Source organism: Xenopus laevis, chromosome 8S, assembly GCF_017654675.1.
Source record: "Xenopus laevis strain J_2021 chromosome 8S, Xenopus_laevis_v10.1, whole genome shotgun sequence".
Lineage (NCBI taxonomy): Eukaryota > Metazoa > Chordata > Amphibia > Anura > Pipidae > Xenopus > Xenopus laevis.
Window position 1 is genome coordinate 43536278 of NC_054386.1, and position 141117 is coordinate 43677394.

General features: G+C 40.4%; 2 protein-coding genes across 2 annotated transcripts; both read right to left on the reverse strand.

The window, feature by feature from the left end:
- Positions 1–2810: 2810 nt before the first annotated feature.
- LOC108700524 (coagulation factor VIII) lies at positions 2811–64751 on the reverse strand. Its single transcript, XM_041574829.1, has 26 exons — positions 64542–64751; positions 64305–64411; positions 56816–56938; positions 55892–56104; positions 54652–54723; positions 53852–53929; positions 52528–52749; positions 51728–51974; positions 50399–50528; positions 49033–49120; positions 44141–44352; positions 43312–43459; positions 36103–36300; positions 33308–33956; positions 31124–31280; positions 29247–29438; positions 26840–27107; positions 22292–22471; positions 20426–20539; positions 18499–18570; positions 8408–8493; positions 8048–8203; positions 6848–6992; positions 6515–6663; positions 5886–6065; positions 2811–3388 (listed from the first exon to the last, which is right to left on the reverse strand). The coding sequence occupies exons 1-26, from the start codon at positions 64697–64699 to the stop codon at positions 3242–3244; spliced, it is 4491 nt and encodes a 1496-aa protein (XP_041430763.1). The 5' UTR covers positions 64700–64751; the 3' UTR covers positions 2811–3241.
- Positions 64752–108375: 43624 nt separating this feature from the next.
- LOC121397675 lies at positions 108376–118934 on the reverse strand. The gene is made up of 2 exons (XM_041574822.1): positions 117601–118934; positions 108376–111966 (listed from the first exon to the last, which is right to left on the reverse strand). The coding sequence occupies exons 1-2, from the start codon at positions 117619–117621 to the stop codon at positions 109669–109671; spliced, it is 2319 nt and encodes a 772-aa protein (XP_041430756.1). The 5' UTR covers positions 117622–118934; the 3' UTR covers positions 108376–109668.
- Positions 118935–141117: the final 22183 nt, after the last annotated feature.

The following is a 141117-nucleotide window of genomic DNA, read 5'->3' on the forward strand; positions in this document are numbered from 1 at the left end:
TAATTATGAATCATAATCTCAAAAGCATATGAATACTCTAGTGTATAATGGCTGAATAGTATCACCTTCATGGGCGGTTTGGCATCTAGATATGCATAATTCATTGGTTAGGGAAGAAAAAGAACCTCCAAAGTCACACTCAATTTGAAGGCCTATTTAAGTAAATTATCTATTAGTGGAAACCACAATTGATCTTATCTTAAAACCATTTAATTTATTAAATACCATTTTAAAAAGACTCAGTTAACGTAAATGCCTCAATGGCAAAATAATTTACAATTAATTCGATAAAACCAAAGCAGCGCATTGTCCATACCCCTTTTGAGCTCTTAAATGGTGCTAAGTAACTGATAAGTGCGTAAGTTCTTGAATGGTGTTTAATAATTCATAAACTGGGTCACCACCACCAAAACCACACTCAAAAAATGTATACAGTTCACAAATTTTTTCCAGCCTTGTAATTAGTGCAGTACCCTTGCAAATCAAAGCCTCAAAGTCCCATGATATACTCTGATGCCCTTGGAGGTAAACGGCACATTGGAGGAAAGAGGAGTCTTAGTGGTTCCACCTGTAAAGCAGTGTTGTCTACCTACGACAGCTTGGAGGTAAAGTAAATCCAACTTTTCCCCACCAAACAGAGTATATCATCAGACTTTGAGACCATGGACTAATACAGGGAAGCCGCAGTATATAATTGCATCTTTCTAAAAGACTGCCACAGCCTGTGAAGTGCATTAATACATTACCTACAACTAGCACTGTACAGCGAATCATGGAACTTTGAGTCCATAGTAAGGCTCACAAGACTGGAGATAATTTGTGAACTGTATATATTTTTTTGGTTGCAGTGTGGTAATGATCCAATTTATGAATTATTAAGCACCCCTTATGAACTAACAAACGTATCTGTTACTAAAAATCATTTCTGAAGTCAAAAGGAGTATGAACAATGTGCTGCTTTGGTTTTATCAAATTAATTGTAATTTACTTTGGAATTAATTATGTATAGAAGTTGAAGAACTTAATTAGTCATTAATTAATAAATGGTTTTAAGATTAATTGTGGTATTTACTGATAATTAGTTTTCTTAAATAGGACTTTGGAGGGTTTTTGTCTTCAATAATCAATGAAAGATGGCAAAATAAGTGCACTGCTCTAATCATACCTTATGCCCCCATGGAACATTAACAAATACTACCACCAGGGCACATGGCAGAATAAATACACTGCCAAACTCATACCTAGGACCCCAAGGAAACATGGCTGAATAAATAAACTTCCCGAATCGTACCTAACATCACCAGGGCACATGGAGGAATAAATACATCAACTCATACATAGCAGCCCCAGAGTACAGAGCCAAGTAAATACACTGGCATGAATAGTACCCTCAGGGCACATGGCGGAATGGCAGGATACATAAACTGATCAAATCAGGCAACCCAAACAGACTGATAGATATAATAATGCCACCCTCTGCCTCTTTCCGAGCTACAGCTCCCACAAGTTAGTGACTTTCAGGCTTTTCGGGGAATAGCGTCAAACAGGGACAAAACTGCCAATCAATGAGCAGAGCTAACATTCAATAGGGAAATTCAAAACAGAACAGATTTTATAGGAGGCAATATACAAACAATAAAACCTAATAGTTCAAATACAGAGAGGCTCAGACTGGGATTTGGCGGGTTCCTTGGTGCAGCAGCCACATGTATCCATGCCCCCACTTACTGCACAATAATACTCACTCACTCACACACACACACACAGAGACAAGCAGATTCAGTCCACGCTGTCAAAGAACCATTTTCTAACTCTCTTCTCTCTCATAGCATCTTGTAAGCAGTGTGTGGGGTGCAGACTCTGGGTGAAATGTAACTAAGTTGCAACTTGCAAGTACGAGGCTGCAGCTGCCATGGAGACAGCACAATGGTATCAAAAGAGAGAGGCACAGAATTTGTAGTTGCTGGGATCTTAAACTCTGTTACGGGGATCTGGGGCACTTGCAGCATGCTTACAGGTAAAACTTAAGTGGGTACAACTGATTTTGCACCTTTGGATGCCTATGGATAAAATTGTCCTTAGTGAGCATGTTGAGTACAAGAACACTGCCTGATTGAAACCTAATACCCCCAGTGCAAATAGGGCCACCTGTCCGATGCCGACCCGGACAGCCCAGTTTTTTTGTTTTTTTTTAAAAAGACAAATGTGTATTGATATTTTTATTTCTCGAAAGGGGCAGTAACACAAAATTTGCTTCCTAAATGCTTACATTAAATATACTTTTACCTGACATTTGTTAAGATTACATGTATGTTTTTATTCAGAAACTATAATATATATATATATATAAAAACTATAAAAATTAGCTCCTTGGCGACAGTGTTGGCCGTGACAGGGCTCACTATTTATTTCAGATCACAATAGAGCTATTAAGTACACGGGTTTAGTATATAAGGGGGTAGTAAAGCAAGATATTATGCTTCTCTGATTATTATTAATAATAATGTGCAAGTTTTATATCTTACTTGAGGTCACAAGACAAAAAAAAAGTACAGGTATAGGATCCGTTATCCGGAAACCCATTATCCAAAAAGCTCAGAATTACAGAAAGGCCATCTGCCATAGACTTCATTTTATCCAAATAATCCAAATTTTTCAAATGATTTCTTTTTATTCTGTAATAATTAAACAGTGCCTTGTACTTGATCCCAACTAAGGTATAATTAATCCTTATTGGAAGCTAAACCAAAAGTTGGGTTAATTTAATATTTATATGATTTTCTAGCAGATTTAAGGGATGAAGATCCAAATTACGGAAAGATCCATTATTGGAAACCCTCATGTCCCGAGCATTCTGAATAACAGGTCCCATACCTGTATATGGATTTATGAATATGCACATAGCTGTTGTGGAATGAGTAACCAAGGGTATTAATTGTTTGAGCATGATGGAAGAGGCTGTAAGTGAAAATGGGAGCATGGTAAAAGGAAAAAGTATTATTGAAAGTTATGATGTGTGCACAGTTAGAAGCAAGAAGCTGGACTTAATTACCTAAATTGGTGAATAACAAAAGGTAAAGGCTGGTACAATCTATGCTCTACTGTATCAGACCAACCTGTCTAAATAATACCGCAATGTCCTTTCCTGATCAACACTGTATTGCTTACTTATAACCTCACAAAATATATAGATATTATACAATCCAACCAATATAAATATGCGTAGGGCCTATAATTTATATCAGTTGTTTTCACATCCTAAAACTTCCATTCTCAGGGCAATTCCACCCTTCCAGCTCTCAGGATGCAGTCTCAGGAAACGTGTTATTATTGGAGTGTCCAGAGTGATTGAGAAAGGCGTTTCAGGGTCCTGGTTACCAGGAAATATCTAAAAAAAAATAATAAAGACCATATAGCGAGGTTAATGTTTAACTTGCAAAACATTTATTCAGAGGGGAAATTAGTAATATATATCACATCAGCACCATCTTATGCACCCCCATACAGGAATGTTAATTATAGACACTCAAGGGGTAGCCGGAAAAGGCATGTGCCTAGGGTGCAACAAGGGTTGCCACCTCACTCCTATAAAACTGAACACACATGGCATACACAACCTGCATGGCTAATTAGTAATTCATTTAGATGCATGATGCATTGCTGCACATAAACTAGTTCAGTCTGCAGCATGCATCTAAATGAATTGCTAATTATCAATGCAGGCTGTGTTTTCCATATGTCTTGAGTTTTAAAGGGATGTGGTAGCAACCCTAGGTGCAACGGTGGGATGGGCACTTTTATTGCCTACCCCAAATCTGGGCACTTGTCTCCACTACTGCCTGTTCCCTCTCCCACCTGCTCGAAAGTAAACCCCATAACCCCTTCCAGTCAATGTGACAAGTTTGTGCATTACACATGCTGGAAGTCAGGGTGCCCCCCAGCAACTTGGCTGGCTTGGCCCAGCGCTGTAGACACTGTCCAAAAAAAAAAAAAAAAAAAATTACAGTTAATATGGTTTAAATGAAAATTGCCTCACGAGGAAACTTCGAAAAATCGAAGCGCCGCGAGTGCATTGCCGCAGGCGATTTTACATTTTAGCAGGCGGCAGGCAGGGGGAAGGCAGTTCGGGGAAGGCGGGCGACTAAATCTCCCCGAATCTGCCCGTGTGCTAGCTCACTAAAACTCCCAAACATTGTTGCCGTTTTATTGGCCACCAGGGGGATCACCTGACTGTAGCTGGAAAGGGTGGGAGCTACAACACGGAACTGGCCACTGCTCCAGTATAAACTATAACAAAGGGGAAAAGGAAAAGCTGTGCTCACCAGTAATAAAACAATAATAATATAACAATAAAGTTGTAGCCTCACAGAGCAATCGTTTTTGGTTTGAGCTAGGGTCAGTGACTCCCATTTGAATGTTAAAAAGAGTCAGAAGAGGAAGGCAAAATAATTCAATAACTGTAAAAAAATAAAAAATAAAGGCCAATTGAAAAGTTGTTAAGAATAGGCCATTCTATGATATACTAAACGTTAACCTGAAGGTAAAAATCCTTTTTAACAGACAAGGGCTGAGAATCAATTTTCACAGATAGAACAAATTCCATGTATACATTATCAGTAAAAAACAAGTCCAGTTTTTATCCATATTTATGTAAAAAGCTTTTTCTGTTCTCATCTTTCATACCAATCAACAATGCACTTTATCGATGGAAAAACTTACCCCAATTTTAAATCCTTTACCATAAATTATATACTGTAGCTCCATCTCTCTGTGTGAGAGAATCCATAATTTTTAGGTCCATTATATCTCACTTTAATCATTTCCCATAGATTTGTATAATGGAAATGATTTAATAATTACATTAATTTTGTCCAGTTTTATTTCCCCTTAGCTTCTATCTGAGTTTTACTGGCTCAACTTGCAGTTTCTGCCAAGTCCAAGTTGCCATTTTCTCATGTTTTCTGGTCACAACCTTCCCTTAACTATTAGTCTGTTAAAACAGGGCAATACAACAGAATTCTCTACAGAGGAAACTCTTTATTTCATTTTCACATAGCTTTGGTAGAGAAATACCATTGCCCTGTACTAAGTAAATTTTAGCAGAAACAACGAGTTGTGTAGTATCTATCCCTTTACCTGCCTGTTTCATATAGAGTCCCTTCCTGTGAAGCTGATGACTTTTCAGTTTTAACTTTTAGTATGAAAGTGAGTGATATTCTGAGACAATTTGCAATTGTTTTTCATTTTTTATTATTTTTGGTTTTTTTAGTTATTATTGCTTTTTACTCAGCAGCTCTCCAGTTTGCAGTTTCAGAAATCTGGTTGCTAGGGTAGCCTATGCACTGATTTGAATAAGAGACTGGAATATTAATAGGAGAGGCACTGAACAGAAAGATGATGATAAAAAGTAGCAATAAATATGCAGCCTTACAGAGCATTTGTTTTTTAGTGACCCCATTTGGAAGCTGGAAAGATTCGGAAGAAAAAAAAAATTATATATATATAAAATATATGTATAATAGTTTAATTAGTTTTCATTATTTATATATATATATATATATATATATATATATATATATATATATATATATATATATATATAAAATAAATAATGAAAACTAATTGGAAATTTGCTTAGAATTGATCATTCTATAATATACTAAAAGTTAACTTGAAGGTGAACCACCCCTTTAAGAACGGTGCACCCCTAGGCCCTCCCTCACAGCCACCCCCTGCCCTGCTTGCACGCACCCCCCCCGCCTGAACTCCCTCCTCACATTAATCAACACAACTACCTTTCACCATCCTCTTACCACTCTGTATAGACAATATATGAATCTTGTTGTTACATATAGGTTGCATTTATTATATGGTTATAGTTTTACCTTGCGATGTCCATTGGGTTCTGATAAAATCTCCCAAGTATGAACGTCATTGCTGTAACTCAGAGAAAACTGAGAAATAAACATGGGAGTAAATACTGAACGTGCTCCCTGTACAATTAAACCAGTCACCTTCATACGACGACCAAAGTCCACCTGAAGCCACTGACCAGTTGCATCCACCTACGTATGTGACAGTAATATCAGTGATCAGTGTAGGGGAAGTACATTTAAAAAACCTATAATAATTTGATACAACAGATAATCTAAAATTTGGGGTCAACTGAGTTATGTGGGCTGCATTAACTATTGTTATCCAAAAATCGACCCAGGGTGGTCAGCTACTGTACCACCATACCAATTCGATTGGGCCAGGACCCAAATGGGTTACTATGAGTAGAAATGAGGGAGAACAGCAGCGGCAGTTATGGATCTGCCAATAACCAATCCATTATGATTATCTGATGATTTTGAAATGAGATTTGAAAAAGTAAAGTAGTGATGGTCTTTTGAGAAGGTAAAGTAGCCAATAAATGCATAAATTGTCAACAGGAAAGCAGAAATAATTCAGATTGCCTCACAAAATCCTAGGCCACAATTAATAATAGTCACCAAACTGTACTGTCACTCACTTGTGGTCTCCACGCATTTACACGACCAGGCTGATTTAGTCTGGCTAAGGCTGGAATCCATGAAGAAAATATAGAATTCAGGTAAGAGGTTGCGGAAATCTGATGATCAGGGAGGCTACCCGACTGCAGACCAAGAGGGAGAGAACAGCCTGAGGAAAAAAGGAAAATAAAGTGCATATAAAGAATAAACAATAGAAATAAAATGAAAATATAATAAAAAATAATGAAAAAAGTGGTGAAGAAATAAGGTGAATTCTACCTACTATGAACGTGGGACTCACTGTTTGTTTTAGAATTAGAATAACATTTTTAGGTCAAGAAAATCTCACGTACTAGTAATATCACATCCACCAAATTCCATTCGGAGAGCTGCTCGTGTTTTTGTGTGAGTTGGATGGAGTCGAATCAAGCGAGCAATAATTGGAGGGTCAAATATATTCTCCTGAACACTTGATGAATCAATGTTGCCAAAAAAGACCTAAGGAAAAATAATGAAATGAAAGGGGAAGACACAACAATCCTAAAACAGCTATGTAACACTCAATGGGGCAGATTCACTAAAGGGCGACTTTTCGCCAGCGAACGATCTGCCACACTTCGCAGATGAAAATTCACTACCACTACACAAATTCACTAAAATGCAACAAAAGTGGCATGCCCTTCAAATGGTTGGGACAGAAATGTTAACACCAAAATATTTAATAGTTAGAAGGCAATCCCGCTTTAAAAAATGAAAAAAATGCCAGAGTTTTTTACAACTTTTATGACTTTCCGGCATACCTGATATGACTTTCCGGCATACCGGATAATATTGAGGAGGATGTAGCTTCATCTTATCATTCACTAGCGATATTACATCTCTAAGCAAAGGTTAGCATTAACACCTGCTCTGGAGTTTCATTAAATATTTATTCGGAGAATACACTTTGCGATTGCAATATTTTATTACATACACTGTGACTGTTCGCAAAAGCCATTTGGTCGCAAAGTTTGTAAGAAAGTGGTTGAGGTCTGCAATTGGTTAAAAAGGACACAACCATAGTCATTAACATTTCCAATGGTCTTTGTAAACATTGTTGAGCTAATGAAACATATTACATTCGAAATAGGTCGGATTGGCCCATCACTACTTCATGTTCAGTAAAAGTTTGGCTTTCTATGTCAAAGTTCTAATCTAAAGGGTTTCATTCTCTTTTAAGAGGATAGTGTTAGATTTATCAAGCATACCCTTCTCGTGGCCTCTGATCCCTTCTTGTAGCGCTTGCAAAATTATTCAAGCAAAACCAACGTATTGGATTTATTTAATGTTTACATAATTTTCTAGTAGACTAAAGGTAATAAGATACAAATTCTGGAATGATCCCTTATCTGGAAACCCCCAGGTCCCGAGCATTCTGGATAACAGGTCTCATACCTGTATTTGGTTGGCAGCACTTTACCACTAGAGAATGTTTATGTTGAAATTCAGCCAAGGATTGACAAAGTACTAGGATATACCCAATGCATAAACAAGACCTATAGTTAAAAATATACCATTTGGTTACTGCTAGCGTTTCCCTGGTACGGGATCCAGGACTTCCCATTCAAGCTGTAGGAAACAATGAACTGGGAAACATAGAGAGAAAGTAACCGCTGTCGAGCACCTTGCGTCTGAATGCTGTGTATTAGGGTTGGCATGTGTAGATCAACCTGACAGTGAGAAAAAAACTAAGTATGTGGAAAGCAAAAAAGGTCTGTAATAGAAACATATTGCAATAATAATGCAATAATAACTGGATATCAAGATATCACTAGAAAATACCATTTTTATTTCTTAATTTCATTTATGATTTTATTGCATTCCACCAATAGATGCTTATAAATTGTATGTCCCCCCCTTCCCATTATTTTTACCTGGATCCAGGAATTTTCATTTTTCACACTCCAGGCATTGATAGATCCACTGTTATGCAGTCTAGCAAGTGATGGCATCCAGGTGCCTGTAACCATAGCATTTTACAATAAACAATATTTTGCACAATTTTCAGTGATGTTTCATGTTCATTTATTCGTAATAACTGGCAGATTATATTTACTTACAGAATTCAGAAATTAGTTTATAATTTTGATCCATTCTTTGGCCCAAGTACCAAACAGTCAGAAAAAAATCACTCACTGCCTGATTTGGCCACCCACTTATAGGGCCAATTATACAGTAGTTGTTCTATGTATTTCTAGTTTACACTTGTAAAGAAAAGGACAAAACTAATGCAGCAACAATACTGGGTTATTGAAAACAGTACAAAGTTGATCCAGAGACTGGTCCCATTGTCACCTTGGAGTCAGGAAGGACTTCCCCCCCCCCCCTCTTTGAGGCAAACCGGGGAGGCTTCAGATGAGTTGTTTGCCTTTCCCTTATTCAGGCAGGTTTTTTATATAGGTTGAACTTGGACACGTCTTTTTTTTGATGGACACTTTTTCTTCAACCACACCCACAAAGTTACAGTATGGTACAGGTATGGGATAAGTTATCTGGAAACCCATTATTCAGAAAGCTCCGAATTACAATGATTACCTTTTTCTCTGTAATAATAAAACAGTACCTTGTGCTTGATTCAAACTAAGATATAATTAGGGATGGGCGAATTTTTTGGCGCCCATAGACTTTAATGGGCGTCTGCGACATTTCGCCAGCAGCGAATTTTAGGCAAAACGAAACGGGTCAAATTCGCCCATCCCTAGATATAATTAATCCTTACTGGAGGCAAAACCAGCCTATTGGGTTTATTTAAAGTTTACATGATTTTCTAGTAGACTTAAGGTATTTAGATACAAATTACAGATACATCCTTTATCCAGAAAGCCCCAGGTCCCGAACATTCTGAATCGTCCCATACCTGTAGATATAATGGAAACACATTTCTAGCAGGTGGATGTGGGTCACTGCACTCCTTGAAACTTTTCTAGAGATATACAGAACACAAACACAGAAGATGCCAGTAAAATCATAGATTTAGGTAAGAGATAGGTTATTTATTAGAGTCTGAATGCCAAAAAAGGCGAAATATGTTAGTTTTATCTACTATAAAATCCAAATTTTTGGTGGAAAAAAAAACTAAAATTTTTTGAGATTTTGTATACCCCGAGGATGCAAAAAAGTCAGAAGCCGATAATCTGCCATGTCAGATCTGCTAAGGTTGTAAATCAGTCAATGGGAGAACTTCCTTTCCTATTTGGAAGTTTCGTAGTCTGAACTGCAATTAGTCAGAAAATCCAGCTATATGGAGCGATTCGGGAAAAATCTCCGAAAAAATTGTGCGATTCAGGTTTTCACTCAATTTTATTGAGTTTTCTCCCGATCCAATTAAATGATGCTTTTTTTAATAACAAATAAGGTCAAATCATGAATTCTACTTGGGTCAGACTTTTTTATTTAAATTAGATAAATCTGGATTTTGATAAATAACTCCCTTTATGTTGGTTTGTGAAAAAGTAATATAGTCTTTGTGATGGCTCCTCCTAGACTCCCACCGTCCCTTGGAATCCAATGGGCAGTGGCAGACAGAGAGACTAATTATGAACGACTACAGATGACAAATCTCCAGAAAATGCCACTCCATTTGAAATAATTGAAATCACTGGTGCTATGACCAACATATCGCTAAGTCTCCCGAAACTGAAACTTCTGGGGACATAGAGATATGTTGGTCATAGCACCAGCTATTTTAATTATTTCAAATGAAGAGGCATTTTCGGGAGATTTGTTGCCCGCAGTTGCTCATAAATAGTCGTGAGCGATATATCTCCCTGTCTGCCACTGCCCTTACAGAAATCACCAGCCCTTAGTTTTAGCTGGCCTATTGCTGTCAGAGAACAAGGAAAGTTGGGGGCATTATGGATCACTGGATCTCTTTTGTTGTACTAGATAAACATTATCTACAATACATAGTTACATAGGTTGAGAAAAACATATATATATATATATATATATAAAAATGCAATAGTTGACAGCACTCCAAGGAAAATACACGATGCTTGAATAATCAAATAGTGGAGGTTTTATTGAAATCCAACGTTTCGGCTCCACACAGGAGCCTTCGTCAGGGAACTGAATCAAAGCCGGTGCGGTATTGGTTAATTCGGTCCGCCCCACCTGTCCCCACTGATGGCCCGTGTCAAACCTGCACCCTACCTGGCAAGCAAGGAGTCCGTGTGTCGGACTGATTGCGTTGCTAGGGTCCAAAGCACACTGCTACGGTTGCGCGCTCTGGGTTGCCTAGCAACGACGTGAAGCGTCTACTCTCGGCAGCCCGACGGAACACAGTGGTTCCGATCCACCACTCCAGCATGAAGGACGGGTTCCTCCAAGGAGAGCGACGGCATTCGGCTACTCACAGGGGGAAGGAAGGACGCACCCATGGTCTCCTATACATAATGGCCACATACATAAGGTATACAGACAAATGGCAGCGGGTTTGTTGTTTTTAACCTCTTAATGATGATTGACAGGCACTACATGCCTGCTGTTTTGGCGCCATTTTGGCTTCATTTAAACTCTGTTTTGTGCACTGTGTGGTTGTTCCCTGACGAAGGCTCCTGTGTGGAGCCGAAACGTTGGATTTCAATAAAACCTCCACTATTTGATTATTCAAGCATCGTGTATTTTCCTTGGAGTGCTGTCAACTATTGCATTTTTGTATCTCTGACCTACAGACTAGCACCCAGGTTTTTCTTACTATTATAGGAGTGCGTTCCATTCTGCTTGCTTTACATGGTCTAACCCTTGTTTGGGGTTATTCTCCGGATCTGCACCCAGCAAATTCACATTGGACAAGAAGCACTACTACCCTGGTGCTCCTGGCCTCTGTGAGTTCTCCCAGACTCGCTTGCAACATTGTATGATTATTGCCACGTTGAAGGAGGTTTTCGGAAACAACAGTCGTTTCAACTGCTGCACTATTTTTTCATTTTGATCCCTTTGAGTAACCAGGGATGGCGGAGGATTCCTCCCAATTCACTCTGGACATTGATACAAATTTGGATTTTACATTTACACAGCAGGATGCAGATAGGATACTTTTCACTGAGACTCCATTGGACATAGCTGTGAACAAACCTAACAATGACATTTATCATGATTTGCTCAACCTAAGGAAGAGGGAACTAGATCTACAGCTGCATGGGATATACCTCTCTAACTATCATCGACAAAGATTGATTCCCAGGGGCTTTAGGATCTCAAACATACCAACCATAGGCCGCAGTAACCCAGAATTCTGTGGGAAATGGTGCGGCATCCTCAACAGATGCTCCTTTGACCTTATACTACTAGTGGTAGAGCAAGTGGGCAAAGAATTAACAAATATCAAACGCGATATCGGGCGATTGGAGGAACAGTATCTGGAAACCCTTAGGACCGACAACACGCTCGATTGGATCAACAAACTGCAAGTTGCGATTGACAAACATAAAAAGGACCTAACCGTGTTTAAACAGAATAAACTGAAAAAGGTCTCTGAGGATTACAAAATGAAAAGAGTGTACGGCTGGCTGCTCGGACTAAGACCAGATAACCCCAGGGCACGGTTCCTGAAAAGAAGACGACTCCCAAAAACCCTTCAAACACTGGACAGCTCCGACCAATCGACGGATTCTGACACAGGAGCTGACAACAACACATCTAAGCCTTTTTTAGGGGTAAGAACACGGTCCAAAAAGGACACAGGAACGGAAGGAGGAGGAGAGGGACCACCAGACGGGGGGGCCATAAACCCCAAAGGCAAACCACCAAGGGGCCGGAAAACGTAGTATTTAACCTGAGCAAGCATTTACTCACACCCGGAGAAATCGCCTTGCTTTCAAAGGGTCTTTCGTTTGTACCCAGCAACACCCCAGATACTTTTGACCTATTGATAGACGTCCACAAATTTCAACGCAAATTGAAACTAAAAGAACATTTTAGAGACTCTCCAGAGACTGGGAGTAGTCAGTTTAAGAGTAAGAGCACATTTGAACCAACTAATACCCCTGCTCCAATCAAAACCTTTGGGAATATTCTCATCAATGACATTAAAACCAGACCTACTCAGGCCTCCAAACAGAACAATCTGACTCCAGCTGAAAGACTAGCTATTAAAACCCTACAAGCAGACGAGACATTGATTATAAGACCGGCAGACAAGGGGGGCTGAATTGTCCTCTTGGATCGGGCATATTACAAAGAAGAACTACTGGGACAACTCTCTGACCACAATACGTATAGGTCATTACAAGGGAACCCGACTCACAAGTTTAAACGGGAAATTGATGAAATCTTGTCTCTGGCCCTTAATGCTGGTTGGATCAATCAGAGCACACTCAAATACCTAACGACTACATTTCCACGGATACCAATTATTTATACCTTACCGAAGGTACATAAGTCGCTATCCAGTCCACCCGGTAGGCCAATCATTTCAGCTGTGGGTTCCTTGTACCAACCCGTGGCCACATTTGTGGACCATTTCCTTCAACCACTAGTACGTGCCATGCCCTCCTACACACAGGATTCGAGCCACGTCATCAGGAAACTCAAGGATCTTGACATCATACCTGATGACTGCCTGCTAGCAACGATGGATGTCAAAAGCCTTTACACCATAATCCCCCATGACCAGGGGATCCAAGCCTGCAAAAGAGCTCTCATTGCCTCCCCACCGGCCAAAGTACCCATAGAGTTCTTACTACATCTGTTGGAACTGACTCTGACCAGGAACTTTTTTAGATTCGACAAATTATTTTACCTACAGATCTCAGGGACAGCAATGGGCAGTGCCCTAGCTCCCTCCTATGCAAACTTGTTCATGTTAGACTTCGAGACGCAACACATCTACCCACAAGTAAGTAAGTCGATATTATTGTACTTTCGCTATATTGACGATCTGTTTTTCATTTGGTCTAATACGGAGGCAGCTCTTATGGATTATCATCAGTATCTGAACAGTCTTGATACACCCATCAAATTTACACTTGAGTTCGATAAGAACTCCATCAATTTCCTGGATCTCAACATTTTTCTACTTGACAAGAAAATTGGAACCAGACTGTTCAGAAAACTCACGGATAGGAATACTATACTACATGCCGCCAGCAACCACCCCCCGTCGACAACTAGGGGCATTCCATATTCCCAGTTCCTGAGGGTAATAAGAAACAACAGCGTAAAAGAGACAGCTGACGAACAACTAAAAGACATGTTCAATAGGTTCGTGGAAAGAGGATACCCAATAGAGGTGCTACACACACAAATGAAAAGGGCTCTACAGCACTCCCAAGAAAATTGCTGTCCACAAAACCTGACTCGAAGGGTGCTAAAAGCCCATTGATCTTTACAACAACTTACTCCTCAGCATCACGCCATATAAAAGAAAGTGTTAATAAACATTGGCCCATGCTGAACATGGACGACTCACTCTCTCTTCACAAAGCACCAAAACCCATCTTTGGATACAGAAGGGATAAAAGTCTTAGAGACCTGCTAGTACGGACGGACCTCAGTAAGGCAGCCACGAAAGACACTAACTGGCTAACAAAACAAACAAAACTGGGGTGTTACAAATGCCCTGATTGCACCACTTGTAGATGTCTGCTAACTGGACCAGACTTTCCCCATCCACACAAGGGCAAAAGATTCAGCATCAAACATCGCTTGACCTGTACGTCCACGTACGTGGTGTACATCATCACATGCCCCTGTGGTCTCTACTACGTGGGGAAAACATGTACTACCCTGAGAGAAAGAATTGCTAACCATAGATCGTCGATCAGCAAAGCCCTGAAGGAACACAAAGCGGGACAACCAGTGGCGAAACACTTTCTAAGCAAAGGACATTCATTGCCAACGCTTAGATGTATGGCCATTGACCACCAACCCCCACTTCCAAGAGGGGGGGACAGGGACCAAGCCCTCCTTCGAAGAGAGTCCCGGTGGATCTATCGCCTTGAAACATTGGCCCCACGAGGACTTAATGAAACACTCCCCTTGGGGTGTTTCTTATGACTACTGGAAGATACTGCTTTTGTCCTATTAATGTCATGCTAGTTAAGTCCCCTATATAATTACTGGAATGTAGACCTAATGTTCCAATGTGCTAATGTTTGTCTCAAACCATTTTACCTTTTTTGGTTGTGTCACATGTCAATATGTCCCTTTAACATCTTAGGGCTAGATACCTTATCAGTACACTTTCTAACCCCTGCCATGTACCCCTTATGTTGGCCAAATCAATTGAGTAGGCTAACCCTACCCTATACCCTACCCTATGACCAGATGGTGCAAGCACTAGCGATTAATCCCCGCAGGCATAACAGAACCTGTCAGAACCCAATGCTGGATGTGGACAAAGCCTATGAGAGGAGAAGTGTTGTAGCGTTTATTATGCTGGCACCTGAGCAATGGAGCGCCGTGCCTACTTGCTACTTTTTGGCAGCCAGAGGGAGTGGGGGTAAGGTCCGACTGAATCAAAGCCGGTGCGGTATTGGTTAATTCGGTCCGCCCCACCTGTCCCCACTGATGGCCCGTGTCAAACCTGCACCCTACCTGGCAAGCAAGGAGTCCGTGTGTCGGACTGATTGCGTTGCTAGGGTCCAAAGCACACTGCTACGGTTGCGCGCTCTGGGTTGCCTAGCAACGACGTGAAGCGTCTACTCTCGGCAGCCCGACGGAACACAGTGGTTCCGATCCACCGCTCCAGCATGAAGGACGGGTTCCTCCAAGGAGAGCGACGGCATTCGGCTACTCACAGGGGGAAGGAAGGACGCACCCATGGTCTCCTATACATAATGGCCACATACATAAGGTATACAGACAAATGGCAGCGGGTTTGTTGTTTTTAACCTCTTAATGATGATTGACAGGCACTACATGCCTGCTGTTTTGGCGCCATTTTGGCTTCATTTAAACTCTGTTTTGTGCACTGTGTGTTTGTTCCCTGACGAAGGCTCCTGTGTGGAGCCGAAACGTTGGATTTCAATAAAACCTCCACTATTTGATTATTCAAGCATCGTGTATTTTCCTTGGAGTGCTGTCAACTATTGCATTTTTGTATCTCTGACCTACAGACTAGCACCCAGGTTTTTCTTACTATTATAGGAGTGCGTTCCATTCTGCTTGCTATATATATATATATATATACATATATATACATGCTCATCAAGCTCCTCAATTTCTAGTTGACCCAGAGGAAAACAATTAATCCCAGCTGAAGTCTCTCTAATTTGCCTCACAGGGGAAACAGATTCTTTGCAGACTCCAAGACGACAGTTGGACCAGTCCCGGGATAAACTTTGCAATAAGAGCTATTTTCGGTATTTTCTCACTTTATTAAAACCCATCCTACCCCTTGAAACTTGTTAATGTATCTGTTATAGTACAACTGATTCATGGAGAGAATTAACCAACATAACAGCTCTTCTTTTAAAAACTTTCAATGGGACCTCCTTTCTTATAATCTAAATGGATGCCCTTCTGTTTGCTGGAAGAACCAACTGGTAAATAATGCATTAGACAGTTTACTATATGGTCCCCTTATATACAGTATTTAAAATATCTGGTGGATGTGGGTTACTGTACTCCTGGAAGCTTATCATATCTCTTTTTAGTGCTTTTCTCCCAGTGTAAATAACATGAATACATGTCCTCCCATGAATCCACACTCTTTTTAATACAGCTCAAAACTGTGTTTGCCATTGCAGCAGCTGACTGGCATTGCTTGCTACAGCCACGTTTCTTATATACAAGTACCCAGAAGTCCTGGCCATAGATGAAAAGATAAAGTCGCATGAAAATTATTTTCATACAATCTTCGGACCGTGTGTGGATATGCCCAACCTTTTTCGTACCATGACGATCAGTCGTTTAGTCAATCGGAACAGGTTAGAAGATTTTTGTTAGCTAACGATAATATCTCTGTATGTATTGCCTTTCTGACTACATGGGTGACTGTCACTACTATTTGTCGGACATAACTTTCATACGATTGTTGTTACGCCCAAAACATCATCTGATGTATTCTTTTACTATTCTTTTACTACTTTATTTAATCTGAATGGTTAGTTGCAAATCGGAAGATTGTGATGTACAATCTTAAATCACATATGAGGCTAAAATCTGCACGCCTATAGCAAACTTAACACAGACCCAATAAGAGAAAAAAGTGGCTGCATACAGATCCAGACTTGCAATATGTGGTTTCTGACAAATATCAGAGGGGTTGCTGTAGGATGCTATAGACCAGTGTTGTACAATTCTATGGCACAGAGGGCTGGAATTTTTCTGGTCTACATTGTGGAGGGCAGATAGTGGAAGCCAGTGTTAGCCACTGCTTTTTTTTAGACACACCCACTTTAAACCACACCCAAGTTACCGCAAGACCATATCCACATTAATAGCAGACCAAAAAAGCAAACGGTTGGTTCTCACTGCAGGGATGTCACTCATATTTGAAAAAAGTTAAGTCATATTAAAGAGATACTGACACCAGAAATTAAAATTTTTTACATCTATCATAGTATTCGCTTTGTTTGCTACTTAAAATTTTGCCATAAAGTATTTGCTCAAAGCTTTTACATTACCTATTTGACTCCACGTGCTGTTCTATGAGGGGGCTGCCATATTTGTGCAGCAGAAGTCCGTTAGCATTAGAAACTTTAACTGACAGGCTGAGATGGGAAAGTCAGGTTGGCTAAACAGTCAGGTTTAGGAACTTCAACTAACAATTATTTACAAAAACAGACCTCTCAGCAACATGACCTATAGGTAACTTTTAACGTACATTCATATTTTAAAAAAAGTAGTTTTTTAGCGTCAGTATCACTTTAAGACATACCCTTGAATCCATATGCCTCCTCCCTGTAAGAATTTGAGGAGTAAACAATGCAGGGGCCAGTTAATCTCTGTACTGGTACCTTTTAAATTTACACATGGTAAGCAGACACAGCAGGCAGGCTTTCATGTGGAGGGCCACACAAAGGAGGACCACCAGTTGGACAGCCCTGCTATAGACAGTCAATATTTAGTGGGTTGGTGGGGGAATATGTGGGCCTCTGTGAACTTGAAGTACAAGGGCATATTTTGAATTCCAGTCCAGGTGCATAAGCTTATAATTATCTACATTGAATCCCATCTGTCATGAGGATGCCACACCTTTGTTGGAATGAATTGGGCTGCATAGTTTTGTGCCATTACCACATCTTACAATACCCTTCCCAAAATCATTAATGAACAAATTAAATAAATGTGGATCCAATACAGAACCCTGTATATTACTTAAGTTACTTAAACTGAATTTAGAAACACAGAAACGAAGTCAGACATCCATAAATTTACAGCTTATGATGCCCCACGAGGAAACTTCGGCCGATTTGTATGCCATCCTCCCATTGATTCGTATTCTTGTTGGCGGGAAGGCATTTTGGGGAGATTAGTCGCCCAAAGCTGGACAACTAATCTCCCCATCTGCCACCACCCTAAAGAGTGACTGCAGTTTATCAGAACACAAGTCCCATGACTGGGGGCACCTGGGAAACTGACAATATGTCTAGTCCCATGACAGATTTCAAAATTAAAAAAAAAAAACAGTTTGCTCTTTTGAAAAATTGATTTCAGTGCAGAAGTCTGCTGGAGCAGCACTATTAACTGATGCATTTTTTTAAAAAAAACATGTTTCCCCATTACAGTATCCCTTTAACATTAGCCAGACAAATAGAGCTTTTTCAAAATGTTTTTTTGCTTTTTAAAAAATGTATATATTTGTCTCAGGCTTATAGTTCATTACGCTGACGGTGTAATTATGAAGGAGATTTGATTAAAATAATGTTTTTTTCATCACACTGTTGCTCTGAAAAATCAAGATGATTAAAGTTAAAACTGTCATGAAACCATGATTGCACATAATTATGTTTTAACCAACATCTGTTCCTGCAAGTGGTCTCAAATACCGTCTAGTATTATATACTATATTTCTCACCATAATGTCCTGATGCAGAAATCTGAGAGTCTTTGATTTTTCCACTAGACAATCCTAGAGGCTGCCGACACTCTGTTGAAGAGAGAAGGGGAAGTCACTTTCATATTCTATCTAGATCCTTGGAGAAAATTATGAAGCAAATGATGTAAGAGCAATGTCAATAAAGGCTACTGTGAAGCCAGAGGGCACCCATTCAAGATGAAACTGGGTTATAGGGCAGATGTTTACATAGCAGATAACAGAAGAATGGTGTAATATACAATGGGTAAAGCACTCAAGATGATAAAGGGTCAAATGCCATTCATGGCTCAGTAAATCTGTCATAATAATAATAAAACATTTGTTGCCAATAAATATTTTATTTGCATGTGCTATTATGCTGGATGAACATAACATTTATAACATAGCATTGCCGGCCTATTTCGTACCAAAAGAGGAAAAACCAATTGCATATAATCCTTCAAATCTTTAATATATGTACATGTGATTCCCAAGACCCAAGGTTTATACGGTATGTTGATCATTCATGTGGCACTGCTTTCAAACATTTTGTTTTTGCTGTATCCAAAAAGAGTTCCTCTACTGCAACATCATGGTCTGACTTTCTTCCCACTACACTTTACTTTACATTTTTGGCTAATTATATTAGAAACATTTTTTATTTTGCACAGATTATCTATTTACCCAGTTTTTCTTTTTATACTGAACAATTCCTTTAAGAAAGCCTAAGACTTAATTTTTAAACCTAACATGAATAAGTTAGGCATGTAATAAAAATGTTAGGTATTGATATTACTAGGATATTACTAGGATTAGGATGGTTGATAGGTTAAAGTCAAACTGAGTTCATATATTTATATATTAAAGATTAGCATCTCTAAACATGCTTAAAGTTGTATGAATGTTTTATGCATCCCCAAGTAAATCCAATTGGGCACCAGCCTATGGACAGGTCCCTCTGTCATTTTACTCACTTTTCCCAAGCATCCCTATTGCTTGTTGACACTTGTGTATGTACAGTAGCGTAGTCAAAGCCAGGATGCTTTGTTTATTTCTCCAGACCAGTTCTGTTTATTCTTAAAGGGATACTGTAATGGGGAAAACATTTTTTTTCCAAAATGAATCAGTTAATAGTGCTGCTCCGGCAGAATTCTGCACTGAAATCCATTTCTCAAAAGAGCAAACAGATTTTTTTATATTCAATTTTGAAATCTGACATGGGGCTAGACATATTGTCAATTTCCCAGCTGCCCCAGGTCATGTGACTTGTACTCTGAGAAACTTCAATCACTCTTTACTGCTGTACTGCAAGTTGGAGTGATATCACCCCCCTCCCTTCCCCCCCCCCACCAGCAGCCAAACAAAAGAACAATGGGAAGGTAACCAGATAGCAGCTCCCTAACACAAGATAACAGCTGGCTGGTAAATCTGAAAACAACATTCAATAGTAAAAGCCCATGTCCCACTGAGACACATTCAGTCACATTGAGAAGGAAAACAGCAGCCTGCCAGAAAGCATTTGTCTCCTACAGTGCAGGCACAAGTCACATGACAAGGGGCAGCTGGGAAATTGACAAAATGTCTAGCCCCATGTCAGATTTCAAAATTGAATATAAAAAAATCTGTTTGCTCTTTTGAGAAATGGATTTCAGTGCAGAAGTCTGCTGGCGTAGCACTATTAACTGATGCGTTTTGAAAAAAACATGTTTTCTGATGACAGGATCCCTTTAAATAAGCAGGGAGGTTGTGACTGCCCCACATGTTGAATTTGCCTTTCCTTGCCTTTTAGGTGAGCTAGTTCCATTACATTCAACAATGTATAAAGCAATTTCAAATGCCTTCCCTTAATGTACTCCATGTTTCTCTGATGCTTCCATTGCCAATTGATATTTCATAGTCACAACTTTCATTTGATACCCATACTCACGTGGATCATAAACAAGATATAGAGCCATCATTTCAGAAACTGGATATTCTGCTTCTGTTTCCACACGCCAGAGACCGATTGACTGGGGCGCCATTTCTAAAGATACTGACACACCTAAAAAAAAAAAAGTATAAAGAACCAAGTACTAAAACATTTGCATAAATTATGCAGTAAAGGCTTACTGGTATATATTTATGCACAGTATGAAGCCATGAAGGACTTAACCCCATGGGAGCAACTGAAAGAATCAATTGCATCAAAATGGTAATTGCACTGAAACAAAAGTGACATTTTATAACAACCCCTTTAATCCAAAGAAATACAAAAATGAGTAGAAATAAGTAAAAGAATGACCGTTTATTTGGTAGTGTCTACTTTCAATAAATTAGAAGACAGTGTGTCCCCTCTGCCTTGTACACACACACACAGTCAGTCCGTAGTTGTTAATAAGACTTAAAGCCTGAAATTCTTGCCACCTTCAAGCAGGCAGCAGTTATTGCAATATGCAGGCTGGCTAAATAGACACATCCAATAGGGCCAATACCTGCAACTTTTCATTGAGTAATCATAAACTAACTTCTAGTAGTAATAATGTGCTTTGTGCAGGAGTGTCTAAGTTTATGTTTACCTTTTTGTTTTTGCACTTGGCATAAATTATATATATATATATATAGTCCACCGAGAAGCCAACACTCACGATAATAAAAATAGTGTGCCTGGGTGCAGCATCAATAAATTCATTCTAAATCCAACGTATAAGATGTGTTATCATCGGCTTTTAAAAAAATCTAAAATTTTTTGGAATTTATTAAACCCCGAGGGCTAAAAAGCCCGCATATAAAAACACGGCATCCTAAACCTGTCGAGGTTGCATAAAAGTCAATGGGAACAGTCCCACTGATTTTTGGTTGTGTCGGGGGTTTCAGGCAATTCCATAATGTTTTCAGAGTTTTCGGGGAAAATGTAATAATAAATAAGATTTAAAAACCGAGCGGCTTAGATCGGAGTTTGTAGCAGCCGATATTGAGATAAATTCGGACCTTGATAAATAACCAAGTTTTAGTTAATTAGTTCAGACACCCTAATTAGAAAATTCTTATGAGAGTATGGGTGGGTAACCAAAGTTTGCAGAGCTATACGTGTGTATATTCAGTGACTAGTGTCATGGAGAGGTGATGACAGGGTGTTATCGAAAGAGCAGTGAAAGGGTGCAGACGGTGCTGGATATGTGGTTTTGGTGTGACTAACCGCTGCTGGTGTGATACAGAAAAGTTTTCGGGGTTTTAAAAAACATACATAAGGGGAAGCTAAGCCATGCTGTGGGGTTATGATGCATACAAGAATCATCCCGTAACAAAACGATTGGGAGGGATAGGGTCCTGTTCATTCTAAACATGACTCAAAGAATGATACTATAGTAATATAAGCAACATTGTTTATTACCATTATTGATAATTACATTAACTAGGATTTTATAAAAGTTCTGAACATGTAGAAGTAATATGCTATGTATGCATTGCTTGTATTTTACATTTAGCCTTGAGGGGAATTGCTTAATAGTGATGATACTGATATGTCAGAGATTAGTTAGCCGTCTTCCCGCCAGTCTATGTATTTAAGGCAGGTTTAATCCTAATTAGGCACTTTGAGAAAGGCTCAAGTTGTTTCTTTTTCTCTGTAATAATAAAACAGTACTTTGTATTTGATCCAAACTAAGATATAATGGATCCTTACTGGAAGCAAAACCAGATTATTGGCCTTATTTAATATTTACATGGTTTTCTAGTATACTTAAGGTATAAAGACTTAAGGTATAAAGATCCTTTATTCGGAAAACCCCACAATGTAAAATACGTTTTCTCTTACCAGGATACAAATTCAGCAAGCTTAATCGATGCTCTTCTTTACCATGGTCTGTCAATATGTTTCCATGGAAGTGAATAGGAAGAATATTGCTGCTTCCAATACTGAGAAGATGCCACCGTATTCGTTGTCCCAAGGGCATAATGAGTCCAGGCAGTGAATCTGCTGTGTATCCATTGATGGCTACAGTAAGAAATTAGCAGACTGATAAATGCATCAAACACATATTTACAGCATCTAACAGAGCATCACACATTCAGACACAGACTGGCACATGTGCATTTCTCTGGAGCAGTCATGTACAGAATCATATTTCCATTTTGACAAAAGAATGATTGTTGGTACAAAAAAGGAGGGTTGTGGTTGCACTCCTAAGGCCATATAAAAACATATTTAAATACAATAATCCCCTGTCTAAAAATAGAAAAACAGGGTTTTTTGTTACAAAGGTATGATCATAAAATTGATAAGCTGCCATGTCTAGGTAAACCCCATACGGCGGTCCCTAACTTGTTTACCTGTGATCAAAATATAAAAGCTTGGTTTCAATCTATGGACTAGATCCTCCCCTGCCACCTGCATATGCGGCTTTTGAAGGTGAGACTGCCCAGACCAACGGCCATTTTTTTAAAAAAAAGTGATTGTGAAGAGGAGGATTTAGTCCACAGATTGAAACCAAGTTTTTATATTTTGATCACAGGTAAACGAGTTAGGGACAGCCGTACAGGGGTTTACTTTGACGTGGTATGACGTCTTATCAATTTTATGATCATAACTTTGTAACAAAAAACCCTGTTTTGCTTTTTTTAGACAGGGGGTTATTGTATTTAAATATGTTTTTATATGGCCTTAGGAGTGTACCCACAACCCTCCTTTTTTGTAAAAGAATGATATGGGGTGCCGTTTGTCCCAAATACATTCTGTATACAAAACTATCCCTAATACAAAGGATGAATGTCTTTCATGTTATATAAGTATTTGTGACCATACACAGAGAAAAAAAATATACAAAAGACTTATTTCTATTAAAGAATGAAAACAAAATCTGGTTAGTGCACAAAAGGATGTCATTATATCACAAACTCCATTCTGTATAGTTTAACAAGCAATCTGTCTCACAAATGTATAACCTCCATGTAATGGACACACTTATGTGCAAAGTTACTTACAGAATGAATTATGTAAAAACAAAGTTGGACATAATATATAACAGTGTAACTAACTAGTGCTTGTCAAGCTAGATTTGAATGACAAAATAGATATCTGCGACAGAAAGCAAGATTTTATAGCACAGGATTCATTCTTTCCACAAAATGACAGTTTTGTTTCACAAAACAGATAAAATAACCATTCTGTGAAGCAACACTGTCAGTCACATTCCTGAACCAATAAGAACAAAGCTTATTGCCATATACAAACAAGATGAGAAGTGGCCAGCTCTGCTCCACATGGCTTAGGCAAAGTATCTGACCTGCTATAGAGGGCGCCCTCTAATGTCCCCTGTGCTGCATAGTAATAAACATGAACAAACCTTTCCTAAAAGGGCTGCTGTTAAACACTACAGGTTCATAAATGGAAGTCTTTACAAATGGCTGAGAAATATAATGCTGCACTTATAATGATTGTAGAAAAAGAAAAGTATGCAAAACATAAATATGATCATTTTAGGTGATATGGCTATTCTTATTGTAGTAACCTGCTTGTGTGGCCATTTTGGTTAAGGGCATTCCTACTGTTTTGCCATTATCTTATGACTCACTCCTGTTCCTCTTCCTGTCTGGGACAGGCCACACCCACCTGCCATCTTCTTTTAAATGTACCAGAAGTTACTGTGCTTGTCTGGCTGCTTTGCCTGACTCTCAGAGACAGTTATAAGTTTTGTATATGACAGTTAGACTCCAATGTCTCCTCCTAGCTGTAATCTTGCACCAATTAGCTTGTAGTAGTCTCTTAATAATGTGCTTACCTATAGTTCAACTACTACATAATAGCTTTAGCCAGAGACTTGGGACTGATCATGTGCACACATACCTCCCAACTGTCCCTTTTTCAGAGGGACAGTCCCTCTTTTGACAGCTCAACCTGAGGTCCCTCATTTGTACTGGAAAGTACCTCTTTTCTCTGCACTGAACAGCCAGAAAAAGAAACAAAATTTCTAACTTACAAGAAGTCATCTGTAGTATGGGTACTTCAATGTGGTAAACAAATTACCCACCACTTAAGGGAAGTGGCCTCAGCATAGGGGGCAGACAAACCGAAATGTAAAAAGTAGCAGGCACTCAATGAACGCAGACTTCCAGCAGGCACCAATTCAAAGTGTAAAGATCTTTATTGTGTCCAAAATTTCTAACTTAATTGGCTTTTGGCAGAGAGGCCAGTACAGCTAACAGGTGCAACTAAGATGCTTTGTAACAATTTTGAGATAAGAAAATAAGTAATTTTAACAGTTTAGATAAGGAGAAATATTTTCAAACTTTTCTAACCTGCCAAACTTTGTAAAATGAACATGGTAATTACGGGGTGTGGCCACAAAAATGGTTGTGGTCAAAAAAAATTTGCCGCGCTACATGACAAAAACATTTTTGTCCCTATTTTTACTTCCAAAATGTTGGGAGGTATGACCACGCATTCTCTATAGTATGATGTGTAGGTTATATGAGCAGCCACTCCTGAGTTCTGTGTGTAAACAAAAGGGGGTCATTTAGGCAGGGGCAATTTTAGGGGATCATAATCTATTTATATAGAAGCAACAGGCTATACAATGCTTTATATTTATTTACAACAAAAGACTCTAATGATGCCGCCCCCTTACCTGCCCAGTGCTTAACCCTTTCACATCAGAGGGGGGCACTAGAGCAGAGAACACAACTGCGCCCATGTCACATGCATGTCCAGGGCTGCCAGCAGGGGGGGACAAGTGTTCCGGGCCTGAAGGAGGGCCCAGAAGTGCTGCATTTTTCAAAGAGCCGGGTCCTCTTTACGAGCGCCCGAGCCATGCGGCCATTTCGCATATTACAGAATGCGGAAGTGCCGAAAAGACGAAGCTGAAGTCCCGAAGCGGTGAAAAGACCCGAATTCACGAAAGGAGGTGAAGTTGAAGTCCTGAAGCCTTTTGTTTACACACAGTACTCAGGAGTGTCTGCTCATATAACCTACACATCATACTATACACAATGTGTGATGCACATGATCAGTCCCAAGTCTCTGGCTAAATCTATTATGTAGTAGTTGAAAGATTTTATTTTCATTCTTTAATAGAAATACGTCTTTTGTATATTTTTTTATCTGTGTATGGTCACAAATACTTATATAACATGAGAGACATTCATTCTGTGTATTAGGGATAGTTTTGTATACAGAATGTATTTGGGACAAACGGCACCCCATAGAATGATTGTTCCCAGTGTCGGACTGGCCCGGCGGGATACCGGGAAAAAACCCGGTGGGCCCCGACCCTCGTGGGCCCCCGCCGGGCCAGTCCCCCTCTCCGAAAATTAAATTTTTTTTAAAAAAAAAAAGTTTTCGGCGCTTCGCCGCTCGCACATGCGCACAAAGGAACACCGCTCGCACATGCGCACAAAGGAACACCACTCGCGCATGCGCACAAAGAAACACCACTCGCGCATGCGCACAGAGAAACGCCTCTCGCGTTCTTGCGTGCACACAGAGCGGCACACCGAGCGGCACACAGAGCGGCAGGGGGCCCTGGACCAGCTGTCCCGGTGGGCCCCGGGCCCCCCAGTCCGACCCTGATTGTTCCTCTGTACCATATGCCATTTTACACAAGGAAGCACTGCTGCTGCCTGGCACCACATTTGTTACTAGGGTAAAATGTGTGCAATTTCAAGAACACCCAAAATTTGTGGCTCAGCTCACTGAGTAAGTTGTCGTATGTAGCAAGTCAGGAAGTTTGTTTTTGCACAGGGCAAAGCAGCCACACCAGCCTTTCTGTCAAAGCTGCGTGTATAAAGCCCAGGTAGCTCTATCGCAATATAGAAAGAAAAAAACAAGATTAGGCCTGCAGAAGTGCTGTAAATTTTTCTATATTCCATATTCTTTAATTTTAACAAAATAACTTAAGAAACAATAAAGGAAAAAAAAACCACATGATACATAAGGGATATTAAAGTTTCAGAATCCATTTTTTTTCAACACAAAAGTTTGAGTGGCTCTTCAACCTTTACTTGTTGAGCTGGCCAACTGAAGACCCTATAAAGAGAACGTATCTCAAGGTGTTAGGTGTCTGTAAGGATTTTTGCATTACATTGTGGGCTGATGCTTTCTTATAATTTATCAATATTTAATTCACAATGTAAAAAAACTGACTGAGTTACAGACATAACTCAGAAATTAATCAAACATGAGAAACTGCATATTATAGTTAAACGCATCACATCTCTCTGACAAATCTTCGGTGATTCTGGTATGGTACTAATCTTATCTAGCAGAATACTTTGCATCTGTACAATTCATAACTGCATTCACTGGAGATGATTCAATACAATTTCAAATTACATTCTGTCCAATACACAATTGGAACAAAGTTCATACCATGAAACATGTGTAGCTCCTGAAATTCCAGCAGAAGACTTTTGGTGCAAGCTAGGGGGCAGGAAGCAAGCGTAGCCCCACCTTCTTCACAACCAGGAGGGCATTGCTTCTGTAGGTTCTCACTGAAATACCAACTCTGGCTCTCATCAGTTTTCATAAACATAAGTGAGAAATCTCTTACAGAAATCTGGCGATTAAAATGTCTGCTTAGAACTTGACGGCGACAGACATGGAAGGGTCCCAGGAGTCCAGAATGTAAGTCTCTCTCCTACAAATGCAAAAGGAAGAGAGGTAAAGAGCATTAAAGGCAGACACACAAAATCAGGCAATTTTATGCATCAGGCACACTGCTTTCTGAAATGTGCTAATTGCTGCACTCTGTTTTGGAGTGCAGAGACCTCTGGCTTTCCCACAAATACAAAACTGACTGTATACTGATAAAGGGGGGGGGGGAGGAGAACCACATATGAGTCTCCCCTCTAGCTTGTTAGATAAACACTATGGCCTGAAAATTGCCCCTAATTACTACCTATCTCAACTGTAAGTAAAGATTAACCCCAAACGTCTGAACTGAAACAGGTTTTGACATGCATGGGAAAAGCAGCCATCCACAGTTAGGGAATCTATGACATACAGACTTGTTACAATGCTCAATGCAAAGCAGTTAGATCCAGTCTTACCTACTCGAGGGGCAGTCATTTTCTGTGGAGGGCACTGGGAAGGTGTGATTAGTGTGTTCTGTGTTGCTATAATGTTTCTATCTGTTCAGAAGATAAGAAAGTGAACTGATTCTTCCCCTGACATCACATCCCAGAAGCTCAAATAGCCTCAGTCAAGGGGCCCATGACTGAGGGGAGAGTAGAGGAAATTAAGGAGATGACAGGCATTGTGGGAGTTGTAGTATGAAAGGCAGGAACGAAAGGGGGCAGGGCGTAGCCTTTAAATAAGGGGCTAAAAATGCAGGAGTCCACATTACCTGTAGATGACACAGGAGTTTCAACGTCCATCCCTCCCTCCCGCCCTTGAAAATGGGGGGGTGGATGGTTATGTCGCAGCAGGGCATAGTGGGGCTGCCCTACTGGGTAGCCAAAAAGGGGGCTGGAAGGTAAAGTGAGGTTGGTTGGATAGGCCTGGGGCGAGGCTAAGGGGGCAAGGAGCCAGTGAAGAGACATATATATGGGAGCAGCTGATGTTGAGCGGGGAGCTAGATGAATGAGTCTAGCGGCCGCGTTTAGAACATATTGGAGTTGTGAAAGGTGACTTGTTGGAATACCTGTGAAAATGTTCTGTGCAATATTTAATGGACATTTTAGCTAAATTATTGAATTTAGATGATCATGTTTAAAATTTGCTAAATTATTATGTTTAAAATTTGCTAAATTGGAAGCAGTAATTCAATTATGCTAATTATAACAGGAGTTACCTAGTGATGCGGGCTATAGCCTCCGATGAAGTGAACTAAGTCACAAAACGCGTTAGGCTGAGGACTCTACTTTTAAATGTAAGTGTGTATTATTATTACAGAATAAATCAAATCTTTGAGCTCTTCCTCTGTTGCTCAAACGTTTTCCCAGCCCATAGCGTCTATACCGCATTGCCCAATCCTAGTGGGAACCAGTACGAGAGATGAGAAACTAGGAAGTGAAGCGGTGGATGGAGGAATAGTGGAACACGAGACAACAAACAGAATTACAACCAGGACTCCATTGTGAACGAGGGCGGATACATGCAGACAGGATTGCCAGCTGAACTACACTGCGAATAGGCAACAACTCGCGACCGTGCACGGAAGATCCTGTAAGTATTAACTAAGCAGGGATTTTGTGCCCGTGTCTCGATAGCGCACCTTTGTGTTTTTGAGGCTAAGATAAGAAAGGAGTTGGACGTTTGGAGGTAAAGATCGTGAACTGTTCACTGATAAGACATATTCCAGGACTCTGCATCATCTGCAGACATTCAAGAGTTCAGGAATTGAGGGGAGAAAACAGTTGGTGTAATACTTTACTAAAGGAAACTTTTTGAAACTGTTTTGGGGTGGAATCCCTTTCTACTTGCACATCCTCTTGACTATATCTGCGCAAGGTGTTAATTGAATTGTTTTACATCTGATTCTGCCAATCTTTAAATATAAACTAGTGTAAGATGGCTGCTGGTAATTCGGATCCCTTGTCATGCAGCCCCTGCGTTTATAGCTCCAGGGCTTTCCTATCACAGAATAGTTGGAATCTGTATGATTTACTCTGATAAAAAGCAAAAAATACAGGGGTGCTGTAATGTACACAGTAAGTAATGCACTACAAAATCCCTTAGCTATGGTACATATAATAGAACAAAAACCACAAGAACATAAAACATATTATATAACATAAAGGCATATTATTATGGCTGCATATAAATGCTCACATACTGAATTAACATTTGATGAGTATGGCCAGACTCTGCATTGGACTCCAGGCTCTGTAGGCCCAAACTGTTCGTTTACTCGCCCTGTATATGTACGGGTGCCTTGAGGAGAAACACTTTCTTTTGAATCTTTCTGCATAGACAGTATATTGGAGTAAAAGTTGTATGGGCGTGATGCCATATTCTTAAAGTGTATCTGTTGGGGGAAAAAACAAATTAATTTTATGGATAAATCCCCTTACCCATATGGAATGTATCCATGTAGGCAAGTGCCATTACACCAAAGCATTTGCTAGATAAAAAATATAACAAAAACATTGTCTTAAACAAAGATTTTGCAAGATATTGGCTATGGCCAGCTTAAAGGAACAGTAACACCAAAAAAATGAAAGTGTTTTAAAGTAATGAAAATATCATGTACTGTTGCCCTGCACTGGTAAATTTGATCTGTTTGCTCAGAAACACTACTATAGTTCATATAAACAAGCAGCTGAGTAGCAATGGCGGAAATTGAAAAAGGCTATATGGCACAGGTTAAATAGTAGATAACAGATAACACCATTATGTTCTACAGAGTTTATCTGCTATCTGCTGTGTAACCTGAACCTTTTCTCCTTTGAATAGCTGCCCCCATTGCTACACAGCAGCTTATTTATATAAACAAAAGTAGTGTTTCTGAAGCAAACAGCAGTTTTACCATTGAAGTGCAACACTGCATTATGTTTTTTATTACTTTAAAACAATTTTTTTTTTTGACGTTACTGTTCCTTTAATGACAGCAGCCACTTTCAACTACTCCCATGACATAGAACCCCTTAGCTATGCATAAATGTATAAAAAGTTGATGTTGCTTTTGGCTCTTATATGAACAGTTTGGTGCATAGCAACCAAACTATATTTAGTTTCCATACCCTTACTAATCCTTTTATAGGATGGACATATATTCCTGTACTTTTAAAAAAAGCTAACAAAGTAATCTTTGCTCTCATACTGCTCTTTATTAAGAAGGTAAAGTCAGCCAGTCTGCGGCTCAATAAAATTGCCTAAATCTCACGCAATTAATACATGTGAGTTCCATTCCTGCTGTTATTCAAAATAATAATACTTAGCCAGAGCAACAAACAGTCAACATACATTGCCTGAACCCATTTTAGTGGAATAGACACAGGGAAGTGGAGCAACCAAAGGTACTTTCAGCCACTTATGTTAATAGAGCAGCAAGTACAGGTATGGGACCTGTTATCGGGTGCTCGGGTTCTGGGGCTTTCCAGGTAATGGATTTTTCCATAATTTGGATCGTCATGCCTTTAGTCTACTAGTAAACATTAAACAAACCCAATAGGCTGGTCCTGCTTCCAATAAGGATTAATTATAACTTAGTTTGGATCAAGTACAATGTATTGTTTTATCATTACAGAGAAAAAATGATCATTTGTAAAATAAAAAAGATTATTTGGATAAAATGTAGTCTATGGGAGATGGCCTTTCCATAATTCTGAGCTTTCTGGACAAAGGGTTTCCAGATAATGGATCCTATACCTGTATCAGGAATGATTCCACTAGCTTTCAGGGGGTGGCTGCAGTAGGGAACCAAAAGAGAAGGAAACCTTGCCAGGTGTTTAGGTTGGAGAACTAACAAATGATCTACCCAGGAGACATTATTTTGGAAACATGTTTTTTTTATCATCAATTAAGTAAATAGAGATTGAATGCAGGGAAATATAGTTAATGCAATATATTGAGTTAAATATTTTTCCAAAGAATAAACTTATGGTTTATGCCATGAAAACTCAATCGAAGTGGGGGAAATGGGAATTGAATAAGGAGACATGCTTATAAACATTACTATAATAATGATAATAACATCTGTAAATAACTTACTATGATTTCATCATTGATTTCTGCCCGTATATGAGGTCCCAATAACCCAAGATGAGCATCTCTCTCTCCCTGTAATGAGGGTTCCGTAAAATCAATGTTTAGATACTCCCTAAAAACTACTTTCTTGTACAGGGGGAATCCATGTGACCCACGATGTCTGATGTAAGTAAAAGAAAAAGAGACAATGAACCATTACAATCAAAAGTATAGAACATTAAATGCAGAAATCCCAAAAGAGAGCTTCAGAAGCTGATGCTAGGCTCAAAAAATTCTCAAGGGATAGCAGATGAATCTGAACCATAGGCTTCAGTATCACCTGTATCCAGTATTACTTGATATTGCCCCCATACATTAGTGATGTGCGGGTGGGTTCGGGTTGAGCTTTTCTGTCTGCTCTCCCTACCTGCGACCGTACACTGCTGACTTCAGGTTTTATAGGCACGTGCCTGCCCCGCCCCTTTTGTGACCTCTCCACCATTGAGACATGCACAACAATGTTCTCTCTAATTCCTTTCTGGCTATGGGTGCAAGAAAAATTATTTTAAACTTGTGTGCGCATTTTTAACCACAATTTTGTGTGAGTTGGCCTCAAAATTTGTGTGTGCCTGTACAAGCACACATATTAGAGGTGCACAAATCTAATTATCTTCAAAAAACAAGGTTGTGGGAATAAGCAATGGCTGCAGAAACCCTCATCAGTGACAGGGAAAACCCCGCCAGTTCCCATACCAAGTGAAACAATTCTGCTCCAACTTCAGCTGCTCATTACTTTCACCATCTTTCGAATCGTACGAATCGAAATAATAGCGCATTCGATCTAATTCGAATCTAAGTTTTTTCCAATTCACTCCAAATAGGTTCTAGGAGGTCCCCCATAGGCTAAAACAGCAATTCTGCAGGTTTTAGATGGCGAATGGTCCAAGTCGAATTTTTAAAGAGACAGTACATGATAAATTTCGATTTTGAATTTGGACTATTCCATAGTCCAGGGGTCAGCAACCTTTACTATCAAAAGAGCCATTTTGCCCCCTCTTCCACTAAAGAAAAATAGTCTGGAGCCGCAAAATATAAAACAGATTATAAACTTTTAAAAGTTTTAACCTTTTTTCAATTTTAACTGTTACAACAACAGAATACAACAAACAGAAGTGCAGTGTGTATGTGTAGGCCTACTTTGAAATAAATTAAACACCGAATAGCCCTATTAAATGCTAATGTTCTCATCTGTGTAATGTAAATTCTGTTTCTTAAGTTCATTGCTGATCTTCCCTCTATTGTTTTGAGTTTGTGACCGAGGTAAGGACCATGATGAATCGTCTTGCTGCGGCTCGGTCTTGCCTGTCACTCCTGGAACGTCTATACAGCCCTCGCATCTGCTGGCGGCTTTCTGAGTGTGCGACTGCGGTTAGCTAACCTTACCCCAGTCACACACTCAAGCAGCCGCCAGCAGGTGAGAGGGCTGTATAGCCGACCTATAGCAAAGCTGCAAGACCGAGCCACAGCAAGCGGGATGAAGAGCCGCATGAGGCTACGGAGCCTCAGGTTGCCTACCCCTGCCCTAGTCGAAGTACACAAAAAATAGCTATATATAATTTTATATAAAATTCAAATTTTTTGAATTCGAAAATTCACCTCGACCTTTGATAAATCTGCCCCCAACTGTTAACCTTACCTAGGACTACATTTGCACCTGCTGAAGAATGACTGCTATGTCTGCTTCCCCAGCTATTATCTCCATACTCATACACAGCAGCCAGACAGCATCACTATCATCAGGACATCTTTTCTACAGCAACTAAGCTGCTGAAAACTTTTACAGATAAATTACTGGCCTAGAGAGATCCCCAGTATAGCTTATTCTCCAACAGTACCGAGCAGCAGAGAGAAAAAAACAGTTATTTGCCAATTGCACTTCATAGAGTGTGAGCTATTGATTAATTTAGCTTACGATCTTATCACGCCAAGCGCCTGGACCATGTTACCCACACAAGCATGCAAGTTAGGAGGACAGGTTCTGGTTGGGATGGGAATAGGGCTGCCCCACCAGGGGAGCCGACAGGTGGCTTTACCTGTAATGGGGTGAGATGCTTAATCTGCAGGTCAAAAAACGACACTGTGACACTGCTTCCTATAAGACTATGTGAGCCAAACATTACAAAAAACAAAAAAAAACAAAATGCTTACTTTTTAAAAGTGAAATAAGGCGATGTCTCTGACCCATAATCCCACATCACTTCGACAGCTGCGATAAAATATGTTCGTAGCACTCCACTAATACTGCGAGGGTCCTGATCTTCATTCACATCATCATACATATCTATATCTTCTAAGTCATCATAATTTTCATAAAACTCATCTTCCTTTGTTCCATGTCCTACTGGTACTGTAGTGTTACTACTGCCTAAATATTCATTCTTCTCTTCTTGATTACTTAAAATGTTTGTCCTCTTTGCACTGGACAGTTCATCTGATATATCCTCAGGAATCTCCCCTGAAGTTAGAATCCAAGGGGCAGCCTGATCTGTTTGTGGTGTTTCCTCACTGAGTTCTGACAAACTTGCAAATACACCAGAATTTTCATCCTCCAAGTTCTTGCTTTCAAGTGCTTCTTTCTCTTTAGTGCCCCTCTGCTTAATGTTCACAAGCTTTGGAAGGTTGTGATGAATGCCTCGTGGGCTAGGGGGAGATATGTCATGGAGCAGCTCCTCAGTAAAGTCTTCAAACTCATCTTGATAGAATTCATCCTGGTCACTTCCACATTTTGAGACACTAAGCCATACTGTCATGTCCTGCTCTTCTAGAGAGAAGTCCAACGGGACTATAGTCCAGTGCCCTGATTGAAATAATTAATATGTTTAAAAATTTATTGCAACTTACTGAACTATTATAATGAATAAATCATAAAGATATGTAATGCAAAAGTGCACTCTCGATAATTCTGAGCTTTTTTGCCTGCTCTCCCTGCGACAGTACACTGCTGGCTTCAGGTTTTATAGGCACATGCCTGCTCTGCCCCTTTTGTGACCATCAGCAGGGCAGTTCTATAAAAGGAAACCGGACGTCAGGCAAGGCGGTTGCATGTATGGGATCTATTACCCACAATGCTTGAAACCTGAAGTTTTCCAAACAAGGGGTATTTCTGCAACTTGGATCGCCATAATTCAAGTCTTCTTAAAAGCATTTAAACATTAAACAAAATCAGTATTGATTTATACAGCTTAGTTTGAATCAAGTAAAGCTACTGTTATTATTATTATAGCGAAAAAGGAAATAAATAAAAAAATTATATATTTGATATATTAGATATATTTGCTTAAAGTGGGAGATGATCTTTCAGTATACTAGACTAATGGATTCCAACTCTGTAGCCCAGGTGCTGCCATCTAATGTCAGGATGAATAAGAGGCCTATCAGCACCTCCCCCCCCCAGTATAAATGCACCTCATAAGTGCATGTTTTCTACCTACTGGTGTCCCTCTGAGTTGTTCTGCTTATAGGCATATAGCACACCAAATATTTTCGTGCAGGAACAGCAGTTGTTAAATCGCTTCTTCTGCCTGCTATTGCTGCTAATATATTATTGAATAAGAAGTTCTGTTTGTTATGCACACAAGTGGCACTTGATTTAGTAACATTACCAGCGAGAGATTTTTTGAGCGCTGTTGTTCACTGGCAGACAGGGCTTAGAATGGAAAAAAGCGCCTGTGTTTCACAATCTACTGCTCATTTTCTGTCCTGCCCATACTGACACTTGTACAGATATAGGATCTGTTATGTAGAATGCTTGGGACCTGGGGCTTTCTGAATAAGGAATCTTTCTGTAATTTGGATCTTTATACCCTAGTCTACTAGAAAATCATGTAAACATTAAATAAACCCAATAGGCTGGTTTTGCTTCCAATAAGGATTCATTACATCTTAGTTTGGATCAGGTACAACTTAATGTTTTATTATAACAGAGAAAAGGTAAATAATTTTTAAAAATTTGGATTATTTGGATCAGGGATCCCCAACCTTTTGAACGCGTGAGCAACATTCAGAAGTAAAAGGCGTTGGTGAGCAACACAAGCATGAAAAAATTTCCTGGGGTGCCATATAAGTGCTGTGATTGACCATTTAGTAGCTCCTATGTGTCTTCTCAACCTATATTGAGGCTCTGTTAGGCAGTACACCTGGTTTTTATACAACCAACTTGCCTCCAAGCCTGGAATTCAAAAATAAGCTCCTGCTTTGAGGCCACTGGGAGCAACATCCAAGGGGTTTGAGAGCAACATGTTGCTCACGAGCTACTGGTTGGGGATCACTGATTTGGATAAAATGGAGTCTATGGTAGACAGCCTTTCCGTATTACAGAGCTTTCTGGATAACCGGTTTCTGGGTAATGGATCCTATGATTTGGTGTATTTTCGTTTAATCACCTTATCATTGTTGCAAAAGTAAACTTTTTTTTAATAGACAATTAAAATATAAATATAAAAAACACAAAAAAATGGACTACCTACCTAACCGACTATGTTCCAGTACTGACTTTGGTGATTTGGATTAAAGATTTATCGAGCCTTGGAGTGGACCTATTACACAAAGCTCTAAAATAAAGCACTGGCATTTTCCATAGAGTCCTTTAATCATTAGACAGCACTGTGTACATAACAGTAATGAGACTAGCATGGATGCAAATGCTTCTCAACATTAAAGAAAAAAAACACTTATTCGGAAAAGCCTAGTCCACACTATTCAAGATATTCGAATAATGTTATATAATATCGTTCTTGGTCTATTTCTAAAAAATACTATTTTTCCACCAAACCAGGTCCTTCCCTTCTCACCTCCATTGTTTTTACTATTGGCTTTATCATTAACCCCCATTCCAATCACTTGCATGGATTTTTACAGAAGCAAAAATAAATGGTTCACCTTCCTGACACAAACTGCACCTTGAACATGTTAAGGTCGATATAATTATACATTCCAGTGCTCACCTGCCTTCTCCATGACCATATTTATAGTCTCCCCTTTCACTGGAAAAAGAGTGAGGGTATCTTGATAGCCAGAGTCTGTGCTGAATGTGTTGCCTCCGAATCGAATGGAAAGAAGGTCTGGTCCAAGGTTGAGAATATGCCATATGCTAACTTCATTTACACACACAGAGAGGTGCAGAGAGTCAACTCCATTCACAGCTAGGACAAACCATAATGTTTTACTTGCAGCTGACTAATAAAGAAAAAAAATGGCTTTGTATATTCAAGAGAAAGGCATTCTATAGGTGACCTAATTAATGTTTGAATGAATTAGAATGAAACTTAAAACACAGTGACAAGTTTATTTTTAAATGATCCAGCTAAGTGTACCTACCTGCATGCTCTAATGTTTACCTGTTCCTATCCCATAAACTGATTTAAAGTACATGCACACTATAATATGCCCCAATACACATTCTGCCCTGTTCACTGTTGATATGGTGTAAACAATTGTATCTGACCTTGATGTAAGTGCAAAATATGTCTGTTTAACTGTTTGTTTTGTTGGCTTTTCTTTTTTCCCAAAATAGAAAAACCTATAAGAAAAAAAAAACATTCTGCTCTGCATATTTGTCCACACAGAGAGGTGCAAGGGGTACCAGGGAGCAGGGTAATATGTGGGAGTTGCCCTATGGTAAAATAGACCCCCCTAACCACACCCTTTTATTCTCAAATGCCCACTGCCCACCCATTAAACCTGGCCTGGTCTATGATCCAGACCTTCCCATTGGTCCAGACCTCTGACTGCCACTGGGGACCTGACAGGACTCTGATCGGTTTCCCATGATGCTGACCTTGTTTCAATTTATAGGTTTAGCATGGAAATTTTTTTCTTTCATATCAAGAAAAGGGTGTTTCATTGTTAGTTGCATAGTTAAATCGGTTTGAAAAAAGACAAAGTCTTTAAAGTTCAACCCCTCCAAATGAAAACCCACCATCCATACACACAAACCCCTATAGAGTTAAGTATCACAATAGACTTTGATACTCTGTTAATGTTAATACCCTTTTATATGCAAGACAGAACTTTATTTGCTTTGGCAGCCACAGAATGACACTGCCCAGAATTAGACAACTTGTTATCTACAAAAAACCCTAGATCCTTCTCATTTAAGGAAACCCCCAACACACTGCCATTTAGTATAACTTGCATTTATATTATTTTTGCCAAAGTGCATAACCTTGCATAAGTGCATAACCATCAACATTGAACCTCATTTTCCAGTTTGCTGGCACTGTATCAAATACTTTAGCAAAGTCCAAGTATATCACATCCACTGCCATCCCAGAATGGAGGTCCCTGATCACCTTCTCATAAAAAGAAATTAAGTCTGGCAAGCTCTATTATGCATAAAACCATGCTGGCACAAATTCATAGTATTATGATTTGCAATTAAGTCCAGTATCTTGTCCTTTATTAAACGTTCAAAAAGCTTTCCTACCACTGACGTCAGAGTAACTGGCCTATAGTTTTGAGACTGAGAACAGGATTCCTTTTTGAATAGCAGCACCACATTAGCAATTCACCAGTCTCTCAGCACCATGCCAGACCTCAATGAATCCTGAAAAAGTAAGTAAGGAGTTTTGGCAATCACAGAGCTAAGCTCACTTAGTACCCTGGGATGAATACCATCTGGCCCCGGACCTTTGTTTATCTTAACATGTTCTAGTCTCTTTTGAATTTCCTCAGGTGTGAACCATGCATCATTAGTTGTATTATTAGAATTGCTTATAAGGGGAATATACTGACGTATATTTATTAAGCAGCATTTTAAAGACTTTTAAAAGTCCTGTGTTTAACCCTGTGAAAAGCATTTCACACTTAATATGTCTCAGAGATGCCCTTATACTGTCAAAGTTTGCACATCTGAAATTTAGGGGCCCATTTACTAAGGGTCAAAGTGAATTTCGGAATTCAGAAACTTTGAATTTCAAAGTAATTTTTGGGTACTTCAACCATCAAATAGGCCAAAATTCTATTTGAATTGAAAAAACTTCACAAATTTGACCATTCGAAAATTGAAGGACTTCAACTTTGACACTTTGCCACCTTAAACCTGCCAAATTGCTGTTTAGCCTATGGGGGACCTCCTAGAACCCCTCTCAGTCTTTGGCTAAGTTTTTAGAAGTCAAAGTTTTTTTTGCATGATCCTTCAAATCGTTCGATAAACAATTTTTACTTCGCTCGAAAACAGCCGTTTTCAATCAAAAAAATACTTTGACTATCGAAGTATCAGATCCGATGGTCGGATTTCGAAGTTTTTTAACTTTGAAATTCGACCCTTAGTAAATGTGCCCCCATGTATTTTAGTTGCTCCCATATAGAATTGCTTCTGCAACAGAATCTCAAAGGACACCGTGTTATGATCACTATTCCCTAAATGGTCACCCACACAAATGCTAGAGATGAGTTCAGTATTATTAGTTATGACAAGATCCAAAAAAGAGTTATTCCTAGTAGGTTCTTGAACAAACTGGAATAAAAATTTGTCATTTAGCATATTTACAAACCCTATCCATTTTCCTAATAATTGAATCCCCTACAACTACAATCTGCTAGGCCTGACTCTACTCTCCTTCACAGCACTACTAGAGAAACTGGATTCCCAGCTGTCAGAGAGGTCAGCCCCATCTAGAATTGTTAATCCAGAGTCCACACTCCAACACAATTTGGCTTCCATTTTCCTTTTACCCACCTTAGATTTTCTAACTGTCACCCAGCTAGCTGCCTCAACATACTGCTGCTGTTCTGTTCACCCCAAACTATCTGACTACTCTTGGTCCTGCATACATATTCTTCGGCACACCACTTACTTTTCCTTTTTTCTCTTTAGGGTGCATTCAACTCCTCCAGCTACTTCCAAGTCCGGTTTTCATACAAAGATTCCCAGGGAGGAAGCACACCAAACATATGATTTTGCCTTTTAGGACATTTATTCAGCAGTGTTGGCACAAGCTTTCGGGGTCAACCCCTTCCTCAGGTGCAATAAAAATCAAGTGAACATCATTGCATTAAATACCTTTAACACCATGTGAGCTATCATGTGATACAATTAACTGTTTAGTGCTTGATCCCATTCATCTTTATATAATGGTTTATATGTATCCCAAAATTCATGAAGAAAAGGAGAATCCCTTTAGGAAAATTCATTGCCTACAATATAACAATAAATACTATAAATAACTCATTTAAGACATACTTGTATCAAACATTATTTGCAACAATATTAAAACCTTTACAAACACAATTTATACATTATCCTTCAACCAGTAACGCTACAATTGTAGCCCAATAGAAACTTGTTACATATTATAAAAAACATCTCATGTTAAAACTTTCATTTAATCCCATAGGTGTTAGGGAATCCAATCTTTTTATCCACACTGCTTCTCGCTGCAGCAACCGTTTTCTTATATTACCTCCCCTCTCAGTAGTTACCTGTTCCAATATATTCCATCTTAATTGGGCAACCGTATGTTTACTATGAAAAAAATGTTTTGCCACCGATATTTCAGATACATTTTCTTTCTTATTTTCCTGTTTCTCTATATCTGATGTATAGTTTCGAATACTACTTTTATGTTCATTTAATCTGGTTTTTATAGATCTACTCGTCTGTCCCACATAGGTAAGTCCGCATGGGCATTTTATCATGTAAATGACTCCTGTAGAGAGATCGGGGCAGATTTGAAAATAGTCGGCCTAGACAACCGCATGGCGCATCGCCTACGAGCAGTGTATCGGGTGAGGCCTCTTCACAATGATGTGCATTTTTTGTCCAGTACCCCAACTACGAGCGTGGGGCCAGGAGGGTCCGGAGGGGCAAGAGGAGGAAGAGGAACAGTGTATCAAAAAATCAGGAGTTCCCAACGGAGACAGACCAAGAGGTAAAATCAATTGTTAATATTTCACAACGGATACTTACTGAAAGCGAAATACAAGTACTGTGTAAGGGACTGTCTTTTATTCCTACGAACTCTGAAACATTATTTGATTTGGAGGTGGATTTGTTTAAATTCATAAGAGCTTTAAAGCTTCGTGCCCACTTCGACAACTCCAAAGAGACTGCGGGCTCTGGTCGTATCAGTATAAAAAGTGACAAACAAATTGATCTAATTAAGAAAAAATTGGGTTTACATTATTTTCTACCAAAGATACACAAATCCTTAAAAAATCCCCCGGGAGACCAATTGTTTCAGGATGTGGATCAATCTTACAACCATTAGCTATATATTTGGATGTGATTTGTCAACCAATTTTTTCTTTATTGCATACCTGTATCCAGGATACCACAGATTTCCTGGATAAAATAATGGAAGTAAAATTGCCAGACAGGAAGGTACTCTTGTGTTCTTTGGATGTATGTGATCTATACTCTACAATTCCACATAGTGAAGGCATTGAAAGCATAAGACAATACCTAACCAAATTGGATAAAAAAAATCATGAAATTAATTTTGCTTGTGAAATTTTGGAGATGATATTGACCAGAAATTATTTTGTATTTTTTGAGCAATACTATGTCCAGCAGATAGGCTGCGCTATGGGGGCCAATATGGTGCCTATATATGCAAATACTTTCATGCATGAATTTGAAAGCAAGTATATTCTTAACAACAATGTGTGGAACAAGTATATATTGCATTACTGGCGCTACATGGACGATATTTTTCTGGTCTGGGATGGTACTGTGGATCAATTTGAAATGATGGTGCAGAATTTAAATGAGGTACATAATACCATCAAATTCACCTCAGTATGGTCTGAACAGTAGGGATGTAGCGAACTGTTCGCCGGCGAACTAGTTCGCGCGAACTTCGACTGTTCGCGTCCGCCGAATGTTCGCGAACGTCGCGCGACGTTCGCCAATAGGCGTTCGCGTCAAAAATCGTTCGACCATTCGACCATTCGATTCCTTCGACCGCTAAAATCGAAGGATTTTCGTTCGAATCGAACGATCGAAGCCATTGGATTGAATGAAATCATTCGATCGAATGGCTTCGATCGTTCGGTTCGAACGAAAATCCTTCGATCGTTCGAATCGAACGATTTTCGGATGTTCGAAGTTCGCGAACTGTTCGCATTTTTTGCCGGTGTTCGCGAACGGCGTTCGCGAACACATAAACGGCAGTTCGCTACATCCCTACTGAACAGGAACTAGCCTTTTTGGATGTTAAAGTATCCATTGAAAATAATACCCTGTCTACGGCAATTCATTATAAGCCTACAGATTGTAATACAATATTGTTACCATCAAGTTGTCATCCACCGGGGGTGTTCAAAGGACTTCCACGTAGCCAGTTAAGCCGGGTGAGACGTATTACGTCTAAAGAAAATGTATTTGAACAGGAAGCTGATGCTATGATAAAAAAATTCTCACAAAGGGGATATGATAGGGACCAACTCAATGAAGTAAAACAAGATCTTAAAGTGATGGAACGAAAAAGGCTATTAATAAGAAGAGAAAGAAAGGGGAAACAAAAAATGTCTCAGATACCATTTGTTTCAACTTTTGGTCGCCAGACACCATATGTTAGGCGAATAATTTTGAAACATTGGAGGATACTACAAAAAGATAGAGAAATGGGTAAACTGTTTAAAGACCCGCCATTATTCTCGTATAGAAGAGGAAAATCTATAGGACAGACAGTGACTAAGAAAATTTTAAAAATAGATAAAAATTTGGGATTATTGGCACCTTTGAAAAATGGCACATTTAGATGTGGTGAATGTGCATATTGTAATGGTATCTTGAAAGGTGACATTATAGCACATCCATCCAACGGCTATCCAATAAAATTGAATGGGCATTTTACCTGTAACAGTACAGGAGTCATTTACATGATAAAATGCCCATGCGGATTTACCTATGTGGGACAGACGAGTAGATCTATAAAAACCAGATTAAATGAACATAAAAGTAGTATTCGAAACTATACATCAGATATAGAGAAACAGGAAAATAAGAAAGAAAATTTATCTGAAATGTCGGTGGCAAAACATTTTTTTCATAGTAAACATACGGTTGCCCAATTAAGATGGAATATATTGGAACAGGTAACTACTGAGAGGGGAGGTAATATAAGAAAACGGTTGCTGCAGCGAGAAGCAGTGTGGATAAAAAGATTGGATTCCCTAACACCTATGGGATTAAATGAAAGTTTTAACATGAGATGTTTTTTATAATATGTAACAAGTTTCTATTGGGCTACAATTGTAGCGTTACTGGTTGAAGGATAATGTATAAATTGTGTTTGTAAAGGTTTTAATATTGTTGCAAATAATGTTTGATACAAGTATGTCTTAAATGAGTTATTTATAGTATTTATTGTTATATTGCAGGCAATGAATTTTCCTAAAGGGATTCTCCTTTTCTTCATGAATTTTGGGATACATATAAACCATTATATAAAGATGAATGTGATCAAGCACTAAACAGTTAATTGTATCACATGATAGCTCACATGGTGTTAAAGGTATTTAATGCAATGATGTTCACTTGATTTTTATTGCACCTGAGGAAGGGGTTGACCCCGAAAGCTTGTGCCAACACTGCTGAATAAATGTCCTAAAAGGCAAAATCATATGTTTGGTGTGCTTCCTCCCTGGGAATCTTTGTACTCTTGGTCCTGCTCAGTGAGCAAGAGACTCCTTTCAAGATTGTCTCTAAAGTGGCAATTTGCTCACAATCACCACTGAGGTAAGCAGTTTGGATCTCTTGCTCCAAATCTGCATACATTTGGTAGACTGTGCCTGGGTCAGACCTTTAATCTTGCTAGTGCTCATTATCCCAGTTACAGATCAAATCAGGAATAAAAAAAAATTAAAATTTGTGTTTGCACCCTAACGACTTAACTGGAGGTGAAAACAATTGTACGTGCTCATCTCTGTTTGACATTACCACTATGCTGGAACATGGATAGGTTTATGCTACTTTACACTCAAATTAGAATAAGATTTGCCATTTTCAATATAGATACAGTGCCAAAACTTCTCTGTTTTTACAATGTAGTACTCTTTTTGTAAGAAAATATGTAATTTATAGTAGAGAGTGGCTTTTGAGTGCCTCAACAATATACCTAACTCACTCAGAAGTTTGCCTACGTTTCACCCATTGTACTATTGACCATATTGAACACCTGTTATTGTACATCGTAATATATACATACTGTACAGAAGGCTCGGTTTCATAGGTTTTATGTTTGAGGTTTGTTTCCCTGATCTTCCATTTCGCCCTTTGAAGTTCTTCTCCTGATACCAACTAAGGCTCTCATCAAAAACAAAGTACACAAGGATGTGTTCCTTATCTGTAATAATCTAGATAAAAAATATTCATTGTCAGACATATACATAAAGCTTATTATAAAAACAAAAGCTTTCAATTAATTTGCTTCACACAGAGACAAAGGATTCAGGTGGTGATATTGGTAGTGTAATTGTATGCATACACAAATTACATATGTTTACAGAATTGTAATTTCTGAAGTTTGGTAGATTTGCCCACATGTAACAACCTGGTATGGCCAGTTTGTCGTTTCTCCTTTCAGTATACACTCTTGATGCATCTGTGTGTCCTACTGTGGGTAGGCCATCTTCTACTATGTACTTATTTGAGTTTGCCTGTCCTTACTTCAGCTGTTTTGGAAAAACAGATCAATGCTACAGCAGTGTAGTTGATCTTGTGGAGTTGAATATCTAAATGGCCAATGACCCCCTTCAGTATTTTAGATGTCAGACTACTAATGGGCATGGCCAAACCACACAAGAACCAACTGGATGCCTTGAAAAGTCCACTCCATTTTCTAGGATTAATCTTTAGGAGTAGTTGGCAGACTTCTCCCTTAGAAGATAGTTTCCCAGAAATTTTGCTTACCTCCTATTCAGTATTATTTATTTGTACCCTGGAGATAAATATACATTTAGAATCCACCCTCTGTTTACATGAAAGATTTAGAATATTAGAAAGAAAAAAACCTAATATTTCTGTAATGCAATTACCTGGATTCCTCTCTGGTCAAGTGTCTGCTTTGTACAGATGAGAAGCGGTCCAAAAAGCCCAGATGCTAGATCTTTCTGTGGATTAAGGGAGCTGGAGTACAGTCTTGTTAGACAACGTGGATCCGATGACAACGGGGCATCTCCTTGAGTCACCCGCCAAATATATGTAATGGTCTCATTTGGATAAATGGGATATTCCTTCAGTTGTTCCCCTTAGTAAAAACAAAGTCATATTAAAGGTTGTATCAAGTCTAACAGGTTCAGCATACTTGTTTAATTACATAATTAATGGAAAAGTGAAAGGCACATTAGAGTTGCACTACAGCACACATAATTATAACCCATATACCCTACACCAGGAGTGCCCATACTTTAGTAATATGGGGTCTACTTTTAGTGATATTGTCCCATTATGATCTACATCCATAATATCACTGTTAGGATTCTTTTTCATGGAAAATATTACTTAAATATTATATTAATTTATAAGAGAAGTTATATTACTATATTTAAAAACCAACTATTTCTTATGTAACTTTAACAGAATAAATATCTGAATGAAAAGCGTAAAACATAAGGGTAATTTAGTCTAGCTGTTTGTTGACAGTGTCTTGAGATCTACTGATCACCAACTAAAGGTCTACTGATATATTCCGATCAACCTTTTAGGCACCCCTGCCCTACACCTATGCCTATAACAGCTGAGGTGAAAAAACATGCTTGCCAAGTCGAAGCCTTCACTCAGTCTATTCCCTTTTTGTCATATGGTTGATCCAGAGAGACGTAGTCTCCAGTTTACCAGAAAAAAAGGACACTTAGAATTAATAAGGGGGGGGGGTGCCAGACACTCTTGCTTAACCCTACACTACACCAATCACATAATTTTGTACCAAAGAGACTGCTGAAATAGAATAAAACATATAACTTGAAGAACTGGTAAACCAAGGGAAACTTTTTTCCTTGTCCACCAACATGGCCAACTCACTATAGGGACGGGAAACCCTGTGTCATCCTTATTGACATCCTTATTGACATCCTTTTAGGTCTCAAGGGGGACACAGGGAACCAATGGGGACTTAAAGATGCCCCAGAACAGCAGGGTGGGAGTGAGAATTATGACACATTATTGCAACTGAGTGCAACACCTTACGGCCAAAGGAAGCCAGACTTTCTTGAAAGTATGCACCGAAGACCAGGTCGCTGCTTTGCAGATTTGATCCAAGCTTAAGACCTAACTGCAGGCCTCACTGGAGTAAAGATAGTACCCACGGGATGTCACACTACAAGAAGGAGGAGGTCTCTGCTGACAGTGAGTATGTCTCTCTGCACCAATTTCAGTAGCTGCGTCAGACTCTGTGATAGGTTCCAGGTGATGTTGGCTTGCGTGACCTTAGCATCATGGCAATGACATCCCCTTTCGTCTCCAGATGACTGCCATCCCGTCAAAGCAAAGATGCCCGGGTTGTGGTGGGCTATGGGACCCTGATGCAGCAGGTTAGCTCTGGGGGTTAATCAGACATTTCTTAGAGATCCGAGAACCAAGTCCTCCTGGGCCAATAGGGTGCTATAACAATTACCGTGATATGTGATTGCTTGATCTTCTTTAGGACCCGAGACATCATGGGGGGGGGAAGACGTAGGCGAGGGCGAACTGCCAGCACTGTGTCATGGCATCCACTACCATGGCTAGTGGATCTCGTGATTAGGTTCTGGATGCCATTAGGTCGATCTGGGGTTGACACAGATGACTGACGAGTTCCACAAATGATTTTGGATGACGTTCCCATTCCCCTAGATCCAGTAAGTTTTGGCTGAGAAAGTCCACCCTTGTATTGGCCATGACGGACAATCTTACTGAGTTGGACACCGCCCCCAGATCAATATCTGCTGGACTTCCGCAAGCGCTGCTTTGCTGTGTGTTCCTCCTTGTTTGTTTATGTATGCGACTGTGGTGGAATTGTCACTTTCGACCCGTACTGCCCTTGATTGGAGATGGTGTGACCAGTGGTGATAGTCTTATTGCCCGTAATTTCAGAATGTTTATTGGATGTTTGGACTCCCCAGGAGACCACAGACCTTGTATAGACAGATTGTTCCACATTGCGCCCCAACCCTGTAGGCTGGCGTCTGTTATCACTAACTAGTCTGCCGTTGCCCAGGATTGACCCGCAAATAGATTGTTCGGTGTGAGGCACCAACGGAGAGACTCCCTTGTCGAGGGCAGAAGTGGAATTCTCTGCGATAGGGGTCCCCCCTTTCATTCAGCTAGAATGTTGGCAAGGAGCAGGCGTAGATGTAACAAGGCAAAGGATACCGCCTCAATGGAGGAAACCATCAATCCTAGTTCCTTCATTGCCAGGTAGATTGTGGGTCTATGGGTATGTAGCACGAGGTCTGCCTGACCTCTTATCCTCTCCTGCTTTCTAGAGGTAATCTCACCTGCTGCGTGAGGGTATTGAACTCGAAACCTAGGAATTTCATCTGGTGCCTGGGAATTCGATTGGACTTGTCCCAATTGATGTTCCAGCCAAAGTCTTGTAGAAGTGAGATCGGCCTCCGGACATCCCCATCGCTCCTTTCTTCCATCTTGGCCTTCAGTAGTAGATTGTCCAGGTAGGGAGTCACAGAAATTCCCTGGAGCCTTAACATTGCTGCTGTCACCACCATGAGCTTGGTGAAGACCATGGGGCTGATGATAGACCGAAGGGGAGCACAACAAATTGGTAGTGGTGATTCTTGAAGGCAAACCTCAGGAATCGATGATGGAGTGGCCAGATTGGTATGTGGGGGTACGCATCCTTGATGTGCATAAACATCATCAGTTGACCCAGCTCCATTACTCAGATTACCGATCGTTGAGTATCCATTTTGAATCGTACTGACCAGATGTACTTGTTGAGAAATTTCAAATCTAGCACCGGTCTAAATGAGTCATCCCTCTTTGGGACTGGAAACAGATTGGAATAGAAACCTGAGAATGTCTCTGACGGGGCCACTTGAACGATCACTCCACTTTGTTCCATTTTGCTGACGCAATCCAGAAAAGGCTTGTGCCTTGGCAGGACTGGTCAGAAGCCTGGACATGAGGAACTTTCTAGAAGTCCAAGTGGAAGCCTTCTTAGATGATCTCGTTGAGCCAGGCATCTGCAGGCTTGTTGTGGAGCTTGTTGGCCTTCCATAATGGGCGCCGCTTGTTGGCTGGCTGTGAGTGAAAGCTGCAACATTGCAGACGGCTGTATCATCGTGTAAATCGTCCAGACTGGCCTCGAAAAAAATGTCCTTGTCTAGATGATGTAGAGGATCTATTTTTTGATTGAAGAAGAAATGTGCTTTTTCCCCCTTAAGGAGAGTCGATCCGACCTGGGTACTCCTTTTTGAATATCTGTTCAGACCATGCCTGTATGGCTCTGGCCACCCAGGCTGAGGACACCCGGACGAAGGGTTGACCTGGCAATGAGTACACTGCTCTTAGAAATCCAATCGGATGTGTCCTCAAAGGCTGCGGCGTCTGTGAGCGGCAGAGCTGTGGACCGTGGCAACCTGGATACGGCATTGACCATTTGTCCACAAGATCACTATTTGGAAAATTTCTGATTGACTTGAAACTTCCACTCCTGAAAATTCCACTCCTCCTGTATATTGCTGAGCAGCTGTTGGTGTGGTGGAAAACATACCAAGGATTTGTGTTGCCTCTTGAACAAGTTTGAGACTGTTGCTCTGCCAAATGAGTGACCTTTAGTACTTCCCTAACTCCTTTGATAATATGGTCAATGTCATGTTGAACATCGCAGTCCTTGGCCTCGTCCTCAGTCTCCTCTTCTGCCTCTGAAGAAGCCTCAGATGGGGGAATCTCACCCTCCGAGTGTGAGGAGCAGGGTCGGACTGGGGGGTCGGGGACCTCCAGCCCCCTACCTGCTTCCACAAAAGCTCAGTGTGCTGAAGCATATGCACAAAGGATGCGACGCGCATGCACAAAAGACCGTGACTCAGCGTCAACGTTAACTTTTCTGAGGCAGTTGGGGGATCGGGTCCGGCCCGGCGGGGGCCCACCAGATTTTTTCCCGGTGTCCACCGGCCCAATCCGGTGGTGAGGCATCCCCTCCTGCTGATGATAAGGCAGAAGGAGTGTGGGTGCCAGTGTGCCCTTTTGTAGTATCTGGACTCTTGCATTTCCGACTAGGCTTCTGACTAAGCTTAGCCGCCTCTCTGCCCAAATTATCTGCAATGGAGGGTAAACTCTGTAGAGAGGCTAGGGCTGCTGAGGAGTAACTGCGGGGATGGAACCAGGGAAGAGCAACCAGAAAAAGGGCTGACGGAGTATTTGAGGTGCTATACTCACTTGTCCCTCTGCACCGGCTGACCATCTATATTCCCCTTTATGGGTTGCCAGAATGCCTGAGGTAGTTGGTATAGCCTTTGGGGCTAGAGCATGACTCTGGTGGGACACCTGATAACATCCCATGTGCTAGTAACATCTAAGCAGTAACATCTTTAGAGTAGTAACATCTTCAGAGTAGATGGGGATCCATCCTCCAAAGAAGCAGGACACTTTAAAACTGATGTGATTGGTGTAGTGTGGGGATAAGTCAGAGTGCCTGGCACACCCCCTTCATTAATTCTAAGTGTCCTGCCTCCTAGAGGGTGGAGCTTAACCCCATTCATTCCCTGTGCCCCCCTTGAGACAACAGAGAAAAAGGAATTCCTTGTGTTCACTGAATAGCTTAGACTAGAGCAATAAATAAGTAGTAAACACAACCTGTAAGGCACCTTATCTCATTTTCCAAGCATTATTGCATATTAAAAAAATTTAATGTCATTCTGCTCCCTTACTGACTCTAGCAACAACAACAACTCTGTTTTCTCTTATGTCTCCTCTTCTGTTTTATAGTTACCGGTCATGTAGGGTTCTTTGGTGGACACACTTCCCAATCCTTGGGGATGCATATTATATGGACGACTAGCCAAATTCTTGAAGACAATCTAGAAAAAAATAATAACAGATCCATCATCTCTAGACCTTTTTCTATATTGGCCTTCACTGTTATGACTAGACTCTTAAGATAGATGGAAACATATTTACGGATGATGGCAACTGTATGGATAGATCAATGACTAAATATGTACAACTGTGTGTCTTGTGTGTTGCTGGAGAACTGTCTGTGGGTAAAGGTAATTGCAAATCTACACATAATGTAAGATTGTATTTTAAACTATTTATGTGAGGAAATAAAGCCATACTGGGCATGGTGCTAAGCATTATGGTCATTGTTTTACGTCAATGTTTTGTCAACACATGTACAGGTCAGTGCAAAGACCATGCTGTATTGTAGCTATATGTATTATTATGTAGCACTGGAGTATGGAACACTGGTAATTCCTCTATGAGACTTTTACTTGGACTATTTTGGATAGGATGAGATCCCCATTTTGACATATAATGCTCAAATATTGGTGAATGCTCACAATGTATATATCAATTGTTTGTATGGGTTCTTTGCTGTCTATTGGTGAGTACTGTGCATAGGTCCATGTATTTATATACTCAAAGAAAAAAATATACATGCAAAGAATCTCACATCAAAGCATTTAATTGTGCAAATTCACCACAATGTATAAACAAATATATCAATAAACAATTTCATAGCATAATACACCACATGGCTGTGTCTCCCCCCCCCCCCGTCTGATGAATCTCTGATGAAGCTACTATACATTAACTTTTAGTATGTTATAGAATGGCTAACGCTAAGCAACTTTTCAACATGGTCCTCTTTTTTTTTGGACTTCTTCTGACTCTTTCCAGATTTCCAATGGTCACTGACCCCATCTAAGACAAATAAATTGCGTTACTGGTACTTTTTATTACTCCTCTTTCCATTCAGGCCCTCTTCTTTTCATATTTTAGTGCCTTATTCAAATCAATGCATGGTTGCTAGGGTCATTTGGACACTGGCAACCAGATTGCTGAATCTGAAAACTGGAGAGCTGTTTAATTAAAATATAAATGACTGAAAAATCACAAATAATAAAAATGGAACCAGTTTGAGATTGTCTCAGATTATCACTCTCTTCATCATACTAGAAGATCATTTAAAGGTGAACAACCCCTTTAAGAAGTAGCAAAACAGATCTATGTTAATTTTGCTCATTACCAGTATGGTGACATAGTTACAAAACAATATGCTGCTGTATGAATACACTACAGACCATTTGGCTGTCAGAAAGTGAGGAGGAATTTGTCATCAATTGGAATCTTACCTGGATCTCATCTCCAACTTCTCCTCGCAGCACTGGCCCCAGGATCCCTGTTCCGTCAAGCTCTGACACTTTGGGATGAAGAAACCGAGCATCTGTAAACTCTTGGAATACTGCCTTTATATAACTGGAGCTTAAAAAAAATTGAAAAGGTCATTCTTAATAGACAATTGCAAAAAAATATCCATACATACCCATATACAAAATATACACCTTTAGCTTAATAACATGGATGTCAAGCTCTGAAAATGGTTCATACTTTTTTCAACTTTACACAAATATGTACAAAACTCTATTTAGCCCCTAATGGAACACTCTGGTATCTATCATTAAGATATGGCAGTACCCAGTTTGATCCAGTCTGATTATAGGTGCAACAGTAAGTGAAGTCTGGGGCTTGTTTAAACATGATCACAATTAGTGAACACAATAAAATCACTTTCCATGCTGAGCATCAGCATACAAAATGCCATGAATCACTTAGGGTATGCCTCCCAACATTTTGGAAATAGAAAGAGGGAAGTACACCATGCACATACTGCACATACTGTATTCTGGGTTCTCTGCCAAAAACCAATTTACTTAGAAACATTGTATCTTTTTCGGTCTGTTCAATGCAGGAGATTAAAGAGAAAGTCAGTAACAAATCCAGGACTGTGGATTGAGCTGTCAAAATCGGGACTGTCCCGTGAAAAACAGAACAGTTGGGAGGTATGATTTAGGCTTAGGGAGCTATTTATCAAAATCCAAATATATCTCATTTTCTGAAATCTACTCTGACAAAGTCTGCACGGGTTATTTCCACTTATTTATCAAAAGGTAAAAAAATCGTGAAAAATGCGAATCATGTGTATGTTTCGGATTTTTGCCTGAAAAACATGAAATTTTGGGATTATTGCATGAAACCCAGTGCAGATTAAAATATCTTCGGGACTTCTCCCATTGACTTATATACAACCTTGACAGGTCTGAGATGCCGAATTTCTGGATTCTGACTTTTTCTATCATCGGGGTATAATAAATACAGAAAAATGTGAGTTTTATTTTCACTAAAATTTTGGATTTTATAGTTTTTGGCATTCAGACTTTAATAATAACCCCCTGAGAGAACCTACTTACAAGAAAAGAAAATACTTTGGTCTGAAAACTTTTGCCCAGAAACCAAAGTTCATTTTGAAAATAGCATTTTTAAACTGGCTGATACCAGAGGATCTGCTGCAGTACTCACAAAACCTTTTGTTTTGTTGTGATTTTGGTCTACTTGTCTTTCTTTCCCTAAGGACTCTTATTTGCTTCTACTATCGATCTCTTTTTCTGTCTGTGATGCCTTACCTCTCGTCATCTTTAGATGGAACATAGTCCCAGTTGACTTCCACTGCGGCAATGTAATGTTTCCATATGACAGGCCTAAGTTTTCCATGAGATCGAACATAGTTGGGTGACACATAATCTGGCTGCTCTATAAAATCAGACTCATAATCATCTTCCTCTTCATAATCATCATGCATATCTAGGAAACGCATCTGTTTCACAAATTCTTCAGCACAATCTTGTACCATGACTAAAGCTGCCATCCCACCTAAAACACACAAAGATGAGTTATGAAAACTGAACTAATAATCATTTATTGTGACTGGTCATCATTTGACATGTTTCCTTTATTTCTAATAGTTTATCCTAATTATAGCAAATACTTTTAACTAAAAAATGTTTTTAAATGAAAGCATTAGGGTAATGGCACATGAGCTGGAGCTATGCAGGTAAAATTTGGTAATTTGGTAGGCAAAATCTGAAAAATTTGGGTAATTTTGTCCATCAAAATGCCAACCTTTTTCTTCATAGCGCCTATTAAAATCATATGAAGACATAAACTTATGTAATTATCTAGCACGGAAATGCACAAAATTGCCCAGCATGCTATCTTGTTTGCTTTTCTGTGACAAAGTCATAGATTTATCTTGCAGATCCAGCTTTGTACGCAGTTCCATTGCTGTCGGTCGATAAGCCACAGAGTTCCTTATATTAAATGACAGCTCTGCTTTAGCAAGATAATTATCATAAAAGGTGTCATGACCAGGTGGACATGGTAAACAACAAGTAGCACCTAGTTGCTGGATATTTATAGACATTACCTGCAGGATGCAAAGGATTCTGGCAAGACAAGTTATATGCTCCTTTTTCTCCTGGCTGAATGGAGGCAGTGATGAAGGTAAATGCAGTAACAGGAAGAGAAATGATTCGATGTCCTCTTACTACAAAGCTATGTCCTTCAAGCGAGATGGTGTGAACTTCAGTGTGTGGCCCAAATCCAATGACATGAAGGGAAAGGGGTTTCTGGCGGCAGATAACAAGTACTGAGAGAAAACAGAGGAGAGAGAAAGAAAATATTCATAGGGCTCCAAAAGTGTCCGATTAGTCATGGTGTTTAACCCTTTTTTTATTTAACATTTACTGCTACATTCCTTGCTTTTAGACAGTGAATGCTGCATTTTAAATTAATACAAACAGTGAAACCTAGATTTTAAGTTTTACCGCATTTTCATTTTTTATGTGGTCCCACCAATTTATAATGCATTTCAATGGGTGTTTTTCCCTTATTTTAAGTAATGTTTTCCCGGATTTTAAATAATAATTTTGTCCTGATGTACCCAAAAACTGAATTTTTACTGTTTTTATTTGTGAAATAAAGAGGTTTAAAATACTAACCAGATTTATATTTTGTCATTGTTCTGCCTGTAAATTGTCGATTCCAACTAGTTTGCCCCTTATAAAGTCCTGCACCTGCACTTATTGCTTTAGGTTGTATATGTGACTGACAGAGAGGCCTTGCACATGCCCCCCCATAGTGTAACATTAACACTGCAATGCTTAACCCTTGTTATTAACACAGCAAATATTGTATCTCAAAGTAAAACAGACTCCTGTGCTTATATCCTTTCAGTTACTTTAACATTTTTTCCTGATGTTTTTTTCTGGTCCTCTGAAAAACATAAAATGGGGGTTCAACTGTTTTATAATATAGTATATCTATTGACATGGTTCTGTGAACAGGATCGTGTTTTATTGCACAAATCACCACAGAAAAACATATTTTGAGGAATACTGATTTTAGCGGGGCTTTCTGCAGTTATACTGCAGCAGTCAAAAATAAATGAAAGAATTGCAAACAATCATTAAGAAGTCTGTTTAACATTCAGTAGCAGAGAAGAAACCCAAGATGTCTTGAAGATTTGCAGTTTGTAACTACATTAGCCAATAAAAGGTATCAATTACACTATATGTATCTGCCTTGAAATCAGTGTTCATTGCCTCCAACAGTTTAACTAGGCATCTCCCAGCGATTCTAATTCATAGATAAATTAAATTCTTATTATATATGTAACAATATTTGAGCTGTCTGCTAAATGACAATAAAATATATATTTCACAAAACTGCATTAGCCAATATTTGCATACCAGGCAAGGAACTGTTTGCATATCCATTAATTGTGTGCTGCGGTTCTTCATCTGTTGTCATTGTATAGTGACTCTTACCTGTACAGAGAAACAGAATGTAATTAACTAACCCTATTTCTGGAAATTAGTTGAAACTATAGAAAAAATGTGCATGCTTCTAAGCGTATTTTCCTAAATGATTAGACAAGATAAGTTAGATATAGTAACTGGAAAACAGAACATGTAACTTAAAATGTTAGCCTAATGTAAATATAGGAATACAAATATGATACAGGTATTGGACCTGTTATCAGGAAACCCATTATCCAGAAAGCTCTGAATTACGGTAAGGCCATCTCCCATAGACTCCATTATAATCAAATTTTGCACATTTTTAAAAATGATAGTACCTTGTACTTGATCCAAATTAAGATATAAGTAATCCTTATTGGAAGAAACACCAGTCTTTAGAGTTTATTTAATATTTACATGATTTTCTATTACATTTAAGGTATAAAGATCCAAATTACGGTAGGATCTGTTATCTGGAAAACCTCAGGTCCCGAGCATTCTGGATAGCAGGTCCCATACCTGTACAGCTTTTAAAACAAGAACTCAAAAGTGAAGCCATATTAACCTATCTTGCCCTTCATTAAAATAACACTTTTCCCCCAAGTTGCAGCCAACTAGTTCCAAAATATATTCTATTTACTCAGCAACCACCTAGATTGGTTATTTTCTTAGCAGTAATAAAACAGTGCCTTGCACTTTATCATAACTAAGCCAGCATAAATCCATTAGTAGCAACACAATCTATTTACGTTCATCAAATACGGCAAAGAGGAGGACCCTTTCCTGTACTCCAAACTGAGATCCATCAGCAGAGAGAGATCCTGTAAAAGAACAAAAGGCATTTTGTAGCATTCCAACAATAGTATCAGCATGTGTATACCCTTATTAACTGGATCAACAATGTGGAACGATCCACAGGCTAAACCAATATCTCTATTACCAATGTATATTATCGAGGGGAAGATGTCTAGATATGGACATCTGCCCTCGATAAATACACTAGTACTGATACAGGTATGGGATCTGTTATCTGGAAACATGTTCTCCAGAAAGCTCTGAATTGCGGAATGGCCTTCTCCCATATATCCAAATAATCCAAAAATTTTAACAAATTATTTCCTTTTGGTGATTAATAAGGAAAGAATAACTTTTACTTGATCCAATATATAATTAATCCTTATTGGATGCAAAACCACTCTATTGGATTTATTTAATATTTACAGTACTTTTTATTAGACGACTTTAGGTATGAAGATCTGAATTACGGAAAGATCTATTATCCATAAAACCCCAGGTTCCAAACAGGAACCATACATGTATTACATTTTCAACTGCATGCAGCATGGCCCATTTATTCATATTAAACATTTTATTACAATGGTTTTGAATTTGATATTTGGACCAAAATTTTCCCTACCAAGCAATTTCCTAGGGAAGTAATATCCCGATCCTATTATGTTGTTCTTCAACAATATTGCACAAAAAAGCTGTTTATGATACCAGTAAAAAAAGTAGCAAAGGTAGTAAAGTAGAAGTATGAAGTTTTTTATCCAGAGAAAAATATACCAGTGCTTTCAAAAAATTATTCAAGTCAATGGTGTGCTATTATCCATAATGTTGCTAATTTGCCTTTCATTGTTCAGTTTTTATGGCCAATATCGAACTGCGAGAAGAAAACACTTCATCCTTGTGCTTATGATTTCAGTGTAATTTTTTAGATATTTTTGATATCAAAAAAATATTTATGTTAAATAAAACCTTCAAACTTAACTTTTCTATTTTAATTAAAATATGTTATACCAGAGAGGTGCTGTGTGTGAATAAAGCACTCTACACAGAGAACTGTGCTATCTCCAAAACAAACAACCTTAATTTTCTTATATGGTGTTATAGGGGACCCTTTACATAGTTTAATAGAGATTATTAATTGTACCACAGTGTCATTTCATTGCAAAGTCACTTTTTTTTTGCTAATGTAAACATGTTTACCTGGTTTACAAATAAGCAGAGCACCCACAAGACCAGTATTCGTATCATATGAAGAGTTATTGTGGGAGTAATAAGCAGAAGTCACACAGGATGGGTCGGATGTTGTTGGTCCATAGCTTAAAGGAATTTCCCAAATGTAACGGTACATTTCACCAGGAGGCACGGCATCACCCACATTTTCTGATGGACTAGTCCCATCTTCATAAGGTACCCCTAAAGCTCAGCAGAAATTAGAAAGACCACTATCAGATGTGCATATTATGGAAGCTATGTTAAACTTTAAAGATGATTAAGAGTGTTTGAACTTTAATATTACATAACACTTTCTTTTGCTTAATACATTACACAAGCCTCTGTGATAGGGACCTTAGACTATACATTCCACTGGGCTTTTTATAGTTACACATTTACATAGTTATATCAGGTTAAAAAAAGACAAAGTCCAGAATTAGACAACTTGTTATCCACAAAAACCCCTAGATCGTTCTCATTTGAGGAAACTCCCAACACACTGCCATTTAGTGTATAACTTGCATTTATATTATTTATAGCAGGGGGGAGGGGGGCTCAAGGGGGGTTGCGGCTGGGGGCCCTCAGTCTTACCCTGTTTTACCATACTCCCGTTTAACATATATTTATATATATAATGGTTATACAGGAGAATAAATACATATATACAGTACATATACACATTCACACCATCTATTAATTATAATATATTGGTGGGCTCTAGACCACCAATGGTGGGCCAGAGGAATCTTGTTCTATTTTTAGCTGGAAGGGGTTCTTACATATTTTTTATTGCACTAGCCAATAAATGGAGCAGTGCTTTGCCAACCCCCATTTTTGTATTAGTGAACTTTGATAATAAAACTATTAACCGTGTAGGACATTTTAGTAAAAAAAAAAAATCTTAGGTCTTACCCTCTGAGCTTTTTCCATAGGATACTCCCACTCCATGAATGTTGTATGCTATGCTTGCAAGATTCTTAAAGTGTATGACAACAGTATCATATGTTTCTGCACGAATTGTGGGACCCAAAAGACCTAAAGTATTTGAAAACATGTTTATTAGGAGCATGAAAAACTCAAATTTTAATTAATTTTAAGGCACAAATTATACACACCTTGCAGCACTCAAAATATACTATGTTACACAGTGGGGCCTACCATACAGATGTTTACATATTAGTGCTATTTGGTTCATTACCCCTTAGGACTTGCATAATAATGAATAATGGCTCATGTTATACTGCATACCTGCCCAACGCCAATTACACCAATCTTCTGCATTTCCTATTCTACCACAGATTCAAATTTTATACAGCACATAATTACCTAGTATCCATCTTACATCATGCAACCTGATGAATGGGATGGTCTGCCAAGGTATTGTCCCTTTATATGCAGTGCTGATAGACTTAATAAATTCAACTCTGCCCAGGCAAGAATTTTGGCACTAATGGGGGAGCGTAACATTGGTCACTAACACAAAAATCATTCTAAATTAATTCACAATGCGAATAAATGTTGGCAAAATAAACAGTTTTGCCTTTGCGAATACTTTGCCCCTCACACAACAGTAGGATAGTGATTGCGAATTTTATATTCTGCGCAGTATATGTAATAAAACTTCTTAATGAAAAAGTTAAGTTTGTGCCAAAAGTGTACTCCACCTTTAAGCAGGTATTAAAGGTTCACAATGCACAATTAAGATTCGCAATGCAATAAAAGCTTAATGAGGAATATTACATTGCAACATGCACATTTTTAATCACAAATTTGTTCTCTTTGCGAATTTTATTACAATTCCCCCAAAGACATATCAGACATGGAGATCTGGTCCCTCCCTGTTGATTGACATAGGATACCGTGGTCTGATTAAATACAAACAGCTTTGCTCAGAATTTGGTGGCGAAAAGATAGGAGACCATGCCAAATTGCCCTGAAGTTGCAAAGAGAACTCTTAAGCTGGCCATAGATGATGAGATTTTTAAAAAATCCGATCATCATTGTGATCGTACGATCGTACGAATTGTTCATCAACTAAAAAGACCAAATTGCACTGGGACCGACAAAGATTTTTTAACCTGTCCGGTCAATTTCCTGACAGATGTCGGCCGAAAAATCGTAAGATGTTCGATCGTTCGAATCCCACTAACCGCACAGTATTGGTCGGACTTCGCTAAAATCGGTTGTTCGGCAAGAGGAATCTTTGCGTCTATGGGGACCTTTAGGTGCAAGGTCTGCTGACCAAGCTTTAAGCCACAGAGCACGTCTACCAGCTGAAGATAGTACCAAAGTAGGACTTGAGAGTTTTAAAAATTTCAAAGATGCAAACATACAAAGAAAGGCAGACACTAGTTTGATGGTTGACATCATATTGAGAAGGTTTCTCTATCTATACAACCTTTAAAGGAGAAGGAAAGTCCTGTTATACTTGGGGGTGCCAAAAGTTAGGCACCCTCAAGTGGTCGCATTTACTTACCTGGTCGGTGCTCCAGTCAGGAGAAAACTTCATGGGGCTGGGGTTATTATGGAGCGATCATCTTCCAGCTCCTTCTTCCCTCCAGCGGATGTGAGTGCACAGTAAAACGAAAAGCCGAACTTAATGAGAAAGCTGACTATATCGTTCTACTTCACATGTGTCTACCCAAGGAAATTTGAAGATGCCAGAAGAGGATCGCTCCGTGGTGCTCGCTGGAATAACCCTGAGCCGATGCAGTTTACTCCTGACTGGAGCACCGACCTTGGGTATCAGGTAAGTAAATGCAATGGTTTGGGGTTGCCTAACTTTTGGTACCCCCAAGTAAAAAGTACTTTCCTTCTCCTTTAATATCTTCTTCCAGATTGGATAACCAGCACTTTAGTGCTCTGGAACCTAAAACACAAGCCAGAGAAGTAGAACATTAACTGCACAGGCAACTTGAGACTCAAACAAATACCATAAAGACAAAAAACCCTGAGACACCAACCCTCAAGTGGTGCTCGTGTGGCCCTCAAACCTCTAGAGGTTTGGTTCTTCACATTCCAGACAGGACAGGGGAAAAAACACAACTATGCTGATAAGGGGCGAGGGACTTATAGAGTAGGTTCCTTCCTGTCCAAACAGCGGGACATACAGTATGCTAAAAATCAGTTTTGGGATGTAAAGGGAAAAATGCTAAGAAACTTTCTGGTATGCATTATTTAAACACTTTGTTTGTGAATGTACTTGCCTTTTAAAGCCGTATACATCAGTCATTTTCTATATTCTGCACTGCTAGTTCTAAAACTAGAAACAATGTAGCAAAACATGATTAACAGTCTTGGAAGACAACCGACTTTTGCTACATTGCTTCAAGAGTCAGAAACAGTAAAAAGATAAAGAGACAAACAAATACAGCTTTCAACTGCAATTGCATCTACAAATAACGTATAAATCATTGAAAGTTTTTAATTAATGCAAAACTGTTTTTGGTGGAGAACAAGCTTTTCCAAAACCATTTTGTAGGCCCCTGTCAGTTTAAGAGCAAAAGTGTTTGCTCATGAGTTTTACTGGGACACTGCGTGTTGTTCTCACCTCCCGTTCAATATTTGGGACGAATGAGTTTCATTAAATCATTCGCATGAGGAAACGCTTGTGAGTAAGAGCCCTTACAAAGAGGAAGGAAAACATGACACAACAGAATCTGAAATGAAAACACATCCTTATTACAGTGCCAGTCATACTGATGTCCTTTAACATTTATGCAATGAATAATGAGTCAAGTGATATAATTATACACATAGTTCCTTTTCAGTCTCTTTTAGTATTGTGTAAATGTTTATGTAGAAAGGTAAGCAGTATCTGTTGGAATAAAGGTTGGTTTGCTCTCTACATTTAGTGCAATTCATCAGGCTTACTTTGGACTTTAATGAGTGAACCGTAATTATCCACAAAAGGCAAAGTGTTTTATATACATGTATAATTCTGCACTTACAATGCAACTCTAACAAACAATTTCATTTTCTATCTATACAAGTGGCAATGAGCAGGACACAGGACTGGAGTATATCCATAGCAATGAATGTATATCCAGCTACAGTATATTCTAAAGGTGGCCATACACATAGAGATCTCTCACCGATATGCCCACATTAAGGTGGGCGATTTCGGGCTGATCCGATCTTAGGCTCTGGGACCCTTGAGTTGTGAATATGCACAGTATGGAAAAAGCTGGCCATTGACGAAAAGATAATGTTGTACAATTTTCGAACTTTGTGGATCATCTGGATATTTTTCAGATCATAGTGAATGACTGCTTAGTTGATCAGACAGGTTAGAAGATTTGTTGGCTAACGATAATTTCTCTGCATGTATTGCCTATCTGACAATATCAGTGAGTGACTGTCACTGCTATTTATCTGACATAACTTTCGTACAATTGTTGTCAAGGCCAGAACATTGTCTGATTAGTTATTTTAGTAACTTTATTCAATCTGAATTGTTAGAGGCAGGTCAAAAAATTGCAATGTACAGTCAGTTGTCAAATACAAGGCTAAAGCTTAAGTTTCAATATTATTATACCGTGCATGTGCCCAGCTCAAGGAAATTGAAGGTTTCAGTTATGAGAAAAGGTTAGTTAAAGGAGACAGAAAGGTCTTTTAACTTGGGGTGCCAAAAGTTAGGCACCCACAAGTGTTCACATGTACTTACCTGAAACCCCAGGCCTGGGCTCCTATTAGGAGAAAACTGCACCAGCCCGGGATTCTTCCAACGAGCACCATGGAGCGATTGTATTCTGGCTTCTTCTTTTTTCTTCTTCTTTTAACGAAAAAGGCAGCTATTTTGTTCTGTGCATGCATCTGCCCCAGAAATTTTGAAGATAGAAGACACCGGAAGACGATCGCTCCATGGTGCTCTCTGGAAGAATCCCAGGTCAGTGCAGTTTTCTCCTAATAGGTGCACTGGCCTGGGATTTAAGGTAAGTACATGCGATGACAAGTTAATAGACCTTTCCTTCTCCTTTAAGTTGGAATTGTATTCACTTTTGAAAAGGCGCTTAAGCAAGGAAAAAATAACTAAATATAAATACAGTAGAACACCCATTTTATGTTTTCAGGGGACCAGGGAAAAAAGGATGTAAAATCCGGGAAAATGTAAAATCAGGTAAACGTGTTAAAGTAACTTTTTCTTCAAGTACTGAAAGGATATAAGCACAGGAGTCAGTTTTACTTTGAGATACAATATTTACTGTGTTAATAACAAGGGTCAAGCATTGCAGCGTTGATGTTACACTATGGTGGACATGTGCAAGGCCTCTCTGTCTGTCACATATACAACCTAAAGCAATAAGTGATTGGTGCAGGACTGTATAAGGGCAGACTAATTGGAATTGACCATTTACAAGCAGAACCATGGCAAAATATACATCTGGTTAGTATTTTAAACCTCTTTATTTCACAAATAACATTCATAGAGAAAAAACTGTTGGGTACATCAGGACAAAATTTTGATGTAAAATCTGGGAAAACATCACTAAAATCAGAGAAATGCACACATTGAAATGCATTATAAATTGATGGGACCACAAATAAAAAATGTAAAATGAGGGAAAACTTCAAATGAGGTTTCACTGTTTCTAAGGCACAATATACTGTAATAAACTCTCTGATGCGTCATTTACTGGTTGATCCTTCCAGCAGATACAAGGGTAGTCATTTAGATTAGAAGAAAGGAGGTTCCATCTTATGATTTTTTTTTTATTTTACAGTAAAGCAGTTGGCAGATACAGTATGCAATATCAAGAAAGGGTTGGATTTTTAGACTGGGAGAAAATACAGTAGTATTAAGAGTTATTAAAGATAAGTTGATCCCCGGGGATTGGTTAATTTCCCCCCTCTGAGACAAACTGAAAAGTCTCCATTTTGGAAGTTTCACTTTATACACATGTATTGATTGTAAACTTCATTACTATCAATGGCACTGTGGTGCATAAATTCCCCTTTAACGGTTTCTAGTAGTAAATTGTGCAATGGCCTCTTAGTGCTGCCAACCTACAGCAACTTCCAGCTACTGCTGAAAAATTAAAGCGGTTAACCCCACAGCTCCCCTCCTGTAACAGCTTCTTTTAGAAGGCTTCACTTTCTCTATCTCTATAGCCACCTCTCTAGATCAGTCCAATATTGGAAGTTTTTATGTAAAAGGCACAATAGGTTTTCAAATGCTTGTTACTCGTAAGAACAAATACAGTAGATACATACCATGGCGTAATTGGCAAAAGTGACATAAAATAAGTACAAGTATTGGACCTGTTATCCAGAATTCTCAGGACCTGAGGCTTTCCGCATAACAGATCCTTGCATAATTTGAATCTTTATACCTTAAGTCTACCAGAAAATCATGTAAACATTAAATACACCCTCTATGGTGGTTTTGTCTCCAATAAGGATTAATTATATCTTAGTTTGGATCAAGTACAAGGTACTGTTTTATTATTACAGAGAAAAAGGAAATACATTTTTAAAATGTAGATTATTTGTATATATTATTTGTATATATGATATCACTATATACAGGCAAAGGCCAAGCTCTGTACCCAGAGCCAGGCCAAGCTAGCTGGCCCCCTCACCTCCCTCCCCCAAGTGCACAAGCTTATGCATGCGTGATGGTGTCACTGAGGGTGGGTGGGAGCACATGGCAACTACCATGCCATGGGGGATGAAGTCTTGGACATGGGGAAGGCAGCGAGAAGAGGTCAAGCGCCTCTCCCCCAACTGTTCTGCCCTAGGCATGTGCCTCTTCTGCCTACCCCTAGTTTCAGCCTACCTGTACCCTGTCCCCTTGTACACATGACATCACAGCCACTATAGTAAATCAATCCTGAAACAACGAGGAAGGCATACTCTTGGTCCTTTGGCTATCAAGTCTTGTCTTAAATGACACATGGGATGGGTAGGCTGTTGATATTTCATCAAATGTATGGTGTATACATGCCTTACAGGTTACAAATCCAGCACAATGTATGCTTCCTAGTAGATTAATGATACGTGAGGTAATACCCTTGATCAAATGTTAAACCCCAGTCCCTCAACAAACAGCGCTCAATTCAGACTCACCGACTGTAAAGTTAGAAAAGTAACCTGGTGGGATTGTTATTACAAAATTAATTATATCAGTAGTTTTAAAATAGCTACAAAGAAAATAATATAAAATGCATAAATGCATAGAAGAGCACATTTTGCTTTCCTTTACCCCATGGCAGGAGCAGACCTGCATATACCTATTGCTTAGGGGTAAAAATCATAAAGCGCACTTACCTTTTTATTGTAACCAAAAGCTTTCCAGTTTAAAATTGACAGTACAGGTATGGGACCGGTTATCCAGAATGCTTGGGACCTGGGACTTTCTGGATAACAGATCTTTCTGTAATTTGAATCTACTAGAAAATCATGTAGAATACACCCAATAGGCTGGTGTGCCTCCAATAAGGATTACATATATCGTAGTACAAGGTACTGTTATATTATTACAGAGAAAAGGGAAATCATTTTTAAAAATTTGGATTATTTACTTATTATGGAATCTATGGGAGATGGCCTTTCTGTAATTTGGAGTTTTCTGGATAATGGGTTACCGGATAATGGATCCCATATCTGTAGTTATATTTAAATAAACAACATCCGTTAGCAACCATATTGTATCATTTTAAATGCTAAACTCTAAAAATGCCACGTAATATAACTCTGTAACCACTGCAAATTAATTGAGTAATTTCATGTATTTCCTTTAAAGAGATACTGACACCAGAAATTAATATTGTTTTTGCATGCTATTTATAATGTTGCCATAAAAGTGTTTGCCAATGCTTTTACATTATCTAACTGATACCGCATGTTCCTCTATGAGAGGGCTGCCATATTTGTGCAGCAGAAGTCCGCCAGCATTAGAAACTGACAGGTTGAGAAGGGACAGTCATGTTGGCAAAACAGTCAGGTTAAAGAACTTCAAGTAACAATTGATTACAAAAAAGCCCCTTCAGTGAAAAATTATCAACATAACCTATATGTAACTTTTTATGTACAGGTATGGGATTCGTTATCCAGAAACCTATTATCCAGAAAGTTCCGAATTACAGAAAGTCCATCTCCCATAGACTCCATTTTATTAAAATAGTCCAAGTTTTTAAAACTGATTTCCTTTTTCCCTGTAATAATAAAACAGTACCATGTACTTGATCCAAACTAAGATATAATTAATCCTTATTGGAAGCAAAATCAGTCTATTGGGTTTATTTAATGTTTACATGATTTTCTAGTAGACTTAAGGTATGAAGATCCAAATTACAAAAAGATCCATTATCCGGAAAACCCCAGGTCCTGAGCATTATGGATAACAAGTCCCTTACCTGTATATGGCACTTGCTTCTTGTACACAAATGAAAATACTCACCTGTCCATTCAAGTTGTGGCTTTTCTTGTGAAAAAGAGGCATCTGTGTACTCTACGTATACAGCCTTCTTGTACAGAACTGAATCTGGGGACTTTGCTGTTTGTGACCTGCTAATATAAGGGGAAATGTTAATACACAAAACAGCTTTATACACTTCAACTGTAACCCAGAATAAAGGACAAGTAAGATGTGTTATATTTCCAGAAAGACAGACAATAAAATATAACCATTGATGACCTGTGTTCTGTATATAGCAGACTGCTGTTCTTATAATCCCAATATCGTTCCACAGCAGCAATATAATATGTCCTAGTAATTGCCTCAGCGGTCATGCAGAAGCAGGAGAGATAAAACCAAATGACTGTCCCCATAACTGAAGCAGGACACACGATCATAATATTCCTTCAATGTCCTTGAACAGCAGCCGCAGGCACCCAGTATATTTATACTGCTTCTAAGGAGGAAGGAAACCAGTTACAGGAGCTTTGTTGATAACACTTTTTTTTCTTTGAAGTTCCTGTGTGTCATAAGTAGATCTTGGAAAAAGTGCCCAAAAACACAGAAATAAAACTAAATATAATGGAGTGCCGTTGGTACCCGATGATGTCAATGTCATTAATGGAAAAAAAGTAAAAAGAGACATTATCACAGATGTTCCTGCTAAAAAAAAAAGAGCACACAAGTCAGGGTTTTATAATTAAAAAAAATGATTTCACTGGACAAGTTTGAATTTTATAATTATAATTAGGGTTATAGAAGTTTGAGTTTGGGGTTAATCTCCAGACACCCCCCCTCCACTGACATATATCCCTCTCACTGGAATATCATGGATATATATATTCCCTGTTCCTAGGGAACAGGGGAGAGGCTAAATTAATAAATAAATACAATAAAAATCCTTGGCACTTAATGGGCTTCTAACTAACACAGGTCAGTTTTCCTAACTAATCAGGAGGAAGCCTACTGCCTGTCTCCCCAAACCATAGAACATTCAGGAACATACAAAATCCCAAACCTTATGGTCAGGGGCGTAACTACAGAGGAAGCAGACCCTGCGGCTGCAGGGGGGCCCAGGAGGTACAGGAGGCCCCATGAGGCTCTCATTGATGAGCAATTTGAACATATATTGGTAAAAAAGGACAAACACTGGATATGTTGGGGGCCCTAAAATGAATTTGCTGTGGGGCCCAGCAACATCTAGTTACGCCACTGCTTATGGTGATTTCAATCCCCTCAGTGAGCTCACACAGGCAGCTTTCCTGTGTCCTTTCCTCAGAATGGAGCTCTACACACTGGCTTAATCTGCTTTTTTAATTATCCACCTGAGATTCCTCAGTAAAACACCCAGGCTGAACTAGCTATCCTAGAACCACTCTGTTAGGAACCTGGGGCATAAATAAGCTCCGTCCTGGACTTTCCCAGGTACCCTAGTGGTGACCTAACCACACTATGTTTCGCCTACTATGTGTTCCTGTTGGGCTTGGTTGCTGCTGTTTTGCAAACAAACGCCCAGTCTGGGTAGCCACACACTTTCAAAGCTCCTCTGAGATGTTTTTGCTCTTTGTCTTTGGACTCTGTACCAGATGTCACACATTCTGTCCTGTGGTGCAGAGTTCTAATGACACCCAGTTTGTGTTCCAGCGGATGGTGGGAATCGAACAGATATTGACCCGTATGAGTGGGTTTCCTGTATACTTCCATTTTCAAGTTACCCCCCTCTTGGATGCATATCAAACAGTCCAAAAAGGCAAGTTTGTTCTCGTGGACATCTTCCCTTGTGAACTTAATGTTATTGTCCACTGAGTTAATATGTTCTGCAAAGACTGCCACTTCATTGGATCTGATTTTAGCCCAAGTGTCATCCACGTACCTGAACCAGTGACTCTATGTAGTTCCCTGGAATGTAAGTAAGGCCCTCCTTTCCACTTCCTCCATGTACAAGTTAGCTACAATGGGAGAGACTGGAGAACCCATTGCACAGCCATGTTTCTGCCTATGAAAAAGGTCCTTGAATTTGAAGTATGTGGTGTTAAGGCACAAATCAAGCAGCAAACATACTTGGTTAGGACTGAGCTTCGTTTTGCTGCTGAGGGTGTTATCTTGCTGCAGTCGATTTCTTCTCAATTGCCTCTGTTGTAGGTATAAATGTGAACAATGAAGTGATATCATATGATAGCAATGTTTCTTATGCCTCTAGTGTAACGCCATTAATCTTGGTTACAAACTCTTTGGCATTCTGGATATAATACACTGTATTGCCTACCTACAGGGCTAAGATGTTAGCCAAGAATTTATGCAGCTGACAATGGCTCTTAGAGGGGCTCCTTCTTTGCGTATTTTAGGGAGTCCGTATAAGCATGGTATGGCTTCTCTGGGGTATTACTTTTTATCCCATCTTTCCATAATCTCAGATTGTGGGTTTGTAAAGGGGTCTGCATTTTCTGGGCCATGCTTCACTTAAAATAGTGTTTTCTAGCTTTGTCTACTTTATAATAAATTAAGTGAATCAGCCTCACAACCTAATATTGGTTAGGTCCATGTTTCAGTACATACTTTATGTTCTTCCCTGAATTCTTTAGTGGGAAGAAGCATCACATTTAAAAAATGAATTATTAAGACCAACCTTAAAAAAGGGAAGGTCTTTTAACTTGGGAGTGCCAAAAGTTAGTCACCCCCAAGTGATCGCATGAACTTACCTGAAACCCCAGCCTGAGAAAAACTCCTCCAGACCCATAGGTTAAGAATCCCTGACTTTTAAATAATTTGCCATTTAAAAAAAGGGGAATCAATAGCTTTGACATGTACTATAACTTAAAAACTCCTTTCTCAAATTTTGCAAAAAACAAAGCTATTCCATAGGATGCGACTGTACTGCACTACATCACATATTTGATACCTTACCTGGAAACCCGTTATCCAGAAAACTCTGCATTATGGAAAAGTCATGGTCTATAAATTCCATTTTAAAGGAGTGGTTCACCTCCCCTTAGAATGTTATGAAATGGACAATTTTAAGCAACTTTTCGACCTTCATTTGTTATTCTTTATAGTTTTTTTTAATTATTTGCCTTCTTCTGACTCTTTTCAGCTTTTAAGTGGGGGTCACAGACCCCCACCTAAAAACAAATGTTTTGCTAGACTGCAAATGTATTGCTTATTGCTTCTTTTAATTAATCATCTTTCCTTTCTGGCCATCTCCTATTCAATCAATGCATGGTTGCTAGGGTCATTTGAACCCTAGCGACCATATTGCCAAATTGGACATTTGCTGAATAGAAAGGTAAATAACTCAAAAATCACAATGAAAACCAATTGCAGATGGTCTCAAATTATAACTCTCTACATCATATTAAAAGGTAACTCAAAGGTGAAAACCCCCTTTAAGCAAATAATTAAAATTTTTAAAAAAGATTTCCCTTTTACCTTAATGGTAAAACAGCTCCCATTGCTGCTGCCCCTGACCTCCATCTCTGGACCCAGTTGTGGATATGTGAAAAAAAGGTACACACAGTAGGGCCAGAGGGGGTTTGTGGCTGGGGAAGGGGGCTTTGCTGCTTGGGCCCAGGGGGTGTGGGGGCACCAGAGGCAGCAGCCCAGGCTAGGGTTGTCACCTTTCTCTTTGGACGAACTCCGGTGGGGTCGTGGCCATGACACAGCAGGGGGAGGGCCGTGACATGGTGGGGTTGGGACTGTGATGTCAGGGCAGCGCTATGAAAAGGCGATCGACTGATCGTCGTGCCAATCTCAGGAATTTCTGCCTGATTTTCTTAATTTGGAAAACCGGCCAGCCAGTTTTGACCCAAATAGCCCTTCAAAAAAAAACGGGCTATTCGGTCAAAACCAAACAGGTCAAGGGCCCTCCCTTTTATTTGTGCAAATTTGTCGACATCTGGACCTTAGCTATGGGGATTGGTGCACAGAAAATGTAAAAAACTATTGTCTCTCCTGGTCATCTCCAGTGTTATTGAACGTAATGTGGGTGTGGTTGCGCAGCATGCCACCCCTAAAATCCTGCCACCCAGGCCTTGGTGGCCTCACCACAAATCCGGCCCTGAACAGGTGGCAACCCTTGCCCTGGCACAGACCCACTCCCTGCCTATAACCATTGCCATTTTTCTCTGACAAACTTCCATAGCCCCAATCCCTACGGTGTGAAGAAACATGTGCACAGAGGGCCAGCAGGGGATTGTGACTGGGGCAGGGCCTTAATGGGACTTTGAGTCATGGGGGGTATGGGGGCCCCTGAGGCAGCAGCCCTGGTGGGCCCCAGTCCCATGCAGTGTGTAGCCAATAGCAGACACCAGTGGTTAAACCAGTGAAAACAGATCTTTCATCTTCTGTTTGGAACAGTATTTTCCTGAAAGTTATTAAATCACCGAATTGTCACCTTCCCCCAATTTCAATCCAGAAATACCACATATTGACTATTTAACAGTTTATGTAGATGAGAATTACGTGATTTAATGCTTGAGACCTGCTGGGCTGCAGTGCCTGCATTCAAATAAAAAAGTAATGGTATTAGTGTAGTCTTTTTAGTGTAGTCTTTTTGCAATGAAGTGCCATTTTGCCAATAATTTCACAATTTAGATGCATAGCTGCATAATTCATTGGCTGCCCTGCAAGAAATCTTTGCCAGGTAGCTGAACTCACCAGACACTTGAAATCCACAAAGGTTCTTCATTTAGGATGGTCAAAAGGAATAATTTCCTTCATAACCTCTGGAGCAGCTCCTCACACATGGAAGGCAGGAACACAGAAGGATGATGGAGGAAATAACATCACACATGGAATATAGACAAGCAAATAAAGAGTTTCCAATGTGACCTTGGCCAGTAGGTGGCAACATATACATTTTAAACATAATACACAACTGTACCTGCTGGGACAACACAGAAAAATGCAATGTACTCTTCAACCGGGAACATTTAAAGGGAAATCCCTGTTTATTCCGGTGTTCACTCCCAGGCTTTCTGCTGCAGAACCAACAAGGAATTGGTGTGCTAGGTCCGAGAGTCCAAAAAGAGGTATCGGCAAGGATTACGTTGTCACAAACAGGCAAAAGGGTCAAGGGGGCAGGAATCAAAGCCAAAAATGGGCAGGAGTCAAAAAACAGAATTTTCCAATAGAATATAATGGCTTCAGCAGGGTCTGTAAGCAGAAGCCAGCTTGGGCACTGAAGACAGGACCTTTTAAAGGCTCCTGCCTGCTTTGCTATAATTATGAATTCCCAAGATTCAAATAATTTATATAGTGTAATTAAAGTTGATTTTGCTTGACTAATGTGATAAAATAGGATTTTGAATATTTTTTTGGGGTGGCGGGTCCCCTTTAAGGGTATAGCTCCAATCTGCATGGGTTCGCCACGATCGGGCAGAATGGGAGTCACAGGAGAGGGAAATTCAGACCTAAGGAACGTTGAAGCTGGGGGTTTGCAGGTTCGGAACTTAAGAGAGGACATCTACCTCATTCTGGAATTTATCTTGACAATGAAGAGAGCGAATTCTTCAAAAGCAGTGGGAAGATCCCGAGTAACCAGCTCATCTTTCAGATCCTCATGAAGCCCCCTCCAGAAAGCTGCAATCAGCACCTCGTTGTTCCATGACACTTCTGCAGACAAAGTCTGGAAGTTTATGTCATATTCGGAGGTAACTGGATCCTTGACAAATTTTCATGAGCCAATCAGAAGAATTCAGTTTCCAACCAGGAACATCAAAAATTTGGCAGAAAGGAAGGCAGTGTAGTAGTGTACCAGAGGATCGTCTCTATCCAGTAATGGAGAAGCCCAAGCAAGGGCCTTACCCTGTAGAAGGGCAATAATATACTGTAAGCAACTTTTGCTCTCTCAGTCATAACTGTTCAGGTGCCACTTCAAACAGGATCTTGCATTGAGTCAAAAATCCTCAACAAGCACAGCGAAACCTCATTTCATAAGATTTCTATGAAAGTCTGGTGCTTTATAGTATCAGTATTGTTTTTTTAAGCTTTTGTGGCAGTATATAAGCTTTTGTTTGCCAAATACTCTGATCAGGCAGATAATGAAAATGTGCAGACAAAGAAATTCCCAGAGGTGAGTGCTCAATTCTTTTGATAATTGCATCTCACTAAGGGGCAAATTCACTAAAGGACAAATTTTCGCCTGCGAAGGCTTCGCCACACTCCGCGCCACTTCTCCACCACGACACTAATTCTAGAAAAAGCACAAAGTTGTGCCTCAGCAGCCAAATGCTAGCGAAGTTTCACTAGCATAAAGTCATCAGTGAGAGCATTTCATAGAAAACTTTCGCTAATGTTCGTTTCTGCCTAGCGAAACTTCGTTAGTACACTTTCGCTTAGGTCAATTTGAACAGGGTGGGTACATATATGTTAAATATATGTTTTTATAGTGATATTGGTGCAAATGCTTGAAGTGGCCACTTATTAAAAATGTTCAATGAAGCAAAATAAAGGCAAAAGAGATCCCTTAATGCCCTAGACATGAACCCACCCTAAAACAAATGTGACATGCCCCTCAAATGGTTAACAAAAAGGTTAAAACAAAAATGTGTAATAGTTGCAACTTTTAGAGACAATCCCGCATTAAAATATGAAAAAAAGCCAGCGTTTTTTTTTCCATTTTAATAACTTTTTGGTATATAGGATGTGAAATAAGATTGAGGACGATGTAGGAAACTCTGGTGAAAGAGTTAACATTCTGTAAAATTCGCACTTTAGTGAATTTGCGGAGTAATGATTGTTCGCCAGGCTGAAAATTTGCCTGTCGATAGGGTGCGAAAATTCGCTAGCGATGTACTCTTTCTCTAGCAAATTGTCATCTACAACTGTTAATAAATTGGCAATGTCCCTGCAGATGGGACTGGCTAATTTACACTAGCTATGGGCACTTCGCCCTTTATTAAATATTCCCCTAAAGCTTTCAGAGAAAGTTTTATGCAACAAAGTCTTTATGTTGCCTTGCTTTGGAAGCTTGCATGAATGAAAGTAAACAGTTGCTCTGAAACAATGTAAAGGTGGCCATACACGGGCCGATAAAAGCTGCCGACAGACAAAGTTGGCAGCTTATTGGCCCGTGTATGGGGCCCCCCGACAGGCTTCAGGCTTCAGATCTGGCTGAAAGTCGGCCAGATCTCGATCGGATGGGACAAAAAATCCCGTCGGATTGCGGCCGCATCTGTTTGTTGGTCCTGCGATCTGACCCCCGTTCCCATTCGTTAGGATCCGATCGTTGGGCCCTAGGGCCAACGATCGGATCAGCCCGATATTGCCCACCTCAAGGTGTATGGCCACCTTTAGAGTGCATGCATATACTGTATATATTTATGGATGTGTTTAGTCAGCTAGTTGTAATAATGGTCAGATACGTGTGACTCATTATCAACTGGTAAAACTGTAAATATACTACTAGGGTTATGAGCTTTGTATATACAATATCTATTGACCCACATTTTTTTCAGGTATGATGGTGCGCATTACCGCCAACAGTGAGGATCTTTTACATGCGGTGAAAGAAGGTGTCCCAAATTCTTGTATGTGATGCTTAGCTGTGAACTGCCTGGTATTTTATAGAGAGTACATTAACTACTTATTCCCCTGGTCTGGGTGAGAAAGAGAGTTTCGATTTTTTATTACAGGTTTGGTGGATGAGGAATTGAATGTGGGTGTCACATGGTCTCTGATTCGGGAGGCAATAGTATTTTGAGTTAGGGTTTTATCTATGGAAATACCACTATTATACATTATAAACTATGTGTATGATGATGTACAGGAATATATGGATCTCTATAAGAAATATGCAAGCAAGTAAGGAGCAAGCAGAGTGATTTCCTGTCATCGGAATGAAAGAATACTCCCTAGGCAACCTGGCCGGTCGCAGTGCCCAATAGGCGCTCGCACAAGCACATCGAAAAAGACCAAGCTTCCATGCCTGTCAAAAAGGACGCACGCCCATGCGTGGCGCAAAGGATGGATGCGCATGTATGTAGAAAAGGGTGAAAGGACTCTTTTATATGGAAATAGTGTGACTTGCTGCCAGTGTATCCCAGATGTACAATGGTACTTTAAGCACTTTACCCTTAGGTGTATCCTGGCTTGAGTTCTGGTGCACAGATCAACCAGCTTGGAAATAATAGCAGTCATGGGGTTGCCTTAAACAAATCTTCTTTATTGAACAAGTAGGCAGGGCTCTAATGAATGCAATAGTTTTTAATGACAGTTTGTACAAATTCACATAAATCTCAGAGAAATACTTTTGATAAAGCTCCTCCCCAGTGGTAGTACTGCCTGTATTGATGATCCTTTCCCCAGCAGAGGTATACTCACGGTGGTATCTTGCTCGCTGGCAGCTCCCTCTGCCCTTATGCTCATCAACTCTTGATGTTGTTTCCTTGGAAGACCTCCTGCCCCTGAGCTGACCCACTCACTGGTGGTGTCTTGCTCCTTGGCAAATCTACTGCCCTAAGCTAATCCACTCATGTCCCTGTGCTGGTGGCTAATCACCACGGGGTACAAACCCCACTGTCCTCCTCATAGGTGTCCACATATTTTTTAAATATTTAAAAATTTGGATTATTTGATTATAATGCAGTCGATGAGAGACAACTTTTCCGTAATTCGGAGCTTTCTGGATGACGGGTTAGCTAAAGCACCCCCTGTTATGATATATATGGATATATATATATATATATATATATGAAGCAATCATGCATTGATATAAACAAGTGACTGGAATATGAATAGGAGAGAGCCTTAATAGAAACATGAATAATAAAATGTGTTAATGTAGCAATAACAATACGTGTAGCCTTACAGAACACTTGTTTTTTAGATGGGGTGAATGACCCCCATTTGAAAGCTGAAGAGAGTCAAAAGAAGAAGGCAAATACTTCAAAAACTATAGAAAATGAAGGCCAGTTGAAAAGTTTGCTTAGAATTAGCCATTCTATAGAATAGGATGCTGTCATGGGAAAATATGTTTTTTTCGAAACACATCAGTTGATAGTGCTACTCCAGCAGAATTCTGCACTTAACTCCATTTCTCAAACAGCATTTTTTATATTCAATTTTGAAATCTGACATGGGGCTAGACATATTGTCAGTTTCCCAGCTGCCCCAGTCATGTGACTTATGCCTGCAGTTTAGGATGGAACTACTTTCTGGCAGGCTATTTCTCCTACTTCATGTAACTGATTAAGTCTCAGTGGGACTTGACTTTTTTTTTTTAAAGATTTTATTTATTAAGTTTCAGGGGAGGGGTACAAAAAAAAGAAGGGGGAAAACAAAAGAAAAAAAGAATACACAACTTACGGTTCAGTTCAGGTCACATATTACTCAAGGTTTTAAACCCTGCACATTCACAAGAGCACAGTAGACACAGTATACATGTAGTGATTTACTATGGCAATGCCCCTGCAATGTAAGGAAAGAGGTCTCCTAACTAGCAACCGAGTCAGCAGGGCATATCAACTAGGTTGACATAGAGCCAGGGATTCCAGACCCTTTCAAATTTCGACGGGCAGCCACGGGCAATGTATGTAAGCTTGAGAGATGGTAAATTTTTATTGATCAAATTGGTCCAGGCAGTAATAGTAGGGGTATTATTTCCCATCCAGCCCATCACCACCAACTTTTTAGCATAGAATAACAACGTTCTCATGAGCGTCCTTGACCTGTTCAATGGCAATAGTTCGTCCACCAGACCTAATAGGCATACTTCTGGGGAGCATATACTCGGTAGTTCAAGATTCTCAGCTAAGTACTGAGTGACCCGTTGCCAGAAATTCTGTATGGGCGGGCATTGCCACGCAAGGTGTAAGAAGGATGCCATGGGTTCTTGACATCTGGGACAGAGGTTGGTCCCCTGCCTGCCCATCCTCCCCATTCTGGCAGGTGTGATATATATTTGGTGGGTGAACTTGTACTGTATGAGTCTATCTCTGAGAGAGATCAATCCGTCATAAAGGGAGTCAGTGGCTTCATCCCATTGTTCATCGCTAAGATTGGGAATGGATTGTTGCCAACGACTTTTAGCCCTATCAAAAGGGGAGGGCATCTTATCCATCAATGCATGGTATAACCTTGAGGTTAATTTCTTACGTTCCGGGTTATGCAGGATCACCTCCACTGTGGGATTAGCATAGGTAATGGGTGAAGTGTTAAATTGTGCCCTAAAGGCATGCCTAAGTTGGAAATATCTATATAGCTGGAGGTGGGGGGCCTGCAACTTTTCTTTAAGTTGCAGAAAGGTAGGGAAAGTTTGGTCCACCAATACATCACCAAGGACTTTAAGGCCCAACAGTGGCCAATAATGAAAATCTGGTATGCTTTGTAAATGGGGCAGGTTGGAGTTACGCCATAGAGGCAGGTATGGTGATATTAGTGGGGGTTTATGCCCTGCAGTTGCACATGCCATCCTCCAGGCCTTGAATGGGGTAGAGACAGTGGTAGGATAGTCCTCATAGTCTGTCAGTTGTCTATATGGCAGGTGTTGAATGGCTTCCAGTGAACCAATTCTATTAGCAAGTAGGAGTAGAGCCCTATCTTCTACATCTCTATGTATCCAACAGTGGAGGTGGTGCATTTGGCTAGCCATATAGTAGTGACGGAGATGCGGCAGACATAGGCCACCCCTGATGACTGGGGCCGTGAGAGAGCGCAATGCAATGCGAGGAGACTTATTAGCCCATAGAAAGGATACCAGTAGTGAGTTTATTTTGCGAAAGGTATCCTCTGGAATCCACACTGGGGAATTGTGAAGTTTATATAGCATTTTAGGCAAGTATATCATTTTAAAAAGGTTCACTCTGCCCCAGAGAGTGATAGGCAGCCTGGACCAAACCAAGGATGCCTCTTTAAAGTGTTTGATAACAGGGTCAAGGTTGTTCTTGGAGTAAAGAGAGGTAACTGGGGAGATAGTTATGCCTAGATACTTGAAGCTAGAGACCCACTGGAGGTCAAGGGTTGAGGGAGATGGAGCCAAAACCGGGTCTATTGGGAGTATGACTGACTTAGTTTTGTTGATTATCAAACCTGAGAAAGTCCCATATCTCTCAATATCTTGAAAGGCCGCCTGTAAAGCCCCATAGGGATTCTCTAGAAAGAGCAGCAGGTCATCTGCATATAGGGCCAGTTTATCTTCCAGTTGGCCATATTTAAGCCCTATAACTCTCGGGTTCGTGCGAAGAATAAGTGCGAGGGGCTCAATAGCAATTGCGAATAGTAGTGGGGATAGGGGGCAACCCTGGCGGGTTCCCCGAGCTAGCGAAAAAGGGGGGGATTGCGAATTATTAATCCTCACTGTCGCCGTGGGTTTCAAGTACAGAAGCTGGACCCAGGTGAGAAAGTTTCTCCCAAACCCAAACTGCCGCAGCACCTCCCAAAGGAATGGCCACTCGATTGAGTCGAACGCCTTTGTGGCGTCGAGCGACACCATAATTCTGGCGCCCCCATTTGTATGACTCGTTTGAAGGTGGGTGAATACTCTCCTAAGGTTGGTACTGGTGGATTTAGCAGGCATAAAGCCAGTTTGGTCGGGGTGTATAATAGAGGTGATTACCTTCGCCAACCTAGTGGCCAAGATTTTTGCGAAGATTTTAACATCGGTGTTAATAAGTGAGATGGGCCGGTACGAGTCACAGTATTCTGGGTCTTTACCTTCCTTGGCGATTAGAACTATGGCCGCCTCATAAAAGGAGGGGGGAAGCGAACCACTTTCAATAGCATAAGAAAATGTTCTATGCAATTGTTGAGTTAATAGATTACCATGGAGATTATACCAGGCCGCTGGGAAACCGTCTATGCCAGGGGTCTTATTTGTTGGCAAGCCAGCCAGTGCTTCTGCCACTTCTGCTACCGTTATGGGCTGGTCTAGGAAATCTGCCTCCTCCCTAGTCAAGCAGGGGAATGGAATAGGTTCTAAGAATTCAATTAACTGGCTATGCGTGTATTCTACTCTCGTGGCATATAATTTCTCGTAGAAAGCTCTGAAGGAATCAAGGATTCCCTCCGGTGTGTCAGTTAGCACTCCTGCCGAATCCCGAATTCTAGCTATTAGTGTTTGATTTCCTTTTGTTGAGGCAAGTCTTGCCAGGAGCTTCCCAGCTTTGTCCCCCTGATCAAAAATTTTTGATCAGCATATAGAAGCTTTTTCCTAGTGAGAGCAGTGTGGGCTAGTTCGAGTGTTCGTTGTGACTGGCATAAGGTCAGATGTGTATCCACACTAGGGGATTGAATATATGTCACCTCCGCCTCCCTCAGCTTTACCTCTGCCTCCTCTGCCTCAGCCCTGGCGTTCTTCCTAACCGCTGAAATCTCGTTAATGAGTACTCCTCTAGCCACCACCTTAGAGGCCTCCCACAGCACATCCGGTGTAGCGCTGTCTAGATTTATGTCCCAGTAAGCTATGTACTCCTCTTGAGAGCGATCACTAATTTTTCCGTTAGTTAACCATAGGGGGCATAAACGCCAAGTTGGCTTGCTTTTGTTGCCATCTGTACGAATTGTGATGGCCAGGGGCGCGTGGTCGGAGAATGCCCTGGGCAAGTATTCTGCTGAGACAGTTAATTGAGCAAAATCAGCTGATGCTAGGGCTAGGTCTATACGGGATAGGGTGGCGTGGCTAGAGGAGTGACAAGAATACTGCAGGACCTCTGGGTGTTTCCAGCGCCAGAGCTCCAGCAAGCTTAGAGCATCTGCCCAACGTCTCAGGTCCTGTCCCTGTATGGATACTTGGCTCAGCCTGTCTAGATTGGCATCCAATACAGAATTGAAGTCCCCCATTATACACAATGGGCCAGGTGGAAATGAGGCGAGAGCTGCATAAATGTGGTCAAGTAGTGTGACCGAAAAGGGGGGAGGGCAATACACATTAACCAAAGTGAGGGGCTGGTTAGCTATTTTACAATTCAATATTATATATCTCCCGTAGAAGTCAGTCTTGACTCCAGAGAACTCATAGGGGATCCCTTTCTTAATCAATATAGACACTCCTCTAGAATGGGTTGAGAAGGAGGAGTGGTAGGAGTGAGCTACCCAGTGTTTCTTTAATGAGAGAAGCTTCTGACCTACAAGATGAGTCTCTTGCAAGAGGAGAATTGTTGGTTTGTGTTTTTTAATATACTGAAACATTTGAGCTCTTTTAAACTTACAGTTGAGTCCCCTGGTATTCCAGGAAACCAGTGTTACCAATTGTGCTGCCATTTCGCCAAATGAGAACCTTTTGAAGGGCCATAGTTGCTACATCGTAGCACTTTTGATGGTGATACATCAGTGCCTCTGTGAACTAGGGAAACATGACCTTGTCTAGCAAATAGAATCAATGAACCGTACAACAGAACAATCAAGAAAAACTGTCCCAAACAAACCCTAACCCACCCTGCCCAACCCTCCAACATGGGCGGGCCTCGACCCCAACATAACTGAATCATGTTCTATGGGGGGGTAATCCGGCTAAGTACTAGCCATGCTCTTCCCCATCGCGTACCAATATTATGCAATCCACAACAGAGTTTTGCGGCTCAAAATGGGAGTATCAGTACCGGCCTTTAGGTGACGGGAGGGGCCAGTTGGGAGCTGCACCTTGTGAGCCATATTATAGACAGGATAGTCTCTCATCACCGAGAGAAAAAAAAAAAAAAAAAAAATTATTATTGAAAAAAGGGAAAAAGGAGGAAGGGGATGACTCTCGGTGGCATTGTATGAGTCAGAGTTAGTGCCACAGGGATAGGAAGGGAAGACTGCATAGTCCACTTTAGCAGGAGTGATCCTGTAATAATGTCCTAGGCATGGTTGGGAAATAGACTCTGGCCAAGCATCCCCCGTCTGCGTGTTAAGGCTTCTGGTGAGAGAAGTAGAATATCATGGGGCGGGGGCCTTGAAAAGACTACTATTAAGGATCCGCCGCTGGCGGTTAACTCACATAGGGCCAGGATACTTTATCGCCTGGCTGGGTCGCCACCCGGATGCCTCTGGGCCTGAACAAAATCAAGCCATTTGTCTGCTTCAACAGGGGACGTGAAGAAGTGGGCCTTGTCGCCTTCTATCACTCGGAGCTTTGCTGGGAAGAGGACTGAGTAGGTAAGCCCCGCAGAGATGAGTCTTCTCTTTATCCCTTGAAAAGACGCCCGCTGCCTTTGGACGTTGGCCGAGAAATCCGGATACAGGGAGATGCGATTCCCATTGTAGGTTAGTTGTTCCTTCTTCCGGGCTGCTGCCAATGCTGCATCGCGATCGCGTAATTAAGAAAGCGCATAATTACCGGCCGCGGAGGGGCCCCTGGTGGCGGAGGCCTGGTGGGAATGCGATGGGCCCTTTCGATAACCATGAGCGTGGAAAAGGTATCAGCCCCCAGATTCTGCCGCATCCAGTCCTCCATGAAGCGCTCAGGCGCGTTACCTTCAGCGTGCTCGGGTAGGCCCACGAGGCGGACATTATTTCGCCGCAGGCGATTGTCAAGATCGTCCGCCTTAGCGACTACCTCGGTTAGCTGTTTAGACAGGCGGGAAAGCTCCGCAGGGATCGGTTGCACGGTGTCTTCCACTGCTGACACCCTCTGCTCCACTTCTTTAGTACGGTCGCGCAGATTCTGCACATCTTGGCGAAGGAGCGACAGATCCACCGTGATGGTATCTAGTTGCGAGGTTGTGCTAGTATGAGAGTCATTAATTGCCTGCAGCAGATCTGCATTAGACGGCTCTTTAGGCGCTGTTTGTGGAGACTCCGCCGTTGGTAAAGATGGGGCCTGTTCCCGCTCTGTGGCGGGATCCGAGGCAGGCTGTGAGGATGAAAGGTATTTATCCAGCTTTGTGGTGTTAACCTTGGGCCCAGACTTCCCCATTACGCTTGCGGTATGGGTTTCTTCAAAGCACTGAAGATTTTGGATCGCTTAGGCAATCAGAATGGGCTATAGGATAATAGAAGGTACGGAGCTGTGGGAAAGTGCGTCTGCTCACGCCGCCATCTTGACTCCACCCCCGCAAGAGCCGGGGACTTGACTTTTACTATTGAGTGTTGTTTTTAGATCAACCAGAGAGCTGTTATCTTGTGTTAGGGAGCTGCTATCTGTTTACCTTCCCATTGTTCTTTGTTAGGCTGCTGGGGAGGGGGTGATATCACTCCAACTTGCAGTACAGCAGTAAAGAGTGACTAAAGTTTATCAGAGCACAAGTCACATGACTAAGGGCAGCTGGGAAAATTACAATATGTCTAGCACCCTGTCAGATTTCAAAATTGAATATAAAAAAATCTGTTTACTCTTTTGAAAAATGGATTTCAGCTCAGAATCTGTTTACTCTTTTGAAAAATGGATTTCAGCTCAGAATTCTGCTGGAGTAGCACTATTAACTTATGTGTTTTGAAAAAAAAAACATATTTTCCCATGACAGTATCTCTTTAAAGGTGAATCATCCCTTTATTTGCACATAGCACAGATTTTTGAACTTGCTTGAAGTTGTCTATTCATAGATTTTTATTACAGTTCCTCAAGATATTTATTTGGAAACTAGTCTGTTTGACATATCTGGTTGGGGTTAGAGATGTCGCGAACTGTTCGCCGGCGAACTTGTTCGCGCGAACATCGGGTGTTCGCGCTCGCCGGAAGTTCGCGAACGTCGCGCGACGTTCGCCATTTTGGGTTCGCCATTGTTGGCGCTTTTTTTTGCCCTCTCACCCCAGACCAGCAGGTACATGGCAGCCAATCAGGAAGCTCTCCCCTGGACCACTCCCCTTCCCTATAAAAACCGAAGCCCTGCAGCGTTTTTTCACTCTGCCTGTGTGTGCTGAAGAGATAGTGTAGGGAGAGAGCTGCTGCCTGTTAGTGATTTCAGGGACAGTTGAAAGTTTGCTGGCTAGTAATCGTTTTGATACTGCTCTGTTATTGGAGGGACAGAAGTCTGCAGGGGTTTGAGGGACATTTAAGCTTAGGTAGCTTTGCTGGCTAGTAATCTACCTTCTACTGCAGTGCTCTGTATGTAGCTGCAGTGGGCAGCTGTCCTGCTTCTGATCTCATCTGCTGACTGCTGCAATAACAGTAGTCCTTGTAAGGACTGCTTTTATTTATTTTTTGTTGTTTTACTACTACTACTACTACTACTACTATAAGAGCCCAGTGCTATTAGTCTAGCAGTGTTGGGGAGTGGGACTGGTGTGCTAATCTGCTGCTCCTAGTAGTTCAGCAGCACCAACTTTAATTTTTTTTTTTAATATTCATTTTTTTTTATTTTACTTTTTTTTATTTTACTACCGCTGTAGTAGTGTATAAGTTGACCTTTTAGGCATTATTTGCCCTGTAGGCATTATTTGCACACTGTTTTCTTCAACCCGCCATCGAGCTGTGTGACCTTGTTCCCATTCTGTCTAAATATCCATAATATTACCGTCTCCAGAAAAAACACCGGAGTCACTTTTTTTGGCAAAAAATGACTATTTTCAGCATTTATGTGGCATATTTTTTCTGGCAACTGTGCTTCAGTGGCTGCAACCAAAAAAACTGGGCAAACAATGTCTACAAGGTCAACGTATGGCGAAAAATGACTATTTTCAGCATTTATATGGCATATTTTTTCTGGCAACTGTGCTTCAGTGGCTGCGTCCAAAAAAACTGGGCAAACAATGCCTACAAGGTCAACGTATGGCAGTTGTTTAAAGAGAACAGTAGATTACTAGCCAGCAAAGCTACCTAAGCTAAAATGTCCCTCAAATCCCTGCAGACTTCTGTCCCTCCAATACAGAGCAGTATCAAGCAGATTACTAGCCAGCAAACTTACTATCATCTGTCCCTGAAATCACTAACAGCTCTCCCCCTACACTATCTCTTCCAAGCACACACAGGCAGATTTTTCAGATACATTTTTGCCCTTGATCCCCCTCTGGCATGCCACTGTCCAGGTCGTTGCACCCTTTAAACAACTTTAAAATCATTTTTCTGGCCAGAAATGTCTTTTCTAGATGTTAAAGTTCGCCTTCCCATTGAAGTCTATGGGGTTCGCGAACCGTTCGCGAACCGCTCGCGTTTTTGCGCAAGTTCGCGAATATGTTCGCGAACTTTTTTTCCGACGTTCGCTACATCCCTAGTTGGGGTGGGGGCAGGGGACCAATTCTTAAACTTTGGATTTACATTTCCGTTAAACAATCAGGGTTAAATCTATAATGCAGAGAGACCTATAAAAGTGTCTAAGCCAGTACTGTGTTGCGCAATATAAACAGAAAGCATTTCAATTACTACTGTAGAAATGATTCACAGTAAAAACCCACTATAGATCTAAAAACATTGTTCTGTTTAACCATTAGACAGGTACATACATGTATGGGACCTGTTATCCAGAATGCTTGGGACCTGGGGTTTTCCGGTAATGGATCTTTCTGTAATTTGGATCTTCATACCTTAAGTTTACTAGAAAATCATGTAAACATCAAACTGGCTGGTTTTGCTTAAAATAAGGATTAATTATATCTTAGTTTGCATCAAGTTCAAGGTACAGCTGTATTATTACAGAGAAAATGTAATTCATTTTTAAAAATGTGGATTATTGAGTCTATGGGCCATTCCATAATTCAGAGCTTTCTGGATAACGGCTTTCTGGATAACGGATCCCATACTTGGATCAATCTCATATCTTAGAGAAACAAGTAAAAGCACCTAAACCAACTTTTATATTTTTCATAAAAGAACAAAAGAATACATTGTTTGTCTAGTGAATGAAACAACACAATAAACATTCAGTAAAATTATTAGTGGTTTTGAAGTCATTTGTCAATATAACATCTATCGAAAACAATATTTTTCTCTCCCTTGCTATTCTCTGCACTGCTATTTCTGACTATAGAAACACTGTATCAGAAGCCAGTCATACATGTGAAGAAGTATGTAAGGTGTTATGTTCTGGGTAGCCGAGGATGAGTAGAGTATAACAGTGCTTTATTAGCAGAGTCATGCAGGCATTACACAACAGTAAGCTTTCACTTTCACTCTTAAGATACCAGGAAGTATGCACAGTATAAGTACGAGCACACAGTGACATCTACAGGCCATTTGAATTAACACCATGTATTCCCCCTATAGTAGGAAAGCATTTGGACAACTATAATAAACAGCAACATTAAACAATATGCATTTTAAAGCAATAATATACATTATTCACATCACATAGTCCTTGGTCCATGCAGGTAGTTTTCTGATTCTCTCAGTATGCCTTATAGGTTCACTTTCCTCAGGCGTATTGCAGTTGACATCAGGAGTAGGAAAATGTCCTTCATCAAATGGAGCTTCTCCAAAGTAATTTCTAACAGGAGCAAGACGACTTGCATTCCATATGCATCCATCAGACAGTTCATATGTGTATGGTCCTCGCTGGCATCTCACTTCAAGTGGTGTAGTAAATTTAGATTGTTCCTAGTTTCCTAATTCTTACTAAAGATCCAGCCTGAATGTGCACTTCTCTTGTACCTCGTTTTCTGTCATTATAAGCCTTACATTTGGCTTGTTGACGTTTCACAATGTCAGCAGTAGATAATTTTGTAGGCACATTATTTTGTGGAAACATTTTTAGACATTGGCTGTGTGGCAGGCCCTGGTGCAATAGTAATGAGACCATCAATTAATTGTAGGTTTAATGCAGCAAAGTGATCCCTTCCAAGTATAGCAGTACCTTTATTCACAATGTAATAGTCACATTATGCAGTATTTGATTCAAATTGTACAGTCACTGGCAAGCAACCAAGCACAGGGATTGGATCCTTTAAGTTACTTACCAGTTTCAGGGCAGGAGCAGCAAAGTATGTCAAGAAAATATCCTTTGGTAGTATAGAAACAGCTGAACCTGTATCAAGCATCAGGTTAATGGAGTGTCCCTTGTCAGCAGAAGCAGTATTGACACTGACAGTGCATATAAACTTGTCTGGAATAAATGTACCAGTTTTATCCACACTTAATACTGTAACATACTGTATGTAGTAGTGACTTCATGAACATCTTTAGCAAAACTACGGCAGATCTTAGCAAAATGTCCTACCTTTGTGCATTTGTGGCACCGTAAAGCTTTTGCAGGACATGTAACAAAATGTGCAGTGTTTTGTGTTGAACAAACAGCTAAAGCAGTATTTTTTATTTGTATTTGCTGCACAGTTTTGCAGTGTAGGTGAATCCCTTTTCTTAGCACTGTATTTTGCCTGTGACTGTGCATTATTAGGCCACAGTGTTGAATTCTATGCATTCCCAGCAGTCCCTGGTATTAGCATCTGCCACTGCTGTTTCAATTTGGCTAGCAACTGTAATAGCCTTTGCGAGGGTTAAATCCTGCTCTAGGAGCAGTCTCTCTAATGCGAAGTGAGTTTGTTTTTTCCACTGTTTGGTCTCTTAGCATTTCATCTGTTAGATTTCTAAACTCACAGGTAACAACCAGCTCTCTCAAAGCTGCTACAAATTGTTCTGTGGATTTGCCATTACATTGTCCACGTTGGCGGAATTTATATCTTTCAGCAACCACATTTACTCTTGGCACAAAAAAAGTTCTTTATAGCAGTAAGAGCAGTTTCATAAGTATCATCAGGTAAAGGTAATGTATAGAATATAAGCTGTCCCTCTGCTCCCAGGCAGTGAATAAGTAAAGCACGCTTTCTAGCAGCAGAAATCTCCCCTTGGTCAGCAGCAATAATATAGTTTTCAAACATACAGATCCAAGCAGTAAAAGGTATAGTAGGCTCACCAGGTTTTGGAAGAAAAGCTGCAAGCTGCTGCAGAGGTAGAAGAGCCATACGTATACGTATGAGCACACAGTGACATCTACAGGCCATTTGCATGAACACTACATAAGGCACTGTGGGAAACAGAGTGTTGGAGAGATAAGGCTGACTTCTGCTATACTTTCTCAAGAGTCAAAACTGCAGACAAATAGTGTTGTCAACTATATTTACAAATACAAATACAATTTACAAACTTCAACACCATTGAAATATTTGATTGACATATATTGGAAAGTTGCTTAGAATTAAGTTTTCAGTAGAAAGTTTTTCTTATTTTTGTATGACCCCTCTGAACCAGATCATTGGCTGCTTTAATGTAGTGTTGCTATGTTGTTGAGAGATTCATGGCAGTGTACGGTGTGCAGACCCGATTCCTGCCGGCATTTCTCCAGGCCACTGATCTCCCTCCACTCTCACACCTGCCAAGGGCCCCCACCACACTCCCACACCCCTTGGCAGTGTGGGCGCTTCTGGTGGGCCCTGCATCCACCAGTCAGACCCTGTGGCAGTGACCCTTATTATTATGATTTAGTTACCTTTTTGTTATTATTATGCAATGATCTCAGTTTATAAATAAATGTACCATCACAGCAAACTAAATTAGTATGGCAATACTTAATACATAATTTACCCGTGAAAAGGCTCCCTGTAAAGTCTCCAGTGAATTTTCACTTACTTCCACTGCTCATTACATCTTTCTGATTGGATATGGGGTTCCTCCTTATCTTCATTTCTGCAGAGACCGCCCATTTTGTGAGCCACATAGCTGCAGGCTAGGAGGGAAAAATCTTGTCACTACTGTACTATGCTTATTGTATAAAGACAAGTACAGATATGGGACCTGCTATCCAGAATGCTCAGGACCTGAGGTTTTACAGATAATGGATCTTTCAGTAATTTGGCTCCTCATACCTTAAGTCTGCTAGAAAACCATGTAAACACGATATAAACCCACCAGGCTAGGTTTGCTTCCAATAAAGATTCATTATATCGTAGTTTGGATCAAGTTCAAGGTTCTGTTTAATTATTACAGTGAAAAAGGATATCATTTTTTAAAATGTGGATTATTTCGATAAAATTTAGTCTATGGGATTCCATAATTTGGTGCTTTCTGGATAACGGGTTTCCAGAATAAGGTATGCCAAACCTTTACTTCATATTCAGTGGCAAACATTACATGCACACAAATTTTAGGCTGGTCATAGTAAAATTAAAGGTCATAGTAAAGATACCAGCAAACTATAAAAAAGTCCCTAAACTTTGCCACTCTATTATTCTTTGATAACTGTATCTTTGTGTATTTGTGCACTATCTCTAAAAAGAAGAATATCACATAGTTTAACATCTGTCCACTTTGACACTGACAGAGAGATTATAATCTCTTTTTCCAGCAAGCATAATGAAATTCATTTGGGGCAATACCCTTATTATATAAGAACACAGCTATATACTACTGGGCCTGGCTGCAAAATAATTAGAGGGCTCCTCTAGGCTTTGGGCATTTAACATTCGTCATAAAACTACTTAAAAGTTGGTTTCATACTGCCCTTTCCAGGAGCCACAGGTTCTGCTGTGTCTATATTTACACTGATGTGTAGAGTCATTATTTTTTAATGAGATGTGTGTAACTGAATGCCCCATTTCATTATTAACAATTAAAAACCTTTAAAATATTGACACTCTTTAGATTACATAGTACCCATAATGAGACAGACAAGTTACATACATGTAGGGGGTTATTTATTAAAGTTTGAATGCCAAAAACTCAAAACATAACAATGTTTTTTTACTATAAAATTTGAATTTTTAGTGAAAAAAAAAACTAATTTTTGTTTTTAGATTTATTATACCCTGAGGATGGAAAAAGTCAGAATCCAAAAATCTGGCATTTCAGACCTACTAAGGTTGAATATAAGTCAGTGGGAGAGGTCCGTATCCTGTTTGGAAATTTATGTGGTCTGAATTGGAATTAGCATAAAAATCTGTCTATTTCGGGCTTTTTGTGCAAAAAAAGTAAAAATTCTGGATTTTCAGAGAAAAAGCCAGAAAAATTAGATTTTTTCATGTTTATCCTGATCCAATTAAATTGTGCTTTTTAAATAATAAATAAGGTCCAATCATAGATTCCAGTTTGGTCGAACTGTTTTTTATTACATTTTGATCAGCTGCCTGTGGAGGGGGAACAAAATGGAAAACAAGAGATGCAGTTAATGATCGCTTTGTTCCCTTTGTATATTAACATTGTCACGTTTACAGTGTACAATGAAGGGATAAGAGTTTATCTTTGGCACATGGGTTGCAAAGGGAAATGTTGTTTCTGCAATTTCATGATGACTTGAGATATTTTAGCATTGTCATAAAAAAGGGAAATGTTATTTATATCCCATATACACAAAGTCCTATTAATAATTTGTTGGTAAAAGTAGGGGTTATTATAATTTAGGTGCTGTAGCAAATCCAATTTCAGACCAGATTTGAATACAAAGTTCCCCTAGACTGCGTGTACCCCCCAACTCGCACCCCTACTCCCTTACACACTCCCTAATGTTCCTGGTGCAGGTCACAGATCACTGGTGCTGCAGACTGAATGGACGAGAATCAGACATTCAAGCAACTGTCGACTTCTCCTATCCAATCCCATTTCAGAATTTCAGGCCTTTGTGACCTGCTCACAAATCTCCCTTGCACATTTTTCTGTATTTATCAATAATTTTACTGATACTGAAAAGAATCAAAAAAATCCAAACTGTACGTTTTTTTTGGATGTGACGCCTGAAAACTCAGATTTTTTCAGGTAATTGTATGAATCCCAGCACAGATCATGATATCTTCCAATTGTAAATTGGACATCTGCCATTGACTTCTACATGAGCTTGACAGTTTTGACTTTTAGCAGCATGAGGGGTTTAATAAATCACAAAACATAATTTTTTTTCTATGATAAAATGGTGTTTTTTCCCTTTAAAACTCGGACCAAACAAAATCAAAGTTTAATAAGTAACCCCCTGCATGTGTGTCCAAACACCTGAATGGCCAAATGCTATTGGTTCAGTAAACAACTCTATATGGCATATAAGAGCAAAGAAATTATAGCTCCCCTCACTCCTCATTGGTGATGCAGCAAGTGCCTGCTAACAAAGTGCTTTCCTAATAAGGAAATAAGGAAAAAAGACTGAAATACTACAAGTCAGAAGGTGCTTCTTTTAGAGCATAGAAACGGATTGCTTGCCTTGCAAAAATAAATCCCAAAAATGTTATATCAGCAATAAAATGGTGCAGGTTGTGAGTGTTGTTCCATCTATTAAACAATATTTGGGACTTCCGGTATGGCGCCTGAGTGAATTGCAGCACAGTGAGGCTGCTCCGCAGTGTGCCCTCCTTACAACCGAATTTTCAAGGGTTCAGTTAGAGTTTCAAATCCTACAAATGGCGGGAGACTCACCAAAGCAGAAGAAAAAGTTAAAACAAAGTGTCCCTGACGTGTCTAGCCCAGATAATAAACGGAAGAAAGATGCTGGGGCCCCTCACAAGATGGCGACAGTGAGCTCTGCAAGTAACACGCAAGTTTCAGTACAATCTCACACTGACATACCTAATGACTTATTCTTTAAACAAATGGCTACAGAAGTTGCCAATATGTTGCACCCTATCATTGAAGCCTCAATTGACAAAGCTGTACAAAAGATACAGTGTGACATTGGTAAACTATCTGCTCAGCTTACCTCACAGCATGACTGTATCACAGAAATGGAGGAAAGGATTTCTTCTCTAGAAGATAATGCTTCATCTTCCACTAATAAAATAATGATTCTGGAAAAAAAGTAAAAGAGCTAGAAAGCAAAACAGAGGACCTGGAAAATAGGTCCAGAAGAAATAATTTACGTTTCATTGGTATCCCTGAGCATTACAAACAGGAGTCACTTAGTGCTCTCATTTCACAATGGATACCTAAGGCTTTAGGCTTACAAAAGGAAATACCCTTTTTAAAAATAGAAAGAGCACACAAAGTGGGCACATTTTCTGAATGGAACAATCAAAAACCCAGAACGGTTTTAGTCAGATTTTTGGACTATGCAGACAAATTCAACATATTGCAATCTTACAAAAGTCACAGAAATCTAAAGTTGGAAAGCTACAATATTCTAATCTTTCAAGATTTCTCAACAGCTTTATCGAAGAAAAGGCAAAGCTTTTCTAAAGTATGTCAGTCTTTGTTTCAACTAAAAATAAAGTTTGCCATGCTTTATCCCGCTATCCTGAAAGTATTCCTAACAACTGGAACCCATACCTTCCTGGATTACAAAGAAGCTGAACGATTTGTTGCCCATCTTGACGTACAATCTGGTCCAAAAAAACTATCTTTTGCAAACTCATCCTCACGCCCCACAAATGCTTCTCCTTCCAGTCACAATAAAGAAGTGAGGGCAAAATTAAATTACAACTCTCATCTCTCCAGAGAAGGGTCTACTTCAAAAGGGAAGGAGCTTGACCACAGATCCAGATCCAGATCCCCACTGGCTGAGAGGATTTCCCCATCACTACAAATAGAGATGGACACTTGAATTCCTATATATAAGGTCACTGTGTTTGATTTGTAGAAATATATACAATTGAGGTTATATTGTATAAAAGGTCTATATGGATATATATATGGGCCCTAATTTCCTTTTTCTTTAGGAGGAGGCGGTTCTAGCCTTTACTGGTTAATCTCTATATTTGAGTTTATTAAGCTGTAAATTTCCACTCAAGGAAAAAAGTGAAGCTTTAAAGTTAAAAAATTATTGTAAGTTTAACAATGTTGTGTTATTACTTCATTATCTATACATGTTTTTTTGAGATTTCTTATAACCCAAAATGTTCTTATTGCTACTAGGGATGTAGCGAACGTCGGAAAAAAAGTTCGCGAACATATTCGCGAACTTGCGTCAAAAATGCGAACGGTTCGCGAACGTCGCGAACCCCATAGACTTCAATGGGAAGGCGAATTTTAAAAGCTAAAAAAGACATTTCTGGCCAGAAAAATGATTTTAAAGTTGTGCAACGACCTGGACAGTGGCATGCCAGAGGGGGATCAAGGGCAAAAATGTTTCTAAAAAATACATTGTTGACACAGCGCTGCGTTTTGTGCTGTAAAGGGCAGAAATCACGCTACATTTCTAAACCTGTGTAATAAACTGCTTTAAAACGTCCAGCGTCTACATGTAAAGGTTACAGCCTGTTCACACGCAAAGACGAAACGCGGCGCTTACTGCAACGCAAAAAAACGCAAAGAACTTTAATGAATGATACCGTCAAGTGAGCAAATAATAGTTGTTAATTACTAGTTGAGCTTGTCACCTCCAGGATGTTCGTCCTGTTGGTGGCAATATTTCTGTAGTGGTGTGTTTAGCAGTCACCGTGCTTGTGCGCACGTGCACAGTCAGGCAGAGGTAATTCAATGTACAGTGAAGTGAACCAAAAAACACTGATTCTGCAGTGTGGGCCCAGTTTTGGTCTACTTTATTGATCACCTGCGGTGACCATAAAAGATGCGATTTTGCCACTGTTGTAGAACCCTGAAAAATTAGGCATGTGTACTTTCCTGAAAAATTATGTTTTTTTTGTCGCAGCCACTGAAGCACAGAGGCCAGAAAAAATATGCCATGTGAATGCTAAAAATATAAAAAAATGTTGTCGCAGCCACTGAAGCACAGAGGCCAGAAAAAATATGCCATATGAATGCTAAAAATATAATTTTTTTTTGTCGCAGCCACTGAAGCACAGAGGCCAGAAAAAATATGCCATATGAATGCTAAAAATATTATTTTTTTGGTCGCAGCCACTGAAGCACAGAGGCCAGAAAAAATATGCCATATAAATGCTAAAAATAGTCATTTTTTTTGTCGCAGCCACTGAAGCACAGAGGCCAGAAAAAATATGCCATATAAATGCTGAAAATAGTCATTTTTTTGGTCGCAGCCACTGAAGCACAGAGGCCAGAAAAAATATGCCATATAAATGCTGAAAATAGTCATTTTTTTGGTCGCAGCCACTGAAGCACAGAGGCCAGAAAAATATGCCATATAAATGCTGAAAATAGTCATTTTTTTGGTCGCAGCCACTGAAGCACAGAGGCCAGAAAAAATATGCCATATAAATGCTGAAAATATTCTTTTTTTTTTTGTCGCAGCCACTGAAGCACAGAGGCCAGAAAAAATATGCCATATAAATGCTGAAAATATTCATTTTTTTTTGTCACAGCCACTGAAGCACAGAGGCCAGAAAAAATATGCCATATAATTGCTGAAAATATTCATTTTTTTTTGTCGCAGCCACTGCAGCACAGAGGCCAGAAAAAATATGCCATATAAATGCTGAAAATATTCATTTATTTTTGTCGCAGCCACTGAAGCACAGAGGCCAGAAACAATATGCCATATAAATGCTGAAAATATTCATTTTTTTTTATCACAGCCACTGAAGCACAGAGGCCAGAAAAAATATGCCATATAATTGCTGAAAATATTCATTTTTTTTGTCGCAGCCACTGCAGCACAGAGGCCAGAAAAAATATGCCATATAAATGCTGAAAATATTCATTTATTTTTGTCGCAGCCACTGAAGCACAGAGGCCAGAAACAATATGCCATATAAATGCTGAAAATATTCATTTTTTTTGTCGCAGCCACTGAAGCACAGAGGCCAGAAAAAATATGCCATATAAATGCTGAAAATATTCATTTTTTTTTGTCCCAGCCACTGCAGCACAGAGGCCAGAAAAAATATGCCATATAAATGCTGAAAATATTCATTTATTTTTGTCGCAGCCACTGAAGCACAGAGGCCAGAAACAATATGCCATATAAATGCTGAAAATATTCATTTTTTTTTTGTCACAGCCACTGAAGCACAGAGGCCAGAAAAAATATGCCATATAATTGCTGAAAATATTCATTTTTTTTTGTCACAGCCACTGAAGCACAGAGGCCAGAAAAAATATGCCATATAAATGCTGAAAATATTCATTTTTTTTTGTCGCAGCCACTGCAGCACAGAGGCCAGAAAAAATATGCCATATAAATGCTGAAAATATTCATTTATTGTTGTTGCAGCCACTGAAGCACAGAGGCCAGAAACAATATGCCATATAAATGCTGAAAATATTCATTTTTTTTTGTCACAGCCACTGAAGCACAGAGGCCAGAAAAAATATGCCATATAAATGCTGAAAATATTAATTTTTTTGGTTGCAGCCACTGAAGCCAGAAAAACTCAGGATTTACCTGGATTCAAATGAAACCAGTAGGGTTTGCACCCTAGTTTGTAACGGTGGCGGAGGGAGGAGGACGCTAAAGGACAGCTGTGTGTGGAGTCATGAGGCGTGCAGAGAAGGACAGCTGCATGGGGAGTCAGAAACTCAGAACAAGTCTTCCGGCGTGCAGTAACCCTCCGAGATCCACCCCTCATTCATTTTAATAAAGGTCAGGTGATCCACACTTTTGTGACCTAGGCGAGTTCTCTTCTCAGTTACAATCCCTCCTGCTGCACTGAAGGTCCTTTCTGAGAGGACACTTGAGGCGGGGCAAGACAAGAGGTTCATGGCAAATTGTGACAGCTCTGGCCACAGATCAAGCCTGCGCACCCAGTAGTCCAGGGGTTCATCGCTCCTCAGAGTGTCGATATCTGCAGTTAATGCCAGGTAGTCCGCTACCTGCCGGTCGAGGCGTTCTTTGAGGGTGGATCCAGAAGGGTTCTGGCGCTGCCTTGGACTGAAAAACATTTGCATGTCTGACGTTACAGCGTGGCCAAAGTGCTTTGTCCTTGCAGGTGCGCTCGTGGCAGGATTACTGGCACCTCTGCCCCTGGAATGTTGATGAGTTCCTGAAGTGACATCACCCTTAAAAGCATTGTACAACATGTTTTGCAGGCTGGTTTGTAAATGCAGCATCCTTTCGGACTTGTGGTACGTTGGTAACATTTCTGCCACTTTATGCTTGTACCGAGGGTCTAGTAGCGTTGCGACCCAGTACAGGTCCTTCTCCTTAAGCCTCTTGATACGGGGGTCCTTCAACAGGCATGACAGCATGAAAGACCCCATTCTCACAAGGTTGGATGCAGAGGTATCCATCTCCGCTTCCTCGTTATCAAGGACTGCATCATCCACGGTCTCCTCCCCCCAGCCACGTACAAGACCAGGGGTCCCCAAAAGGTCACCACCAGCCCCCTGGGAAGCCTGCTCCTGTTGGTCCTCCTCCTCCACAAAGCCACCTTCCTCCTCTGACTCCACTTCTGACACCTCTCCCTGCGTTGCAGCAGGTGCCTGGGTTCGTTCTGGTGATTCCGACCAGAAATCGTGCGCTTCCTGCTCCTCGTCACGCTGGTCTACAGCCTCATCTGTCACTCGTCGCACGGCACGCTCCAGGAAGAAAGCAAAGGGTATTAGGTCGATGATGGTGCCTTCGGTGCGACTGACCATATTTGTAACCTCTTCAAAAGGGCGCATGAGCCTGCAGGCATCGTGCATAAGCACCCAGTAACGGGGGAAAAAAATCCCCAGCTCTGCAGATCCAGTCCTACCACCCAGTTCAAACAGGTATTCGTTGACGGCTCTTTGTTGTTGCAGCAGACGTTCCAACATGAGGAGCATTGACTGGCATGTTGTACCGCTGCTGAATGTCACCAAGGCGTGCCATGGCTGTGTAGGAACGTCTGAAATGGGCCGACACCTTCCTGGACTGCCTGAGAACGTCCTGGAATCCTGGGTACTTCGAGACAAAACATTGTACTATTAAATTCAGAACATGTGCCATGCAGGGCACATGTGTTAAATTGCCCAGTCTCCGTGCTGCCAACAGATTGCTTCCATTGTCACACACCACTTTTCCGATCTTCAGTTGGTGTGGGGTCAGCCACCGATCGGCCTGTGACTGCAGAGATGACAGGAGTACAGATCCGGTATGGTTTCTGCTTTCCAGGCACGTCATCCCCAAGACAGCATGACAACGGCGTACCTGGCACGTCAAATAGCCTAGGGGGAGCTGGGGGTGCACAGGTGTGGAGGAGGAGGACCCAGCAGCAGAGGAGGAAGAAGAGGAAGAAGACGAGGTAGAGAGCAAGGAGGAGTAGAGGTGGTGGCAGATCCGCGTGCAATCCGTGGCGGTGACACCAACTCCACTGTCGTTGTTGAGCCACACATTCCCTGCTTCCCAGCCATTACCAAGTTCACCCAGTGGGCAGTGTAGGTGACATACCTGCCCTGACCATGCTTGGAGGACCATGCGTCAGTAGTCATATGGACCTTTGGCCCAACACTAAGTGACAGAGATGCGGTGACTTGGCTCTGCACATGGTGGTACAGGTGTGGTATTCCCTTTTTTGAAAAAAAATTGCGGCTGGGTACCTTCCACTGCGGTGTCCCAATTGCTACAAATTTGCGGAAGGCCTCAGAGTCCACCAGCTGGTATGGTAAAAGCTGGCGGGCTAAGAGTGCAGACAAGCCAGCAGTCAGACGTCGGGCAAGGGGGTGACTCGCAGACATTGGCTTCTTAAGCTCAAACATGGCCCTCACAGAAACTTGGCTGGGGGCAGATGACTGGGAATGGGAACTGGTGGTCAAGGTGGAAGGCGGAGTGGAGGGTGGTTCAGACGGGTCAAGGACAGCAGAGGTAGAGCAGTAAGATGCTGGACCAGAAGGAGGGTGGCTTTTAGTTTGCCTGTTGCCTTTGAGGTGTTGCTCCCAAAGTGCTTTGTGCTTGCCGTTCATGTGCCTTCGCATAGAAGTTGTACCTATGTGGCTGTTGGGCTTCCCAAGACTCAGTTTCTGACTGCACTCATTGCAAATTACAACACTTTTGTCAGAGGCACACACATTAAAAAAATCCCACACTGCTGACCTTTTTGAAGCTGGCAATCTGGCGGTAACAGTAGAAGTTGGCGGCGTTGGCGGCAATGGCGGGTGCGTTTGCCGGCTGACCACAGGTGCCGATACATGTTGTTGCCCTACTGTTCCCTGCGAGCTGTCCTCCCTGCTTCTTCTAAGTCTTATTCTCCTCCTGCCTCTCTGACTCTCCGTCTCTCCATCTGAACTATCCTCCTCTTGCTCTCTTCTACTGGGCACCCACAAAACATCAATCTCCTCATCATCATTCTCCTCAGATGCATCAATTTCTTCTGACAGCTCACAGAAGGAAGCAGCAGCGGGGACTAGGGATGTAGCGAACGTCGGAAAAAAAGTTCGCGAACATATTCGCGAACTTGCGCAAAAATGCGAGCGGTTCGCGAGCAGTTCGCGAACGGTTCGCGAACCCCATAGACTTCAATGGGAAGGCGAACTTTAACATCTAGAAAAGACATTTCTGGCCAGAAAAATGATTTTAAAGTTGTTTAAAGGGTGCAACGACCTGGACAGTGGCATGCCAGAGGGGATCAAGGGCAAAAATGTATCTGAAAAATCTGCCTGTGTGTGCTTGGAAGAGATAGTGTAGGGGGAGAGCTGTTAGTGATTTCAGGGACAGATGATAGTAAGCTTGCTGGCTAGTAATCTGCTTGATACTGCTCTGTATTGGAGGGACAGAAGTCTGCAGGGATTTGAGGGACATTTTAGCTTAGGTAGCTTTGCTGGCTAGTAATCTACTGTTCTCTTTAAACAACTGCCATACGTTGACCTTGTAGACATTGTTTGCCCAGTTTTTTTGGACGCAGCCACTGAAGCACAGTTGCCAGAAAAATTATGCCATATAAATGCTGAAAATATAAATTTTTTTGGTTGCAGCCACTGAAGCACAGAGGCCAGAAAAATTATGCCATATAAATGCAGAAAATATGCATTTTTTTGGTCGCAGCCACTGAAGCACAGTTGCCAGAAAAATTATGCCATATAAATGCTGAAAATATAAATTTTTTGGTTGCAGCCACTGAAGCACAGAGGCCAGAAAAATTATGCCATATAAATGCAGAAAATATGCATTTTTTTGGTCGCAGCCACTGAAGCACAGTTGCCAGAAAAAATATGCCATATAAATGCTGAAAATAGTCATTTTTTGCCATATACGTTGAGTCAACGTATGGCAAAAAATTACTATTTTCAGCATTTATATGGCATATTTTTTCTGGCCTCTGTGCTTCAGTGGCTGCGGCCAAAAAACTGGGCAAACAATGCCTACAAGGTCAACGTATACACTACTACAGCGGTGGATACGGATTACGTAAAATATATTATGGCTGCTTGAAAAAAGTCACTCCGGTGTTTTTCTGGAGACGGTAATATTATGGATATTTAGACAGAATGTGAACAAGGTCACACAGCTAGATGGCGGGTTGAAGAAAACAGTGTGCAAATAATGCCTACAAGGTCAACGTATACACTACTACAGCGGTGGATACGGATTACGTAAAATATATTATGGCTGCTTGAAAAAAGTCACTCCGGTGTTTTTTTCTGGAGACGGTAATATTATGGATATTTAGACAGAATGTGAACAAGGTCACACAGCTAGATGGCGGGTTGAAGAAAACAGTGTGCAAATAATGCCTACAGGGCAAATAATGCCTAAAAGGTCAACTTATACACTACTACAGCGGTAGTAAAATAAAAAAAAGTAAAATAAAAAAAAAATGAATATTAAAAAAATTAAAGTTGGTGCTGCTGAACTACTAGGAGCAGCAGATTAGCACACCAGTCCCACTCCCCAACACTGCTAGACTAATAGCACTGGGCTCTTATAGTAGTAGTAGTAGTAGTAGTAGTAAAACAACAAAAAAATAAATAAAAGCAGTCCTTACAAGGACTACTGTTATTGCAGCAGTCAGCAGATGAGATCAGAAGCAGGACAGCTGCCCACTGCAGCTACATACAGAGCACTGCAGTAGAAGGTAGATTACTAGCCAGCAAAGCTACCTAAGCTTAAATGTCCCTCAAACCCCTGCAGACTTCTGTCCCTCCAATAACAGAGCAGTATCAAAACGATTACTAGCCAGCAAACTTTCAACTGTCCCTGAAATCACTAACAGGCAGCAGCTCTCTCCCTACACTATCTCTTCAGCACACACAGGCAGAGTGAAAAAACGCTGCAGGGCTTCGGTTTTTATAGGGAAGGGGAGTGGTCCAGGGGAGAGCTTCCTGATTGGCTGCCATGTACCTGCTGGTCTGGGGTGAGAGGGCAAAAAAAAGCGCCAACAATGGCGAACCCAAAATGGCGAACGTCGCGCGACGTTCGCGAACTTCCGGCGAGCGCGAACACCCGATGTTCGCGCGAACAAGTTCGCCGGCGAACAGTTCGCGACATCTCTAGCGGGGACCTCCTCATCACTCATTATGTCCATCTCTGTTGTGTTCTCTGCCAGAATTAAATCTGGTGTAACGTCCTCATCTCCTTCATCTTCTTCTGCCAATAATGGTTGCGCATCACTCAGTTCAAGAAACTCATGTGAAAATAACTCCTCTGACTCCAGTGAAGAAGGGGCGCCGGTGGTGGAGGAAGTGTTACGTGGGGTGGCCATAGCAGTGGAGGATGAGGATGTTGTGGTAAAGTTAGAAACGGTAGAGGATGGGGTGTGCTGTGTAAGCCAGTCAACTACCTCTTCAGCATTTTGGGAGTTCAGGGTCATTGCCTTTTTTAAACTTTGCAATTTCCTAGGGCCACAGGATAGCATAGCAGCACGGCCCCTAGTGCCTCTGCGTGGCGGCCTGCCTTTGCCTGGCATTATTTTTAAAACAACAACAACAACTCAGGTGGTGTTTCTGGAGACGGTATTATTATTGATATTTAGACAGTATGTGAACAAGCTCACACAGCTAGGTGGCAGTTGTTTGAAAATGAAGAACACACTGGGCAAACAATGCCTACAAGGTCAACGTATACACTACTACAGCAGTGGATACGGAATATATTATTGCTGCTTGAAAAACGTCACTCAGGTGGTGTTTCTGGAGACGGTATTATTATTGATATTTAGACAGAATGTGAAAAAGCTCACACAGCTAGATGGCCGTTGTTTGAAAATGAAGAACACACTGGGCAAACAATGCCTACAAGGTCAACGTATACACTACTACAGCAGTGGATACGGAATATATTATTGCTGCTTGAAAAACGTCACTCAGGTGGTATTTCTGGAGACGGTATTATTATTGATATTTAGACAGAATGTGAAAAAGCTCACACAGCTAGATGGCCGTTGTTTGAAAATGAAGAACACACTGGGCAAACAATGCCTACAAGGTCAACGTATACACTACTACAGCAGTGGATACGGAATATATTATTGCTGCTTGAAAAACGTCACTCAGGTGGTGGTTCTGGAGACGGTATTATTATTGATATTTAGACAGTATGTGAACAAGCTCACACAGCTAGATGGCAGTTGTTTGAAAATGAACAACACACTGGGCAAACAATGCCTACAAGGTCAACGTATACACTACTACAGCAGTGGATACGGAATATATTATTGCTGCTTGAAAAACGTCACTCAGGTGGTATTTCTGGAGACGGTATTATTATTGATATTTAGACAGAATGTGAAAAAGCTCACACAGCTAGATGGCCGTTGTTTGAAAATGAAGAACACACTGGGCAAACAATGCCTACAAGGTCAACGTATACACTACTACAGCAGTGGATACGGAATATATTATTGCTGCTTGAAAAACGTCACTCAGGTGGTGGTTCTGGAGACGGTATTATTATTGATATTTAGACAGTATGTGAACAAGCTCACACAGCTAGATGGCAGTTGTTTGAAAATGAACAACACACTGGGCAAACAATGCCTACAAGGTCAATGTATACACTACTACAGCAGTGGATACGGAATATATTATTGCTGCTTGAAAAACGTCACTCAGGTGGTGGTTCTGGAGACGGTATTATTATTGATATTTAGACAGTATGTGAACAAGCTCACACAGCTAGATGGCAGTTGTTTGAAAATGAACAACACACTGGGCAAACAATGCCTACAAGGTCAATGTATACACTACTACAGCAGTGGATACGGAATATATTATTGCTGCTTGAAAAACGTCACTCGGGTGGTGTTTCTGGAGACGGTATTATTATTGATATTTAGACAGAATGTGAAAAAGCTCACACAGCTAGATGGCCGTTGTTTGAAAATGAAGAACACACTGGGCAAACAAATTGAAACAATGCCTGCAAGGTCAACATATACACTACTACAGCAGTGGATACGGAATATATTATTGCTGCTTGAAAAACATCACTCAGGTGGTGTTTCTGGAGACGGTATTATTATTGATATTTAGACAGAATGTGAAAAAGCTCACACAGCTAGATGGCCATTGTTTGAAAATGAAGAACACACTGGGCAAACAATGCCTACAAGGTCAACGTATACACTACTACAGCAGTGGATACGGAATATATTATTGCTGCTTGAAAAACGTCACTCAGGTGGTGGTTCTGGAGACGGTATTATTATTGATATTTAGACAGTATGTGAACAAGCTCACACAGCTAGATGGCAGTTGTTTGAAAATGAACAACACACTGGGCAAACAATGCCTACAAGGTCAACGTATACACTACTACAGCAGTGGATACGGAATATATTATTGCTGCTTGAAAAATGTCACTCGGGTGGTGTTTCTGGAGACGGTATTATTATTGATATTTAGACAGAATGTGAAAAAGCTCACACAGCTAGATGGCCGTTGTTTGAAAATGAAGAATACACTGGGCAAACAAATTGAAACAATGCCTGCAAGGTCAACGTATACACTACTACAGCAGTGGATACGGAATATATTATTGCTGCTTGAAAAACGTCACTCAGGTGGTGTTTCTGGAGACGGTATTATTATTGATATTTAGACAGAATGTGAAAAAGCTCACACAGCTAGATGGCCGTTGTTTGAAAATGAAGAACACACTGGGCAAACAATGCCTACAAGGTCAACGTATACACTACTACAGCAGTGGATACGGAATATATTATTGCTGCTTGAAAAACGTCACTCAGGTGGTGGTTCTGGAGACGGTATTATTATTGATATTTAGACAGTATGTGAACAAGCTCACACAGCTAGATGGCAGTTGTTTGAAGAACACACTGGGCAAATAATGCCTGCAAGTGCACTACTATTGGTGCACTACTATGAAGAACAGCAAACAGCACTGTACACGTTAAAGAACAGTAAGATAAGTAAAATAAAAAAAAAATTATATGTATATTAAAAAAAAAAAATTCTCGGGTTGGTGCTGCTGAACTACTAGGAGCAGCACAGTAGCACACCAGTCCCACTCCCCAACACTGCTAGACTAATAGCACTGGGCTCTTATAGTAGCAACTAGCAAAGTAAAAAAACAAAAAAGAAAATAAAAGCAGTCCTTACAAGGACTATTGGGTTATTACAGCAGTCAGCAGATCAGATCAGAAGAGATCAGTGCCCACAGCAGGCAGCTACATACAGAGCACTGCAGTAGAAGGTAGATTACTAGCCAGCAAAGCTACCTAACCTAAAATGTCCCTCAAATCCCTGCAGACTTCTGTCCCTCCAATACAGAGCAGTATCAAGTAGATTACTAGCCAGCAAACTTACTATCAACTGTCCCTCAAATCACTAACAGCTCTCTCCCTACACTAGCTCTTCCAAGCACACACAGGCAGAATGAAAAAACGCTGCAGGGCTTCAGTTTATATATGGAAGGGGAGTGGTCCAGGGGGTGTGGGGGTGGTCCAGGAGGGACAGCTTCCTGATTGGCTGCCATGTATCTGCTGGTCTGGGGTGAGAGGTCAAAAAAAAGCGCCAGGTAAGGCGAACCCAAAATGGCGAACGTCACGCGACGTTCGCGAACATTCGGCGAGCGCGAACAGTCGATGTTCGCGCGAACAGTCCGCGACATCCCTAATTGCTACTGTCTAATGGTTATTAATGAAAACAAATGGTACAAGGCTAGTGTATTGAAGATATGGCATACATTTTATTTGAAAATATATACTTATGGATAACATTACAATTATTTCATGGAACGTAAATGGTATAAATTCCCCAATCAAAAGAAAAAGAATTTTGCAAGAATTAAAAAATTACAAAGCGGATATTGCTCTCCTCCAGGAAACACACTTGAATGATGAGGAAAATCGGAAGCTGTGTTTTTCTTGGGTTGCCGATAGCATATATTCCCCTGCAATAAATAAGAAAGGTGGTGTAGCAATTTTATTTAGCAAAAAGTTAAATTTCCATCTAGTAAAATCATCTAGAGATAATAGTGGTAGATTTTGTCATGCGGAAATCTTTCTTCAAAACCAGCTATGGAACATTTGCTCTATATATGCCCCTAACAATAATAAACCTGAATTTTATAAGGATATTATTCATAGAATAAATTCACTAAACTCATTTAATGTGATAGTGGGAGGAGACTTTAATGAATCACATATTTGGACTTTAGATAAATGTAATACTTCATGCAAATCGTCATCAGGCAAGTCAAAAATTTTCACAGAATTTTTAGATCACACTAATCTTAAAGACGTTTGGAGAATTTTAAATCCTTCAAGTAAAGAATTCACTTTCTATTCGCATTCACATGGATCTGGGACAAGAATAGATTATTTACTCACGTCCATTAACCTACTTAGTCATGTTTCTGCTGCAAGGATAGGAGATTTTAATTTCTCGGATCATACCCCTATAAGCATTACGCTAATAACGAATTATATTTCGAAGTCATATATCCCTTGGAAATTTCCAATATTTTTGTCATCTAGACCTGACTTTCAACAAATGCTTAAAGACAAATGGAAAAGCTTCTTAGCTGACAACATACTTCACTCAAGCAATCCGATACTTCTCTGGGATACCTGGAAAGCATACATTAGGGGAGAAATAACTTCATTCAGATCTCAATTTACCAAGAAAATGAATTCAAAAATATTGGAATTAAGTGGGAAACAAAGGAATGCTTATATGACATTTAAAACAAATCCAACACAAGCCTCTAAGGTGGAATTTGAAAACTCCATAAAAGAATTGAAGTCTTGGCTATCCATTAAGGATGATATTAATCAGAGTTACATGAAATCTAAATATTTCAACTTTGGTAATAAACCAAATAAAATGCTAGCCAACCTGACAAAAAATTGGTCTAAAAGCCATAAGATATCTGCTATCAAATCTGCTGATGACAAAATAACTCATAATCCAACAGAGATAGCAGAGATTTTCAAGTCATATTATGATAAACTCTATTCTTCCACTAATACAGATAGTAAGCAGAGACAAACACTCTTAGAGAATTTAAGCCTTCCAAAAATATCGCATGATGAATTAGAAAAATTAAATTCGCCAATTTCTGAGGAAGAAGTGAGATCTACAATTTCATCTTTGAAGAAATACAAAGCAGGTGGACCAGATGGATTAACAGGGCCTTTTTATAAATGCTTAATAGATGAATTCTCTCCTTACCTAACACATTTATTCAATTTTATGATTACCCACAAAAAGTTTCTCCCTTCCGGATTCAACTCATATACTTCAGTACTGCTAAAACAAGGTAAAGATCCAACTCTTACATCATCTTACAGACCTATTGCGCTAATTAATCAAGATGTGAAAATTATTACAAAAATAATAGCTAACCGTCTTTCCAATATTCTACCAAATCTCATCTCTCCTGAACAAAGTGGATTCACCAAGGGAAGATCAGGCACTAAAAATATTAGAACCATAATAAAAGTAATCTACTCTGCAAAAGCAAGTAATGTTCCAACCACATTAATAGGAATTGATGCGGAGAAAGCGTTCGACAACATTTGCTGGCAACATCTAACAGACTCTCTTAAAGCATTTGGTTTTAAAGGCCTATTTACTGATCTAATTCAATTACTATACTCAACCCTGACTACTCAGATTTTGGCTGCAGGTGAACTTTCAAAAACAATACACCTAAAGAGAGGAACTAGACAAGGTTGTCCTCTCTCTCCTCTACTGTTCAATCTATCATTGGAACCATTAATTAGAACTTTAAAAAATGCAGAGTGTTTACCTGGCCTATACATAAACAATTCAAAAGTTCAATTAACAGCTTTTGCAGATGATCTACTTCTATTTGTCAAAGATCCAAATAAAAACTTAACCAAGATATTCTCCCTCATCCAAAGTTTTGAAGCTATCTCTGGATTTAAAATCAATTTAAATAAATCGGAACTCATGGATGTTTATGGAAAAACTTCCTTAAATATGTTACAACAAATGAGACTAAACAAAAGTGTCCCGTTTATTAAACACCTAGGTATTTATGTTCCGTCAGATCTCCATAGGCTTTACTCTTTAAATTATTCTCCTATGATAAAAAACATAATTTCCCTATGTAACAAATGGAAAAATATTCCTCTAAATTTAAAATGCAAAATTGCTTTCTACAAAATGATGATTTTTTCGAAAAGTATTTACAATATCATAAACCTACCTTTATTAATTAAACATAAGGACATTAACAAGTTAAGGTCAGCACTTATTCAATTCCTATGGAAGGGAAAACCTCCAAAAATAGCTCTGAATAAACTTATACACCCTAAACAATTTGGGGGGCTTGCTACAGTATTCCTGATTATAGATTTTTCAATCTGTCAGCTTTAACCCGATATTTAGTGGAATGGATGGCAGAAATTGGTAAATTTACAAACCAGGCTTTGGAACTCACAACTAATTCTAATGAAAACATTCTGGAACTAATACATAAACCTCTTAAATCTCAACCAACTGAAATAAAAGAGAATCCGCTGTACAGAGATACTTTTGCTGTTTGGAGACTTATGCACAAGAAATATAAGTCAAATTATAATTTTACTCCATATTTACCTGTAATAAAGAATTAAACACTGCCTACTTCTTTCTTCGCCCCTTTCACTACCAGCTGGAAACAAAAAGGGGTTAATTATATAAAGGATATTATATCTCCATCTACAGGAAAGATTTTGGACTGGTATGACTTCAGAGATAAATTTCAAATTCCGGATAAAGAAAAATTATATTATTTTCAATTGTCACATTGGTTTAAAAAAAAGAACCAAACTGATTCCATAGCTACTTATGATTCCCACCTTTTATCTGCTCTTAATAGTCTAAAGTCTTCTCATAATAACATCAGAAGGATTCAGTCTTTAATATGGAATGATTCCAACGTTAAATCTCATCCGATGGATCGAACAGCAAATAAATGGTCAACTTATCTACAAATGGAAATCTCCCCGGAAATGTTAATCAATTCTATAAAATATTTCGATAAATTTATTAATACAGAAATATGGAGAGATCAAAATTTTAGACTCATCCATTTAGCTTATAAAGGTTTTAACTTCAGCTCAAAAATTCAATATTACATAACAAATGCCCTAAATGCAGCATTCTTTTACCCAATACATTCCATTTATTATGGGATTGTTCTTACATCAAAAACTTTTGGCAAGATGTTGAATGTCATCTGAATACTAATCTATGTTCTAAATATAAACTAACCCCAAAAAATGCCCTATTAAATTTTTCGGACGATTCAATCAAATCATCCCACCACATTCTTAAACCTAAATGTGGGAATATATCATACTCGCTGCATTACACACATTTAATATTAATTGCAGCTAAGAGAAGCATCCTCAAAAATTGGATTAAATCGAATCCTCCTGAGATAACGGATGTCATCACGGAGCTGAAAACTCTATGTACAAATGAAGCCATTGCTTTTAAATTTGATAGCGTGAGGAATCGTATGAATTTTTTGTCAAAATGGAAAATTTTCATGAATAACTTTTCTCAAACTGATAGATCCAAACTTGACTCAATTCTTTATTCACCATAGATCCATGACATTAAAATTATATGACACTAGCTAGTACTATTACGAAAATAATAAAATCTAGATTAGGACTATATTTTAGACAATAGTCCTACAATATCCATTTTCACTATAGTTTGTACTTGTTGTACTAGAAATTTGATCTATTTGTTTTTTTTTTTTTTAAAAAATGAATATATTAGAATGCTTGTATTAATTACCTTATTAATTATTGCATTTGTTTTGCATGTTTTTTTGTTGTTATGGTACATTTATGTCATTGATGTAACTATCTATTTATAAAAGAATAAAAAAAAAAAAAAAAAAAGAAGAATCGTTAGAAGATAATAAATAAGTAAAAATCTGAAAAAAAACAAAAAAACAAAAAAAAAAACAATATTTGTATTGTTGGTCATGCTTATCCTTCCACACACTAGTAGTCAGAGGACTCTAGTAAAAATTGCTTAGCTCAAATAAGCTTTTAAGTATTTTTAAGAAAAGCTATTGTGAAAAAGGAAAAAAGCCTGATGGAATACACCCTCAGAGAGTTTAGTTAATTTTTACTTGTACAGGTATGGGATCCTTTATCTGGAAATTCATTTTCCAGAAAGCTCCAAATTATGGGAAGGCCGTCTCCCATAGACTCTGTTATAAGCAAATAATTTTTTTTTTTTAAAATGATTTTCTTTTTCTCTGTAATAATAAAACAGTAACTTGTACTAGATGATAACTAAGCTATCAGGCACACTTTTAGCTCACGGTTAGGCAGGACGCTGAGAGGGACTTTGAAGGGCAATTATCATTACCACTGATCAGAAGGGGACTCATTGTGGTTGAAGGAGTTGGAGGCTCTTGTGGATCTGAGGGCGATTACTTGTAGCTATTCGATGTTTTGATGTGCCGGAGGCACACTGCACTCCACTGAACGTTGTTTCTCACCGTTACAAATTAGACAAGTGTGTTCATCCTCTCACTATAGGGGAGGGATCTCGAAGTGGGTGAAGGGGTTGGCATTGTGAGGGGTATCCTCTGGGTGACTTTCTTGGTGATTACACTACATCACGGTGGGCCCCAAGCCCCCCAGTCCGACCCTGATGATGCATATTCTCTAAAATGAGCAGTAGAAATATAAACAAGCAGCTTTCACTAGCAGTTAGGAAGGTTTAATCTGAAACAAAAGGTTGAACTTGATATTGGTTGATATGGTTGACTTGTATCTTTTTTCAACCTCAGTTACCACGTCTACTTGACTATTCCCCAGTGAAACAGCAGTTTGGGTTTCTCTGGCACCTGTCCATTTAAGACTGTAGAATGCTTATTTTAAAAATCAAATTGCATTTATTATTAACTGAGGGAGTTGTCTAAATACAATTTATTATGAAGTCACATAGGTAATTATATATGAGGCATCCAAGGACTGACACTGGAGAGTTGACATTACTCATGCCGACTGAGTTATTGAGGTTTATAAACTGAATATCTGCTAACCTACTCAGTACTGGCACTGACTGTATTGTGGCCAGTTCATACACGTCTGGAATGATCTACAGAGCTTTCCACCAGCTGACCCAGTAATGGGGAATTTTTTTTAAAAATGTTGTATATAATGAAAAAGAAAAACATACAGTATATACTTGTGCATATATTATTATAATAATGGAGGGGTACCTGCAGAAAAATTATATTTCCTCGATAGCTGCTTTTGATAAGTGAGTCAGCCCAAAATAGAAGCCAACCACCATGTTGCTTTCAGGCAGGCTATTGTTTCCCCTACTCAATGTAACTGAATGGGGTATCAGTGGGACATGGATTTTTACTATTGAGTGCTGTTCTTATATCTACCAGGAATGCTGATGGGCTGCTGGGGGGGGGGGTGGTTTAAGGGAGGGGGTGATGTCACTCCAACTTGTAGTGCAGCAGTAAAGATGACTGAAGTTTCTCAGAACACAAGTCACATGACTTGGGACACCTGAGAAACTGACAATATGTCTAGCCCCATGTCAGATTTCAAAATTAAATATAAAAACAGATTTTAGTGCAGAAGTCTGCTGGAGCAACACTATTAACTGATGCATTTTGAAAAAAACATGTTTTCCCATGACAGTATCACCTTAAACCTGATCCTGCCTATTTTGTCAAAGAGTCAAAGGTTAAAGGCCAAACATGAATTGCTACACAAGTTTGCTGTTTTCAAGTAAATGTAGCCAGTTAAAAAGCCAAGCTAGATCTGGATAATACCCTCAGAACCAGGGAGCAAACCTAAAAATATTATGTAACTCAAACAATCTTTAAAAATTTTGACATTTTATTAAAAAGTCCATAGGCAGTGCCTATGAATAAGTATCAGAATGAACAAAATGCGTACGGTGGAGTACCATGGGGTCTTTATGTATTTTAACATGGAGATTTGAATAAATGTTCTAATTTCTTAAAGAATTTTAGTTACAGGAAATTTATTATATTTGAGTTCAAACAGGAATTGCAGCAACATCTTTCTGCACTGAAGGCTGGATCCAGCACCTACCCTAATCCACAAAGCCACCCAATCATGTCCCCATGTGTGTTTTATATGCTGACCTAAGCATTTGTTAAATGTATTGGAACTTGGAGAGTCTGTATTTTGTGTTAAATTGCCTCAACGTCATTTTCTCTCTGCAGGTTAATTTCACAGGTCACCTATTTTTTAAAAAATTGTGTAAACATACCTGAAGGGAAATTATTGCAACAGACACACTACAATGGGAACTCCTTATGGTTATAACACTAATAAATAGTGATGATTAGAGTGAGCATCACCAACAGGAGAGGGAAAGCACAGGAATTTATTTAAATTCACTGCCATGTTTCTGAGGAAAAGGTCTCAAAGCCAATGCTGTAAATTTATCTAATTATAGTCACTGGGCAAACACCACATAAATGAAAAGTAATTATTATCTAACATTTTGCGTCAATGCTGCTTGTGGTGCTTTCCTCGGAGTACAGTAAACATTCCACAGCTATTCCCTCTTCTTTACCTCTGCAAATATTTGCTGGAAAGTAGCCAAGATCAAAACGTGGAGAATGATTTCTCATCTTAACGACAAGATAAATGTGTTTCTGGCTATTAAAGGGAAATTCATGAATAGGCATAATCAAAATGGGATTTTTTGGTGCATCAAATCCAGGATGCCATTTGGCCAAAACCCAGTTCTGTTTGCAGAATTTAGATTCAGGCAAATTCTGAAGTGCCCCTGTTAAGGGGGTGTATCCGTTATCGCTGTTTATGCAGATGTTCGATACTTAACTCCGCCTATTTATTCCTTAAAGAACTACTCTTAATTGGCCTTTCACTATGTATGCTATATACTGTACTGTACTAACTATCTGCGTGCGATTACTACTCTACTTACCATAATAACAAACACACCACAGAAGTTACCAATAACACAATATATTTAATACGACATAAAAACAGTAACTACCTCTAATGCAGATATACCAATTACACAACATAAAACAACTAAATGAAACAATCCTCATTTACACTAACAATCCCCAAAATTCACCCACAATCTAACTACACATACACAATCACACACGATATAATTGCCCGCCCTTCCTGGTGCTAAACTTTCCCTGAACCAACAAAAGGGAGTTGGGGTACAGGGGATAGGGATCGTTGGTGGGATAATAGGGGTTTGAATGGAGTAGGGGTTTGATGGGCGTTGGTGGGATAGCAGGGGTTTGATCAGTAGGGGTTAATGGAGTAGGGGTTTTTATGGGAATGGGAGTTAGTGGGATCGTTGGTGGGATAGCAGGGGTTTGAATGGATGGGATTCGTTGGTGGGATAGCAGTAGGGGTTAATGGGATTCGTTGGTGGGATAGTAGGATAGTAGATATACTCAGCCAGGTTTAAATGCTCGTTGTCCAGGGGGGTGATGTTCTCCGGGCGATGCACACAAGAAGAAGAGACCGAGTGCAGCTGCGCCGGGCCTTTTAAACCCTGCTCAGTCCTGCCCAGCAGCATGCACACGCCCCTCCTCCAACACACACACTACTCTAACATGTGGGCCGGCATGGTGATAGGAGGATCAAAGCAGATCCTCCGGCCAGACCTTGCCTGGCTTTCCCTCCCTGCTGGGAGGCAGGGAGGGGTTGGGGGGGATGGGACCCATCCTTCCCTTACAATCCCCCTGTTGTCGGGAATACGACAATTAACTTTGGCGGGAAGGATGGATATGTATTTGCCCTTCTCTACCCCACTCTTGGTGACAGTTCAGGAAGGACTGAAGTATACTATGGTCCTTAGGTACCTAGACATCACCCACTGCGACTATCTCTGACTTGCCGTTCACCGTAACCTTAGTCTCCATCCTCAGAGTATCCCGTCTTCTCTCTGCATCTTGGTCTTTCTTTCACAGTCTTTGAGTCAATTTCCGTAGACTGGCCTTTCTTTCTGTAACCAGCTGCAGTCTATGGTGGTCTTTGAGGTTTCAGCTGCTCACGCTATCGTCTTTTAGGGGCCACACTTTCTGGAATGGCTTCACCCTCAGTTTTTAGGCCAATCCAGGTTACAATCTTGGACTGGGGTTTTTTTTTTTATTTTTTTTTACAATCTTCAGGAGTCGGCCACCCCCAATGAACCTGAAGTAGTCTCTCACACTGGCCTTTCTGTTCTCTGTTAGAACCGGACTTTTGTAGGCAAGACTCCCATCAGACATGTTTCTCTTTATCTTGATTGCAGAGGGGGTTCTCCCATGGACGGATAGATAGGTCTTTACAAGGCAGATCAGACTTGGAGTCAGAGGTGATACCAGGGTACCTAAATTCTAACTGCGGGAAAGAACACCGCACTTATCTGACATTCAGTTCAACTTGACTGCTCCTGGGGCGAGATTGGCAAATACACTTGGTTTAGGAGGGGACCTGTCCCTAATAAATCCTGTTCTAGTCCCCATTCACACTCACAATCCCATAATTACACACCCAACACCCACCCCTCTCAAAAAAAACAATAATATATAAACACCATACCATGGGGCTTCAGGATAACAAAAGATCTGCATCCAGAAACCTCATAGAGAAATATATATACATTTCCAAGAATTGGGAATTTAGGGTAGCTTTGCTTGGAGTCTCTCGATAAATCAAGAACTTTATAAACTTGTTAATTTAAGTACTCTGTCAAGGCTGCGCCCTGAGTCTCCTACGGGTGGCTTCGTGGAATTCTGTCTGATTCCGATTTAATTTTTCTGCAAGTCTCTTGACTCTCCGATATATCAGCCACAATCCCATGTACATAATGAAGACCAGAACCAGAAGGATTATCACAGGATGGATCAATAGATTGAAGAAGGAGGTTGCCTTTGGGCTGTAACCAAACAAACTTTCCCACCAGGAAACCTTGGCGTCTTTATCTAAGGAAGTGGCAATTGCTTTTATCTTGTTCTGGTCGTGGACAAGTTGGATGGTGGCCTGCTTCTCGGACTCATGGAGTTTCTGAAGTATTTCTTCCTCTCGATTAAAATTCAGAAGGAGATTTTTAAGTTCTTTGCCGAAACCCAGAGGAATCTTTTGGAGTCTCACAGGAACGTCCGGGCGGATGTCAAGCCTCTTTTCGGGGGTGATCGGTGTTCTTCCTTGTTGCTCTGCGACATCTAATCCTAAAACGGGACTAAGAGTACAATACACAGCGGGAGGAAGTTCTCCCCTCGCAGTACAGTTAGTTCCATAAATGATAAAGGTTGCATTGTTCCCTTGGTACCAACACCAATATCCCTGCCCTAAGTATACCAAATGAGAGGACGGCATTGGGTTAGTCTTCATCTCACAGGAACCCTCGGAGTTCCAACACTGGTGTCGAAGCACCCGATCCTGATTACCCTGACAGAGGATCGCATTCCTCTTTCCTCCAGCATCCCTCCACATTAACTAGATAGGGATGACCTCTCTCATAAGTGAGGACTTCCGAGGGGAGCTGAGGATGAAACACTGTTTTATTACCTACAACCACCCCTAGGTTGACGGCACTGTATCCCTGTAATAACTGACCAGATACAGGTGCCAATGACGAGGCGGTACAAGTGAGGTTCCGACACCCGTGCCATTGGACCACCCACCAATTCGTGTGATTGAGTGCAAATTGGGAAATAAATGGACTTACCCGTTGGCGGAGGTTGAATGGGAAGTGGCCTCCGTGCAAAGATGATACAATGTGTTTAAGGTTATCCGAGAGCTCACCTTGGACCTGCGTACATGCCAGAGCCAGCTGTACTCTATCCTGTACCTCCAAAAGCCCCATGACGAGCCGTCTAAACTTTTCTCGCAGAGCAGAAGATAGAGAGGTAGTGGCATCTATATGTGAGTGCTGCAAACCTTCAAGGACCTGGTTTACATCCAACTGAGTATTGAATCCTTCTCCGGCATGTCGCGCAACATTCCCAAGCTTACTCCTCAGGACTTCCATATCCATAGTGTTCAGGACTCCCACTCCCAGGGCACCCCCACCAAGTCCCATGGATACCAAATCTCTCTTCCTCCGGAATTTCCTGCGTCGAGGGTCGTCTTTCCTAACCTCTTGCCCCGCCTCTATCCATCCTTTCATCATATCAATTTGGTTCTGAATAAACTCCCCACATCTGTGATCCCAATGATCCACTCTGAAATCCTCCATGGAAATCCTCCAGGTGAAAAGAATGAACTTTGCCCCTGTGATGATTTTCCATGGGGATGACAGTTGAGGGGCTACTGGATCGGCCAATTGATGGATAGGGGCGTTGCAAGAGTCTGAATGCGGTTTAACTGGTTGAAGACCTTCTGTTTCATAGGGGATCCTCACCACGGTTACACATACTTGTCCCCTTCCTTCGAATGGATACCATTGTTCACTTTCTCCAGTCTGCAACACTAGTTTTCCTATAGGTTTGGATTTGGACAGATAGGCCCACTGTGTAAAAGTCCAGCACCCTTCATCTACAGTCTCACAAAAAGGCCATTTGAACGGACCATCTATATTGATGTCAAAGTTAATATCCCTGCCACTGGGGTCTTTCCAATCAGAAGACACGTACCTATTCCGGTATTCCTCAGTCATAGGGGTACCATCCATCCATATATTTACTGTAGGGGTATCTACCCCGTTACACACCAGATCCCAACGCCAGGGATTGGTGTCTGACATTACCATTTGTGTATCCTGATCCCAATGAGCATAGGTGACAAAATAGTACCCTGCCACCTCTTGCACACAGTTGTCCCTCATGATTGTAATCATGAAGGACCGTATGGATGGGGATCCCTTTAACTGAGTATACCTCGGGTCCTTGGCATCGGTCCGTACCTGTAAAACTGTCGCCCTGTATAGACCTTCCATCTCTCCCGGACTGGTCTGGTCATTCCATAGGACCTGACCAGAGTTGCTGCAGTTTAACTTTAACATCATTACACTGGTTCGCAAATAGTCTGTGGACACATGACCATGAACGTAACTGGATTCCCTAGCGATAATCATCTGGGAATCCCTCAACATGCAATAAGCTTTAAGGGTACCTTTTACTGGAATGGGTCTATCAAAATATGTCTTTACCCTTAACCCATCATGGCTATCCCTCTTTGTGAAGGTAGCCTGAAGGATAAACCAACCGCTATATTCTGCCCCAGTGACATCTTCAGGACTCAGAACTCCTTCTTTGGTACACAACACCGTTGTATTATTGACTTCCACCTTCTTATAAGGGTGTAAGTGCGGGTCTCTAGATACCCATCTAAAAGATTTAATAGGTATTGGTTCTGAATCCTGAAAATGTCTAAACTCCTTGAGGCAGAGGGCATGTAAGTCATGTTGTATGGCAGACACATTCTCCACAGGGGTATAATGTTGGATTACACCTCTGTCAAAACCCTCTCTCTGGAAACCATACAGATACCACTGCCCTGGTGTAAAAGTAGAGTTCTCGTATGGTTTCAGGATCTTGCCACCCAAACACTCCACCATTAAAAGACTGGGTTCATTAAGTGGTATGTTAGTCATACCATGAATTGCTTCCAGACCCTTCCCTGAATAGGCCGAGCCTGCCACCAACATGCTTACCACCAGTATCACAAGCTGCAGACGTATTCCGTTCGGAAGATACCTATCCTTGCAATTATGTCCCATGGAGAGTCTCCCTTGTCTGTTCTGTAGAGTATTAGAGACAAGGTATTAAATATTATGGATTCCACATCGACCCCCCCCCAATCCTCCCCCCTTTTTTCACCCAACTCTCAGTGCATCTATGTTATGAGTTGGGGAGGCTCGGGTGGCCTTGGCCTGGTCGATGTGGACCCACAAAACCTCCTGACTTCTACGCGACTTTTTCTTATTAGTCATTGGCCTTTGCACCTTTTACATGGTATTGCCCATTACTTCTAGGACCCGATAGGGACCTTCCCAGTTCGCGTCCCATGGACCAACATGCCGGAAGACCTTTACCATTACCATTTCTCCTACAGAGGGCATTGGCGTTTCCCCCTGTAGATACGGTTTGTGCAACCGTATTGCTGCGTAAGGCAGTAACTCCTTCAGGTTCTGCTGAACCTGTTGGAGGAACAGGTCTCTGGCGATGGCATTTTTTATGGGTTCAGAAACCAAGGGCTCATTAGGTAGGCATAAGGGCATTTTACGTCCGGTCATTATTTCAAACGGGGTTATACCGGTACTGGTGGCTTCAGTGGCTCGGATGCCCATTAGTACTGCTGGAAGAGAGGTTACCCAAGAGGAACCTTTCTCCAGTAGTGCTTTAACCAGCCGTCTTTTTATGGTCCGATTCATCCGTTCCACAATTCCCGCTGACTGAGGATGGTAAGGCACATGAAATCTCTGTTTTATGTCTAAAAGACCACAGAGCGCCTTCATGACCTTACCCGTGAAATGAGTTCCTCTGTCTGATTCTATCACTCTGGGGATACCCCATCGTGATAGAACCTGCTCCCAAAGGACACGGGCAGTGGTTGCAGCCGAATCATTGGTCGTGGGAATGGCTTCTACCCATTTGGAGAAGACATCCACTACCACAAGTGCGTAGCGACAATTGCGACTACCGGCTGGTAAAGGTCCAATAAAATCGATTTGGATTGCGGACCATGGACCATCTGCAGGCGGGACCCGCTGCAACACCGGCTTCAGAGCTGGGGCCCTGGGGTTAACCTGAGCACACACCAGACACTGCTGAGTAACTTCCTCTACCGTATTGGACATCCCCGGCCAGTATAATTTATCTTTCAAGAAAGACAGGAGCTTATTCCGGCCGAGATGTCCAAAGAGTTGGTGGTTCAATCTGGTCAGTTCTGCTTGTAGATGTTGTGGAACCACTGGAAGAGGAAGCTGCTGGGTACCGGTATCATAACACAAAATACCCTGTTGCAATGACCAAGGATGTTGAGGTGTTTTGAGGTGTGTCATTAGAAGAGGATCTTTGGCTTGTTCCTCTTCAAATGACACTGGACCATCCTTCAGATGGGATCTTATTGCAATCCGGTGTGTGGGTAACTGTTCAGTGTCTGGTTCCCGAAGGGTCCCAGACACTGCCGCTAATTTTGCCATCTCATCTACCTTGTTATTCCCCACTATCAACGGTTCATCCCCTTTTTGATGCGCCGGGATTTTGATGATTGCTGCTTCTGCTGTGTGTGTCGTACCCCAATCCCACAGTTCCTTCAGGACCGATACATGAGCCAGAGGTTTGTTTTGACTGTCTACAAATCCTCGCCTCTTCCATATGTCCAGGTGCAGGGTGAGGGAGCGAACTACATATGAACTGTCACTATATATAGTTCGCTTCCCAGAGGGCTGAAGAAGTAAAGCTTCCTTGACAGCCTCCAGTTCTGCTCTCTGTGCTGACATGTGACCGGGTAACTTGACAAGACTCTGAGTACCTGTGGTCTCATCTAGCACAGCAAAACCTGTGACATAGGTTCCCTCCAGGTAGAAACGAGAGCCATCAACAAAGATGACCCTATCTTCTGGATGTCGATTGGTCCTGAACATCTGTGGTACACTGGTTTGCATTGGTTGGCCACAGTCATGTTCGGTTCCAGTGGTGTTCAGTAACTGGGACAGAACATATTTAGCTTTGTGGTTCACCTGCAGATTCCGGCCACTAAGATCCATAATCCACCTACCGAATCTCTGTTGAGAGACTCCAGGTAGTGTATCACGGAGCAAAAGGGCCAATGGAGAATGTGGAGTCTGCAAGGTGAGTGGCCTGAAACCTACAATATGCTCAGTGGTCTTAACAGCATAATGTATGGCTGCCAGTTGTTTGGCACACTCATCGAACCCCCGTTCGACAGGCGAAAGCAACCTGGAGAAGTATCCCAGCGGTCTGGTTTCATACCCTACCTTCTGTAGAAGGACCACTGCGATAGACTCCGTCCCCGCATGCGCCTGTACGGCCATTTCTCCATCGGGATGTGGAGTAGCCAGTACAGGTGCCGAGGAGAGATCTCTTTTCAAAACAGAAAAAGCCTCTTCCTGCGCATCGGACCAACCTTCGATTGAGGGTTCTTCTCCTCGTAAGAGATCATAGAGAGGTCTTTCTTTAGCAGCGAAATCCTCTATGAACTCCCTCATGAAATTGGCTACCCCCAGAAATTTTCTCAAATCCTGAAGAGTGCCTGGCCTAGGTAACTTTACCATGGCTTCCACACGGGCTGCCATGATTCCTTTGGCTCCAAAAGAAATTTGGACCCCTAAGAAAGTCACCTCTGCTCTAGCCAAATTTGCCTTGTGGGGGCTCAACTTGAGTCCTGACTTGGCCAGAAGTCCCAATAGCTCCCTCAGCAGAACCAAGTGTTCCTCCATGGTTTCCGTATGCAGGAGCAAGTCGTCCACATATTGTAACAGACATTCGGGCCGCGAAAACACACTCAGCACCGCTGCCAATGCCTGGTGAAAATATGTGGGACTGCTATGAAACCCCTGAGGAAGTACAGCAAACATGTACTGTTTGTCTCCCACCGTGAAGGCAAATTTGTATCTGCAATTCTCGGTTAATTCGATGGAGAAGAACCCATTGGCAACATCTAAGGTCGAGAACACGCGGCTTTTGCCACTTATTCTGGCCATGATGTCGGGAGTCTGTGCCACTACAGGGGCTGACATAGGGGTGTACTTATTAAGGACCCGGAGGTCTATGGTAAGCCTCCATGTGTTTGTGTCCTTCTTCTTAACTGGCCAGAGGGGATTATTGCATTTTGAATTTCCTTCAATGACCACACCCCTAATCTTCAGTTCCTGAACTGTGTCCATGATCGAATGAGTGGCTTCTGATGGAAATCTGTATTGGCGTTGAGGTGCAGGGTCTGGACCTTGTATGTCCACCTGAACGCCAACCAGTCTACCACAGTCATTTTTGCTCTGGGCCCACAGATCGGGATTCTCGTATACAATAGGCTCCAGGTCCGCGTTATGCGAGACATCCGGCCATTTGTGTTCGAGTATATCAGTTCCCTTATCTACTGCTGGCAAGGGTGGTCCCAAACACTGGCGTTGTATTACAAACACCTTGGATCGTTTGGGGCCCTTCCATACCATACAGTGTACCAGATCCAGGATCCACCCATTCTGTGTCATCACGTCCGTTCCGATGATGTTATCAGAGCCGGGGTAGTACCACATTGGGATCTTAAGAGTCATGTATCTGGCAATCTGAATGGTTACTTCATCAATAATGGTTACTTCATCAATTCTGTGGGCCCTCACCCCCCCTTGTTGGTGATCAAATCCGATCACCACACACTGAGGGCTATTGGGGTGTAAATCATGTTTGACATTGGTAATGGAAATTTCCGCACCAGTGTCCAGCATGATTTTTGTGTCCTGATCTTTTATGGTGGCTGTAATGTGGGGTCTCCCTGAAGAATCCAGTATAATAGGACATACTGGAGCCAGCTCTTTAGGGAGCCCTAACTTTCAATCGATATCTACCAAACTCCCAGTAGGTACCTGTGAGGTACATACTGCTACTTGTGAGTTCTTGCTCTGATCCTTCGGTATGGATTCATTTGATTCCATAACCTCTGGGGTATTCACAATAGCCACCCGTTTTGGTGATTGTAAATATCCCAGGTCTGTATCCACATGTTCCCCTAATGAGTTGTAATAATTAGGTTTCAGCTTGAAACCATTATTATTGCCCGTCTTCTGAGGGATAGTGCGACTCCTTAGCCATTGCGGACAATTCCTTTTCATGTGTCCGGTTTGTAGACAGAAAAAGCAACGAATGCTCCCTGTCTGTTCAAATGGCGGGGCCGTGGGGCGAGCATTTGAGGTGAATTTGTTGTGCGGTACCCGTTCATCTTGCGAATTAACGTGTACTGGCACACGCTCCCTAACTTTAACAAATTTCTTATTGTGCAGTATATCCTGTCTGTACTGCTCAATAATTATGGCCGCATCCGCAAGGGAAGGTTCCTTGGCTGCGCTTAACCTGATTGCAGTATCAAGATATGGGAACTTTTCCACAAACATGCGGACCATGCCTTGTGGGATTCCCATACCCTGATCCTTAGTAACCCTCCTGTACATCGCTTCAAACCGACTACACAGAGACAAAGGTTCGTCCTGTATAGTGGGCTTGAATTTTGACAGAATATCTGGAGTGACGTCCCAATGCCCTGTTGCCAGTTTCATGAGAATGGAGAGTCTTTCTTCCTTATCATAATACTGTCCATTCATTGGTTGTGTCCTCCCTGTTACCTCATACCTTTGGTTAAAGTGTGTAGGTAACCAAAGTTTAAACAACTCCATGCGATATTTAGGAGCCACTGAATACTTGTTACAATGACCCTCAAAAAGATAACATGAAGTAAATGGATCAACATTAGGATCATATTTTGGGATCTCCTTGCAGATCCGCAACAGGAAATTTATCCTTTCCATACTGGAATGGTTAGGATATACCTCTTCCTGTCTATCCGGACGAGTTGGCGGATTGGAAGTGGAAAATGGCCATCCACTCTCCTGTCCCCAACTGTTGTCCTGTTCCTGGAAGCAGTCGTTCCATCTGTTCTCCCCGGGTGTCGGAGTGAACTGTAGTGACCGTTCCACCTGTCCCCTAGTGTCTATTGCCTCGGATCTTTGATCATTGGGAGACCTTGGCGCTATCGCCGCTGTCTCCCCCTGTGCCGTTCCCGAAACACAAACCTGTTTCGTGGGCACCGTGCTATTAGCACCAGGCCGCGACAGATTGACAATTACCTGCTGCAAATCCGTAATGATTTGTGTTTTTGCAGCCAGATCCTGTCGCAACTGAACAATCACAGCATCAGTAGATACTGCATTGTTCCTCAACTGATTGATTTCAGTGTACAGTCCGAGCAATTCTTTGTCCATGTCAGAGTAGAGGCTCTCTTTGTCCGAGAGCCTAGACTCCAACACACAAATTTCCCTGCCCCTCTCCACTGTACACTGGATTTTCTCTTGCACCTGTGTCTCTAGCGCATGTATTTTTGCTATATTTTCTACACAACAATTGCAATGAAAGTTTAGTGCATTTGAAACCTCCCCTGCCTTTCTATTGCTAGCTAGTGTCTCCATGTGTTCTGGCTTCCAAATGATATCCTCAAAGGTGTAAACCAATTTAGCCAACATTTGGAGGCGTTTGTTAGTTTTATTAAAGACACCCCTACTGATACAATTCTTATCATGAGCATATGCCTGGTCCAACAAAGCAGACCATAGCAGCTCAGTAGATTTGTATGCGTTGGCTATTATGGGATTAAAAGTGCTGTGTTTACTCAAGTGTTGAAGTGTGGAAAAAGTCATACTCACTTTTGGTTGAGATGTCATCATTCAATCGGTGCTAACCTTTGTCCTTGCTGCTTGTAGAAGGTCCTTTAACTTCCGGAACGCCTTTCTCCCTACCAGACTAGACTTTTATCCTGCTCCGATAACGATGGATCTCTTCTCGTGACGTGATTTTTCCTTTCAGCAATGCGTACGCGTCCGTGAAAGGTAATCAAAAATAAATAAAAAATTTTAGTAACAAATAGATTATAGATTCTCTGCTTAAGCGTGATTTACGTTTGGTACTACACTATAACTCGCGTTACCTGTCCGAATTATCAGGGCAGACATTCAACCTTGTCTCTACCGCCTGATAATCACAGTATAACCGATCCCTAGCCTCAAAACCGAACGCAGAAATAACGCTATATGCAGGGGCCGCTGGCTCGCCAATGTTAAGGGGGTGTATCCGTTATCGATGTTTATGCAGATGTTCGATACTTAACTCTGCCTATTTATTCCTTAAAGAACTACTCTTAATTGGCCTTTCACTATGTATGCTATATACTGTACTGTACTAACTATCTGCGTGCGATTACTACTCTACTTACCATAATAACAAACACACCACAGAAGTTACCAATAACACAATATATTTAATACGACATAAAAACAGTAACTACCTCTAATACAGATATACCAATTACACAACATAAAACAACTAAATGAAACAATCCTCATTTACACTAACAATCCCCAAAATTCACCCACAATCTAACTACACATACACAATCACACACGATATAATTGCCCGCCCTTCCTGGTGCTAAACTTTCCCTGAACCAACAAAAGGGAGTTGGGGTACAGGGGATAGGGATCGTTGGTGGGATAATAGGGGTTTGAATGGAGTAGGGGTTTGATGGGCGTTGGTGGGATAGCAGGGGTTTGATCAGTAGGGGTTAATGGAGTAGGGGTTATGGGAATGGGAGTTAGTGGGATCGTTGGTGGGATAGCAGGGGTTTGAATGGATGGGATTCGTTGGTGGGATAGCAGTAGGGGTTAATGGGATTCGTTGGTGGGATAGTAGGATAGTAGATATACTCAGCCAGGTTTAAATGCTCGTTGTCCAGGGGGGTGATGTTCTCGGGGCGATGCACACAAGAAGAAGAGACCGAGTGCAGCTGCGCCGGGCCTTTTAAACCCTGCTCAGTCCTGCCCAGCAGCATGCACACGCCCCTCCTCCAACACACACACTACTCTAACATGTGGGCCGGCATGGTGATAGGAGGATCAAAGCAGATCCTCCGGCCAGACCTTGCCTGGCTTTCCCTCCCTGCTGGGAGGCAGGGAGGGGTTGGGGGGGGGGGTGGGACCCATCCTTCCCTTACAGCCCCACAGAAATCGTCTGAAATTCCACATACCAGTTGCAACTCATCTCAGAATATCACTGTCTACATCATGACAAGGGAGCTCCTCAATTGACCCTTTGCTTTTAGCCAACCCACTAAACCCCATTGTTACATACTTTATTGACCTTTAAACATACTTTAGACACACTTTAAACACCAGGAGCCAGAAATGGTGTAAAATGGCCTCAGCATTTATTCACATTTTGACATAAGAGATCACTAATATGCTCTGCTGTTCCTCAGTGAAGATTTGAAATCAGTACTATGTCATTATATCCATCAATGATTATTAGGCTGCCCAGGGCCGGGCCAAGGTATTTCGGCAACCTAGGCAATGGCTTCAATCAGCGCCCCCCCCCCCCGTTCAGCGTTTACCATTTCCCAGATACCATTAAGGTTTTATTTTTTAATAAAGAAATCTTCCAAGACATTAATGAATGAAAGTTTTCATTTATATAAATATGTAATGTTAACAAGCAAAAATAAAGTACAATAAAAATGTAAGAAAAACCAAAACACCATTTTCAGTAGGATCATTTTATCCTATCAAACTATTTTTAAGTAGAGAGCAAATAAAGGGTTCACTTAACACCAATACTGGAATGTCCACAACATGTCAGCTGCCATCATTTAGCCACATAAAATTAGCCCTAGCTGATTTTCGCCCTAGGCAGGCGCCTACTCTGCCTACCCCTAGTTCCGGCCCTGAGGCTGCCTCTACCTACAGAAAGGATGCCCCCAAACTCTGCTACGAGCAGGAGCTGCATCTCCCACCATGAGAGAAGCTCAGCATCCCTGCTGGTGGCCCTGAATCTGCAGTGTCTCAATAATAGGAAATCCAAGCAGGCTGTCACTTAGCATAAGCAGTAGTAACATTATGCTCAGATTTAAATATGCAAATTTGGGTTTAGGATTTGGTGTTAAGTAAAATCCAGAAATAATGGATTTGTTTATTGCCCACTTTAATTTTCTTTAGCAATACATATTTACAACACTATGTACTGAATATATATCTATGTTGACATCGCGTTCCAAAATATATGATATATAACCAGTACAGGTATGGGACCTGTTATCTAGAATGCTCAGGGCATGGGGTTTTCTGGATAACAGATCTTTCCATAATTTGGATCTTCATACCTAAAGTCTACTAGAGAATCATGTTAACATTAAATAAACCCAATAGACAGGTTTTGCTTCCAATAAGGATTAATTATTTGTTAGTTTAGATCAAGTAATTTAATTATAATTGAGTCTGCCTTTCCGTAATTCTGAGCTTTCTGGATAGGTTTCCAGAAAGGACGGATTCCATACCTGTATCTTTATATCTGTAACTTGATACCAGTAACAGAAAATACTTAGGGGCAAATTTACTAGAGGGAGAAGTGACTAATGCAGGCGAAAACTCGCCAGCATGACATCATTTTGGTACTTTGCCGATTTACTAACGGTTGATAGCGAAGGAGATAGAGTCTAGCGGAACATTGCTCCATAACGCCTGGCGAATTTGCACTCTAAAGAATGGACGTAACTAAGCAAATTCACTAGGATGCAGATTTTACTGAACGTTACCTTTTGTGCCAGACATGCCTTCGCCACCTCAGACCAGGCGAAGTGCAATAGAGTAGATAGGAGTCCCAAAAAACGCTAGCATCTCTTCCTTTTTCAGGGTGATAGGCTGAAAAATAGCGTAATTTTTTTTTGGGGTAACCAGCTTCCCCCCTACATTTTCTAACATATGGCACATCAACTATTCACTGGGCTCATGTGTAGGGCAATATAACAACTTTATTTTATTTTATTTAGGTTTCCCGGCTTGTGTAGTGTAATGTATTTGCTGCAACATATACGTCCATTGAACTTTAACTTCCCGCAGTATGCAAATTAGGCAACGCTAGCGCAACTTCGCTTTGCTTGGCGCAGTAATGCTAGCGCAACTTCACCAGCGTTTGGTGCCCTGGACGCAACTTCAGATTTGAGTGAATTAGCGTTGTGCTGGTGAATCTACGCCTGGCAAAGTGTTGTGCTGTGAGTGAAGTCGTCGCTGTCGAATTTTCGGAGGTTAGTGAATTTGCCCCATGGTGAGTATTTTTCCACTAGCTGAAATGCTATATGGTCCATTAGCATTAGGCACATGTGTTGTTTTCTCTGCTGGAGGATTTTACAGTGAAAACCTCCCAGATATAATGCCTTTGGTTTCAAAGCCTTTAAACAATTAAGTACAAAATTTCATGCCAAAATCAACCCTGACTGAGTAGTGACAGGTAAATGCCATTAACTTCCAAGGCTCTGTATTGGGTCCATTTTTATTTAACTTGTTCATTAATGACTTAGCGGAGGGTATTGTAAGTAATGTATCAGTGTTTGCAGATGGCACAAAACTATGCAACCCAATTAATTCCATCCAGGATGCGAAATCCTTGCCATAGGATCTTGACTAACTGGCAATCTGAGCAGCTAAGTGGCAAATGAGATTCGTTGTTAATAAATGTCATAAACCTGGGATGTAAAAATATCCACTTATACCCTTAATGGGACTGCACTAGGCAAATTCATAATGGAAAAATACATTGGAGTCCTTGTAGATATTAAACTTGGTTGTAGTCAGAAACATCAAGAGCAAATAAGGTCTTGAGCTTTTTTAAAAAGGGCATAGATTCTTCCACTGTATAGAGCACTGGTAAGGCCCCATCTAGAATATGCCGTACAGTTTTAGTCTCCATCACTCAAACAGGAAATTACTGAATTAGAGAGTGTACAGAGAAGGGCAACTAAGCTGGTAAAAGGTATGGAAAGATTAGTATGGTATGAGGAAAGACTGGCCAAATTGAGGTTGTTCACACTGGAGAAGAGGTGCTTAAGGGATGATATGATAACTATGTATAAATGTATAAGGGGATCATATAATAATCTCTCTAATGCTTTATTTACCAGTACGTCTTTCCAGCTGACATTTGACAACCCATAAACAGAAAGGAGGTTTCTGGCTAAATATTCAAAAGGGTTTTTTTTACAGTGAGAGCTATGAAGAAGGGATGGGATGGCTTTTTAGCAAGTGAGGGAATACAGGGTTAGGGAAGATAGCTCAAAGTACAAATTGATCTAGGGACTGATCCGATTGCCATCTTTGGAGTCAGGAAGGAAATTGTTTCCCCTCTGAAGTAAATTGGAGAGGCTACAAATGGGGCTTTTTGCCTTCCTCTGGATCAACTAGCAGTTAGGCAGTTTATATCTATCTATTTATACCTAAAAGTTTGAACTTAAAGGACCAGTAACATCAAATAAAAAGGTTTAAAAATTTGTTTGTGCACAATGAAAAATAAACACCAAGACAAATGAAACTTTTAAAAAGCAAAGCCTTTATTAAGAAATAACTTACAGAAAATTCACTTCCTGTCCTCTTCAGAAATGGCGAAAAGGCGACCATCCACACTGCATCGATCGATTTCTCCTCCCTGGCTCCTCACTGACAGGCATCCTCCACCTTGTGTCCAGCAGCAGCTGTGTATCAGGCTCTTCACTCCTTTCCCCTGGATCGGCTTCCCTGCTCCGCTCACCTCCCTCTCTGTCTTCCCTCATCCCCTGCTCCACTACTCTGAGAGAGACATGCGGCGCCTGATTACAATCCAGGAAAGGCGCACGTAACAGGCTCTCCTTCACTGAGCAGTGAGCGATCCTTGCCTAAGCCCTCCCCTCCCACCAGGTCCGGACTGAGAATTAAAATAGGACCTGGCATTTCAGGTACACAGAGGCCCAATCAGCCCATATACAAGCCCAAACAGGCCCCACCAGCCCACTAAATACTGACTTTCAATGGGACCTTATAGCAACCCCTATGTCATTTGCCAGAACCCACAGATTGCCAGTCCGGGCCTGCCTCCCACGTGGGAACTGGCCTGGGATTAACCCTATCGCTGCCGATGAACGGTGAAGAGGAGAGCCTGTGACACTGCCTGTAACGTGCGCCTTTCTGTTCTGCCTGGGTTGAAATCAGGCGCCGCATGTCTCTCTCAGAGTAGTGGAGCAGGGGAGGAGGGAAGACAGAGAGGGAGGTGAGCGGAGCAGGGAAGCCGATCCACGGGAAAGGAGTGAAGAGCCTGATACACAGCTGCTGCTGGACGCCGGGAGGAGGATTCCTGTCAGTGAGGAGCCAGGGAGGAGAAATCGATCAATGCAGTGTGGATGGTCGCCTTTTCGCCGTTTCTGAAGAGGTCAGGAAGTGGATTTTCTGTAAGTTATTTCTTAATAAAGGCTTTGCTTTTTAAAAGTTTCATTTGTCTTGGTGTTTATTTTTCATTGTGTACAAACGAATTTTTAAATATTTTTTTTTGATGTTACTGGTCCTTTAATGGACTTGTGTCTTTTTTTTTGTCCTTGAGAAAGGTTCCTGTGAGAACCGAAACATCGGATTCAATAAACCTTATTCTTTGTTTTTCACAACATCATACGCTTGATCATTCATGCAAATCCTGTGATTGTCGGGCCCACGTGCAGTCTCTATCCATTTTCTAACCAAAGCACCCAGGTCGTTTGGTATACTTTGAGGTGTACAAAAGGGCCCATATATATTGTAGGATATGTGTGTCAAAAGGGCCCAATATTGTGTGTATTTTACCAGCATTAGGCTGGTGAAGTATAAACTCCAGGGAAAAGTTTGTGTGGCTGCAGCAAGTAATGCTGTTTAATTATATTCTGACTTAGGAAAAGCTGGATAGTGGGTCCCTGGAGTGAAAGAGAGCAGGGTGGGCTTCCATTCCTTGCTTCAGTAAGGGTTTACAGCTGCCAAGCTAGAGGCAGTTAACTAATTAAGCTACAGGTGAGCTGTAGTTAAAACAAGGCGTGGAGCAACACCTCAGGGCTTCTTCCCCTGGATATCTCCTGGAGCTGGAGGAGGGTGAGCGGCCATGTGAGGACCTTCTTGAGTTAAGGAAGGTGCCTATGTTTAGCTTGGAAGGAGAGTGATTCCCTGCTGACCTGAGTTCGAGAGAGAGAGCTATATAGGACTGGAGAGGAGAAGAGAAACCCCTCCCAGGAGACTAGTGTCTCGAGTGTGGCCCAGAAAGGATTCTGGGATTTGCGGTCCACCAAAAGCCAGTGAGGGCTAAGGAAACACCAGTGAGAGTGTGAATTGGGACTGTTAAGGCTTATGTGAAGCTAATGTTAGTAAAATAGTAACATAGTAAGTAAGGTTGAAAAAAGACTTTTTTTCAACCTTTTTTTTCTTTTTCTTTTTATTAACTACCTATCTGCCAGTTGATCCAGAGGAAGGCAAAAAAACCCATCTGAAGCCTCTCCAATTTGCCTCAGAGGGGGAAAAATTCCTTCCTGACTCCAAAATGGCAATCGGACTAGTCCCTGGATCAACTTGGACTATGAGCTATTTCCCATAACCCTGTATTCCCTCACTTGCTAAAAAGCTATCCAACCCCTTCTTAAATCTAATCATCTAATGTATCAGCCTGTACAACTGATTCAGGGAGAGAATTCCATATCTTTACAGCTCTCGCTGTAAAAAACCCCTTCCGAATATTTAGAAGGAACCTCTTTTCTTCTAATCGGAATGGGTGACCTCGTGTCAGCTGGAAAGACCTAATGGTAAATAAAGCATCAGAGAGATTATTATATGATCCCCTTATATATTTATACATAGTCATCATATCACCCCTTAAGCGCCTCTTCTCAAGCGTGAACATCCCCAATTTGGCCAGTCTTTCCTCATAGCTAAGATTTTCAATACCTTTTACCAGCTTAGTTGCCCTTCTCTGTACCCTCTCTAATACAATAATGTCATGTTTGAGTGATGGAGACCAAAACTATATGGCATATTCTAGATGGGGCCTTACAAGTGCTCTATACAGTGGAAGAATGACCCCCTCCTCCCTTGACTCTATGCCCCTTTTAATACAGCTCAAGACCTTATTTGCCCTTGATGCTGCTGACTGGCATTGCTTGCTACAGCCTAGTTTATCATCTACTAGGACTCCAAGGTCCTTTTCCATAATGGATTTGCCTAGTGCAGTCCCATTAAGGGTATAAGTGGCTTGGATATTTTTACATCCCAGGTGCATGATTTTATATTTATCAACATTGAATCTCATTTGCCACTTAGCTGCCCAGATTGTCAGTTTGTCAAGATCATGTTGCAAGGATGCCACATCCTGGATGGAATTAATTAGGCTGGATAATTTTGTGTCATCTGCAAACACTGATACATTACTTACAACACCCTCTCCTAAGTCATTAATGAACAAGTTAAATAAAAGTGGACCCAATACTGAGCCCTGGGGGACCCCACTAAGAACCGTACTCAGTGGTGTAACTAGATATTACTGGGCCCCACAGCAAATTATTTTTTATGCCCCCAAAATATTCTCAAAGTGAGAAACTTTGAGAAAGGCTATAGGATTAGCCGAAACGTCAGTTATTTATTTTTAATAAATTTCACAGATTTTCTTGAACCTTAAGACCTGTGAGTATATATATATATATATATATTTATATATATATATATATATATATATATATATATATATATATATATATATATATATATATATATATATATATATATATATATATATACACACACACACATATATATATATACACATATATATACCTAAAAGGTTGAACTTGATGGACTTGTGTCTTTTTCAACCTAAATTACTATGTTACATAGTGTTGACATGGGTGGTACACACTAATGGAGTTCAGTGGTTTTAACTGGCTCATCTCTCCAGTGCAGAAAATGTAACCAGATGAAAGCTAATTAAGTCTGTTTTATATGAAATTTTGTGATCCAGAATGTATTTCTGTTGGGCTAGAAAACAAGAGAAGACTTCTGGGGGATTTTTTGCTAGAAAGAAAATAGAAATAGAGGCCTTTGTTTGCTAAACTTTAGATAACACTAGAGAAAAAAACACTAGAGAAAAAAGTCCATTTACTAAACTACATCCAAGTTTTTGCTTATTTTTATGTCATCCGTGTCACATAAGCTGTTTCACCAGGTTTACTAAACTGATTCCCTAGGCACAGAAATATTGACGCCAATTTCTATCCCACTGGAATACATACTGCTTAGTGGCTTAGTAAGAAGAGTAATGCTGGGAACTGTAGTGTCACAAGAACTGTCATATTCTGCGTAGACTGCATATTCTTTATAACAGGCATGGGCTCTCTTAACTGGAATGCTTTGGACCTGGGGTTTCCTGGATATGAGCTTTTTTTCATAATTTGGATTAGAAATCCATAAAAAGAAGAAATAATCTTTTAATTACAAAATAAATATGAACTGATGCAGCTCAGTAAGGATCAAGTACAAGACACTCTTTTATTATCACAAAGAAAAAGAAAATAATTAAAAAAAAATCTTTGTTTAAAAAGCTATGGGAGATGGCTTTGCCATAATTCAGAGTATTCTGGATATTTTAGTTCTAGAAAAGAGATCCCATACTTGTACATGTTTCTACTGACATCCTGTAGATGGCACAATAGCAGCATAACAGTGCATTTACTTACCAGGCACAGAAGGTAAAGTGATGTTTTCGAATACCATTTGGCATGCGATTTTTCTTTATTTTACATTTTGGGTAAACCGGGCCTACTAGCTTTGCTTCTCTGTAATTCCATGTATAATTGTCCAAGAAATGTGCTTGGGGCTAATTTACAAATTTGCAAGAGAATATTTATGCATAGTAACTAATATAATATAAATAATTCATATAATAAACAGGCCTGTCCCCTTTATGCTGGGCTCAGAGATAAAATGTCCTATCTAGGGCATAATTATTATTATTTTGACATCTGAACAAAAGCTGGAGGCTGCTCTGTTTCTGACATCATCTATCCTTACTAAATACTGTACACACAGACAATCCCACAGAATGGTTAGGTTGTTAAATTCAAGGCTCTTTAAAAGGGTTGTTCGCTTTTAAATTAACTTTTAGTATGATGGTTTTAATTTTTTTATTATTTGTGTTTTTTTTTAGTTATTTAGCTTTTTATTCAGCAGCTCTCCAGTTTGCAATTTCAGCAATCTGGTTGTTAGGGCCTAAATTACCATAGCAGCCATGAATTGATTTGAATAAGAGACTGGAATATGACTAGGAGAGACCTGAATAGAAAGATCAGTAATAAAAAGTAGCAACAACAACTCATTTTCAAAACAAACTGAGAATTTGTTTTCCCCATTTGAAAGCTACAAAAACTCAGAAGAAGGCAAATAATTCGATAACTATAAAAAAAATAAAATAATGAAGACCATTTGAAAAGTTGCTTAAAATTAGCCATTCTATAACATACTAAAGGTTAACTTGAACATGAACCACCCCTTTAACATGTCCAATCATTCCTTGATTGGACATCCAATTTGACATAGCACTTTAATATGCCCTCATGCATTCTTTCAGTGTGTTTCATCCATGGTTTGTTCCAGTGTATTGTGTAGAATTTAGGTAACTTAATGGTCTTTCCCCCGGATATAACCATCTGCAGAAGATCGATTTAATCAAGTCAGACTGAAAAACAGTTGTAAACCTGACCATAACTAACAATATTTTTTTTTTGCTTGTATGTTGGGGTTTTCAGGGCGGGGATTGGAGGTGACATATGTGCCTTCAGGGCATTTAAACACTATTTCATCAGTACTCATAGGCAGGTATATGGATGAATGGCCAGGAATCTTCACATATATGTCTTCTGTTGTTTTTGTGCTGTTAATATTTTGTTCAGGACATTAAACCTGTAATATATACCCCTTTATTGTAATATATACCCCCCTACCATACATACCTAGTGGTTTGATTCCATGCAAGGTCTCCCATCCAACAGTGTGCTGACAAAGTCTTTAGTGCAAAAGTGAAAAAGGAAAAATCTGTGTTGCTTAAATCTCTGTATTAATAAGTTAGCCATTGGTTAAATGTCAGTTATTCTCATTGGTGTCTAGTATGATCTTATATGTACTAGTGACTAAACTATGTTGTCTATACAAGTGTTTTCACACAAAATCCTCACTGTGCACACCAATTTGTTGGGTGCGCTAGCCTTAGTAGCATACTCCTTAGCTTGAATTGAAGCTAGAACCCCTTTGCAACACTAAGGTGTCCAGCCAGGGCACTGTCTGCAAGGGGTGTATCTGTTCTGTGTGGGTTTCACCAATTCACCAACAGGCGCAGGCGCGAATTCGCTAATTAACGGGACCATCTATTTTATTTATTTATTAGCATTCTATCGCCAGGCGACTTTTCACTCTGGCGAACGATCGTTACAAATTCACTGAAGTGAGGATTTTACTAAACATTACCTCTTTCGCCAGAGTTGTCTTTGACACCTCAGACCAGGCGAAGTGCTAAAAAGAAGCTAGATCTTCCTCAATCTTCTGTCACTTACATCATATTCTGTGTGCCAAAAATGCATTAAAGTTCCAAAAACGCTGGCAACTTTTCCTTTTCTGAAGTGGAATTGCCTGTAAAAGTCCTGACTTAAACTTCTTTTGTGTAACTGGTTTTCTCCAGACATTTCATAACATATGGAACATTTATTTTACAGTGGGCTCATGTGTAGGGCATTATATTGACTTTCTTGTTTTTTATTAAGGTTCCCTGGACAGTGGTAACTTCAAGCATTTGCACCAACATTTATAATAAAGACCTCCATACAACTTTAAATTACCCGCCATATGCAAATTGACCTAAGCGCAAGATCACACTTGCTAAGTAACGCTAGCGAAAAGTTGCCAGCGTTTGGCGCCCAGGGTGCAACTTCGCATTTTAGTGAATAAGTGTAGTGGTACCGAATTTGTGCCTGGTGAAGTGGTGCGATGTGTGCAAAGCGGTCGCGGTCGCTGGCGACAATTCGCCCTTTAGTAAACCTGCCCCTATGTGTCTCAATGCCTTAAACATGCAGATTTGTGCAGCAGAAGTCACAGCCGCAAACATTTTTTTATTTGGGTAATTTATTTTCCTAGTTAAAGCTAGGTTGATCCAGAGGAATGCATAAAAACATTGAAAGCCTATCCAATATGCCTCCCATTGGCAAAAAATTCCTTTCTGACTCCAAGATGGCAATGAGACCAGTCACAACTTATATTATGAGCTATTTCCATAACCCTGTGTTCTCTTCCTTGTCAAAAAGTCATCCAACCCCTTCTTAGCTAACTATCAGCGAGTACAACTAATTAAGGGAGAGAATTTCACATCATCACAGTTTTCGCTGTTAAAACCCCTTCCGAATATTTTAACTGAATCCTCCTTTCTTCTATTCAGAATCGGTGACCTTGTGTCAGTTGGACGGATCTTCTGGTAAATAAAGCATCAGAGAGATTATTATATGGCCCCTTTATATATTTATACATTTCTATAAATCTGCAAACACTGATACATAACTTACATTACTTAGGTTCTAAAATGAATACCTTAGAATACTTCTTGGAATTATAGGTTTATTCCAATTTCTAATGCAAAGTAATTAAGAGAAGAGAGTAGGAAGTTACATAAGTGAATGCTGTGTAATTTAGCAGTTACCATTATAAATATTATAATCATATGCCAGGGCATAAACCTTGTTGATTGTTTGAGGAAGTGTTTCAGAGCAAGCATACCCCAGGCCAGTTGCCTACCTCAACCAATTGCAATATAATTGCCCTATATGTGGAAAACATTGCCTAAAATTACAATCATTATAAAACAGAGTTTTCTTTGTTTCCCCCCTCTGATAAATATGCATATAAACAAGTGATTAGGGAACTGGGAAGTTCCCCTCTGGTAAACTGTGACAAGCTATATTTTCAGATTTAAAAAATATGTCCCTTGGCCGCAAATGGGTTAGAAAATTGTTATTGTTATACTGTACCCTATTAGTATATGTATTACTTTGTATTCCTATTTTGAATTTAAATCTACAGTACATTTTATAACAGGGCAATACCACAGTATATTAGCAAAACAGTGTTTTACTATACAATTCAGTCAAGTAATAATATTTAGAGCATTTTGATTTACATCTGGTGCAAATATTCTCTTTTATTTTTGAGACTGTATTTGTGAGAGACGACTAATGTGAGTATGATGAGTTTACAGGGATTATCTCTTCCTATAGACTTTTAGGATTGTGACTGCCACTTCTGGGGGGAAACTTTTTTGATGTCATAGGCACCCTTTAAAGGAGAACTAAAGCCTAGCTTTAGCAGGGAACATCTGTGGCCCCAGTAGCTCCCCATCTTCTTTTCTGCTGATTCACTGCGCATGCTCTCTGACCTTGGGAGCCTCACTCACAATATACAGTACACATAGAATATAAATGTCACAATATAAGGCTGATTAGTAATTAATAAAGAGAATTACTACATGGCAGCACAGAAACCAGTGCAATTAGCATCAGCATTTAATAATCAGCCCTGTAGCATCAGCTTATATTACAGACAAAGATCGTTTTCTGCTTGATAATTTGAGTGTCCAGAGTTTCCCTTTGATCTCCTGCACTGACACCAGAAATTAATGTAAAGTTTCTGAAACTTAATTAAAATAAGAGGCTTTTTGGCAAAAAAGGCCAGAACACTGTGCAACTGTACTTTGATACATTGGTGACAATTTAAGATAAGCAAAGACAAATTATTACAAACAATTGTAATAATTTAAGAGAAGCAATCTCTTGGGAAAACTGACTCACAGCTTAAAGGGTAATTTCAGCTTCATTAGCAAAACTGTAATAACACATAAATCACTGCCCTAAAACTCCCAGAAATGTGTTCAAACTTTCATAAACTGCCTAATTGTGTAAAATGGACATGATAATTAGTGGTGACTATAAAATGGGAATGGTAAAAATGTTGTCGCACTTAGTGCAGCAAATGTGATTGTCCCTCTTTACATTTCTCAAATGTTGGGAGTCATGCAGAAATGTTGTATAAAGCTGCTATGTGGAAATTCCTGAAACCTGTATTACCTGTCTGCAATCATGACAAAGGAAAAATAAAGTCTGACAGTGTCATGCATTTGTATAAATGCAAGACCAGGTGGTAAATACAATAGTGACAAAAGGCTCATCAGTATTTGTATGCTTCAAATTGGTATTTCGACAGAAACTCAGATTTCCTCTCTGTGTTCAAGTCTCTCTCATCTACAAATTTATAGGAGAGTTATACATTCTAACAAAATGCAATCCTGCACTGAATAAGTCGCAGAAGTAAATTAAGGGATTTACTGACTAGTAAGCAAAATAGTCGTGTTTCAGAACTGCTAGGGGCCTAATATCCATCCAGTGTTATATTGTTAAAGAAGGGATTAAATACAATTGTTCTGTTACAAGTCAACTGTAATGTGAGGTTGAGCGAGGAGAGGAAAAATAATAGTACTGAGAGTGGGCCCCAGATCTAAGGTTTTTCTGGTGGGCCCCTGGTGTCCCAGTCCGACACTGTTGTGTCAATCGTGAGATGCACAAATGGGACCAATGCCCGGATCTGTTGGGCCCTACCTGCAAGCCAGGCACCTTCAGCCACCATGCTCTCCACTCCACTGCCATGCATTTCACTGGGAAATCAAAGCTTTACTTGACGAGTATAGTGTGCACCAATTCAACAGCCACATGTTCATTATTCCCGCCATCTGAGAGAATATACTGAGGAAGTGCCATGAAATGGGGCATGAAATGCGTCAGAAGTGGTTTATTGCACTGAGCCAATGCTGACATCTTCTAATGTATTTATATAAATACAGGAAATTAAGATTTTAATATAATCCTGGGGAGAATGTGTTTCACTTGAAGTCTGTAAGTGTAAGAGTGAAATGCTCAGTACTTAGGGCATCAATTTCAGTACCGGGTTTGTTACTGAAATGACCGACTTTCTCTTTGATCTCCTGCACTGAACAACCAGAAAAAGATACAAAGTTTCTTTTGGCAGAAAGCCCAGAACAGATGCAGTTTAAGATAAGAAGGTCTCTTGGGAGCACTTAGGGGCAGATTTACTCAAGGGTGAAGTGGCTAACGCTAGCATCAATTCATCAGCATTACCGCTTTCAGGGAATTCGCAGATTTATGGGCGCAGGTGTCACTTCGCTAGCAAAGCTGAAAAATGTGGAGTATTTCCTGAAACCATGGGCAAAGTCATGCATTCAGGTTTATTTTCATCTTAAAAGATAAGTATACCCCTTGTTAATCATATAGATAATTACATTAGTAGTATACAAACCCCTCATCAATTGTGACTGTTTTGTTAGCAGAAGGTCAGCTGCTGGCAGACAAGGAGATTAGTCACCCCTTCATAAATCTCCTCTAGTATACTGAGAAAAAACTAGTTGGTGTTGGTTTTTTTGGGCCCAACAAACCTAGACCTGCTCCCTGCCTTACACTATTGCCACTCTCCTTAAAGGGATACTGTCATGGGAGAAAATAAATTTCCAAAATGAATCAGTTAATAGTGCTGCTCCAGCAGAATTCTGCACTGAAATCCATTTCTCAAAAGAGCAAACATTTTTTTTTATATTCAATTTTGAAATTTGACATGGGGCTAGACATTTTGTCAATTTCCCAGCTGCCCCAAGTCATGTGACTTGTGCTCTGATAAACTTCAATCACTCTTTACTGCTGTACTGCAAGGTGGAATGATATCACCCCCTCCCTTTCCTCCCAGCAGCCAAACAAAAGAACAATGGGAAGGTAACCAGATAGCAGCTCCCTAACACAAGATAACAGCTGCCTGGTAGATCTAAGTACAGCACTTAATAGTAAAAACCCATGTCCCACTGAGACACATTCAGTTACATTGAGAAGGAAAAACAGCAGCCTGCCAGAAAGCATTTCTCTCCTAAAGTGCAGGCACAAGTCACATGACCAGGGGCAGCTGGGAAATTGACAAAATGTCTAGCCCCATGTCAGATTTCAAAATTGAATATAACAAAATCTGTTTGCTCTTTTGAGAAATGGATTTCACTGCAGAATTCTGCTGGAGCAGCATTATTAACTGATTCATTTTGAAAATTTTTTTTTTTCCCATGACAGTATCCCTTTAACCTCCCAAATTGCGGCTCCAACAGAAAAGATCAAGGTATGTGCAGGGGGTGGGAGGTTGTGGCTGAGGTGGTGGCTGGAGTTGCTCTGACTTTTCAAAGTTGCCCTTCAGAAGCCTCTGTCAACCAGAAGGTAGGCGAAGGGAGGGATTTATTTTTACAGTAGTCTCTGTGGACTGCTGATTTGTTTGGCTCCGTAGTACCAGGAAGCATAATATGGTTTTAGTTTCATTTTCAGGTTTTGCCCTGTTTAAAGCAAGAAATAACAAAAACCATAGATGTTTCCTCATTAAAAAAAAGGCAAAAAGTATGTTCAGCACCAGCCCTATTCATTAAATTAACTTTTACATTGGGGAAATAAGGGAGTTACTGTCCCTTTAACAGTTGTTAAACACATGTTAAAGATATGTACATATGACATATGGTTTTATGTCACTAGACAAACTAAAGTAGTGTGATGTTGACCAGATGGTGAACATTAGCCACATCTGCATCTTGGAATCTCCCAGTCCTTTGTGCTGCCCTGATGATCTCTAACTCAAAAGCTGGAAAAGAAAGAATAAAAAATATTTGGCAAGAGCTAAACCTCTTATCTAATGACACCATTGGGAGCTTGCTTTTAGTCAGACATTCTTTTGGAGTGATTTCACTGGAGTAGTCGAAAAAGCTCAGTTTGATTGCGAATTAAAAAAAAGGTTTGGGGTTTAATGCCTATCTACTCTCTTAGATATACCTGAAAAGCGTAAAGGTAAAATGTATTTGCTGTCCTTTATATTCTTGAAAGGAACTATGGCTGGATGAATAATACATCTATGTTTTTCTATATCTGTAACCTTGTTATGAGCTAAATAGGGCCCTGTAACAGTTTCCTCAAGGGACCTACTTATCTTAAATTCTTACAATTGTTTCTTAAAATCTTACAAATGCATCTAAGTGCACCTGCCAAGCATTCTGGGCTCTCTGCCACAAGCCAATTATGTTTTAGAAACTTTATATCTTTTTCTGGCTGTTCAGTGCAGGAGATCAAAGAGAAAGTTGGGACATTTCAGTAACAATTCGGGACTGCGGGTTGAGCTGTCAAAATCTGTGCTGTCCCATGAAAAACGGGACATTTGGGAGGTATGCCTTATTTGTGTAAATAAGTCTTGTCAACTCAGAAACAGAGGGAGACTTTTTACATTCTTTTCCTCAGCTTTTTCATTTTCCAGAAATTAAAATGTCAGTCCTAGTAATGCAACAACGAAACAGCTGTTTTCCAGAGATTTAAAAAACACTGAAAATGCCCAATAACACATTACAAAAACATACAGACAGGTAAACTGGCTTTTGCTAAACATAACCATAATATAATAGGGAGCCAGAGTTTAAGCTCCACTGCAGCCGGGATTGATGTTAATTATATATATATATATATACGGTCCTGCCTGGTACATTCAAAACTGACAAACAACTGCCTGGGTTCTGGTCATAATTCAAATGTATAAGAAGCCAACAAACTGCACTCCAAGGACTTTATAAGTGAAAAATCGAATTCTTTTTTATTTCAACGTTTCGGCTCCATCACTCGGGCCCGAAGACGGGTGTATTTTATATATAAAATACACAAAAGCCGCGAATATCCTGTAAGCTATATCCTCTTAGTGATGTCATCAGTTATAAACAGAGCTTGATGTCATTTTTGCCACATGACTCACTAAAAGGGGGAATGAAGGCCGTTTAGGGCAGAATGAATTTAGGCAAGGCCCCCTTCCCCCTTAAGGTGCAGCATTTGTAGCCTCCCCCACCCCTTCCCAGCTAGCCCCCAGGTAGGAACAAAGGAAAGGGGGCTAGCAAAGGCAGGAAAAAAGTGGGCAGGTTGGGGGAGGAAGCAGGGGAGGAGCGGGGAGCAGGGCAGGGGTTCTTAAGGTGATGCTGTGTGTGAGGATCTCATTACTTACTTGTATTTGTTTCCCACCCTCCCCCCCTAGGTGAGATGGATCCTGTCGAGAACAAGGTGCTCCAGAGCTGTACAACCGATCGCCTAGTTGGGGTCAGGAAGGAATTTTTCTCATAGCACTGATTGGCTGAAAAGTGCTAGAGTTTTCGCTTTCCTCTGGAGTATCATTATCTGTGGTGGTCAAGGCATCAGTGCGGCTCTAAGTCTACGAATTGGTTACAGTGCAGGCCTACCTTGAGTTAGTCATGAGTGTGCATCAGACTGGGACTGCACGGGCTTCTCTGATGCATACAAGTGACTAGGTTAGCGCATATTATGCACAACGAGGGAGCAGGGGGATGGGCAAAAAGGTGGTCACTGAGTGCGCCCGGCCCCGTGATCTCTGCTTTAGGTTTTGGAAATATTTTGGGCATTGAGCCCACGTTTTTTGAGTTGCAGATTTTTTGGGCAAGGAGCCTACGTTTGGAAATGAGAGCCGCAGCTGGGGTCAGGGTGTACCTAATCTTTAATTATTTAACTGTTAAATAAAGCCTGTGACCTCCACAGATTTTTGCCATAATATGTCTCTGTGTTTAATGGTTTGGTAAAAGACACAACTTGGGGGGGATAGGGGGTCCTTAGCCTATGTGTTTATTATAATATTATAAAATAAAGTACCTCTTGTCGTAAAATATAAGGATATTAGAAGTAACCTTGGAGTTTTGTGACCCGTACAAAAGTACTCAGCCTTGGGCCTTACTATATATATTTATCTGTAGAGCTAAAGAATATAGGGGTCATTATAGTTTTTGAATGATTTACTTTCTTCCTCTTTTTAGCTAAGGGGATCACTGTCCCTTGCAGCCAAAAAAGGATTGCTCTGTGAGGCTATATTCAGTGCAGTTTCTGAGGCAGGAGCCGCCTCAGATGGCTCCTGCAATGTTGCACACCTCGTCCGATTACCTTTCCTGCGCAGGGGTCCGGGAGGAGGCCACAAATTCGGCTCTTAAAGTTACCAGGAGTGGCTTTTTGCTGCCCCTGGTAACCCATTTGGGGCTGCAGTCTGAGGTGAATTTTTCAACTTGATTTCTTGGCTCAGTGCCCCTGGCTACATTTATCATTAATGTTACTATTTATTACTTATCTTTAGGCGGGGTTGCCAACTTTTCTGGAAAAAAATACCGGCCTTCATATATATTTATCTTTTTCCCTATTAATAACATTGGGATCAACCATAATTTTTACTGGCCAGGCTGGTAAAATAGCAGTCAGGTGGCAACTCTATCTTTAGGCTATCTCCTATTCATCTTATAGTCTCTCATTTAAACCCCTGGCAGGTTGATTGGGTAAATTAGGGGTAAATCTATGATAAATGCTGATGTTATTAATATGCATAGTCAGATAATTTCTAGTATAATATAACGTATCTACAAAACTTCTCCTTTTTTATGTTAATAAACTTAGTTTGACAGAAAAAAGAATAAGGAACAGTAAAAGTGTTTAATTTACCCTTTGCCCTTTATATTACCCAATGTTGCTGAGCAATGGGGATTACTGGAAATTTCCCTTCTTGCGTTTCACCCACTCACTGACTTTCAGTCTTGTGACAGCAAGTAAAAAAAAAACTGTTTGATCATTAGATGATGTCTGAAATTAAAAACATGTTCAGAGCATGTTCTTATTTAGGATTTTGTAAAAGCATATTGGCAATGGCAGATTTAGGGCTGGAACTAGGGTTAGGCAGAAGAAGGACCTAACTAGGGTGCAATGGTGGTGGGGGCTGCGTTAGCATGTACTTCTTCTATCGGCTACCTCTAGCTCAGGCCCTTGTTTCCACAATGCCCACATGTCCTTTACCTCCCTCCTTTGTCATCAGAACAGGCGCACCCCTGTGTTCGTTTATGCATGCACTTATGTTTCCACAAGCACACTAAGGGGCAGATTTATCAAGGGTCGAAGTGAATTTGAGGGAATTTTTGAAGTAAAAAATTCGAAATTCAAAGTAATTTTTTGGATACTTCGACCATCGAATAGGATACTACGACTTCGAATTTACTTGGAATTCGATTCGAAGTAAAATAGTTAGAAATTCGAATATTCGATAATCGAAGTACTGTCTCTTTAAAAAACTTCAACCTTCTAATGCATTTTTCAAATTTTTTTGTATTCGAAGTAAAATCGTTCATTCGATCGCTGAAATCATTCGAATCGTTAGATTCTAACGATTTAATGATTCGATCGAACGATTTTACTTCGACCACAAAACGGTCAAAAAACTTCAAATTCGATATTAGAATTCGAAGAAATTTGACCCTTGATAAATCTGCCCCTTGGGGTGAGAAGGTCAGCTAGGTTGTCTGTTTCATTCCTATAGATAACATGGTTGCATTATGATAATTTTGTTCTTTTCAATAACCTTTTCTTTATTGATCCTCTTGAAATAGTGCAGTGGGGTTAGTACTGGAATCGTGCACCAAGGGTCCACCAGAAACCCTAATGTCAGGGTCACAGAGACCACTAGTGAGCGCAAAAACACTGGTATCCTAAAGTGGAAGTTTCAACTTTCAAAAGTGTTGTATAGTTTAGCTAAACAGCAAACACTGTTTTCCAAAATAAATTGGGGCTCATTAAGGTGGAAAATGGCACAAGCACCATTCTGCAGCCAAATGCAACATATCAATTTTTTGTTTGCTCAGTCTGCTCCCACTTAGAAAAGGCACAGCTCCCACTAATATAAATAAATTGATTATAAAAGATTTTTGTTCCACAAAATAACCAATGCCAATATTTTTTAAAATGTTACGGTATGATTAAATGACCAGACCAAGACCATAAAGAATCACAACTTGTGTTGTTCCTTCTCCCTTTAGATTGTAACAGGACCTTCCAGTCCTATTTTTGTTCTATAACCAGTGTTTGTTAAGTTACTACAGGTGTGGGATCCGTTATCCAGAAACCCATTATCCAGAAAGCTCTGAATTACGGAAAGGCCTTCTCCCATAGACTCTATTATAATCAGATAATCCACATTTTTAAAAATGATATCCTTTTCATCTGTAATAATATAACAGTCGCTTGTACTAAAATATAATTAATCCTTATGGGAAGCAGCCTATTGGGTTTAATGTTTATTTGATTTTCTGGTGGATTATTTCTGGTAGTAATGAAGATCCAAATTACAGAAAGATCTGTTATCTGGAAAACCCCAGGTCCTGAGCATTCTGGATAACAGGTTCCATACCTGTTATCCGAAGACCCCTCTTTGTTATATATTATTATAGCAATGTGCTGTGTACATACTGTAGTTCATTCACACAAACTGCAGCAAATAATATGAACACTAGAAATCCTTTGTTCTGCCTTCTCCCTAAAAATATACACAAGTATGGGATCTGTTATCCCCCATTAACCAGAAAGCTCTGAATTAGGGGTTGGCCATCTCCCATATAGACTCAATTTTATCCAAATAATCCAAGATTTTAAAAATGATTTTCTTTATCTCTGTAATAATAAAACAATACAGGTATGGGATCTGTTATCCAGAATGCTCGGTGCCTGGAGTTTTCCAGATAAGAGATCTTTCCATAATTTGGATCTCCATACCTTAAGTCTCCTAAAAAATCATTTAAACATTAAGGGGCATATTTATCAAAGTTCGAAATTCGAATTGAAAAAACTTCTTAAGGGGGGGGTGTGGGTGTGGGGTGTGTGTGTGTGTGTGTGTGTGAGATGTTATCCGGAAAAAAAACCCGTTATCCAGAAAGCTCCAAATTATGTAAAAGCTATCTCCCGTAGACTCCATTATAATCAAATAATTCTTGTTGCAAGCAAAACTAGCTGATTTGGTTTATTTAATGTTTACATGACTTTCTAGATAGTCATGCACATGTTTTCTGGTCTGCAGTCTGCAGTCTGTACAGGGGGGGGGGCTGATGGAATGTAGCTTTCCTATAGGAGCATAATACTCAGGGGTGCTTCGCCGATGAGGCGAGTTGAGGCTGTCGCCTCAGGTGGCAGCGCCCCACTAGGTACCAGGGGCAGCAAAAATGCTGCTCCTGGTACTTTAAGAGCGAATTTCCGGGGGAGGGGGGGCAGCAGCTGCTGCCTCAGGCGGCGGAGGGGCCAGGATCGCCCCTGATAATACTGCTCATGTGTATGCAGCCTAAATGTCTTGATTTAATATGCACATGGATAGGTGTCAGGAGGGCATTTTTCCCTCTGATGAAGCAGATTGGTTCAAGCTTCTTCATGTTTTTCCTAAAGATAAGAAGCCCAGTTAGGTATCAATAAAGTTGTAACTCACAGATTAAATGTAAATTGAACGTCTTTATTGTGGGTATTGGGGGGGGACTGGGGAAAGTCTTACAGCAAGCGTAATATAAAAATACATTATTACAGTCGCAAATGCAAGCGTTCAGGTGTAGATTAGCAGAGAGCCTACTGGAGAAGCTTGGGCCAGATAAGTGAGGTTGCAGCAGAGTTGGGGGTAAGAGTTTCTTAGCAAGATGGGGCCCTTGTACAGCTAATGACATTCCTGCAAATGCGTCTTACATGACAAAGGCCCTGGAGTCTTCGGTGTGGAGAATACTGAGTCTGTGTGTGAGTACCAAATGTGTACGATTAATACCCTTGTTGGCAACCAGAGCCCTGGTCTGAACTGTAAACTCAATGCCAGATTTCGTGGGCGGGCCTAGGCCACGCAGTGCTAGCACTAACCCACTTGGACACCTGCGCACATGTGTAAGCCAATTCCATTAGCATATACAGTACACACATTAGTGACAGATGCACACTAGCCACAAGTGGCCCTGCACATTACATGCACCTTGAGTCCTGTGTACTAGAGGTTTCTACCAGCCTACCCAACATGAATACAATACCGGTATGGGACCTGTTATCCAGAATGTTCTGGACCTGGGGTTGTCCGGATAACAGATCTTTTCGAAATTTAGATATTCATACCTAGAAAATTATGTAAAAGTCTACTAGAAAATTATGTAAATATTAAATAAACCCAATAGGCGGGTTCTGCTTCAAATAAGGATTAATTATACCTTAGTTTGGATCAAGTATAAGATACTGTTTTATTATTACAGAGAAAAAGGAATTTAAAAAAAATTAATTTTAAAAATCTGGTTTATTTGATTATAATGGAGTCTATGGGAGACAGCCTTTCCATAATTCTGAGCTTTCTGGATAATGGGTTTCCGGATAACGGATTCCATACCGGTATTGCCTGATACAGAATACATGAGTAATAATACATAAGTCTAGGGTAAAGAGTGCAGAGTATAGCGAAAAACATGATATTTTCGACCTGTTATTTGCACTTTGCCTCATGTTAGACGTTTGAGTGAGTGGGGATAGTAAAAAAGTGATGGAATGGAAAATGGGACAAATTAATGGGACAAAATCCATGCATATCAAAAAAACAAGATCAGTCAAAACTTTTGCTGAATGGGGTAGTTCACCTTAATATAAACTTGTAGCATGATGAAGACAGCTGAATTCAAAGGTTTATTGCAACTGGTCTTCTTTTTTTTTTTATCAGGCTTGGAATATACACTGGTGTCTGGTGGTGAGGGGTTAATTATCCTAGCAAGCAGAGTACAGTTTTGAAATCCGAAAATGGATGATATACTGTATAGCAGTGGCTCAGCACTGTACAAGGCTCCTTCCATGCTGACTTTGCCCCATATCCATGAGGTGCAGAGAGAAGGGAGAAACGCTACACTTAGAGGGTTATTTACTGAAATCCGAGTTTTCTGATTATTTAAATAAAAAAAGTACGACCAAACTAGAATCCCCAATTGGACCTTATTTATTATTAAAACAGCACAATTTAATCGGATTGAGGGGAAACACGATAAAATCAAGCAAAAACCTGAATCGTACGTTTTTTCTGGAGGTTTTTTTGCGAATCGTACAATTATTTCTGGCTCTTTCCAGAAAAGCCTGTATTTTTGCTCAAAATAGTCAGATTTTCGGGCTAATTCCAGTGCAGACCACAGAAACTTCCAAATAGCATAGGGACCTCTCCCACTGACTTTATACAACCTCGGCAGGACTGAGATGGAGGATTTTCAGATTCTGGCTTTTTGCTTAATAAATCTTGAAAATTTTAGTTTTTAAACAAAAACCCCAAAAGTTTGAGTTTTGCCCCAAGAAGCCATACTGGAGTTTAGTAAATAACCCCCTTAAAGTTTGTAAGTGTAGGGGCTCAATTGTCTTGCTGTTT

Coding starts and splice junctions, on each gene's coding strand:
- LOC108700524 (XM_041574829.1), bottom strand. CDS start 64,699: ATGATCGTGTGTCCTGCTTCAGTTATGGGGACAGTCATTTGGTTTTAT. Junction 52,750..53,851: donor TGCAAACAGTTCCTTGCCTG/GTATGCAAATAT, acceptor GTTTTCTCTCAG/TACTTGTTATCTGCCGCCAG. Junction 44,353..49,032: donor CAAAGAACCCTACATGACCG/GTAACTATAAAA, acceptor GTTTTTACTAAG/GGGAACAACTGAAGGAATAT.
- LOC121397675 (XM_041574822.1), bottom strand. CDS start 117,621: ATGATGACATCTCAACCAAAA. Junction 111,967..117,600: donor TGATGACATCTCAACCAAAA/GTGAGTATGACT, acceptor AATACTCTACAG/AACAGACAAGGGAGACTCTC.